The sequence below is a fragment of the Magnolia sinica genome, chromosome 4 (assembly GCF_029962835.1).
Source record: "Magnolia sinica isolate HGM2019 chromosome 4, MsV1, whole genome shotgun sequence".
Taxonomy (NCBI): Eukaryota; Viridiplantae; Streptophyta; class Magnoliopsida; order Magnoliales; family Magnoliaceae; genus Magnolia; species Magnolia sinica.
In genome coordinates this window covers 20990087-21111982 of record NC_080576.1, presented here as the reverse complement: position 1 = coordinate 21111982, position 121896 = coordinate 20990087, and the positions used below count along the sequence as shown (strand labels likewise).

At 40.5% G+C, this 121896-nt stretch overlaps 3 protein-coding genes and 1 long non-coding RNA gene across 9 annotated transcripts; 3 read left to right on the top strand and 1 right to left on the bottom strand.

The window, feature by feature from the left end:
* Positions 1 to 406: 406 nt before the first annotated feature.
* LOC131242726 (transcription factor MTB3-like) lies at positions 407 to 11716 on the top strand. 5 transcript variants are annotated; one of them, XR_009169706.1, is made up of 5 exons: positions 407 to 2718; positions 10451 to 10852; positions 10923 to 11058; positions 11284 to 11384; positions 11433 to 11716. XR_009169706.1 is itself a non-coding variant. In XM_058241556.1 (2 exons), the coding sequence occupies exon 1, from the start codon at positions 1125 to 1127 to the stop codon at positions 2697 to 2699; it is 1575 nt and encodes a 524-aa protein (XP_058097539.1). In that variant the 5' UTR covers positions 407 to 1124; the 3' UTR covers positions 2700 to 2718; positions 10923 to 11224. The 5 variants fall into 5 exon arrangements, 1 of the variants encoding a protein (XP_058097539.1); XR_009169708.1 differs by lacking the exons at positions 10451 to 10852; positions 10923 to 11058 and having other exon boundaries at positions 11278 to 11384; positions 11433 to 11706; XR_009169705.1 differs by lacking the exons at positions 11284 to 11384; positions 11433 to 11716 and having other exon boundaries at positions 10923 to 11224.
* A 2565-nt stretch (positions 11717 to 14281) lies between these two features.
* On the bottom strand, positions 14282 to 77079 carry LOC131242725 (cullin-associated NEDD8-dissociated protein 1). 2 transcript variants are annotated; one of them, XM_058241554.1, is made up of 29 exons: positions 76917 to 77079; positions 72240 to 72323; positions 71852 to 72021; positions 70314 to 70524; positions 70000 to 70165; positions 65570 to 65699; positions 59000 to 59114; positions 58670 to 58827; positions 58439 to 58562; positions 46326 to 46376; positions 46157 to 46239; positions 44285 to 44369; positions 44105 to 44206; positions 43905 to 44003; positions 41936 to 42046; positions 41775 to 41858; positions 41562 to 41702; positions 40773 to 40865; positions 40528 to 40649; positions 40238 to 40400; positions 39912 to 40151; positions 34161 to 34409; positions 33876 to 34061; positions 18879 to 19025; positions 18676 to 18792; positions 17142 to 17310; positions 16514 to 16591; positions 16262 to 16400; positions 14282 to 14815 (listed from the first exon to the last, which is right to left on the bottom strand). In XM_058241554.1, exons 2-29 carry the CDS (start codon positions 72273 to 72275, stop codon positions 14719 to 14721), a joined length of 3666 nt encoding a protein of 1221 aa, XP_058097537.1. In that variant the 5' UTR covers positions 72276 to 72323; positions 76917 to 77079; the 3' UTR covers positions 14282 to 14718. The 2 variants fall into 2 exon arrangements, with proteins under 2 accessions (XP_058097537.1, XP_058097538.1); XM_058241555.1 differs by lacking the exons at positions 14282 to 14815; positions 16262 to 16400; positions 16514 to 16591; positions 17142 to 17310; positions 18676 to 18792 and adding an exon at positions 19249 to 19292 and having other exon boundaries at positions 18900 to 19025.
* A 19647-nt stretch (positions 77080 to 96726) lies between these two features.
* Positions 96727 to 97176, top strand: LOC131244075 (UDP-glycosyltransferase 76B1-like). The gene has a single exon (XM_058243735.1). The coding sequence runs from the start codon at positions 96727 to 96729 to the stop codon at positions 97174 to 97176; it is 450 nt and encodes a 149-aa protein (XP_058099718.1).
* A 3068-nt stretch (positions 97177 to 100244) lies between these two features.
* On the top strand, positions 100245 to 100980 carry LOC131242724 (uncharacterized). The gene is made up of 2 exons (XR_009169703.1): positions 100245 to 100452; positions 100564 to 100980. It is a non-coding gene; the product is annotated as an uncharacterized LOC131242724 (long non-coding RNA).
* Positions 100981 to 121896: the final 20916 nt, after the last annotated feature.

Below are 121896 nucleotides of genomic sequence, written 5' to 3'. Positions count from 1 at the left end.
CACGTAGGATGGTCCAACTGAATTCTGGAATACTTTTATTTTAGTAAATTCTTTCATTCTGATGAGACATATCATATGAATGGATTGGATGACATATAAACACCATGGTGATTTCTACTCAAAACTAATGGTTACAATTCCATATAGAAATTTTCCTGCGGTGTGGCCTTTATAAAATATTATATAATTAATTTTTGTTTCAATGGTTAAAATGATAAAATTGATCTGATGGACAGTGTGGATCTAATGGAAAAAAATTCCGCCACACGTGTCTCTAGGTTTACGAAATTAACCTTAGTTGGTACCTAGCACGGGTTCTCGTAGCACGGCACTTAAGAGATGCTATTCACGTGTCTGATAATTGACCTTTATAAAGTCTACAAAAGCAAAAGAAAAGAAAAAGAAGTTCTACGAGCGGTCACGAGCTACCCACCTTCAACGTTCAAGAGTCACCCAACCACTGTGATTCACGGCGTACGGTTCATCTAGATGCAAGGACCACGACGTGAACGACCTTGAACTTGAGCACGTGGGTCGCGTGCACATCTTTCCTTCACCTAATAGCCAACGCTGGATGGAAACGGACGAAAAACCTTTTAAAAATCCGTTCGGAGAGTGTTTAAGGTCCAACGAAATTAGGGTTTCTTTCCCCTCTCTCTTTCCATGGTCTTCCCGCGATAAAAACCCTAGATCTGTTCGAGGTTGAAATTTAGGATTTTTTGCCGATCGAGATCTGAAGCTGAATCAGAAGTTCAATCGATAGCGATTATTCAGAAATTGGCTGAAGATCTTCGAAGGGGGTGAAAAAAAAAATCAGTGTCTGGCGAAAGATTAGGCGATCCAAGGAGGGAGATCGAGGTGAAAAATTCCTATATTTTTATTTTAGATTTTTGAGCTTCGATTCGCAGAGTGCATTGCTGGTGAAAAGATCTATGAGGAAATTAGAAGAATTCAATCCGCAAAAGCAATGAAGAAAGGGAGTTGAAATTATTTTCATCTGAAGTGCGTTTTTTGTTTGCTCGTTATGCATATATGTATTGCCTGAAAGAGTGAAGTCAGGAAAAAATGGTTCTGAGTTCTTGAAATTGGTTGAATTTCTGTGATTTTCTAAAAAAATTGAATCCATGGGTATGGAAATTGGGGGGAATTTTTGGAGCAATGAAGATAAGGCAGCGGCGGAAGCCGTTCTTGGTAATGAAGCTTTCGCCTTTTTAACGTCGTCTATCAATTCCTCGCCCGAAGGCTTGGTCATGCCAGCTGGCGATGCTGGCGTGCAGCAGAAGCTATGCCAGCTTGTTGAGGGATGTGGGTCCTGGACGAGCTGGACATATGCTATCTTCTGGCAGGTCTCAAGGTCCAAATCCGGTGAACTGGCTCTGAGTTGGGGTGATGGCCATTGCATAGAGCCGAAGGAAGGAGAAGGCGGAGGCAAAGATGAAGGGCCTGGGAGTTTCGAATATCGGAGGCGGGCCAGAGATGGTGAGCAGGGAATGAGGAAGAGGGTTCTCCAGAAGCTACACTCATTCTTTGGAGGTTCGGATGAGGATAATTATGCCGTCCGGTTGGATTCTGTATCGGATGTGGAGATGTTTTATCTGACATCCATGTACTACTCCTTCACGTGCAGTGTTGGGGCAGGCCCGGCTCGGGCATTTTCTTCCGGTAAACCCATCTGGGTTTCAGACCCGGATAGCTGTTCAGACCATTATCATTCAAGGGCATTTCTTGCACGCTTGGCTGGACTCCGAACCTTGGCATGCGTTCCGATTGAGTCAGGGGTTCTGGAGCTTGGCTCGGTTAAATTGAGCCCTGAAGATCGGAGCATTCTGCAGACAATCAGAAATGTATTTATGGGTTCTCTTCCGCCTCAAGTAAATTGTGCTAAAATATTTGGACAGAATCTCAGCGTCAGTGGTGCAAAATCTCATCCTATTGTTGCAAATATCACTCCGAAGGTTGAAGATTCAGGTTTTTCTTCTGAAGTTTATAAAGTACCGGCACCAATTTCAAAACAGAATTCTGTGGCTACAAACAGGGAAACGGTGATGAATCGAATGCATGATAGGAATTTTTCTAATTTAGGTAGAACTAGAACCGAAGTGAACGAATTTAAATTGTTTCCGCAGCCAAACCAGATGAACTTTGCAGGTGTGAACCCTCAAGCAATGGTGGTAGGGGAATTAGAACATCCAAAGGATGAAGATGAGAGGAAACCAAGAAAGAGAGGGAGAAAGCCTGCTAGTGGGAGAGAAGAACCTTTGAATCACGTCGAAGCTGAGCGGCAGAGGCGGGAGAAGCTTAACCAGAGGTTTTACGCATTGAGATCCGTTGTCCCAAATATATCAAAAATGGACAAAGCCTCATTGCTTGGAGATGCCATCACGTATATTACGGATCTTCAGAAGAAGATTAGGGTCTTGGAAGCCGAGAGAGAGATTGCAGGTGTTCAGAAGGAAGTGTGTATCCCAGACATTGATGTCCAAACAACGGTTGAGGACGTGGTTGTTCGAGTGAGCTGCCCATTGGACGCTCACCCTGTTGCCAAAGTTATTAGAACATTCCAAGAAATGCAAATCAGTTATTATGATTCGAAGGTTTCCACAGAGAGTGGCTCGGTTCTTCATACGTTCTTGATCAGGCCTCAAGGGGGTGGGGGCGAGCTTTTGAAGGATAAGTTGATTGCTGCACTTTCTCAATGACCCAATCAAATATGAGCTTGTAAGTTTAGTTATGTGGATTCCCTATTTTTGTAGAATGTAGCCAAATACCTCATCCTTGAAATTACATGTTGCTACATATAATTTGTTACCCTTCTATGTATTGAATTGTAGCTGTGTTTTTGTTGATTGTAGCTACCTATCTCATCCTTGAAATCCGCATGTTTGTGACTACAAACAATTTTTTGTATGTATTGAAGTTTAGTGCTATGGGCTTTCTGCAATTTAATGGGCGCCATGTTACATATGAATGTTTTCTTCTCCTTCCCCTAATTAAATCACCCTTTTTTGAATGGTTGTGTTGGAGCTTACCTTTTTTTTTGGGGGGGGGGGGAAGAAAATCACAAATGCCTCAAGCGGCTAATACAAAGACTAAAATCTGAATAAAGAGGAAAGAGAACACTTATCAATCCCTTTAAACAAGAAACCCATCCCAAAACTAGCTAAACCCTATAAAGACTTCTTGCACCCAGTCATTGTGATTCCAAAAGCACCAATTATTTCTTTCCCCTAAAGAGCTAAATGATTGCCAATTTGGCTAGTCTCCACATCACCCTTCCCTTTTCCCAATTCTACCCCCGTGCCAAGCAAGAAACAAGTCGTCAATGGACCTTGACATTACCCATGACACCTCGAAGAAGGTGCAAAGTCTCTCCTACACTTCTCTAGCAAAATGGCAATGGATGAACAAATGATTTACTGACTCCCCACACTTCATGCACATTGCACAGATATTGAGGATAACCATCGACCTCTTTTGGAGATTGTCAATTGTATGTACCCTATTGCTACCCACTAACCAAGCAAAAGCCACGACCTTTGGGGGAGTACCATAGAAGCAAATGAAGGTGGTGTGACCATAACATGCTGCCACCGAGGACCCTTGATGCATCCTGTAGAATGATTGAATAGAGAACTGCCTCAACTTGACCTCTTTCCATCTCAACTCATCCCTCACAGCCAATGTTTTAAATAGTTCTAAAGCATGAAGTGTAAGCTACATGCTACTTCTAGATTTTTAATTAAGGTTGCACCAAATATCATGAAATTTCATGCTATTATGCACCAAAATTTATCGACTAATGGTGAAATTTCATCTATTTGATGCAGGCAAGCACAACCTCAAATAATAGAAAAATTGAACAAAGATTAACTATAAAAATAAAGAAAGAGCAAGAGAACTAATATATATATATATATATATATATAGAGAGAGAGAGAGAGAGAGAGAGAGAGAGAGAGAGAGAGTAGTGGTCTCCTGCGAACCATCCCGCAGGCTACTTGGTGCGGTCTAATTCCCAACGCAAATAGGAAATCGGATTGCGTTCTGAGTAAACTCTGTTGGGCCCCGTGTGAATGGATGTGGTCTATCCACATCGTCCATCTGTTTTTCAAGCGCATTTTAATGGTTGAGACAAAAATTGAATCATTTTCGATGCTCAAGTGGACCATAGAACAGGAAACATTAGGAATAATAATTTCCACCGTTGAAACCTTTTTAGGGTCTATAGTGATGTTTATTTGTCATCCGACCTGTTCGTGAGATCGCACAGATATGGATGAAAGGAAAACACAAATATCAGATTGATCTAAAACTTGTGGACCCCAAGAAAATTTTCAATGGTTGACATTCAATTCACACTGTTTCCTGTGGTGTGGCCCACTTGAGCTTTGGGGATGGAATATATAAATCACGGAGGGCCCCACAGAGTTTACTCAGTACGCAGTCTGCTTCCCCCAAGAGACCTGGGCGTGGATTGGCTATTTACAGGGTGAGTAGTGACGTCACTAAATTTTGTGGCCCCACCATGATATATGCTTTGTATCCACGCCGTCCATCCATCTGGAGAGATCATTTTAGGGTAATATCCAAATAATGAGTCACATCCAAAGCTCCAGTGGACCCCACCACAGAAAACAGTGGCGAGAGTGATGCCACCATTAAAAAATTCTAAAGGCCACAAAAGTTTATGATCAAGCTTATATTTGTATTTTCCCTTCTTTAATCTCTTTGTTAACTTTTGAACAGGTTGGATTTCGAAAAAACATCATGGTGGGCCTTAGAAAGGTTTCAACAGTGGGCATCAATCTTTCCGCTGTTTTCTATGGTCTGCCTCATTCTCTGGCTCATGGCTTAAAACAATATCTCCAAATGGATGGACGTTGTAGATACAACACATACATCATAGTAGGGTCCACAGAACTTGGTAGCTTGCGGTGGGAATTGGACCGCACCAACGTAGCCTGCGGGATGGCTCGCAGGAGACCATTACTCTCTCTCTCTCTCTCTCTCTCTCTATATATATATATATATATATATGCTTAGCTGCGCACCAGTTTGCACGGAAATCGTGCGAACTTTTTTGATAACTCATCATATGTGATGTGACTCCAAAATTTGAACGGTCCACGTGAAGTAGCACCTCATGAGCCCTCCTAGGCCCAATCTTTACTTTGATCCAACACTTTGGTGGGCCACGAAAAATGAAAACAGTTTCCTCCCTTGATTTGCATTTATCTTTGCTACGGCCCACCAGAATTTTAGATCAGGGTTAAAATTTGTCCCTTAGGGTTTCATGGGATTCCGCATCACACGGACCATTCGGATTAGACGCCCATGACACGTGTGCAAAGGTGTGCACGTGCGTAGGTGCACAGGTGAGTATGACTCTCTCTCTCTCTATGTGTGTGTGTGTGTGTGTGTGTGTGTGTATTGACGACAGGGCGTCCCCGTCCCTTTTTAAGGGGAGACTATTCCTTGCGGATGCACTCAATCACCCACCAACCACTTGTGTCGGGTAGTCCATGGGGAGGGAAATCGAACTCGGGTTTGTGGGAAGCAAACCCATGACCGAAGCCATTTGACCAAACTGTGGCGGGTGCAAGAGAAACTAATTTAATGCCGTTACTTCTAAAATTGCTGAACAAATTAACTAATTTTTATTGAAAAATAGAAAATGTAACAAATCATTGAAAAAAATTAATTGATTTTGTTTTAGTGAAAAATAACTTGTAGTGTACGTTACATAGCGTGTAGCGTGTAGTGTATGTAAATTAGGATGTAGCGTAGGCTACAATTGACTTGAGATGTTTTCATGAGCTACATATTGAAGCTACATGTTACATAGTGCAAGCTATTTAATTAGACATGGAGCGAACCTTCTCCAATTCATATGTCCTCCCAAAAATGTATTCTCTTCCCGTCCTGTAAAGAGAACCTGGCCCCCTCAGTTTTAAAGAAAACTATCTTTATGATGATGAAGCATTTCTGTCAGAGAAATGTTTGAACTTTGCAGTGAACTAACCTGATACTCTCAATTCAGTTGGTCAGCTGTGTAGTTGTACAGGAAGTGAGGTAAACCTGAGACTATTGCTCTATTGCCCTAACAAAGTCCTTGTATTCTGAGGTAGTCCTGCAATATAAGTGAGTGGAAAAAAATAAAAAAATATTCAAAGATTGCTTAAAGCAAGCTTGGTTATAATTAGATTAAGCCCATTAGAATATGCGGAGGGCAAAGCCAGTTGTTGCTGGACCATGATAGATGGTGATGATCACATGCGTGTCCCACCTCACATGAAGATTATGGTTTCTATTGTTTCATTCATTATTCCTTTTGTTTAGTCCTTAAGGTGATGTATTAGCAATTTGGCATAGAGTTTTAAGCATATGAGCTTTGGTTATGGACTAACTTAAGCACAATGGTAATTTTGTACTTTCACATATATTATGAAAGCCTTAATGATAATGAGAGGAGAGACTAGGGGTGTCACCACTCACCACCTTCTATGTCTGCTCTCTTCTCATGTTTCATCTTATATTCTCTCTCTTTCTTCTTCTCAATCTAACTCAAGAAACACTAACCATATAAAGAAACCTGGTTGTCGAATGATGATGTACAAAAAGCTATTCATGAGAAATGTTCGTATTTCAAATCTTGGCAAGGGACTAGAAATGATGAAGATTTTGAACAATATAGAAATGCCAAGAAGACCGTTAATAAAGTAGTGTGGCTAAACATAAGGCTTATGATAATCTTTACAATTGACCGGGGACTGAGAAAGATGTTTTTGAACTTTAAAAAATGAGGGAGAGGAAGGAAGGGTAGGGGCCTAGATCATGTTAAATGCATTAAGAGCAAAAATTAGAGGTTACTAGTAAAAGACAATGAGGTCAATGAAAGGTGGAAAGATATTTTCAAAACTTATTAAATGACAACCACTTTGAGAGCATATGAATAGAAACTATAAACTCAAATGACATTGGATCTCATAGATACTTTCATAGGATTAGGATATCCGAAGTGAAAGAGGCTTTGAGAAAGATGAAAACAGGAAAGGCCGTTGGACCAGATGGTATATCAATAGAGGTTTGGAAGTGTATGGGAGGTATTAGGTTATTTTGTTGGCAATGTTATTCAACAAGATTGTAAGATCGAATGGAATACCCGAAAATGGAGGAGAAATATTGTGGTACCTATTTATAAGGACAAAGGAGACGTACATGCTAGCTATTATGGGATCAAACTTACAAGCCATACTATGAAACTTTGGGAGAGTGATTGAGCAAAGACTAAGGCATGAGACGAATGTTTCAGAAATTCAGTTTGGTTTCATGCTTGGGAGGTTTACCACTAAAGCTATTTTCCTACTTAGACAAGTGATGGAGAAACATAGGGAGAGGAAGAAGGATCTCCACATGGTGTTTATTGACTTGGAAAAGTATACGATAGGGTCCCTAGAGAGTTATTCTGGTGGGTGTTGGAAAAGAAAGGAGTCTCAAGTGGATATATTGACATGATCAAGGATATATTGACTTGATTTCTAAGTTGCCTTCAACCCTTCCTTTTTGTCGCATTATTGGTCTTATGGTGCCCCGCCGAGGATCGCGGCTTTTGTTTGTCTTGTGGGGAGGAAGAGAGTGCTAACTGTTGATAACTTTCAAAGGCGATCCCTTGTTCTTCCCAACATCCGCTTGATGTATATGGGCAATGTGGAATTGGTTGATCATCTCTTCATCCATTGCTCCCTTGCACGTAAAGTTTGGGATCACTTCATTTCTCTTTTCCATGTCTGTTGGGTGATGCTGAATTTTGTTGACCCATCTTCTATGGGCTTGGCATGGAGCTGCAGCAGGTAAGTCTCGGATAGCCATACGGAGGCCTGTTGTGATGGGAATCTTCTGGTTTATCCGGACAATCAATATTTTCAAGATTAGGATCCCTCTGTTGAAGAGATTATTTGCTTGGTGAAATTTGCTATTTCGGAATGGGCCCCTTATGTTAAAGCAACTATGTTTGCTAATCTTTCTGCTTGATTTTTGTCTTAGTGTCGGGTTGTATTATTTACCTGTCCATCGGCAGGATTTCTTAATAATATTTCAATTATCTATAAAAAAAAAAAGTGGTAACAAATTTGAGGACCATTAGTGGAGAGGCGAGTTCTCAATTTCCGTAGACTTACACCAGGGGCTGGCGTTGAGCCATACATTTTTCGCATTGGTTATGGTTGAGTTAACAAGGCATTTGCAGGAAGGGATCCCACGGTGTATGTAGTTCTTAGATGACATATTTTTGATTGACAAGATGAGGGGGGCGTAAACACAAAGCTAGATTTATGGAGGGATGCTTTAGAATCCAAAGGATTAAAAATTAGCTGGACTAAAACAGAGTATATGGAGTGCAATTTTAGTATAGCAGGAGTGAAAACCAGGAGTTAATTAAGGTTGATGACCAAGAAGTTTCTCAAACTGACCACTTTCGATACCTTGGGTCAATAGTTCACAAGAGTAAAGAGATTGAGAAGGATGTTGCCCATAGAATTCAAGCTGGGTAGAAGGAATGGAGATGTGCCTCTAGAGATTTATGTGATTGCCGTGTACTGCTCAAAACTGAAAGGGAATTGTATCCTGATAGCTATAATACCAACCATGCTTTATGGGACAATGTTGGGCAATTAAAGAAAAACATGCTCATAGGATGAGTATAATATAAATGAGGATGTTGAGATGGATGAGTGGCAAGTCAAGGAAGGATAGAATTAGAAATGAATGCATTCGAGGGAACCTAGGAGTAGTATTGATAGGTAATAAGATGAGGGAAAGTTTGGTTATGTGCAACATAGACCAAGAGCCGTGCCTGTTAGGAGTGAGTTGGTACAAGTTGAAGGCTCCAAAAGGACATGGATGGGGGTTGTAAGAAAAGACTTGATGACCTATGGCCTAAACTAGAATGGCGGAATAGGATTCATGTAGCTGACAACAATTAATTGGGATAAGGCATAGATGATGAAGATGATTAGAATACGTGGACATTTCAGATTCTTGCGTATAGACAATTAGATGTTGAGAGTAAAAGGTGTAACATGCTGTATTCATGCCTTATCTTGGTACTAGGTAGTAGTCAGGATCCATCTTTGTATAGAAAACCCTAAAAACATGTAATTACAAGATAATCACATGACGGGGGAACCCTAGTCTCTGCACGGTATGGTTAAGGTGGAGCCTATTGTGGTTACCACATTTTAGTGCTCATTTGAATCACCATGGTGCCCCATAGTTTTTGTTTTCACCATCGGGTGTTGAAAAGACTACAGATCTTGCAGTCATATGTTAGGTTTTCCAGGTTCTGCATGTACATGGCATTGTTACACATTGCATGCACGTACATTCAAATATTTGTACATCCACACAAAAAAAAAAAAAAAGCAAAACAGAAAATAGAAAAAAGGACTTCAGTATGCCCCTTAGCATGGTCAATTGGTCATATTCTCCCAAGGTGTCAAATGCATTTGGGGTTGATGGGTATACAGAGCATCCATTAGCATGCTGCATGACTTGCCTCCACATATACATGCACGCATACAAATCTACACACGCAGTCAGTGTGTATTTTATGCACCCGCATGCTTTGCCATATCTCAGGTATTAAATTTTGCTATGCTGCTATACACTGGTAGAGTGCACAGTTTATTTACCTTCTCTACACCTGCCTGCCATCATACTTGTGGACTTAGCCATGTTTTGCTTTGTTTTTGTATCTTGAAATTTGAGTGTTGTTGTCAAACTACTACTCTGGAATGCCACTCCAGTATCCTGGCAATGGTTTACTGGTTTCCTGCATACAGCACACCTATATGTATGTATGTAAATACGTCCAAACAATTGGATACACATCTATTAAAAAAGGAAAAAGTATACAGGGACACTTGTATGTTGTGTATCTTGAATTTATGTTTATGTATGTGTATGGATGGATGTACAGTTGGACACATCTGTAAAAAAAAAGTATACATGGATACTTGTGTATGATGTTATATTTATGTTTATGTATGTATGCATGGACAACTGAACACACGTGTACCCAAAAGAAGAGAAAAGAAAAGAATCATACGTGGACAGTTGTGTATGGTGTATCCTGAATTTATGTTTTATGAATCTGTAACTGTATAGAGATACTGTAAGACGGACATGTTTGTGCATTATTGAAACTGATTATTTCATGCATATGTTTACATGCTGATTGTATCTAACCCCACGTGCATGAGGATGCCAGCATGCAATTTCTAATGCATACGGCAGTCTTGCCATACCATGAATTTGAATTTACTCAGTGTGTTGCATTGCATGCATCCTTGTTGCCTTTAGCAAGGAAATCCGAAATGCAAAAAGAACTAGAAGGACTAAGTTACCAAAGAGTTGCTGCCTGAGGTCCTCTTGCGTGGTGTCATTGTTGCAGATGAAAATGTACCTGCCCAAAAACCTCATTCCTCGGCAGCATCTCTGCTATAGGCAGTCTTATATGACTTCTCCGACTGCCGAATAATATGTTGCCTATTTGAAAACAGCTGATATATTCAAAGGATCGGAGATCTTGGGATTTCCTCTGACATGTCTAGTTTCGTGAAGAACATTTTCGAATCGTTCAGTATCGCATTGGAGGAAGAAGCTTTTCTATCATCGCCGTTTTGTAGGGCTTGTGTGATCTTAGAGGGTGCAATTCTCCATGTTTGGTCATCGGTGGGGCCCGTGGGCCATCCACATTCTGGCTTGAGCTGCCATAGCGGGCTTCCTGGCCTGCATTGTTTTTGATGTTCTGATTGCAAGAATGTCGTTGCAGCAGAAAGTGACAAAATACCTTGTAAGACTGGAATTACTTGAAAATTTTCACCTGTGAAGTAATCACATATTTTTCAAATCTGTATTGATAGGATGCTGGGCCAGAGTTCATACCTCAAAGATGGGTCTATACATGGTACTAGTGAGGCCCATGGTTCTGGGATCCAAACTGTTGATATGATGGGCATCAATGTGACCTGTTCTGTGCACCAGAAAATAAAAAGGTCCGTGCACGAATAATCCCCTAGATTGGAAGAACTTAGTTATATAATATTTGGCCTTTATCTATATAATGTTAATTGTCAACTATTGCTGTATTTTCTTTTTTTAAATGTACATTTGCTGGGCCACTTGTTAAAGGGTTGCTATGGGAGATTTTGGCGCATGGGTCATCCACAGTCGGACTCAAAACTTGTGCTAATGGGTTCATCTCTTTTCTCAATTCAGCAAAAGGGAGGTTTAGGTGACAGAGTCTACTCATTCGATGGGTGAACCATAACCACCCGTTTTGTGGGACTATCTATTTTCAACATCCATTTGGTGGTCAAACAAAGGTAAAGATTGGTCTCCATTTTCAACATCCATTTGGTGGTCAAACAAAGGTAAAGATTGGTCTCATGGTTGTGTAGTTTTTCTACCATTTGCAGTCCAATGGTATGGTCCACCTTGGCAACAAAAGACAACCTGGATTTGCGGGCAGTGCATTTGCTTCTAAAACGGCAATAGAAGGTAGAGGCATTGTTTGGTATCAGAATGCAGAGTTTCTTGAGTTGGTTGAAACATTGGAACTATTGACTTGTTAGAAGTTCCATTCGAGGCCTTGTTTGGTAACTGAATCCAGAGTTTCTGGAATTTGTAGAAACATTGGCACCATATGACTTCTTGGAAGTTCCAGTCCAGCGCTGAAGCAGTTTTTTTTTTTGGGTGTGACTGAACCATGATTAAATGAGTCAGCTACTTGGATCAACCTGTTTGTCGGCGAGAGTGAATCCGCCCGACACGAGTGGATGTAGGGAGAAGAGACTTGGAACCCATGGTCTTAACCGAAGAAATGGCCCTTGGTAGAGAATGGAATGGTGGAAACCCCAAATGATTCCATCCTCTCCATGTCTTACAAACCACTCTCTCTCGAGGTGCCATCTTCACTGGCTTTTACTAAATCCAAATGGAAGTTGATCCTCTTTGCCTGTACATTGCTTGCCACACATGTGGCATACGTGTACAAGATCCAGACTGTACATTTAGCTGGTACACTAGTGAGTGGATCAGAGGCAAAGAAGTAATGGTGGTAGAATCGTAACTTTTAATTGGTGCTGTCGCAACCAACACAAGAAGACATTGTACGCTGTTGATGGGTTAAACGTTCATCGATGAGATGGCTAGGATTGTCCTATCAACTCAGATTTTGGCTGGTGGCTATAATGGAAAGTGGATCCAATCAGATGGAACGGTTCAGATTTCGTCCAGGTATACCACGTGTCTGAGAAACAATTGAGGACTTTTGTTGATTGACTGCACCAGCCGCCTTCTTCCTCAGATCTGTCGTTGTTGTTCATGACCATCTGATCAATGCAGACCATCATAATGCTGTTGAATTATCTGCTGGAGATCCTGCTCTTGAACACAATCCTTTGATTCTGGGCCATTGCCACTGGGATCTGTTGCTTGTCTGGCCCACCTACTCATTTCCGCCGCTGCTTCTGACCCCACCTTGATCGCTGGCCCCATCCATCTGCAACGTGTATGCTGGTTCCGGAGAAGACGTTGCTGATGAAGAAAACGTTGTTTCTTTCCTGCTGCTGACGTGCATCCATCAGATCTCTATTATATTTTTTCTGAGACCCTCCTTTGATCGTTCTCATCGTGATTTTCTGTGGCCCACCTGCATCAAATCCGTGCGCATCTGATGACATATATTCAAACCAGGTGGCCCATCGCTGTAACCCCATTCCACGTTGTAGGGTCATCTGCTCTTTGAACGTTGTCAGAACGTCTGTAAATCTGTGTGGTCCACTTCATCAGTTGAAGGCTCTTGATCGCTCATCAGATCGGGCCCCTTGATCGCTAGTGGGCCAGCCGTCATCCTGTGATTTTCTATTCCGTTTGAGTACTGTTAACAATTGGTCATCTACCCATCAGCCTTTTTTTGTTGTTGCTCCTGTGGCCCACCTCCCATTAGAGACGTATATTCATCAGGTGACGATCTTGCTGGTTTTTATTCCATCACTGATCTTGCATGCTGAATCGTCCAAAAGGGAGGCCCACCTGTCGCTGTTCAAAATTCCACCGATCGTAGGATTCTTGTTTAAATCTGGACCTTGAATTATTACTCATTAGACCTGGAATTGGTGTGGGCCCGATCTTGTTTGTCGGATCAATTGATCTTCAAAGAAGTGGGTTCTTCAAAGCAATGACAGTCTACTTCACGGTGCTACAACACATCCCAAATTGCTATTTATAAAAGTCTTGTTAAATCTGGGACAACATTGCAATGATCCATCTAAATGATGCACCACAGTGGACAGTGGATACACGTGCACTGTTACTTCGGGACACCAATGCAATGATCCAACCATATATATGACGCACCACACCGTGCATGGAGGATGAATATGCACGCACAACGGGGAAAAAACCAAAAATAAAAGCTCGCAGACAACTCTTTGATCATTCAACTGTTAACCTTTGAACATAGACCAATCTCCTTTAACCATTATTTTGGTGGGCCATTGATAGGATTAAAAAAATTTTCAAAGACTTACTCGGCTATCATCCAGTGACAATTGGGGCCTTCATATAAAAGGTAAACAGTATGGATCATTGGAAACTAACTCGAATATGGTGCCCAGAGTCACCAACTTAAGAAATATCAGTATGTTGCCGTGTTACAGCATAAACCGGTTAATGTGTCCGTGTCACTGACTCACCTACCTGATTTACCTGACAAAGGGGCTGGTCTGATTTTAGTATTGGACAATGAACTGGCCAAAGCTTGGATTGCTGGGCTTGTTCAGTGCAGACCTTTCACGGTCACAGTAGGGCCACTGTGATGGAAGGATCAGGGTTACTAGAAGGTCGACCCAGACCTAAGCCCAATGAAGTCCAAACTATACTAATCATGCCACGATCCATATCAATCCATATTATCATCCTGGTCTGTTTCCATCAGTTTTCTCAGTCGGTACAAAGCAAAGACCAAATATAACACGAGATCATCTCTAGCCAGAGATGAATATCCCAAGAGGGTGCAATTCTCCTCATTATAATGAGGGAAAGCATTCAAGTCCGAGTTGAAACATTTCAAATCACGATAGTGGTGCAAGTCCCCATTACCAGATGTTTGTTCAAACAGAACTACCCACCAAGTGTTAAAAAGAAAAGAAAAGAAAAAGAAAAGAAAAGAAGCAAATCCCAAGTAATAGCAGGTAGGATGGTAACAATTAACAGAGACTGGAAAAAAGGAGCTGCATTTACAGAATCATACCTAATAATCAAAACCCCATAATAGGAACTGTTTTTCTTTTGTACTCTGATTTGTGTGCCTGATTTTCAGCCCCATTCTCTCACGGGGGCATCGATGATAATTGTAAAAAAGAATCTAAGAAAAAGATGAACAAAAACCCAGTACCCAGCACATGATTTAAGTGACTCTTTTCTTTTCTTGGCTCAGTCATCTATGGCAGGATTTTCGTTCCCCACTGGCATAAGGGCACATGTAAATCACATAGCAAAGATCTAAACATGGAGGAACAAGACCTCTTTATATGTGAGAAGCTCTAATGGGCATCTTTCTCAATCAAGATGGAGGCTGCTTCTCCCCATGCCGTGTGGTTCACAAAGACGGTCAAATGGTAGAAAACATACAGGTACCGAGAGTCTGCGAAGAAATCACTCGTACCGCACTGAATTATACTTTTCAGCAAGCGGAGCAGATTTCATTATGTTGTTCATCAGCATCTTGAACTTTAGACTGCAGTCACCTCCACTGTAGAGAAGGAAAAGAGCAGTAAAAAGGAGTTATTTTGAAAAACAAGCAGAAAAAATTATACAATTTCTTCTTTACCTATACTTCAATTCAACTTGCATTACACTTATTCTAATATATTTCCTCCTCTGTACTTGCGTGCAATCATAATCAATTAAAATCTATCAAGATTCATTTCTTTTTTTCATCTTCTCTTTTCCTCATTTGTATGTTGTGTAGTGTAATTTCAAGGAAGCACATATTTTGCAGCTTAAATAAGCTCTAATATTTATGAGCAAAAGGGATGCAAATATCCTGATTCACAGTGCTGGCCTGTTGACATTGTAGGCGACAATGTTGATGGGGCATTATCTCCACGCAAGATGACTGGAGTACGGTCACAATAGGCTGAGTGGCCTAAAAATAGATGATTAACTCAGTCTGCCCAGCCTATGAACATGGTCGCCACCAGAATGATTGCAGTGCAAGCTTGCAGCGAGTACATTTGCACCGGCAGTTCTTAGACTATGAAGTGTTCATCATTATAGCATTTCCCCCACGAGATAAATAGGTGCACCTCATTCACATATAGGGCCGGGCCGTTGGGCGGGGTCTATTCAAAATTCTAATTTTGGTAAGACCCAAGCCCGGTCCATTGACACCCCTATTCACATCTTATCACAGTGCGACCCAGGTACAATTAAGAAAAAAAAGGATTGCAATCAAGAAAATCGGATTTCCGAGGTGAAAAAACAGAAGAACATGGAGATATCTGAATTTATTCATTTTTACCCATTAAAATTGTTATGTACGGGTAAAAAATATATATGTTGATGAGCAAAGCCGCTTTGCAGAATGATTGGATTTTTTGTAATATTGGGATATAAAAAATAAAAAATTAAAAAATTAAAAAATAAAAATTATAATATAGATATGCCATGAGTGACCCCTTGGGTATTTCTATTTAGTAACTAAGCATTATTATTTTAAAAAATATTATGCATAATTTTTAAATTTTTTTTGGAGTTCTTATGGTGTTAATCACGTGTCCGCAGGGCCCGTTTGGATACCACCAAATAAGTTACTTTTTCTACTTACAACAGTAGATAAGTAACTTATTTGAGATAAGTCTGGTTTATGATCAATTATAAGTAACTTTTTAAATTAAAGTTAGTTAATCACTTCAGCTTAATAAGTAGAAACCAAGATAAGTTACCTGAGACACAAGGAGCATATCTCAAGTAACTTAAGATCCATACGCCCCCTAAACATCTCTCAAAATTTAACTGAAAAATTCCACTAACTTCCTAGAGCTTCCCCTGGAGCTTCCCCAAAGTTTCTCTCACACTCTGAAACTCTGGGATATCTGCGACATTTCCCATTCTGGAAGGTGGGATATCATGTGAAATAATGATATTTAAAACCCCATGACAACATCTTAAAGTCTGTCGTTCAAAGAAGCAAAACCTTAAGCGATTTAGGGAGGCAATCGCCCGGAGAGCACTCCGGATCATATCTTCATTACGGTCCACCTCCTGTTTCACAGCATCTTGCTTAGGCCTGTGATTAATAGTCTTTTCAAGAGGATCAATCAATGAGTCCAAAACTGCATAGCAAAAAGAGGATGGTTCATGAAAAATAAATCTGTATTAATCTTGCATCTGCAGCAACATAAAAGGAAAAACAACATAATAATGATCCATTGAGGAATTTGCAAACCTGCAAGGACAGCAGCAGGACACTTGTCTGCAAGTTTCGATAGGATAAGATGGCAAGGCATCTTAACATCATAATGATCTGGAATGAGCACATCAAAATTATAACGGAGAAGTTAGATTAGATGATAATTAAAATCAGGCCAATAGACTATTATTAAAAGCACACACCATTAATAATGATACTCAATAAGTTAATAATTCAGCCCAATTGGTGGGGAAGATGGCCAAGCCAGATAAAAACCAGGTGACCAAGACATGGTCCCGAGGTTTCCTCGGGTTGATATGCCATGTAAAAGTAAACACTTTCTAAGAAAAATATGAAATGGCATTGTCACTGAGTTACAGACAGTTGAAATTCCTAATGGACAAAACCTCTATTTGACAGCGAACCTAGTAACCACCCAAGTTTCTCATCTTTTTCTGCGAAGTCCATTTCAGGAAAAAAAGAAAAAGAAAAAAGGAAGACTACAAAGGCCGAAAATTTTGTTGTGCCTCCATGTATCCTCTTTTTACATCATAATTTTCTATATTCACTATTGGAAGAGACTGAGCTTTGATGATGATGACTATTTAAAGAGACCAAAAATTCAACGCCTTAAACAATTACAGCAGCATAGTTGAGTACTCACCATCCAAACCGGATTTAAGGTACGGAACAATGAAAGATGAGGGGTTCACTTGATCAAGGCAGCTATCCAGCAACGTGTCAACACATTCAAAAGCAGCTTTCCTAAGTTCAAGACCATCGTCTACAATGTGCTTAAAAGGACCAAGATCGACTGTCCTGATCAATTCTTGCTGCATCATAAACAGTAAATTACCAAAAGGTGACCATCATAATTCTAAATTGTTCAGTAAAAGAACTGTAGGGGGGAAGATGGAAGAGTCAATGAAAAGGCAACTAAGCCAGGCTTCTGGGTCAGCCCATACCTGGCTGCCCAATTTTAGCAAGAATCAAGCTTGTGACGGGCATAGACATCTAAAGCAATGTTGTCGAATCGCATATGCGATTGCACAATCACATATTTTTTTAAAAATAATAATAATAAAAAAATAAAATTGAAAAAAAATATAAGAAATTAAGGAGAACTTTTCCAAGTTAATAGATAACTAATTTTACATATTTAAAATACATTTGAAAGAGATAAAATCAATTAAACAATGAATTAAACATCAAGTCATCCACATTTAACAATATAGTTAACAAGAAGTAACAACAAAATCAACAAGCTATTTATTTATTATGTTAGAAAATCAACAAGCTATCTTCCTTGAAACTTACAAGTGCTTGAATCTTGATCTTTCAACTTCCAAGAGAGAGGGAATGTAAGAGAGAGAGAGAGATTAAGATCACTTGGAAGTAGGAAATACAAGAGAGGGAGATTAAGACTACTTGTAATTAAGAAATGTAAGAGAAAAATAGAGTAAGAGTTTGGAGTGAGAATATTGCAAATGGCGGAAATTTGGAAGCCTTTTTATAGACAATGTTATTTTTTTTTTTTGCAAAAAAATAAAAATTCAATGTGCCATTGCCAATATGCGATCACATATGCTGTATGCGATCGCATACATCGCATATTTTCGCATATGCAACATATGCGATCGCATATGTGCCAGATCGCATATGTGATCTACATATGGATATGCGCATATGCGATCGCACATGACAACAATTCTAAAGCTCAAGCCTGGTTCAGTTCATACTCTATAGGAACATAAGCTAGCAAAAGCAATGAAAGCACCTCATCTCAATATATGTTGCAGCTCATTTTCTTGTAGTATAGACAGGAAAAGGAAATCTCCTGTTTACCAATAATCAGAATACCATAAAGCAAATGCCATTTTCTGGCATTTCTGATGGCTATGAAAAAAAAATGCCAGTTTCTTCCAATAAATGGCTTCTAGAATAAGGATAGATAAAATAAGTACACTAATTAGTATTAAACATTAATACACTACTATGGGCCCACTGGGCCGTACCTATAAGCCCAGGCCCCACTGATAGCTTCAGCGAGCTTCAAAAGTTGGGCCTCAACCTAGGGCAGTGTACCATCAAGTGATGTGGTAGCTTAACACGGGCTGGGAGATACTGAACCATAAACAGATCAGCCCATTGATAACATAACTGGTCCTCTAAAAATTCAAATGCAAAGCAGCTCTTACCTTAACAACAGTCTGGTCATATAGAAGTGGCAATAATTCAGGAAGAAGCCCCTTAATAAGGTTTGGCTTATTGTGAGCTGCTGTACTCAAAGCTAAGACAGCTGCGCGTCTAACATGCTGAACAAAATCAATACACGAGTAAACCAAATGCTAGCTACAAAACATATTTCCATTGGACGATCACAAAATGATGGAGAAGTTACCCGGTCCTTGTCTCTAATCAACATCAGGAATGAAGAGATCTCAGGATATATGATATCATCAATTTTTTCTGGCCGCTCAACAATTGAATATTTTACAGCAATGACGACCGTGGCTCTTGTGAAAGCCGTCGGGCTGCTAATTCGCACCTAGAAAACAAGGGAAATAAAAGAAAGTTGACATCACAACAGAAAAATTAGCATTTTTCCAAAGCTACAACAATCAACAACTCAATATTGTCCAATTAATGCAACAGATATAACCTGGAAAAGTTAGTAAAGAATGCCGAAAGTCAAATGACTAGTAGAATACATAATACTGAGAGTAGGTTGGTATTTTTTGCCACTGCATTTGTCAAGGAGTTGTGCTTACACTCTGTAGGTAGCTCACTCGATATCTACCTCATGATTTACCAACTGCAAAGTTCAAGAAGACACTCGTTGATGTCGGACAAGCATGAGATGTCAAAAGCCAAGCAAAACAACAAGCACAAAAAGGCCGAGAAAACTACCACATTTCATGTTAGAACTTTGTGAATAGTACCAAGTAATACAAAAGGAAAGAAAATACAAAGGATAAACTAAGGTTCCTTTTCTTTCTTTTGCTTTTTTCTTTTTTCTTTTTTCTTTTTCTCCCTGAAACGTGATGATTTTCTTAAAGGGAGAAAGGCCAAAAACACCCTCACGCAAATTACAAGGCAACCCAAGATAAAGACGAAAGGGAGCACTCAATGAGAGCCTTAATATTTGAGGCCCAATCCATTTCATCCAACTTTGCTCTCCCAAAGACCTCCAGAACCTGCCCACTCCGATTACGGAAGCCCTAACTGACCCTTTCACCCCATAAGGCCCAAATTCCAGCCAATAAGGTCGGTCTCCAAAGCATCCTCCTCTTTCCGATCTCACCTCCGTGCCCAGTAAGAAAGAGGCCTCGTGGAACCCGACATCACCCATGACACTCCGAACACCACCAAGAACCTCTCCCAAAACTCTCTAGCAAAGGGATAGTGAATAAAGGTATGATCAATTGACTCACTCTGCATACACATTATACAGACATTAGTGATCACAATCCTCCTTTTTCGAAGATTTATCAATTGTAAGAACCTTATTTCTACCAACCAATCGTGCCAAAGCAACGATTTTAGGGAAAGCCCCATAGTGCCGAACAAAGAAGTGTGCCGCCTCTTGAAGATATCTTCTTCTTCTTCTTCTTTTTCTTTTTTTGAGAATAACAACAACTTTATTAGAAAGCATGAGAAAGCGAGAAAAGAATACAACCCAAAACAGAATAAAAGACTCCAAAAGAGGGCATAGCGGAGGCGGCCTTTACATAAACAAGCCCAACCCGACACAATGCCTTTGATTTTTCTAATAACCTCCTCAACTCCCTCGCTTTCATTACTAAACATCGGCCACTTCTAGCTCCCCAAATAACCCAAAAAACTGTCATAATAGTCAAATCTCCAAATAGCTTTCCTAGATTTGCCAACTCCTCCGTGCCAAGTCCAAAGCAGGTCCTCCATAGTCTTTGACATCACCCAATCAATGTGGAGCAAGCAAGGGAAAGAGTCCATACTTTGCTAAAGAACGGACAATGCATGAAAGGTGATCTATCATCTCCTCATTCCCCATACACATTAAACAAATGTTAGGAAGCACTAATGCTCTTCTTTGAAGGTTATCAACCATAAGAATTCTCTTCTGTCCTCTGAGCCAAATGAAGGCCGCAACACAAGGGCCTCCATAAAACCACTAATGAAACGAATGGGGTGAACTCAATGGCCGAGGTAGCTCAGAGACCAAGCTGAACAATAATCTAACAAAAAACTTTTCGAATCGGTATCTCAACCAAGAAATCAAATCTACTTCTTGAACTGTAGGCTTTACATTCTTGAGTCTCCAATAACTTGGCGATCTCAACGATCCTGTCTTCTAACAAGTTCCTACTTCCTACGATAAGGGGTAGACTCACATGAGTTTCAATACGAGGTCATGGATTTGAGTACCTATGGTAGTGAAATTCCATTGTGTGGTGTGAGTGCGTTGGTGTGTGGAAAAAAAAAAAAAAAAGTTCTTATGATAAGGAGGACACCAAACCACTGTACCCTCAAAAATAGAAAAACACCATGCCATAGAAACAAATTAATTGGCAGCAAGGAGGGCAATTCTTGGGAAGAGCTCTTGAAGCACACGGTTGCTGCACCAAACATCCATCCAGAAACGAATGTGTTGCACAAAAGTAATGCCCTTGCAAACCAAATGCTTAGTAGACGCATCGCTTTTTGGATGCCAGAAGCTCTATAAAGAGGAGCTCTTCACGAACCAACCACCCTCCTTCCTACGTGCTGTACTTAGAAGCTATCAACTCCCACTAGAGATTACTCCCTTATTTACCAAATCTCCAAATTCACTTCCCTAGCAGAATTGTATTCATATCGCCCAAAACTTTAAGACTGGCTCCCCTGTCCTTTATCGACTTATAAACCTCTTCCCATTTAAGGAGATGAAACTTCCTATCGTGGTAAGCACCCTTCCAAAGAAAATCTCTTCTCGACTTTTCTAGTCTAACCAACATCGATTTAGAACATTTGAACAAGTAAATAAAATAAATTGGCATATTGGAGCAAACTGCCTTGATAAAAGTTAGACGACCTTCCAAGGATAGATACAAATACTTCAAGAAGTCAATTTCTTCTTGATCCTCTCGATTACCCTATCCCAAAGATGCTTGGCCGGCTTTCTAATGCATATAGGCAACCCTAGGTATGATGAAAGAAAGGATCGGACTTGTAGCTGAAAATATTCACAAAGCAGTTAAGCTCATCACCCACGAACATCTTTGACTTAGCCAACCCGAAACAGCTTCAAGACACGTCGTACGCATCTCTTGAAGATATCCCAAAGAGAATAATGTAGAAGGAATCGACCGAGAACCGACCAAACTTCTCTTTATTCCACCCCAACACATCCTTAACACTCAGAGAAAGATTAACATCTCGAAGCCGCTCCAACAGGTTAATGAACTCAACCACTTACCCTTTCAACAAATTCCTCCAATATGAAGGAGACCAGACCACCTCATTACCAAAATTGGAAAGTATCTAGTAATGAGATGCTCCCTTCCAAGGCTAAACAAGTTAACCGCGAAAAATCATCATAGAACGTCCTTTCACCTGTCCAAACATCCTCCCAAAACCGAATCCTCTTGCCATCAACTACCGAGAATCTAATTCCCCCATTGAACCAATTTCCCAACCTAATTATTGTCTTTTACAATGTTGAGGCCCCTTTAAAGAGAATCTTTTGTCCACTACCCTCCTTTACGCCATACTTTCATACAATCACCTCTCACCATAAACAACCATCTTTTTTACCATATCTCCAAAACCATTTAGGTAGAAGCACTGAATTCCTAGTCTCCAACTTCCTTATACCCGTACCCTCTCCTTATACCCATACCCTCTTCCTCATACGTGTTAGACACCACATCCCAATTCAGCAATACGAAACTTGCACTTCTCTTCTGCTCCCTACCTTAAGAAATCAAGCCTAGCTTCTTTAACTTATCCAACACATCCTTCAGGCATTTAAATAAAAACATGAAGCAATAAATTCAATAATGTTGCCTCGATTAGTGTCAATCTTCCTTCCAATGAAAGATCTTTACTCTATTGAATTTTATGACTTCTAGGGAGATTCAACAGAATTTAGACGTTATATATCTAGCCAGCCATGCTTCGCATAACCTATGAGGATTGGCAAGCAAAAATAAAAAGATCATAGCCTTATTCACATAGTAAAATTAATGACTCTAAAGAAGAAATGCAAAAGGAATAAAAATTAAAATGTGAGTACATGCTGTAGATATATTGAAAATGTATGGAGTGAAATGTGAGAAGGAAAATCAGAGACTAGACACCATTTTTGTTACAACTCATTTTTCTTATTTTCAATGGTGGATAACCATCCCACTGTTTCCTATAATGTGACCCACTTGACTTTTGGATTAGCCTCATTTTTGGGCTGATGCCCTAATATGATCAAGACAAAATTGTTGAACAGGGTGGATTTGCCATGGAGAGAAACATTTAAGAGGAAGAAAGAGAGATAGGGAGAAGAATTCTCCTGCCTCAACTCACTCGGGTCGAGCTGATTTAATCCGAGTCTAGGGTTTACTGGGCATTTTAAGAGGCTAACTTCATAAGAGAAGAGGAGAGAAAGGTAGAAAGGAAAGAGAAGAAAAGAAAAGAAGAGGAGGAAGTTGTAGAATCAGCTGAGCCGACTCGACGAGTCAAACGACTCACTGAGTCAAACGACTCACTGAGTCAACTCAGCGAGTCGGTGGCCCGTTCAATCAGATTCTCATCCATAAGGACGAAGAACATTAGCATAATGGATGGTAATCATCTGATGTTATATCATGCAAATGTTTTATCAATACAAGCCAAGGGAACCTAATCGAATCGTGAGAAATACGATTGAGTTAAGGCATGCTGAAATCAAACCAAACCATAGTCCAACGTCTACCTCTGTTTATCTCACACTCAGATCAGGTAGGTGATCAGTCTTGATTGGAAATTTTATAATTTGTATTGTATATAAACTTAAACGATCGTGGTGATTTCATTTAGATTTTGCCTAGGATGTAGTGCATGTGTAGATTCTACACTTTACATATGGTCGTATTGTTCTTAAATTGTAGATGTGGATATTTCGACTCTACGTATGCTTGATAAAATCCTCGTACTTGAACGCATTGTTACATGATTGTATGAATGCGGTTAGAGTTAATTAAAACCTCAAATCATTGGACCAATTATTCAATGATTGTCGGTGGGATGCGACACATGTTATATATTTAGTTTTATGAAAGGACTTGATGAATTGATACGACTGCTGCCTGGTGTCATTCCCGAAAGGATCAGTACGATATGGGTGCTCTGCCCAGGGTCATTTCTGAAAAGATCGGCAGGAGTGCTCTGTCCTGGGTGATTCCTTAAAAGATATGCACACACATGTGCTCTACCCCGGACTTTTGTTCCTAAAAGTTGTACACTAGTAGTCATACTCTGAAAGGATCAACCCCAATACTCTGCCATGGGACGTCTCCTAAAAGGATCAGCACAAACGGGCGACTTTTCTAGTTTTACATTTGAATATTTCCAAGAGAGTTGATTTAGATCAAATTGTTCATACATGCTCATGAATGACAAGATGATTATGTGAAACAATGATTTTGATAAGTGCATCATTTTATGAGATATGTTGAGCTTATATTTGTTACTATTGTGAAACTTTCAACTTGGGATTGATGTGAACATATTGAGTTGTCAAACTCATGGTACTTTAACACGAGGTCAGGGGTTCAAGTACTCACAGGTGGTGAAATCCCACTATGGGGTGAGTGTGGGTGTGTGTAAAAAAAAAAAAAAAAACTCACGGTGTTTTAACCATTTCATGATTTGAATATTATAGAGATGCAGATGGCTACTATTAGTGCTTCGAGTATTGGGTGTAGCCAACTCCTCATTGCTATTTTGTTCCCCATGTATTAGGACTTGTACGAATTTATTTACATTTGTAATAAGGATCTATGAATCCTAGATTATATTTTCTTTATATTTAAGATTGGTTAACGTTGTCAAGCTCTTTTAGGGACATGGGTTTGGAGGTTCGGGATGGAAAAAAGAAAATCTATGGAGAGAGGTGGTAAAAAAGAAGTATGGGGTTCAAGTAGGAGGGTGGTGGACAAGGGAAATCAGTAGCAATGTTGATGCATTAGTTTATGAAGAATCTGGACTTTTCTTGGGAAATGGGAAGGACATCCGCTTTTGGGAGAATGTCTGTTTGGGTGAAAAGGCACTATAAGAAGTTTTTCCAAGATTAACGAGCATATACGTGGAGGCAAATATATTGGTGGCATGTTGTTTCTCTTTCTCAGGTAGAAAAGTGATTTGGGTTCCCCCATGTTGTAGGAATTTGTCAGACGAAGAGATGAAAGATTTGGCCAGGCTTCTAGAGCTTCTATGTAGTGTGAAATCGTCAGTGGGAGTTAGGGATGAGATGGTGTGGGCCAAAGAAAAAACCAAGCATTTCACTGTAAAGTTAGGGTATAGAGTTCTAAGTGGGTCATCAGAGGGGGGTGATCCTAGGCCCACAGCTCTGGTATGTCGTTAAGGTGTCCCTCCCAAAATGATGTCTTTGGCATGGGAAGGAACAAGGAGGTGCTCATGGTCAACAATCTATGCAATAAAGGAATAGTGATTCCAAATGTTTGTGTACTGTGCTATCGAAGCGAGAGGAGTTGGTAGTTCATGTTTTTGTCCATTGCCCATTTGTGAAAGGAATTTGGGACGACTCCCAAGTCCCAAAGTGTCGGCTTTGGTATGGCTGGTGGGAATGAATAAGGTGCTCACGGTTAACAATCTACATAAGGGGGGATCGTGCTTTCAAATGTTTGCGTAATGTGCTTTTGAAGCGAGGAGTTGACAATTCATATGTGAAAGGAGTTTGGGACAATTTTTTTAAAAATATATTTGGGGTGTAATGGGTCATGCCGATTTCAATAGAGAGTTTGCTAGCCTGGCATGGAGGCTGTTTCTGTAAAGTTGGCAAGGCAATTCGAAGACTAGCAATGTTGGTCAGTATGTGGTTTATATGGGGAGAAGGAATAATCACTGCTTCAGGAATAGGTGTGGGAGGGCATCGAAAGTGTTCAATGGGGGACGAGTATTGAAGGTGTTCAATAGAGCAAAATTAAATGCAATGAAATAGGCAATAACGTCAAATGTATTAGGCAAAAGTTTTTTTTTTTTTTTTTCCCTCTTTCATGGTCTTGAGTTGTAATTCTTTAGGAGTCGTTTGGCACCGTGGATTGGAGGGGATTTGACGGGGTTTCAAATCCCCTGGTTGTTTGGCAGCATAAAGTAACTGGGGGTTTCAAATCCCCTCTTTAAGGGGGTTTGCAATCCACGGTGAGAGCTTGGATTACACCTAAAATCATTTCAATAGTTGCAGGTGCAACAAGTGTGTCACTATACACTATCATTCTATTGGGCACATGGCCCACTAATGATGATCAGCACCGTCCAAACATTGTCCATGTAAATCAACAGTTAAAAATCGTTGGTTAGTTACTCAGACATGATCTTGTGCTTGTGGCCCATCCGAGACTTGTAATTTCATCATTTTCAGGCAAAGCATATATTTCAGCAGGCTTATCACAGGTATTGTGTCAAAAATTACATATCTCACTAATTAGAGATATTAAAGTTGATTTAGTAATTAAATTCAAACCCCTGTAAATATACCATGCATAGGTACTTTTGGATTAAAGTTGATTAGCACTCTAGGGTGCCAAACACACCGGGAGGATTTCAAATCCAAGGGGTTCCAAATCCACGCTCCCAAACAGGCCCTTAGGCTTCAGGATCTTCTTAATAAAATTATCATCTTTAAAAAAAGAACGTTATCATGTGAAAGGAATTTGGGATAAAAATTTTAATCTATTTGGGGCATCATGGGTCATACCGATTTCAATAGAGAGTTGGCAATTCATATATGAAAGGAATTCGCGATACTTTTTTTAAATCTATTTGGGTGTCATGGGTCATGCCGATTTCAATATAGTTTGCTAGCCTGGCATGGAGGCAATTTGTGTAAAGTTGGTACGACAATCCAGAGACTGGCTATGTTGGTCGGTATGTGGTTTATATGGGTTGAAGGAATAAACATTGCTTCAGGAATAAGTGCGGGAGGGTATCAAAGGTGTTTGATGCAGGAGGGATATTAAACGTGTTCAATAGAGCAAAATTAAGTGTAATGAAATCGGCAATAATGTTAGATGTATTATGCAAAAGTTTTGTTAGTTTCTTGTTTTATGGTCTTGTGTTGTAATTCCTTAGGCCTCAGGCTCTTCTTAATAAAATTATCATCTTTCAAAAAAGAAAGCTATCAAATCACTTCAATTATTTCCCAAAACACTTGGAAGAAAGCCATGGGAAACCATATGTCCTCGGCACCTTGGCTCTACCCAAAGCATTCACAACTGCCTTGATTTTCTCGTCGAAAACTAGTTTTTCTAGAAATGCAGCCTCTTCTTCTAGATTTTTTTTTTTTTTTAAAGCTAGATTATCCAGCATCGGGCTGCGCCCAACTTTTACTCGATAGGAGGTCCTTGTGGAACTAAACAATAGTGTCACCAAGGTATTCTGTATTGGTAACGGTGGTCGTATAGGCCATCACTGTTACCACCTGTATCGGTTGGATTTTTTATTTTTTATTTTTTGGCCCAAAAAAATATAGAAAATATCTAAAAAGACCCAAATAATCTAAATAGTCCAAATATGTATTCATTTTTTTATTTTATTTTTAATTTTTTATGGTTTTTGTTTTGAACATGTTTATGGTAGTATTCTTTGGTGAGAGTGTTGTATCAGGCCGCCTGATGAAATTTATGAACTTGATAGACTAAAATTGATCTGGCCCACAATTCATGCAAGTTATAGCATTCATCAAACTGATGCATATCCCTAAGCATTTGACATCATTTCCCCAAAGAAATTTTAAGGAAAAAATTGAAATTAAATTCGAATGAATCATGCCGCCAATTAGGGGGGGTCATGCAAGTTATCGCACCCATTCATATCCTTAATCATTTGACATCATTTCCCCCAATAAATTTTAAGAAAAAAAATTGAAATTAAATTTGGATGAATGGTATCACCGATTTGGGGCCGAATTAGGGGACCGCTCGTGCTTCAAATTCGTGTAATCTATAGGCACTCGTCCCACTAATGTAATTAGGCCCAAATCGATGGACATTTATGGGATGGTGAAGAATGAAAAATATCCAATGGTCCCAATTGATGCAATTGGCCCTAACTTATGCTTGTTTCATCATCCTATATCAGATAATTTGACATTTATTGGACGATGAAAAAAAATTCCAATGGTCTTATTTCAACAAACAAGTGTCCACAAATCAATGGTTAATATCATTCACACAATCTGATTTAGGATTTTGACTTAATAATGGTGGGCCCCCCATTTTAATGGATTTAGTTTAATTTAATAAAGTAGACAAATTTCATGTGATGTATGTGTTGTATATCCACGTCGTCCATCAATTTTTCCAGCTCATTTTAGTGCATGATCCCAAAAATGAAGCAAATCCAAATCTTAAGTGGACCACACATTACGGATTGAATGCCCACCATTAAAAACTTCTTGGGGTCACAAGTTTTGAATCAAGCTAATATTTGTGTTTTCCCTTCATCCAGGTCTATGTGACCTTATCAACAGGTTAGATGGCAAATAAAGATTATAGTGGGCCCTAAGATGTTTTTTATGGTGTGCATTCAATCTTTTTCATATGGTGTGGTCCGCTTGAGATTTGGATATGCTTCATTTTAGGGACCATGCCCTAAACGAGCTGGAAAACTAATGGATGATGTGGATATCCAACATATACATCAAGATGGCTCCACAATCAAGGAAACACATGCATGTGCACTTAGCATTACATGCTATCAGAGTATTTTTAAAAAAAAAAAAAAAAATTCAAAAATTGGTTGTGAAAGGGCTACGTATGCAATTTCTTTTAAAACTGAGAGGGGGGAAAGAAGAAAGGGAGAGAGAGAGAGAGAGAGAGAGAGAGAGAGAGAGAGAGAGGTGGCAACACAATAGATGAGAAGCACGTATTATTATTATTATTATTAATCTTTTTGTTTTTAAAAGGTATGTATTTTTTTTATTACTTTTTTTTCGTTCCCCCATCACAAGGTAATAGTCAGACCGTAGCGTTTTCATTTTTCTCCCCCACCCTGCTTTGGACCCGTATCGCATGACGACTTTGGGTGTCACACACCTTAGATTTTTCCTCAACCCTAACCCATCCACCATCACACTGGGAATCTTATTGTTCCTTGCCTTGACACTTGCAATGCCATGAAAGAATTCTATATTCTTATCTCCTTCTTTAAGCCTCATGGTTCTTGACTACAACCACTATTTAGGGCCTGTTTGGATTGTAAGTTGTGTTACTTAAAAGCTACTTATGCCTCAAATAGCTTATCTTGGTTTTTAAATCTCTTCCATTAATCTCTCTTTTTCCTCTTCCAATTTTTACTTGTTCATGTAGGATCCACCTTTAATATCCACTGTTCATCATGTGGGGTCAACCTTTAATGCGGATAGTCCACGTCTTCAATGTGAACCGTCCATCATGTGGGGCCTACCTTTAATGTGGATCATCCACCCTGTGAGGCCCACCTTCAATGTGGATTATCCATCATAAGGCGCCTACCTTTGATTTGGGTCATCCATCATGCTGAACAATGGATTTGGATTGTCCATCATGCAAGGCCTACCTTTAATCTGGACCATCCATCATGTGGGACCTACCTTGGATGCGGGCTATTCATCATTAGGGCCCCACCTCTAATGTGGGTCGTCCATCATATGGGACCTGCCTTGGATGTGGGCCTTCATCATTAGGGGCTCACATTTAATGTGGGCCCACCATCAATGTCCATTGCCCATCATGTGGAGTCCACTTTAAAGTGGCTTGTCCATCCGAGGCTCGCCTCGGATGTTCACCATTCATCATTAGGTGCAATCCTTTGATATGGACAACCCATTATGTAAGTCATCCATCATGTGGGGTCCACCTTCAATGCCTACCACCCATCATGTGGAGCGTCCATTGTGTAAGCCCCACCTTTGAAGTGGGTCATCTATCATGCAGGGCTGCCTTGGATGTGAGCCATTCATCGTTAGGGATCAACCTTTAATGTGGACTGTCCATTATGCGGGACACTTTCCATGTCCACTGCCATCATGTGGAGCCTACCTTTAATGTGGATGGTCCATCATTTGGGCCTCACCCTCAATATGGTTCGTCCACCATGTGGAGATATGAGAGAGAAAGAGAGAGTATATAAGTAAAAAGACAAAAAAATAATAACAATAATTCTTATAGCTATAAGCAACTTTAAGGTGTCAAGTAACTTTTAGAGAAGAGATTAGCAAACTGATTTTTGATAGATAAGTGATTTGCTGCTATAAGCAAAAAAAGCTACTGATCAAAGTTTATCTAAACAGACCCTTGGATTTCTCTTCCTTCAACCAGCCTTTGTACTCTAACAACTGCTTCTCTCTCATAGCTTTTTCCTTGTCCAATAACTTCACCCCCTTTCTTTAATATCAAAGGCTTGAATGTCGACACTACTTCCTAGTTCCTTAAAACCTCATTCTTTCATAGGTTACTCTTTTAAGAAGTTAAAGAAAAAGAACAAAGCCCACGCGACCCTCCACCGTGAAGGATGACCACCAATTCTTCACCAAATCAGGAAACTCCTCCACTTCTAACCACAAAAGCTCGAATCTAAACGGTTGTGGACCCCAATCTTCTCTTCAACTTCCAGAAAAATCGGACAGTGATCATAAATGGACAGCAGGAGGCTACTCTGTTTCACAAGAGGAAACTTTTCCACCCACTTGGAGGAGACCAAAAACCAATCAAGCTTGGACTTGACGATCCATTATTGCCTTTTAGACTATGTAAAAAGTAACATCCCCCATTGGGATATCCACAAGCTCATTTTTAACCTAATATGATAATTCCCTCATGCTTTGAGTAATGCGACCACCATTCGACTTCTCAAAAGAGAACTTGAAGACATTAAAATCAGCCCCCTAGCACTAAGGGGGTCACCATATATGACAAATTGAGTCCAACTCTTCCCACAACAGAGCATGCCAACCTGGAGAATTCGAATTGTACACCGTTGCGAAAACCCATATGAAACCCAAAGCCAAATCCCTCGGAAGCACAAATATATATATATATATATATATATTTATATATAAACTAACTATACCATTCTTCTCAAACCCAATCATTGGTATTTCAAATCACCATTATAACTCATGCAATCCCTACCGTGTTAAGAAAAAAAAAAAGACTGCAATCACCACCATGAACACTTTTTAGAGGTTGAATATCCAACACTTATGTCAGTAGATCATCAACAAGAAGCATACTTGCACTTACAGGGTTTCAGACATCTGAACGCCACAACCAATCCCACTTACTTGGCTTTCCACTCACAGTAGCCACTCTTCTGCACCTAGTTCAAACTGTACCACAAGACCCAAAAGTAACTTTTTTTTACTTGTGATAGCAAATAAGTTACTTTGAGTAAACACTTCTTTAAAAGTAACTTGACACCTTAAAGTTGCTTATAACATCTCTCTCTCTCTCTCTCTCTCTCTCTCTCTCTCTCTCTCTCTCTCTCCATGATAAACAGTCCATATCAAAGGTGGCCTTGCATGGATGGTCCACATCAAAGGTGGGCCCCACATAAAGGGCGGTCCACATCAAAGGTCCGCCCCTAATGACGAATGGCTCACATCCAAGGCAAGCCTCGCATGATTGACGACCTATGAAGGTGGGGAACACAAAATGGACAATCCACATCAAAGGTGAGCTCCACAAGATGGGCAGTGGACATTGAAGGTGGACCCCACATGATGGATGACCCAGATCAAGGTAGGCCCCACATAATGGACGATCCACGTCACAAGTCAACCCCTAATCATGGACATACCACAGCCAAGGCAGGCCCACCATGATGTATGGCCCACATCGAAAGTAGGGCCCCATGATGGATAGTCCACATCAAAGGTGGGCTCCACATGATGGTGGTGGATATTGACGGTGGGCCCCAAATGATGGATGACCCAAGGTGAGCCCACGAGGAGAGTCCACAACGAAGGTCGGTCCCTAATGATGAATGGCCCACATCCAAGGTGAGCCCCACATGATGGATAGCCCACATCCAAGGTGGGCCTCGCAAGGTGCATGGTGGACATTGAAGGTAGGCCCCGCATGATGGACGGTTCCATTGAAGACATGGCCAAGATGGGACCAACATTATGAACAGTCCACATCAAAGGTTGGCCCTACATGACAGACGGTGGATATTAAGGGTGGACCAAACAAACTTGAGGGTTGGTAAGTACTTGTGTTGGAAACCAAACATACGTTTCTATGTTTTGGTTGGTAAGTATGTTGGTTACCAAACATACTTATCTACTGAATAAGTAGAAACCAGGATAAGCTACTTGAGGTATAAGTAGCTACTGTAAAGCAACTTACGATCCAAATGAGCCACAGCCAAACCCACTTCCTTGGCTTCCACTCAAAGTGACTATTCTTCTACGCCTTGTTCGAACCACACCACAGGACCCCCACCCCTCACTGAAGAAGAAATGCTCCCACCGTGGAGCTCTTCTCGAGTCCATGGTGAAGCTGAATTAGGAAGTGCAAGCTCCGAAATCTACCCCTGGTCGTTCCTCGTATCCCCGCAGCTTATCTCCAGACTTTTTGTCCAACATGTCATGCGCACCATGGATTTTAATATTGATTTTCGAGTGCATCTCACTTGGGAACCAAAACCATGACTTGCACCAATTTGGTCCAATCCTGTGTTAGTATCGTGATTCAGTTGCATTTTGGTCTAAAACTGATATGACTCGCACAACATTTCAAGCCCTGACATGTATCCAACACGTACGTCTAACAAAGTTATTTTTTAAAGACACGGCAGACCCTTGTTGCATAGCATAGTTACCTATGAAGTTGGTAATAGAAAGCTTCGAAAAAAAAAGAAGAAGGTTAGCCTCCCGGAAGAAAAGCTACCTTCAGCTTGGTGGCAGGATTACTCTTATTAAATCTACCCTCTCAATCTTACTGTTTCCTATTTCTTGTTATGCAACCCCAGTTGGAGTGGCAAAAAAAAAACTGGAAATAATTCAACAGGATTTTCTTTGGGAGGGAAGAAACTAGTAGAAGAAGATTCACCTGGTGAACTAGAAATAAATCCAGGAAAAAAAAAAACTAAAGGGGCCACACCAAAGAGAACTGGAGCTTTTTATATAAACGGTGGTGGTGCTTCGATGTGGAAAGAGATGCTCTTGGAGACGGATCATTTTCGACAAGTATGGGTTGGATAACAAGGGGTGGAATCCAAAATGTATCTAGGGGAAGGACAAATCAGATGTGCGGGGAGCTATTTGTAGACTGGGTGACAGAAATAATCGGTGCTGCAATGTTCTGTATTGAAAATCCATACAGGGTGAAGTGCAAAGAGGTGCTTACATTAAAGACTGCAGGGAAGTCCTGGGGAAGTTGGTTTGAAATATAGTTTTTCAGAAGAGACTCGAAGGAGATTGAGATAACTAGCCTCACTGATATTTTGGGGGGTGCTGGAAACATTGAAGATGCCAAATGATTCAGATTATATAGTCGTGTGGAAGTGGATTGCATCTGGGAAGGTCACTTCAGTCATGTAGCGAATCCTGCAAGGATGGGTGTCATTGTTTATGACAACAATGGGAGGAAAGCGTATTTTCATAGCCTGTGCAAGCTATATCCGTCCTTCAGGCAACAGCTGCGGTGCGGTGCTCAGGAGGGAATTAGGCTGATCAAGGTGCAGTTCAAGGGAAGCTCATCAGCATTGAGGGTGTCTCAAAAGAGATCGTTAGTTAGGCAAACAGGGAAGCTGCCCCTCCTGTTTATCTGCTTTTCTGTTTTCGGGAAACCACCACTCTAGCTAGAAGGTTAAACATTTCGTTTCACCTTACAGCATCTTGTTTAGCTGTATCTGGGGCCAAGCAGTCCTTTCTTTGTATTGGGGATTCCTTTCCCCAAAAAAGAAGAAGAAGAACATGTAAATTGTCAGAAATGGATACGGGACGGATGTGGTGACTTCAGGACACCTATACATCCTTACAAAATATAAACGACAAAACATCCACACATAAAGATACCCAAAATGAGGCAATAAGTAGGGAGAATAAATATAGCCTTGTCTAACCCTGTCATCATACCTCTAGTCCTTTTAGATTTCAGTAATGGATAAAGGTTTAATGGAATAAAACCTTAAAGAGCAGAAAGCAAATATTAACATGCTTTCTATCATAGTGGAATACCTTAAGTGCAGGAACAAGCTTCTTAGGCTCAATAAGCGCAATTTTACCCAGACACTCGGCTACTACATTGCGGACTCCCTCCTCATCACTTTCACAATGGTTAAATAGCAAATTCAGTATCTTTTCGATATTTGTATCCTGAAACTCAGCCTGTCCAGCCTTATCAAGAGAGTGCCTCGCTATAACCTGCAAGGAGGTAAAGGAAATAACATTAACGGATTCAGATAGTATGTGAGAACATAGAAGTTCAATCCCTAAAAGATTTCCAAAAGCAAGCAAACAAACCTCTTTCAAAGAATGTAGTAAAAGGTACTGCTTCTTCTGCTGGTTATCAATTTGGTCCAAGATAAAAGGCAGGTACTTGGATAGATTGCCAACAGCAATATTTCCCAGGGCATAAGAGGCTGCTGATTTAATCTCTTCGAAAGGAGATTGGAAAGACTCAATAACGATATTCTCAATGTGCGCATGCAAGCTTAGATCTTTCCTTCTTCCAATTTCCCCCAGGCATAACAAGGCCAAGTGTTGTTTAGCCTGAAAAGAAATGAGAAACAATTAATGCATCAATGTGAATCTAACCAACTCCAAAGGTTCTCAAGAACCATGGTTATGTTTTTTCTCTACATATATAAGGGCAGTGCATAAGAAAATTTACATGACGTGAAAAAAAAAAAAAAACTAGTCACAAGGCCAAGAATAGGAGACTGCTGCATCTCAACTTTTGCCTGTCCAAAGGACCCTGTATCGAATATACATACATATTGACATGGGTAGGGAAATCTGACACTCAATGATATGGAGCATGAATTAAGCATTTTCACCGGCCACATACGCCAAATTACATGCTTTGAAAAATGGATATATCAAGTTATGTGCACCACATATAACATAGTAATTACATTAAATGATATATTATCATTTGCAATGCAATTGAGGAGCAGTCTCTTAAATTGACCACAGCACAAAGTCAGAAGCCACCTCTTTTTTTTTTTTTTTTTTGAAAGATGGCGAAATTTTATTAAAGAAAGAGAACCCCCAAAATAAGGAGCTAAGGCCGGAGAATTACAGCCCAAGCAGGGCTAGAATATTACAATTGTCCACAGCTTTTAAGCCGGATGCCACTTTTGGATGTACCATTCAGTGGTATGACAGGCCTTACTATCATTCAAATCAGTGCATGATTCTCATCGGTCAGTACAATTGGCATGCCACCATGCTCTCATTAATGCTTATTTTCAATCTTAGCATGTCCCACAGCTGGATGATCTAATTCATAACTATTTCAGTTCAATGTAGTTTGTTGTCAACTGTTGACTTTCAACTAAGTCCTCATAAGCAACAGTTTGGATGGTGAAGGTCATGGTTATAAATGGTGCCTTCCAAGTGTCTTGCCTTGAGACCGAAACCATACAAGTTGCCCCGATTCGGTTGGACTTATTATAACCTGGTTTGGTTTTGGGAGTCATCCAATGACTCATTTTGTTCTACACTGGTACTAGAAGATGTTTAAAACTACGGTGAGGATCAGTATGGCCATGTGCAATCACATGAGCGATTATGCATAATGGGCCTCATATCACATGTGGTGATGGCTTGTGCCATCTGCAAAGTGTGCCAACGCATATTGTAGTATGCGATGGTTATGCAATTGCATATTGCTGAATGCAATGGGATCAGTGTTTTAAATAGCGGTAGCGTGTAGCGTAAGCTACACAATACTTCTATCTTTTAATTTAAAAAGAAAAAAAGAAAAGAAAAAGAAAATTATGATAAATAGTAAGAAAAAAGAAAAATATATAAATGTCACATGGACCCCACGAATGTGGGCCATGCCATACACACACACAGTGGCCCTCACGCATGTGGGTCATGCCACACACACACCACAGTGGACTCCACGCATGTGGGCCATGGCATAAAACACCACAGAGGAACCCACACATGTGGGCCGTGGCATAGAACACCACGGTGGACCCCACGCATGTGTCCCACGTGATGGTTGGATGGGTCAAATCCATGCCATACACACACAACCCCCATATATGAGAACCAAGCTCCTAAAAAGAAGAAAAAAATGAAAAAACAACCACAACTTTTTAGCATAAATGAAAAGAAAGCTCATTAGCAATGACTAAAGGGCCAAAACATACCTTAAATAGAGATGCAATCAACTGAAAAGTGGATTTTTGGGAGCTACGTGTCCATACGGCTGCGAAAAGAGAGAAACGTGATTTCTCTCTTGTTTCGGCTTCAATGCTCCTGAAAATCCACCAAGAAGATGCTTTTGTAGGTCCGATTGAACGCCAAAAATCCGATCTTCAAGGGGCCTTTTGATAGATTAGAATCAAAGCTTCAAAATGGCAGCAACTACAGCTGTTGCAGCACTAAGATAGGGCTATTCGAAAGCCCTATTTCGATGGTTTTGAGGTTTTTTTTATATATAAAAAAAACTTCTTATAATATGAGTCTCTCACCATCTACTCAAAGGGAAAAAGTCTCATCCACCATCATTTTAAAACAAATTTTTAAGTAACATAATAAAATAGAACTTTTATTTTAAAAATCATACCATAGTCCTGAGGCATACGCGACATACGCTACATGCTACTTATGTGTAGCGTATGATACAACCCTTATAGCATACGGTATTGCGAATATACACTATTTCATACGCTACGTAGCGTTTTTTTATACGCTACGCTATGTATCGTACGCTACATGCTACGCTACAGTGGTATTCAATACACTAGATGGGATGAATACCAATAGTCAGATATCTGAAAGTCGGACCCTTTTTTATTTATTTTTTATTTCGTTTTTTGATACTTTTTGCCTATAAAAAGACTTTAAGACTCAAGACAAGAATGATAATTGCCTGATCAACTTGAGTTTCAGCCAATCCAAGTAGTAATGATGACATTGATTGGGCAGCCCATGTGGTTCAACATGTTCCATTGTGTTTGAGAAGGACATTAACATGCATTGAGCAATGTTAAGAGGACCTTATAGATACTAATAAAAAAGATATCCTCATCTACATTTTTTTAGTAATGAAAACCTATAAGAAACCAAATGGAGGATAAAACGGCCCATACACGGCTCTATCAAAAAACCTCTTCCGAGTTCTAAGCACTCCACCTTGTTATATACTAATCAGTGTATTGAATAGCGATGTACCGTAGCGTGTAGCGTAGCGTATAAATAATGCTACGTAGCATATGAAATAGCTTATATCTACAATAGTGTACACTACAAGGGCTGTATCGTACATTACACGTAGGTAGCGTGTAGCGTACATCGCGTACGCCTCAAGACCATGGTATGATTTTTAAGATGAAAGTTCTGTTTTCTTATGTTAGTTAAAAATTTGTTTTAAAATGATGGTGGCTGAGACTTTTTCTCTTTGAGTAGATGGTGAGAGACTCATATTATAAGAGTTTTAAATTAAAAAAAAAAAAAACACTCAAAACCATCGAAATAGGGATTTCGAACAGCCCTATCTCAGTGCCGTAGCCACTGTAGTTGTTGTCATTTTGAAACTTAGATGCCAATTTATTAAAAGGCCCCTTGAAGATCGAATTTTTGGCGTTCAATCGGACATACAAGAGCATCTTCTTGCTGGATTTTCAGGAGTATTGAAGCCCAAAAAAGGGAGAAATCGCGTTTCCCTATCTTCGCAGCTGCATGGACACATAGCTCCCAAAAATCTATTTTTAGTTGATTAAATCTCTATTTAAGGTATGTTTTGGCCCTTTAATCATTGCTAATGAGTTTTCTTTTTATTTATGTTGAAAAGTTGTGGTCATTTTTTCATTTTTTCAATTTTTTTCCTTTTTATGAGATCGGTTTTCATGTGTGGGGGATGTGGTGTGTATGGCATGGATTTGACCCATTCAACCATCACGTGGGACACATGCATGGGGTCCATTGTGGTGTTCTATGCCACGGCCCACATGTGTGGGGTCCTCTGTGGTGTTTTATGCCATGAGCCACATGCGCAGCCATGGCCCACATGTGTGGGGTCCACTGTGGTGTGTGTATGGCAAGGCTCACATGCGTGGGGTCCATGTGACATTTATACAATTTTCTTTTTTCTTACTATTTATTGTATTTTTCTCTCTTTTTTTAAAATTAAAAAATAGAAGAACTGTGTAGCTTATGCTACACTATTTCTCTACGGAGGGTTGAACGCTAGGCAACACGCTACTGATATTTAAAACATTGATACTAATAAAAAAGATATTCTCATCCTACATTTTTTTATCAGTAAATGATAATCTATAAGAAACCAAATGGAAGAGAAAACAGCCCATATACAGAACAAGAATGGGATGATGAGAAATCATCTTAAAAGCCTAGAACCTCACGATCCTTCAAAGTCATCTTTACAAAGGCTTTTAAACATAGCCCCTCGATCACCTTTCTTCAAGATTTATGGAAAACCTCTTCCAAGTTCTTAGGATTCCACCTTGTTATTAAATGCTCAATTATTTTGTTCTTTCCAGTTCACCTAGAAGGGCCAGCCCCTTCTTTTTCTTTTTCTTTTCTTTTTTTGAAAGGCAACAAAGGAAAAACATTTATTAAGAGTGTTGAGATGGCGCAAAAGCTACAATGCAAAAGAGAAAACATAACATCCATAAAAAGACATAGAACAATTTGTCAACCCATCTACACAAGAAGCCCACTTTGCTACATTTAACAAAGCCCAACTAAGGACCCACCCCTTTGAGTTGCTCTCATTTTGGAAACACCTCCCTCCCTCCCGGTTTTGCCCAAAGACGGGCCAGCAGGAATAACCTCCAAAAAAGCCGTAACTTGCTTCTAAATGCCCAAAAACCCCTTTTCTTCCATGCTTATCCCAATCCCAAGCTTCAAAGAATTCAGTAGTTGACCCTGGAATTAGACAAACCATCACAAAAAGATCAAAGGATCTCCTCCATATCTCCATCGCAAAGGCACAAGTAATAAAAGGACAATTGGAATAGGTACTGAAAAATGTACGGTTTGTATATCAAATAATTAAAAGGACAATAAGTGATGCGGACACCAGCGCATTCAAGGTGTACCAACGAAGAAAGCGTCAACCACAAGTGCCGTCCTTGTGGATAGGCGACTATTGAGGAGCTGAAGACCTTTCACATGTGATTGGACATATAGAAGACCCCACTCAGGGAAGACACATGTGAAGGAAGATTGGAGAAAGAAGACCGAGCGCCCAAACTTTCCCGTACTTATGTTATTTGCGCGTTTTTGACTTAGTTAGGGGTCTTTTAGTAATTTTATATCTTTATTTGCTTATTCTAAGGGTATTTTAGTAATTTTATGTCTTTATTTGCTTATTTAAGTGGGCTAAAGCCCTAAACTCGAATTTTAACTATTGATTAATGAAAAGCAAACCCTTTGGTTGCCTCCTTCCTCTCTTCTCTCTAATGGTGCTTCTTCTCTTCCCTTGATCTTCTTCTTCTAATTTCTTCTTGTGCCCCTCCAACTTCTTCAAGGTAATAATTTTCTTCATTCTATTTTCCAGTTTTGGCTAATCCTTCTTCGATCAAAATCTTGAAAACCGATCTAAACCCTGAACCCCCAAATTCTCAAATCTCTAATCCGAGAAACTTCTTGGTTCTTCGGACTAGTGATCTTCGTTGATCGATTAGGTGTGACCATGCAAGATCGGGAGGTCTCATCCCTCGCCGGATCCAACCTAAGTAGTAATTGAATTCCATAATCCATGGTTGTGGTGATGGCCCGCTCCATTGCATGTTTCCTTTATGATTTTCTCCGTTATGATGATTACTGTTAGAATTTTAGATCATTTATTCCTTTTATTTCCACTGTTTAATTATGTCCATGAGCATGCATCATAATTAGGGCTGTCCTGCGTCAATAAGCATACTAGAAATCTTATTGAGTAAATCCTACTAATTGTATCACTGGGAACAAAAAGGTAATGTCAATCAATAATAGACTTTTTCTAAGACATTATAATCAATAATAGAGTTGAAAATAGCATAACTATACTAGAAAAGAAAACCTTACAGAATTGATAATGCTATCATCTCTGAGAATGCCTGTAAGCATTTCCACTGTAGGTGCACACTTCTGATCCCCAGCAGCAAGGCAAAGAACAGCCACACATTGGGCCACAGAGTACAGAGCCTGCTTTGCGAGTCCACCAGATTGGCCGGATGGTTTGGCACTCGAAAGAAGAGAATCTAATAAGACATCAAAGGTTGTATTTGCTGAACTAACTAAGCAAGCAAAAAAGTTTTGTAACGCCTGCAGCATTAAAAAAAAAAAAGTAGTTTCAGTGGATGCTTAAGGCAAGTGAAAGCAGACAACAACTGCAAACTTGAATGCATTACTTGAAGGGCTTGACCCTGCAACAAAGAGCTTCTGACTAATATGAGAGCTTGAGGGAGAACTTTATATCTAACAGTCAAACCAACATTCTGGTTTGACTTCTTGTCAGCCATCAAAGTGCAGCAAAGTTCCAAAGCCAGAGCCGTCATATGCAAGTCAGAATCACTGCAAAAATGAAGCAACGACAGAGGGCATCATATAATCATGCCAAAATCCCAAAGAATTCGTACTTGTATTACACTACTGAAATAGCATTGCTAAGACCAAAGATGTGATTAGAAGAGAGAAGCACCTTATAAGTGCTGAAAGCTCCACAATAATTACTTCATAAGCAGATGAACCAATTCTGTCACCGTACGCAACAACTAGGGAATTCAGTGTCCCCAATGTTGCCTGTCTCAATGCCCGGTTGGCCTATTTTAAAATAAACAAGAGTGGGACAAGGTGCAGTTGGATGCTTTTACAATAAGTCATTGGAAAATAAAATGTTATTGGAGGTTATCCATTCAATTAATGCAGAACAGATGCTATGTGTACCTTCCTCAGGAATGCCGTTAACTCTGAAAAAACATGCTCCAATACGCATGATAGATCTATCTTAAGTCGTGAACTAGCAATGACAGCAAATGCCTGGATGGGACAATTTCGATGTTAAAAAAGGCAGCCAGAATAATGAGATATCAAACATTGGAACACCTCAAAATGTCAATATAACAAAAAGCAGCAGGCAGTTGCCATGCGAATGTGTTAGCTAGCTGAATTCCAGGACTTCATAGTTACAGATGATGAGTGCAGGCATGCAAAGAAATTGGGAGTTCAGGTGCCACGAATTCAGATTCTGGTACAATGTAGCACTTGCAGGTGCTTATTTGTGGAAAAATATAAAACAATGTATGATATATAAATAATACTCAAACTTAGAAATTTGAAAGCCAATAGTGCTGAGCAAACTGTTATTGCACATACAGTACACGTGCATCCATGCATGATAACTGGAACCATCTCAACCACTTTAAACAGCAGTAGGGCACATGCTCGTGGGTGCCTCTTGTGTGTGCAAAAGTTGTAAGTTATATGCATATACAATATAAATGTGCATGCATGACTGGGTACAGAAACCAACACAACCACCTACAACAACAAAAGTATCTGCAGGTACCAGCGAGCCCATCTTATTCCAGTTGGTAGCTGATTGCTTAAAACAGGTCTCCAGTACAATGATACAGAACTACTAATTTGGAAGATTGACTGAAAAAAAAATTACTGAGAAAGGAAACTGAAAATACTGTGAAGATGAGATTGTTGACAAATTTTGATGATATTTACCTTCACTGCTGTGAGTCGGGTTATCTCATTCCCCATACGATCAACAAGGACAGGAAGACATGCAGGCAACTCTTTTTGTAGGTTATCACCAAAAGTTGAAATGACAAGACCCATGCAAGAAATAGCGCACTCCTTAACCTCCTGAAAAGAGATCTCTATAAGATAACCTACAAGAAATTGGATAAAACGCTTGCGGTCCAGAGCATAACTGACCTGATCTTGATCTTGGTTTGCTAGACGTGCCAAGATGGCATTATAGATTGGATGGACATAAGGTTTGAAATCAAAATTGCATGCCTGCATGCAAAACAAATCATGTCAATAATAGTTTGTTAAAGATTTCCCAACCAAAAATGAAATGAAACAATCATAACCTGAAAACTTGGGCGTACAACACGAACAAGCTCTCCGCAGACTCTTAATGCCTCAGCTGTAACTTTGTAATAGCGCTCACTTACAGCAGATAAAACAGGACTAGAGAGTGCCTGGAACAGCATTTTTTGTAAGACTTTAAAAAAAATCAACACAGAAATTTATGCAACCTCTTTTAAGCAATCCACACATAAAGCAAAGTAGATTGAAAAGGAAAGGAAGTACGTTGACTCCAAATTAGCATTCGTGACTAATATCATTGTCAAAACATGCAGAACAAGGGTGGTCTTTTTAACTATCATGTTAAAACTTGAAGTTATCAGATAAAATTGGAAAAATCACAGGCAAGTTCCAGAAAGTCTTCACATGCTTGAAAAACCAAAGGCACTTTTGAAATTGTTTCCAGTCCACACATGATATGGCAACTAAAGCAAATAAACAGAAAGGACACTGCAGGATTAAACACCTCACATGCACCCATTTCCCTTGTCTTGTTCCCTGAGTAACTATTGATAAAAGCAGTTGCTTATAAAGCTACTATTCATGAACCATGTGACTTGATCACTCAGCATATGATAAGGTTTTCCACTAAAATGATAGACGTGGATGGGAAATAGATGTTTAACCAAAATCATATTTTTTATTCCATTTTATTAAAAAAAAATTATACACATCATAAAACAATCATATATTTTTTATTACCTCTACCAGTGTTTAGATTTATTTTTTTCTAAATATTATAAAAGAATCTAGAAAATAATGAAATTCATAATCAGACTTAATTTTCAGAAATACGAGCATTGCGTGTGTAGTCTCAAATTAAAGCTTCTATAGGGCATTTCTGTTACTCGTTGATGCAGGTGAATGAGAAGTTTGGATCAACCTCTTTGACCTACGATATTACATACTACAGCAAGACACATTTTATTTTCTTAGTAATATTGTCATATTTATGAGTAGAAGAAGATTTCTGGTAAACTGTCTTCAAGTAGCTTCAAACAAGAGTGGTCCCTTTGAAGACGGAATCTGTGCTTCGGCAATCCAGATAGTTGATCTGATGATCTAAGATTTCTGGTAAACTGTCTTCAAGTAACTTCAAACAAGAGTGGCCCTTTTGAAGATGGGGTCCATGGTTCAGCAATCCAGATAGTTGATCTGATTATCTGCACTGTAAATGGGAAATGCCCTAACATTTCGTACACTGGAAGACCTGAACATCCAAGATTTGTTTTATTAATTCAATGTTTCACTGTAGCCATTTTTTTGCCTAACCAGTGGGTTAAGATCTTACAACTGGGATCACCGATGGGAATCCTCCATTTACAGTGAAGCCAATCAAATCAATGGTCTGGATCACCAAAAATCATGAATGCTGTACAGAATGGCGTGATGCAGGACATCATATACACCCAATGGCACGGGACTGGATTATTCCTCCATAAAGATAATAGACTCACATAATTGAAGCAAAGTAGGTCTTTGTGTCACATAAGAGAAACATCAGGCATCACAAGATGAAGTCAACGAAGAAACAACATTTTCCAGGAGTACAATGTTTAGTGGAAGTGTATCAAGTTCTAGGTCATCTAATCTAAAAGAATCACAATACAGATACACAGTAAATAGATGAGGCATAAAACATTTTAGATAAGATGATCAGTTTTCAGATAGAAAATCAACAAAAGGGAGCTCCCTTAAATGCAGACTGTTAGCTCAAAACTAGCTTCCTTGGGTAACCATCAACAGATTATTCAATTCATCATGGAAAAGAATTTCCCTTTTAGCCTGTAAATTAATGTTGATGAAGAGTTTCTAACATTGCATTGAAAAAATATAAAACCGACCTCTTCAAGTACTACAGCAAATGACAGAATAGCTGAAATAAAATGTTTCCAGAGAATAGTTAAAATGCAGCATTGACCTCAAGAGCAGACACTTCCATACTAGATAGGATGAAGTTTTCCTAGTTACCTTGATGTAGGGGTGAAAGACGGAAGGTGAATGTGAAGCCATAACTAGTCTTGTAAAAATAAGAGCCTCTATTTTTAAATTTGAGGTAGAAGATTTGTCCTGGGAAACACTCAAGGTCAAACAGAAGGGATCAGAATGTCAATAGAATATTGAAAAGGCAAAAAAGACATCAACCATTAAAACAAGAATGTTTAACTTACGTTTAATGCCTTCTCAATTCCAGATATCAGAGATCCTATCTGGTCAGCAAGGCAGTCCGGTAAGACAACTACTAGTTCTTTTAAAACTGAAAATGCACCAACCTGCACAAGAGATTAGAAAAATAGTTATAGAAGTGGTCGCCATAATGAGCAAACAAATAAAATTGGATGTAGTCCTACCTTAGTCTTGATGGACTTTTCACGCAACTGCCTATTTATAGACTTAACAATTTTTGGTACTTCTTGTTTCAACAACCATAGAGGGCTGCAACATATAAAAGATAGTATCAGCTTCTTTATCCATTCCTTTCCAACAAAACGAAAAGGTAAATAACAAATCAATCTTGAATTTTCTCTCTTTTTCATTTATTGAAACAAATATCAAACTTGAAAGTTATACAAACTGCTGAAAACTACTCAGTTCACCAATCAAACTCGACAATGAATTTTGTGCTTTGTTGATTCTCTATGCTCCACAATGAAAAGTTTTAGGAAGATCATTTACAAATCCATCATCCTACTTCATAAGAATGTCTGACTTGTTTGGATTTTCTTGGGTTGTAATTGAGTCACTGGCTGAGCGGCTCTTTTGTTTGTAGTCTGTTCTTCCTTTCTGTTTGTGTGGCCTTTGTTTTCCTGTGCCTTTAATAAAATTCATCATCTTTCACCAAAAAAAAAAAAAAAAAGAACGTCTGACCAATCCAAATCAAACCATGGACAGCTTGTAGATGGTCTCCAGCAGGATATTTACAATGCAGGCCAAAGAGAATGAGAATGGTTAAACATCATTCAATTATAAACTTTGCTGATCAAGAATCTATTTAAGATCGCATAACATTACTGCAATATGAATGTTCAAAAAAACTATAATGCAATACGGTCACGAGGCTTCCAGTCTATCCCTTAGAGATCAGGTGCTTCCCAATGTCCTTTGTATTACAGCACTAGTCAAGCAACCCTTCATATCATCATCTTCAATTAGAATATAGCGAGCAAAAAGTAGCAGGAAACCAATGTCACCAAAAAGGCAGGAAATGTAGTAAGTTCTGGTTCTCAGTCGAATGGCAATTTAATGTGTGCAATGTTTTTTTTTGTTTGGAGAGAGAGAGAGAGAGAGAGAGAGAGAGAGAGAGAGAGAGAGAGATACCTGAATTTTTTATTAAAAGAGCATAGATGAGTTATCTAAACCAAGATTACACACACAAAACCAATGAATCAAAGGGGCTAAATCATAATTAGAAAGGACCTCAATAGAGACAGTGCAGTCCATGACATCCAACTTCCCCCTTCTGAACACTTCATCTAGCAATCTACTCTATTTCGGAAACATCTATTGCTCCAGTCTGCCCAAATAGGCCGCCTGGCCAAAAGAGAGATTCCACAGACTGCAGGCTCCGACCTCTATTGGACACTGCATAACTAAGCAGAACTGGAAAAGATTGAACAAGTAATCACACAATGCTCTGGCAAAGCCACAGTGCATAAACATGTGATTAATCAATTCCACGTCCTTCATGCACATGAAGCAGTGCAATGTGGTGAATGCATCTTGAAAATGTTGAACACTTGGTCTATCGTATACAAATTCCAAAGAGAGCCTCAGAGGAAGCACCAGCAAGTAATCACGAGAACTCTATAGGCTGAAAAAGAATTGTTATGGCTTATACTAGCAGGGAAATGGCGACAAATTGCATCACTATGCCAATGCACACTATCTAAATGAGATGGTCTCAAGTAAAATCCAGTTTTGCTTTGTTTTTGTCCTTGAGGGGTTGTGTGATGAGACAGGATGTATCAATTCTCCAGCATGTTGTCAACCATGGAATAAAAGCAAAAGATCCTTGCAACACCATGAGAAGCTATCCAATTAAATAATTTTATTAGTGCATAACATGAGCATGACCATTAGTTCAGTGGTAATGAAGCTGACTTTTATTTATTTATTTATTTTGAATGGCATAATGAAACTATCATTGGTTATGGCAAAAGATCAATAAGATCGCTCTTGCAAATTTTAAAAAAGAAAAATTAGAAGAAGCAGCATCCACTTGCCTCAACTCATTTATGTCAGCTTGTCCCTTTGTAACATTTCCAGTTTGGCGGAGCAGCTCAATGAATGTGTTGAACACGTCCATCTAGAGAAAACAATGCGAGTTAAATAATAAACAAGATAAGAAAGAAAACATATTCAGAGAAGCATGCTAGCTTATATAAGATTCACCTTAACATTTTCTTCCCTTTCTTTAAACCTTTCAATCAGCTTAGGGCAAGCCTGCACAACAAGGGGCATATATATATTATCTTTGAATCAGAGAGAGAGAGAGAGAGAGAGAGAGAGCATCATTCAAGGTAGCACCATTTTCAAAACGGCAGTGACTTCTCTTTACAGAGAGACTTGTGTGTGTGTGTGTGTTTCATTCAAGGACAAGACTCCATAGCACTTCACAATTTTCGAAATGGTTGTGACTTGACCCATTTACCTGTGCACACATGCATGCCAATAGTTTGCTAACCGGGCTGGTCAACCATGTACAGCAGTAGTTTGATAACTGATCTGGTCAACCATGTATGGCCATAGTCTGTAGAATGAGTTGCCAATCCTGGACTCAAGTTCAACTGAACCAACCAAGTCCGGTCTGGTCATGGAGCGGCTGGGTCAGGAAAACTAGGTGTGCGCATTATAACTCTCCTGAACCAACCAGGCCAGGTCAGTTGAAGAAGAAGAGACCTGCCCAATCAACCCACTAGTCCTGGGTTGGAGGTACCCGATGACAGACCGAGTCTGAGTTTGTGTGTATGGGAATCTAGAACTCCCAAAATGTGGGGCAAATTGTGGATGGAGAACCTCGAAAGTCACACTTGATTGAGCAATCCCAATCAACCAATTATTGGCTATTATCTTTCAAAAAATAAAAAATAAATTTACTGGCTATTAAATGGATGGTTAAAATGTAAAAGAATAAGTGGTCCAAACTCAGCAGGCAAATCAGATGGTTACAATCTTCTACTCATTGTGATTTTAAGTTATGCTCCATCACGATATGGCGGTAAGTTATGGTTTTACAAGTACAACCATGCTATGTGTAAAGTGGATGTGTCCCCGCCATTTTTTAAATGCTGGTAAACCATCATAAGAGTCCAGCAATTCATTCAGAAAAAAAAAAAGACTACCAGAACTGTGAAAATTGCATGGTCTTAAATAACAGATTTGGTATGGGCGTACAGGCCACCGCCATTTTTAAAATGCTGGCGAATCATCAAAGGAGTCCAACCCCTCATTCGGAAATAAAAAAGGACTATCAGAGGTGAAAATTGCATGGTCTTAAAAAACACATACAGTATGGCCATATTGGCCCCACCTGATATGGGATACAGGGGTAAATCAGCCACTGAAAAAGTGCGCCATAACAGCCCACTTCGGATGATATGACCATAAAGACCCCTCTTGAGTAGTATTCAGCGAATCAAAGTGGGATGGACTTTTTCAGGAAAAGGCCTAGGTTTGATCTCATGATTCATTGAAGAATTCTACTCAAATTTAGTGATTTAATCCATGTGCCATTTGAAGAATTCTACTCAAATCTTATGATTTGATCCATGCACCACAAATTCTACTCAAATCTTATGTTGCCCAGATTTGAAGATATCAAGCTCTCTTCAATCCCATTTGCCATAGGGCCTGTTTTTTAACACCGGGAAAAAAAAAAGAAGAAAACCACATGTAATGGGGAACCCAGAAAACGCTCCGCCTTAAGTGATGTTTGTTTATTCGAGACCTAGAAAGTGCTCCGTGATTTCTCCTGAATTTTTTCGGCAAAGGAGGTCTTGCTTAACGGTGAATACAAAATGCGCTCCATGAATTCTTCTTTTTAAAAAATGCTTCCAAATTTACCCCTACACATGTCGTCAAAGAGATTTTCTCTCTCCGGAATAGATTGTGTAATGCATAACCCAACTTTTAACTCGTGAAACTTCTCTGGACCTACCATGATTTATGTGTTAGATCCACACCGTCCATCAACTTTACTAGATAATTCTAGAGCATGAGCCCAGAAAATGAGGAACATCCAAAGTTCCAGTGTACCACACCATTGAAAGCAGTGGGAACTAAATGACTACTGTTGAAACCTTCCTAGGGTCCACTGTGAGGTTTATTTGCTATCTAACCTCTTCATAAGGTTACACAGACCTGGATGAAGGGAAAACACAAATAGCAGCCCGTTTAGAACTTTTTGTGGCCCCAAGAAGTTTTCAACGGTAGGTGCCCAACTCCCACTATTTCCTGCAGTGTGGCTCACTTGAGACTTAGATCCACCTCATTTTTTCTCTCATACACTAAAATGATATGGAAAATTGGATGGACGGTGTGGATTTGACACATACATCATGATGTGGTCCACGGAAGTTTCACATGTCAACGGTTTTGGTTTTCTTCTCTCTGCCTCCGAAAGTGCTGCAAAACAGAATTTCTTTATGTTTGAAATTATCGGGGGCCCGTTGTCAAGCGTTGTCGGGCCCATTGTGATGTATTTGTTTTATATGCACGATCTCCATTCGTTTGCTGAATATGACACATACATCATGATGGGGCCCACGAAAGTTTCACATGTCAACGGTTTCAGTTTTCTTCTCTCTACCCGAAATGTGCTACAAAACAGAATTTCTTCATGTTTGAAATTTATGTTGGCCCATTGTGGGGCGTTGCCAGGCCCATTGTGATGTATTTTTTTTATATCCACGTCATCCATTCGTTTTACCGGCTAATTTTATGGAATGGGACAAATTTTGAAGTAGATCCTGATCTCATGTGGACCACACCACAGGACACGGTGGTAATTGAATGTCCACCATAATAAACTTCTTGTGGGGGCCACAAAACCTTTGGATCAAGCTGATATTTGTGTTTTCTGTTTATCCAGGTTTGTGTGACCTTATCAACAGGTTGGATGGCAAACACACATTATGGCGGGCCCTCGAAATCTTTTAATGGTGGACGTTCAATGACCATTGTTTCCATGTTGTGTGCTCCACTTGAGACTTGCATCTGCCTCATTTTTGGGCTCGTGACCTGAAATAATTATCCAAAATGGATGGACGGCATGGATAAAACATATACATCATGATGGGGCCAATGGAGCACCATCAGTTCTGATAGACAATCCGCGTTCGTATGGGAATCACAAGGGTTTCTCCGGGAATCCCTCCAGTGGGAGGGGATTAGGTGAGACCCCGGCCTCACTCAAGACGATGCGGCCCTTACCGTGAGGCCCGCCTTGATTTATGTATTTTGCATCCACGTTGTTCATTCGTTTTTTCATATCATTTTAAGGCATTATCCCAAAAATGATGTAGATCCAATTATCAGGTGAACCATACCATAGGAAACTGTGGTGATTATGATTAAACATCCAACCATTAAAAACTTCTTAAGGCGAACATTAATGTTTCCGTAGTGTTTATTTGCCATCCGATCTGTTGATAAGGTTATGGGAGCATGGATGAATGGAAAATAAAAAACAAATATATGCTTGATCCAAAACTTTCGTGGCCCATTAATGGTCAATCACCACTATTTCCGATGGTATGGTCCACCTGATAGTTGGATATGTTCCATTTTTTGTATAATGCCCTAAAATGATGTGGAAAAACAGATTGGAGCGGATACGGAATACATACATGAAGGAAGGGCCCACTGTAAGGGCCACACCATCTTGGGTGAGTTCGGGGTCTCACCTAATCTGCTCCCGTCTCAAGTGAGGGGATGGTTTAGGTGGTTCCACAGATCCACTGAGATCATGAGATCCCTAATTGTGGGGCCCACTGTGATGTATGTTCCTTACATCCACACCGTCCATCCACTTTGATAGCTCATTATTAGGCGTGATCCAAAAAATGAAGTAGATCCAAATCTTAAGTTGACCATACCACAGGAAACAATTGTGATTGAATTCCCACCATTCAAAACTCCAAGGGGGGCACCAGAATGTTTATTTGCCATCCAACCCGTTGATAAGGTCATAAAGACCTAGATGAAGAGACCACACAAATATCAACTTGATCCAAAACTTCTGCGGCTTAGGAAAAGTTTGTAATGGTCGATTACCACTGTTTCATGTATAATGGTCCACTTAAGATTTGGATACGCTTCATTTTTTGAATCATACCCTAAAATGAGTTTTCAAAATGGATGGACAGCGTGGATATAGAGCACATACATCATGGTGGGTCCCACAGTCACAGGTCCCACCAACCTTAGTGGATCCAAGCATCCACCGAAGCCACGTCGACTCATGGACTTCCAGCTGGGAATCGAATTAGGTGAGACCCCTGACTCACCCAAGACGGTGCAGCTTATTTGAAAAAATAAACCCTTCATAATGTAAAATATCTCCAAACAGGAGATAAGGGCAAATGTGTCAAATTAACATATTTCAAACATTAGAGACATTTATTAACAAACACATTGTTTTAGATTCCGTACTTAATTTTCAAACTTCGGCACTTCTTTCAAATGGTTACCAAACTGGTTTTTGGGCTTCTGATTCAGACTTCCAATTCATATTGCAGATTCAGGCTTCAGACTTCAGATTTAACAAACGGAAGGGGAGTTGAAGGGCAAAACAGTTCGAATCTAGAGATAAAGGCAAGGAAAAAATAATTGATACTGGGCATTCAGCGATCGATCATGAAGAAGGGGAGTGGAACCAAGTTCAATTGAGAAGACGGAATCGGATTCCGATGGGTAATGGTCGTAGGAAAAATGCTTCTTACCCAACCCTTTTCGTTAAAGGTTACCCTCACGGATGGTTTCCCATTAATCATAAGAAGGTTTTTGGTCGGGTGGGTGCAGTGATGGATGTGGTAATGCCCCGAGACAAAGAAAGCGGAGAATATCGCGATTTCGCTTTAATCCGCATGAGTAGTGAAGAAGAGTTGGCAAGAGCGGTTGAAATGCTTCATGGAGACAACTTCGATGGCAGAAAACTGTTAGTGCAAAGGGCCATATTCAGACCTGAATCTCCTACCTATCCACCTACCCTCAAGCGTCCTTCTCTTAAGCCTAACCTCCTCTCCAAACCCCAACAACAGAATCTCCTACCAAGTCCAGCCGGTATACATACTGCCTCCTTACAAGGTCATTCATTCAAAGACGCTCTTGTCCACGAAAGCAGTAGCCCTAAGGAGCCTCCTTCAATCCCTCCGGTGATGGAGGAATCCCTGACTGTTCCGCTCCATCAGGGCCATAAGGAGGATGTTGACGATTCATCGAATTGTACAATCACAGTAGAACAAGGGAAATTCGAAAAAAACAGAGCAGAACTCGCCAAATCTGCAGTGATTATCACAAAAGAAAGAGCCACTATAACAATGGTTAAGGAGTGGATTACAGAAAATACGGGATTTCAATATGGGAACTCCGATTTCAAACTCCTGCGACATAACGCTCTTTGGGTCAGAGTATGTCCGGGCCTCAATCCAGACTTGCTAAAGACGATAGGGAATATACAGACATCAGGTTCGGTTGCCAAGATCGTGCTGTGGGACAAATTCTCTATTTTCGGAAAAGAAAATGTCTAGATCCTCATATGGGATGTCCCATTGGAATTTTGGTATGATGAATTTCTCATATTGGCTGCTTCAAGCTTGGGCTTCCTTCTTGAAATGGATCCTAAAACTCAGTTAGGGGTCGAACTAGGTGTTATTAGAGCCAAGGTAAGGAGGAAGAAAGGCACCCCTCTTCCCGCTCACATACGAGTTAAGGTGGACAATCGGATCATCATGCTTCCGGTTTAAAAGGAAACTCCTGATTCCGATTATCTCAGGTGGGGAGATGTCTGGAGATCCAGGGACCTCACGAGCTTCTTGCCGGAGCAGATCCAGGTGAACCGTGGAGAAGAAGGTGCTCAATCGTCGTGCTCCAGCGGAGCACCATTGCAGCCTGCTGTCAGATCGTTTGCAATCGTATTCTGTTGCGACAAACATCCGTCAACTTCAGAGACACGCAGCAGCTCCCCGCTCGCTCCCTCATTCCGCATCGCAAACGCCTCCTTTTCCGTAGGCGAGAAGCTTCGGCAGCCTCCTGAGATTTTGACAAGTGTAAGGAACGCTACAGTTTCTTCTCGGATGGACAATCCAGCGGAGATGGTGCAGCCACGTAATTAGCCCCTTTTTCATCTCCCGATAAGCTTTAATGATGACACCTCATCGATCGCCTCCTCTCGACACGTGCCTGCTGCTTTTCCTGAAGAACTCATCAAAGCCGTCCACATAGATGCCCAAGCGTCAACTCCAAGACTTCTCTCAATGAAATCGGGCCAGTGGAAGCGGGTCCGTTTATGACCCGAATCCGTCTTTCCCCTAACAAATGGACCTCTCTTAAAGTATCCAAACCTGTTCCCCTCAATCCCAGTCCATTACGCAATGCTTTCCCACCCCTGAGACCCGATTTAACCCATACCCGCGTTAAATTTCCACCCCATATTCTATCCTCATCCTTCCGCTACCACGACCCAACTCCCATGAAGGAAGATCCTTCCCGAGGGGAATTATTGGAGAGTCTCTTTTCAGAGTCACGGGGCGTTTCATCCAGTCCTTCGTCTCCAGTCAGCTCAACATCCCAAAGACAGGATTGGGCAGATCTGGGACCCTTAACGTTGTTCCAAGAGGAGTGTCCTAGCGATGTCATAATTGCAGAACCTCTCCAGATGTGTGCAGAAATCCCCCATCAACAACAAGAAGACGATATGATGGTGTCTACGGAAAGCAAAAGCCGAGAGGAAATCTTCGATGAAATACAAAACAAGAGATGGATTAGGGATGCAGTCGGCCATGTTGGTCGGTCACTGAGCTTATCATTTGGCAACAAGTCAGAAGACTACACTGTCCTTTTACAAAACATTGAAAACAGTTAAAGACCCCTTTCCCCATTAAAAACTCTGTCTAAACCAGCCAATCGCGCCTCCAGTAACAGAGAGCTCCTCAGCCTTCAATCTCATTCGGCAAAAACATCCGCGTCTAATTCCAGACACGGATGGAAGGGTGCTCAGGGCAGCTGGTTCCTCAATGAAAATCCTCTCTTGGAATGTTCGAGGGGTTGGCTCCAAGCAAAAGCGGATTCTGATTAAGGAATCCATCAGGAGAAAGAATCCGGATGTCTTATGCCTTCAAGAAACCAAAGTTCCCATTTTCTCTGATAGACTCCTGGCTACACTATGGTACGCCAACGACACCAATTATGTGACTCAGGATGCAGATGGCTCATCGGGAGGTATCCTCATTGCCTGGAAATCGTCAAAGTGGGACTTGCTGACTTCGTTTACAAGTGTTTTTTCGGCAGTAATCATTCTCCAAGATAAGTCCTCCAATTTTCGCTGCCTTATTGTCATTGTTTATGGCCCTAACGACGATTTTGTTAGGCCGAATTTTTGAGACAAACTGACTATTACTATACAGTCATTTTCAAGTCCATGTTGCTATGTGGGTGACTTCAACGTGGTTCGTTTTGCCGAGGAACATTCCCGTATAAGGAGAACGAATCCGGCCATGCTTGCTTTCTCAAATTGGATCTAGCATCATGAACTGGTTGATCTCCCGCTATCTGGTGCCAAATTCACCTGGTCTAATGAGAGCAAAACCCCAATTCAATCCAGACTTGACAGGTTTCTTCTATCCACGGACTGGATCGAGGCATTTCCATCTGTATGTCAAACTGCTCTCCCCAGAACGACCTCCGACCATTGTCCGATTCTCCTCTCACTGGAAGACGAAAACTAGGTCCCGAAACTGTTCATATTCAATTTTTCCTGGCTCGCAATTGATGGCTTCAAACAAAGAATTGAGGAGTGGTGGTCATCCTTTCAGGTGGACGGATTTGCGGGTCACAGGCCGATATGCAAACTCAGACTCCTAAAGGAGAAAATTAAAGTTTGGAAGGAAGAAGAATTTCAAAAGAGAGATCTCGAAACCGAAGCGCTATTTTCTGAACTTCAGCAGATTGACTCTAATATTGAAGGCGATGATATCCCTGTGGAAATTCTGTCTAGACGTATCCAGATTATTCAATCCATCTCATCCAGAGCCCTTGAAGATGAATTATCCTAGAAGCTGAAAACGAGAGCGAGGTGGATTTCCGAGGGTGACAAAAACACCAAGTACTTTCATAACATAGCCAACATGAAAGCTCGAGCCAAAGCCATTCTTAGCATGACGGTCAATGGAAGACAGATCGACAATAAAGATGAAATTGCTACCTGCGTGCTTGCTCATTTTAGCTCAGTTCTTTCTTCTGAGGGATGGCATAGACCTCGCCTCGATGGTATTCCATTCCATTCCCTTCAATCTTCGGAAGCGGAGCTGCTGGAAGTCCCTTTCTCTGAAGAAGAAGCTAAAGCGGCGATAACTGCGATGGGAGGAGACAAATCCCCGGGACCTGACGGCTACCCTATGAGTTCTTTCAAACTCTATGGGACACGGTCCATTCAAACATTATGAACTTTCTGCAAGAATTTTACTCCAGGGGCAAGTTATCCAAGGGCCTTGGTGCGTCATTTATTACGCTCCTTCCCAAAGTTGTTGGCACTAACTCATTCTCCGAGTTCAGGCCCATCAGCCGGATCGGCAGTCCTTATAAAATCTTGGCCAAAATTCTGTCTACTAGATTATCGACAGTCATGGGGAAGCTCATCTCCAAATACCAGAATGCTTTCATTAGGGGAAGACAGAACATTGACGGTGCTCTGATAGCAAACGAAGTCCTTCACACATGCCCTAGGTCTGGGAAGAAATGCATTTTTTTCAAATTGGATATCGAGAAGGCATATGATCACGTCGATTGAGAATTTTTATATTACATGTTATGTCGGATGGGTTTTGGAGATAAATGGAAACGGTGGATCAAAGCTTGCGTCGAATCGGCCCACTTCTCTGTCCTATTAAACGGTGTTCCTAAAGGTTTTTTCTGTTCCTCCAGAGGGTTACGTCAAGGTGATCCTCTCTCACCTCTCCTATTCCTGATGATTGGAGAGGCTCTGTCCCAAATGCTCCTCAAGGGTGAAAGTGTTGGCTTCCTCAAAGGAATATCGATGCCAGGTGTGGGTACGCCGATCTCCCACATTCAATTTGCCGATGACACCCTCATCATGGCTAAAGCAGATTCAGATTACATGGAAAATCTGCAGACGACTCTTGAGATGCTTTGAGGCTGTATCAGGATTGAGAATCAATATGGCCAAGTCCAAAGTTTTTGGCGTCAACTGCTCCAATGAGGAGTTATCTTCTTATGCAGAAATCTTTGGCTGTTCGCCCGCCTCGTTCCCCACTTCATTCGTCGGTCTTCCGCTCACGATAGGCCCCCCTCCGAAGTCTATGTGGGACAAAGTGATCGAGAAATTTCAAAAGTTGCTCGCAAGATGGAAATGCCGCTATCTATTTATGGGGGGAAGGCTCACCCTCATTAAAGCGGCGCTGTCCAACATCCCCATTTATTTCATGTCCCTGATCAGATGTCTGTCCTCAGTCCTGGATCGTATTGATAAATTGAGAAGAGACTTTTTATGGTGTGGTAAGGAATCAGAAGAAACTCCACTTGTTGGACTAGAAAGAAGTCTACACCGAGCATTAGAAGCCTAAAGGTAACGAATCGCGCCCTTTTAGGCAAATGGTCTTGGAGGTTGGGATTAGAGACGGACGCTTTATGAAACACGGTGGTCAAAGGAAAATACGGTTCCTCACCTAGGGGTTGGTGGACAAAAGAATCCTCAGTCTACAGAGCCTCGTTTATCTGGAAGGGTATCCTACGCGCTAAGAAGGCAGTGGTTGAGAATATTGGTTTTCAGCTAGGGAACGAAGCTGCAATTAGATTTTGGGACGACCATTGGGTGGGAGATACGGCCCTGAAAAACAGATTCCCTAACATCTATAGCATCGTTGTCAACAAAGATGGTCCGGTTCATTGCTTTTACATACAGTCCGATTCTGGTTTAGTCTGGGAAATAAACTGCAACAGAAATTTGCACGACTGGGAGGTTAGTGAATACGCAATTGCCTTTCTAGTGTGATGTCGATCAGGGAAGAGCCAGATAAAATCTTTTGGAAGAGGGATAAAACCAGCCTTTTCTCGGTTACGTCTCTCTATTCGTTTCTCTCCCCCCCACCTCCCCAACAACCCTTGCTTTCCCTTCCATTTGGAAATACTTGGCTCCCCCCAAGTTTATCTGTTTTGGCTGGCTAGCGGCGAAGAATCGGATGTTAACGATCGACAACTTAAAGAAGAAAGGCATGCAACTCGTCAACATTTGCCTTTGTTGTATGAACAGTGAGGAAATGGTTGATCACTTGTTGGTCCACTATTCGCTCATTTCCCAGATTTGGCTGGACTTCTTTACTAGATTTAATATTAGCGGATGCATTCCTGACTCCGCCTCCTCCATGTTATCATATTGGCACGGGTTTAAATTGGGAAAGAACTAAAGCCGTATCTGGAGAATGGCGATCCTCGCCATCTGGTGGGCTGTTTGGAAGGAGAGGAATGACCGATGCTTCAACAACATTCAATCTTCGACTCAAGCAGTGGGATCTTTTGCCAAAAAACTTCTTATCGAATGGGTGGTTAACGTGTCTAGTCTTAAGGATTGTAATCTTTTGTTTCTAGGCCTGTAAACTTGGTTCTGCTATCTCAGCAGACCTCTTTTGTTCTCTCTTTTTCTTTTAATATCAATCGTTACTTCTTTTAAATTTTATTTTTTTTTTTTAAAAAAAAGGCCCTGACTTGTACCTCAAATAAATCATCCCTTTTTTTTAGCAAGTGGTGCAATTTCAATAGGCAAAATAAGATGATTACTATAATCTGCTCGCCATGCTTTTTGGATGATTCTCCCTCCATAGTTGGGTCATCGGTTTGGGTGGCTTGGATGTTGTACAACCATGCCACGTGTATGGTGTACGAATCACCACCGTTTTTAAAATGTTGGTGAAATATCATAGTAGATCCCAAGTTCCCGATGTTCTAAATGTTAGTGTTGGAAGGCTTCCTCCAAGATCTCAATGTCGAATCACACCATTTACCATTGAGCTACAGGCATGAATGATGCACTCTTTGATAGTGGTGTAATGCCTTGGAAGGCACCTGAGATTTCTTCAACAGTCGCTTTATCTACAGTTACTTTCTGGATAGACATTGGGACTTCTAAAGGAGATTGATCTACAATTTTTCTACTCATAACTTTGTCAATTTTATTTTATTTTTTCCTTTCTTGAAATTGATCCCTAAAATCCTAGAGTCTTTTTTTTTTTCACATGCCCACGCACTCACACCACAATGGGCACTCGAACCCATGACCTCATGTTGAAACTCTTGTGAGTTAACCACTGATCCATAGGGCCGCAGGCCTAAAATTCTACAGTCTTTTTTACTTTTTTCGAACGGCTACTCAAATCCATTATTAACTTCAATCTGTAGGGGCTGTTTGATTTTATAAATTTAAAAAGTCTTTTATTCTGATAGAATCAACTGTAACTGACAGCAATACAACCTATCATTCATTACTTTCAGGGGCTGTTTGATTTTCTAATTGCAGCGGTAAATCAAGGTAAATACGTGTAAATAGTAATTATGACTAATTTCACCTGTTTGAAATATGTGAGGAATTACATCTCGAAAACCGATCCACAAAAACCATGTTACAACCAATTTAAACTTGTGGGCCCCATCATGATATATGTGACTTATCAACACCATCCAACTTTTTTAACAACACATTTTAGGGTACGAGTCCAAAAATGAGGCAAATCCCAAGGTCAAGTGGGCCACACCGTAAGAAATAGTGATTGTAAAGACGTCGGCGGTTAAAAGCTATTTTCTCCCTAGGGCCCACATTGATGTTTATTTGTCATCCAACATGTTCATAAGGTCACAGAGCCATGGACAAAGGGAAAACAAAATTATCAGCTTGATCCAAAACTTCTAAGGCCCTCAAAAAGATTTCAATGGTAGGAGCTCAATTCACATTGTTTCCTACGGTGTGGTCCACTTGAGCTTTAGATCTACCTCATTTTTCGGCTCATGCACTAAAATGAGCTGGCTAATGGGATGAACGGTGTGGATAAGACACATATATCGTGGTGGACCCCACAAATATACGATTTTTTCCTCGAGTGACATGAGAGTGCTATAAATGAAGGCCGCTGTCAATATCACCTCGAAAATGCAACTGGAAATTCAAAGGTAAATAATTATTACCCATTTACCTTGAATTACCACTGCAATTGGGATATCAAACAGCCCCTCAATGTAAACGAAAGGCAAGATACTCAGAGATAATTTTATTAAATACATACCTCCCTGTACAACTTTGAGAGCATCTCTGGACGAGAAACAATAATAGCGGCTAAGCACTTTGCTGCTGCTCTCCGAACCTTCCAGCTGACATCTTCATCATCACTATATTCATCAGCGCTTTCGCTACAAGAATTCCAAAAAGGTTTTTAAAAAACCAGAAATTCAGTTACATGAAGCATACAAGCAGACAAAATACTTGAAATTCTAATGTAAATAATTCAGGAACATACTCATCTTCCTCCTCCTCATGAGTCTCATCATCGGTATCCTCCTCCATGTTATCAGTGAAGTTTGGGTCATAACTCAAAAACTCAAGAGTAAGATGTAAAATGTCATCACAGTAAGAACATATATCCCTGGGACATCTAAGGAGAAAACTCTCCAACGCCTGCAACCAAATTGCTCCATCAGCAGGAATGAGGAAAGGTTCTGGCAAAAACACATGAAAGGCAAGGAAAAGAGAAACAAAACACTGGGGGAAAACTAAGTTGCAAGACCTCAAAACACTAGGGGGAAAAACAAAGTTGCAAGACCTTTGACGAAAAAAAAAAAAAAAATACCTGCAAACTGTACTCACGAAGTTCTTCATCGATTTCTGAAGCACTGGTGCAATAATTGATTAGCAAGGGTACAGTGTCGCCAAGATGGGGTCCAAAACGATATCCAACAGCACGACTGAGACACCCCAACGTTAAACCTCTCATCAGATGATGTCAAACTTTTTCATCATGACTAAATCGAATTAGGGTTGGGAGTTTAACTAAATACATTGAACAAACAGAGACGATAACAAGATGTCCATAGAGAAAGAGAATAATGTCAATACCAAATAAAAAATAAAAATGAGCACATATACAGAGCAGTAAATAAAAAATCCAGTTGCTGATACCACTCTAAGAAATAAAACTCAGACCAAATCTAAATCAAATCCTCCTCTTCCTCCCAAAGATCCCTATGAAATGTAGGGGACCAAACGATGTAAACACCTGACCAACAGTAAATATCAATAATTCTTTCTTCTGTACACATTAAGACCCTACAGTGCTCCAAAAGATCACCACAATAGCCAATCTCCCCACCAATGATCCTCTTAAAAACAAACCATCATTCATTGACCTCCCCACCAATGATCCTCTTAAAAACAAACCATCATTCGTTGACCATACCCCAAAATTTCTGTCTCTTGATAACCGAAGGTTGCTGCTCCAAACAGGTCCAAACACCATACTTGTCAAAATCACCCTTTTCCAAAGTATGCCATCTCACTTCACAAATCTCCACATTGCCCAGTAATGCAAGATTCAAGATTTTTAATGATTTAGATCTAGTCATCCCTGCTTGGCTGGTTTACACACCTCGTTCAATTGCTCCAGATGATACCTTTCTCCAATCCTAATCCACCAAAAAAATCCCTTAGCAACCATTCTGCTCTATTAATAACGCTCATGAACAATGAAATAGAGACAAGTAGACCAGCATTACAAAAGTGCGACTTAGAGTAATGCAATCCCCAAGAAACATATTTGAGTTTTGAAGAGGACATCCTCCACTCCACAATCTCAATCACAATGGACCAGAGGCTTTTGAATGGCTTCCCCACACACAATAGCAACCTGTGATGAGTATAAGGAAGAGAGCCAGCCCGACATCTCATCACACTTGCCAACTCATTCACCCCACTTTCTTTCATCCTCACCCCCAACTTCTTGCGTTTGGCAATTTACTTTATGTCTCAACACTACTTACAAAGCACCCTTAAGATGCATCTCATATTCCAAATCTGTTTGATGCTCATGTTGCCGCCCCCCCCCCCCCCCCCAAAAAAAAAAAAAAAAAAAACCGTCATTCCTTGAATTGTAGATGGGAAATCGGAAACTCTGTGCAACCTTCCCAAACAATATTTCCTCTCTCACCCTCCAACTTCTGCTTAGAGCCCCTGCTACAATCAGAAAAAGGAAAGAGAAAATGGATTCACCTACCTTAAGCCTCTAGACTCACCAAAGTAACCTTCCAGGAAACAATTAACAAGCATCAAGAACTCGGCTGAGGAAATACATTGCGTCATCAAAGATCATCACACCATGAATACCATCATCCTCAATAGTAGTAGTAGAGATGACACCAGCAACACAAACAGTGTGCCGTGGTGTGGCAGCTGGTGGTGGCAGTAGCGATCGTAATGGTAGCAGGTAGTCAAGGTGGGGGTGGTAGCAACAGTAACAAGAACTGGGGGTGGCTATTGTAGTGGCAGTAGCTTGAATAAAAAATATGTCCACCATATCATATTGTTCACCATGGATACAAGGTCATATCAAGCCATCCAAGGAATTCTGTATCAGTAACGGTGGCCGTAATGGTCACCACCATCACCAATATGGGTAATGGCCGATGTGACTTCCGTAACGGTTGATTTATTTTATTTTATTTTTTGCCCAAAAAATTCTGAAAAAAAATATCTAGAAAATCTAGAAAAATGTAAATATTCTAAATATGTATTCGTTTTTCTTATTTTGAACATGTTTATGGTAGCATAACAGTCCACTCTTTGGTGAGAGTGTTATATCAGGCTATCTGGTGAATTTATGAACATGGTTACATGTCTCAAATGTTTACACATTACAATCAAGCATTAAAACTAGAAATTGAAAAAAGACGGGCATAAATACCACTTTTTCTAACTGTTTGAAAAGATGGTATTGGGAGCTTCTATTCGCTCAAATTGCTTCAATCTACAGTTTCAATCCTAAAAACTATAGTAGGAGTGGTCAAAATCTACTGTATAATGATTTAAGAGAGTTTTTGAAATAGGTAAAGTGAAAAAATGAGGAGAAAAATGGATTTAAGTAGGAAAAAAAGTAGCTGCTTTTCGACCATTATGAGAGTAACGGTCGTTATGCTTATGCCCCGTAACTGCCGTTACAGACTCAAAAAACCAACTACCCTATTTTACCCCCGTATCGCGTAACAGTCACGACCATTACCTATACGTATCGGCATTTAGAGCCGTATCATAACAGATACAGAATACCTTGGCCATATCGCACTATATAGGGCTGTTTTGGGATGATATAGACTAAAACAGTCATATCATTCATGGACGATACCGATACGTATCAGGCAATACACACCGGTTCCAGATGATACTTTAAACCTCAAGCAATACCATCTGTAGCAATATTACTAGTAGTAGTGCACGAGTAGCAAGGTTCTGAATATCAGTTTCGATGGGGGTAGCAGCCTGGCCCAAAAATGATATGATACAGGCCATATCATACCCGTATCCATTAATTTTTAAAGAAAAAATTTACAGAAAAAACAAAATCAGAAAATGGGAAAATGGTAAAATACAAGAATTTAAACATTTTTTTTGTGTTTTAGACATGTATTCAATGGTGCATACATGGTCTAAAATTGATTTTGGTGCAGTGTGTCGTTCACCACAGATACAGGTCATATTGCTCTGTATCAGGGCAGTTCAAAGCCGATATAACTATATCGTTCATGGATGATACCGGTATGTATTGGGCGATAAATATCCAGTTTTGGACAAAACTTTAAACCTTGGTGTAGAGGACAAATCTTTTTAAGGAATGATTTTATTTTATTTATTTATTTTAAGGATAACTGGGAATTCTACTAAAGAGGGAAAAAGAACAAAGGAAGGGAGGACTCTGCTGAGGTAGCAGAGAGCCTATAGACCTAGGAAAAGCAAACTGTCTTTATTCAGCCCGTTTACATTACCCGCCCATTCAAAAATTAGATTTTTTGCCCTGAACCAAACGTCTTTAACCGAAGACGACTTGTCGTTGAAACATCTATTGTTTCTCTCCACCCAGACTGACCATGCAAGGATCGCCATCCTCCAGATACTTTTTGTGGCTTTCCCCAACCTGACCCCATGGCATGAAAGTAATTGAAGGTTAGCTGAGAGCGGGTTGCACCAGCATATGTTGAACCACGACAGAAATTCAGCCCAAATCTGATAGATGAAGGGGCAATGAAGCAAGAGGTGATCCGCCATTTCCTCGGCTTTCATACAGCAGAGGCAAATGCTGACAATGTTCATTCCCCTTTTCTCGAGATTATCTACCATTAGAATCCTGTTCTTGCCAACAAGCCATCTGAAACATATAAACTTGGGAGGGGCCGCGTACTTCCAGATAAAAGAGGCGTGAGAAGCCGTAAAAGAAACTGATGGGGCGAGCTGAGAGTAGAATGATCGGACCGAGAAGGCGCTGGTTTTGTCACTGACCCAAATGAGATTATCCTGAGAGGCTGGATCTGGCATGGCTTTTGAGATGACGTCAAAGAGATCAACATATTCGGAAATTTCCCAGTCGTTGAGATTTCTGAGGCATTTAAACCATGTTGGCTATTGAGCCAGAGTAACAATCTGGCTGGCTGGCTTTTTAAGGAATGACTTTTGTCATGCTGGCTGGTTTGAAAGCTGAGTTGCTTAGTCTTTGACATCTGTCTTTTTAACAATTCTTATAAATTGATATAATATATCAACTATCATTTTCATTAGTTCATGTATAAACTATAGACCATACATCATAGAGTACAAACTATAAAGACTAGAGAGTCACTAGACTCACTACTACCAAGTAGGCAAGTACTATCATGATATCATCAGCAATGTTATCTTCTTGTCATATAAATTTGGTACTTCCACTATATGATTGCTCATTAGAATTTATAGTCTATTAAACTTAATACATATGCACATTGGTTTACAAAATATAATTTTTGTAGCTACCAAGATGTTCCCCAAAAATGGTCCAGTTCACTTTGATTCGTCAATAATTCACGATCTTTTTTTTTTTTTTTGGGGAGAGAGATAGAGAGAACTGAAACTCATTGAAACACCCACCATAAGGCGGGAAAAGAACACAACCCGACTCTACAACTCAAAAAAGGATGAGAGACTAGCAAACTTTGTTGGTTTTACAAACGAAGCGCAATCCACAACGGCACTTTTAATTTTGCCAACGACTTCTTGCAGGGAAGATCCCTTTCAAAAGCAATGACTACTCCTGTCTAGCCATCATAATAATTCTCTATATAGCTCTCCCAGATTTCCCTACCCCACTTCCATGTCAGGCCCAAAGACGGTCCTTCCACTGACTTCAGCATCATCCAAGCAACATGAAAAAAGGTCAAGAAAATGGCCCCACACCTTATGAACAAATGAGCAATAAATGAAAAGGTGATCAATCGACTCCACATTATCTGTACATATCAAACAAATATTGGGAAGGATGAGGGATCTCTTTTGAAAGTTGTCGGTGGCAATGTTCGAAATAACAATATCATGTTACGTATCGCACCCTTGGGATACTGATACGTATTGGTTATCACATGGGACAAATCAGTTGTATCGCGTAATGTATCGTTGTTGTTGGAAACATGGGGAAACATTGAAAATTGGTCGAATTTTTCAACGAAATTTCAATGATTTTTAAAAAAGACATTAATACACACTTACAAATAAAAATATTACAAAAAACAAGTGCACAATGGATTTTCTTTGTATGGGGTCCTAATCTATGCGTTGTCTAACTGAATTGATGCAAGTATATTCAAAGTTTGTTCATATTATTTATAAATGTAAGAAGACGTGGAAACGCAAGCAATAAATTCAAAAGCAAAAGAAGAATCACTGGATTAGGTTACATAAATGTTTGATTTTGATTTATTTTTTTCCAATTTTCCGCAACTCGGTTCTTCTCCTCCAAATTTTGAAATCGAAGTTCCCAATCCATGATTTTTCATGCCATGCAAAACATGAAAAATCATGAATTTATAACAATTTGACACTGATTTAACATGATTTATAGGGGAATAAAAAATGATCGGAAAAAAAAAAAATGTTCACCAGATCGAACATGTGGGATATATCCCACTACTTGTGTGTTTCGTATCACACTAGTGGGATACAAGATATATCGTGGAATATATCGGCCAATATCGTTGATATTTAAAACTCTAGTCAATGGTTAAAACTCTCTTCTTTCCTACAAGCCAAACAAAAGCCACAACTCTAGGAGGGGCACAAATATTAGGAAGGATGAGGGATCTCTTTTGAAAGTTGTCGGTGGTTAAAACTCTTTTCCTTCCTACAAGCCAAACAAAAGCCACAACTCTAGGAGGGGCTCCATAATACCAATGATGGAAAGGATAAGCCTTATGAATGTGAGACAACTCTCTCTCTCTCTCTCTCTCTCTCTCTCTCTCTCTCTCTCTCTCTCTCTCTCTATTATGGAAAGGATAAGCCTTATGAATGTGAGACAACTCTCTCTCTCTCTCTCTCTCTCTCTCTCTCTAAACATTCTATCCATTTTAGTTTATTGTTTTGTCTATCCCAGTCTTCCCTTTCTTTTGCCTCATTTAAGAAAATCCTAACATAAAATTCCTGTTTAGATTCTTCCCAATAAGTGTAGAAAGTAAAACATTGTCATTATGACCCTAGCTAAGCAGAAGTTGGACAATTGGGCTGCCTGACATCAACCCTCCTATTTACCAGGTACAGGGACCAGCTACCACAATTGCTACTAAGCAAAGAAAAAGTTTGCAAGTTTGCGACAACATACGGGGCATGATTGGATACAAGGAAAACCATGGAAATCCAGGGAATGGAAAATATTTTCCATTGATGCAGACCTTTGTGTTGTTGGATAGCAAAGAAAACGATGGATTCTACCAAGCAATCATTAACCTTTTCTATAGTTTGGATTCTCAAGCACAAGATACGAGAAGACCATTGTAAAGGAATATGAGATTTCCACTTGCCACCCAAAGAAGGCCCATGAAAATGGATTCCATGTTTGATACTGCCTTCAGAAATAATTATCACATATAGATTGAGGTTTCCAAGGAATCCTCTAATCGAAACATGACCATCGAAAAATCGCTGCTAATAAGGGGAAGAATCCCGAAAAACCAATGTAATGGTGCTAATATGCATACAAACATGTCAGAGATGTAAACATGCATAAATCATGTGACCCACAAAGAACACATTCGTAATGAAAAAAGTGTCAAATAATAATCAAGTGCTGAAATTGACAAATATAGTACCAACGACATGTTTGCAAATTTTTTTAGCTGCAAGACATTTGCAAATTTACCTCAAAGCTCCAATCATCTGGATATTCGTCCTGGTCAATTCAGGCTTTGGGCCCTTATTTTTCAGAAGCTGAACAACTTCTACAGTTGCCTTTGCCAAGAGATCATCCGACAAGCTTGAGGCAAGAGATGCTGGAAGGCAAAAAAAAAGTCAGTTCCATATTTTTGGCTTACTGCTCGAAAAGTTAAGTTGGATGCAGATACAGATTGACGCCCAACAGTTGGTTGTAGATACAGATTGGAGTATCTATTTTCGAGAAATACAAGTGGGTATGGCAGGTTGGGTCGAAAGAGATTTCACTGAAGAAGAGGTTAGTGGATTGGTTCAGAAGATGGCCAAGGATAAGGTGCTGGGGCTGGAAAGCTTTTCCATGGCCTTCTACCAGATGTTGGAGCATCATGAAAAACGACATAATGAGTTCTTTTTTTTCATATCACTCTAAATCCAGACTGCACAAGAGTTTAAATGCAAGTTTAACAGCTCTAATTCCGAAAATGGAGGATGTGATGGAAATGAGGGACTTTAGACCCATAAGCTTGGGGTATGCATGTACAAAATTTTGGCCATTGTCCAGCAGGTTGAGGGAAGCTTTAAGCTGCACTGTCTCTCCTTTCCAAGGAGCTTTCATTAAGGAGAGACATCTTGGATGCAGTGTTGGCAGCTAATGAACTCACTGATTCTAGATCTAAAGCTAAGGAGGCACAAAGTATATGCATAATTGACATGGAAAAAGCATATGATCATGTCCATTGGGATTTCCTATGTACACATTATCCAGGATGGGCTTTGGGGTAGGTGGAATGGGTGGATAAAAGAATGTATCTATTCAGATTCCTTTTTAATTCTAGGGAATGGGCCACCGGTTTCTTTTTTAAGGCAGAGAGATTTTATTCAAAAAGGCCCAAAGGCGAAAGAATATAGGGACCACAGCCGGGGAAAAGCACATCACCCAACAAAACAAGACACTCCTCAAGATGCCAAAGCTAATTAGCCCACTCAGACATTGCTAGCTTCCCTCTTCTAACCTCTGAAACCGCTCCACAAGAATTTCTAGAACACTAGTTATTTCGCCCAGAAAGGCTAATCTCCCCTGCTTGGGGAACCTCTGGACCTCCCCCATGCCAAGTAAGGAAGAAGGCATCGATGGACCCGGGCACGGCCCACGAGACATTGAAAAGGGTGAAAAAAGGGTCCTAAACTGATCTAGCAAACGGGCAAAGAATGAACAAGTGGTCGAACGATTTGGCTCTTGCAAGCACAAGCTACAAGCATTTATAATAATCATCGACCACTTCCTTAGATTGTCGATAGTGAGCAATCTATGCCTTCCCACCAACTACGCAAAAGCTGCAAGCTTGAAAGGAGCATCATGGTGCCACAAGAAGCCAGTGTGGCTACACTGCGCTTCCCCAGGGGCATGAGATGGTAAACCATAGAACTACCAGACTGAGAATTTTCCAGATTTGACTTTACACCACTTCCACTTGTCCCCCGCACCACTAGAGGGATGAAATCCTTCAAGCCGAGCGAAGAGATGGACAAACTCCTCATCTGAGAGATTTCTTTTACAAGAGAGGGCCCATACACCTGAACCAACATGGGAAAAGTGATGGGCAACAGAAATATCTGCCACCAGGGATAAGCTAGCAGGCCTCAAAAACACCTCACAGAGCAGGACATCTCCTATCCAGACATCATTCCAGAAGCTCACTCTTTCCTCAACCCCACTGAAAGAAAAATCCCCTCAAATTTACCTGCTGTAGATGACACTGCTTTTCAAAGAGCAGAGGCCTTGTAGAGAGCGGACCACTTGACCCACAAGCCCCCATCATCAACCCTGTATTTGCACGCAACCACCTCATAACACAACCTGCCTTCTTTCTATCCAAAATGCCAAAGCCACTTGCTGAGTAAGGCAGGTTAATATCCTCCAGCTTTGTAAGACCAACCCCACCATCCACATAAGGCCTACAAACTTTGCCCAGATCCAGCAAGTGGAACTAGTTAGAATCAGCCAAAACCTGCCATATAAAAGTCTCTCCTCAACGTCTCTAATCGAGCCAGCCTTGACTTCGGACATCTAAACAATCAAATGAAGTATACGGGAAGGTTCGACAAAGCCGCTTTAATGAGTGTGAGTCTTCCATCTTGGCTACTTCCTCTCCATTATATCGATGACCTTATCCCACAACAACTTAAATGGCTTTTCCACAACCTCTTTGTTAGAATCAACTGCTTCAGACATTTTGTTAGCTCTAAGGAATTCGCAAAATGGCCCTTTCTCCTTTTCTATTATCAGCAGTAGCAAGTCTTAGTCTGATGTTCGAAAAAGCAGCACACATGATCTTCGAGGGCTTCCTAGTGGGCATTCACTTTTACGCATCTCTAATTTGCAGATGGTATCATTGTGATCATCCAATTTTGTGGTGCTAGCGCAGGACAGGTGTCCAATGTCAAAGGCATGCTCAGATGTTTTGAGGGAGCGTTTGATCTACGAGTAAATCTGAAAAAAAAGTTATGAAAGGTCGCTACCCTCGCATGCATGTATATGGGCCTCCCCTGGGTGGTAATATGAGATCAGCAGTGTTTTGGGATCCGGTCGTGGAGAGGATTGGCAAGAAGCTTGCAAGGTGGAAAAAAGTCTCTCTCCTCAAGGGGAAGAATTACCCTTGTCAACGTGGCATTATAAAATTCCCAGCGTATTATGTATTTATTCAAGATTTTGGCATTAGTAGTGTCGTAAATTGAACACATACAAATAGGTTTCCTTTGGGAGGAAGTGAAGTGAAGCATAAGTTTCACCTTGTCAATTAAGTAGTTCTGCAGAAGCCTGTAAATGATAAGCGGGCTACGAATTGGAAATGTTAAGTAAAGAAACCAGTCTCTTCTAAGTGGTGGTCAAGAGCAAACAACGCTATGGAGGAAGGGCACTTGGGAATCTAGGGCTTTATTTGGATTGGTGGAATCCAAAAAGTAACCATAAAAAAGAATATGTTTTCCGCAGATGTGAAGTTTTCCCCCGATTGTGACAATAAAGTAACCTGTGAAAATTTGTTTTCCTTTCCACAATTTTTCTTAAAACAATGCATTTAATCCTCATCTCCACACCTTTTGAGAGACAAATTTCACTTTTTGACAATTGGCCATTTCACATTTCAGGCAACCATTTTTAGGATTCTTTTCTACAGATTTCCTTATCCACGGTTTTCCTTCAATGTGACTTTTTCCTTCCCAAATCTTTTTTTCGGATTCCACCATTCCAAACCAGCCCTAGAGGAAATTGGTGAATAATTTAGATAGATGTCAGTAGAAGGGCATCCACCAATCAAGGAATACGGAACTAGACTTGGTAAGCAAAACAAGGTTAGAGATGGAAAGGGGGCGCAAGTTACCTGTTGGGTAAGGGGGACAAGACCAAATTTTGATTGGATGCATGTATTGATGATGTGCCATTGGTGTCCTCTAGCTAGTATCTTTTCCTTCTTGTTGCTAATGACGAAATGATTCGGGATTGCCTCGAATCTCCGAGAAACTCAAAGGTGTGGAATATTAGGCAATGAAGGAATCTCGACTCTTTGTCAATTAGCTTAGGAAGTTGGCAGAGTGAAGTTGGTCAGCTCCGTTGAGGATGGGAAAATCTGGAAATGGTCCTCAAATGGGTCTTTCTTGGCAAGGTCAATGTTCTTTGGGTAGGTGGTGAAGGAAAGAGTGTGCCTCTTCCATGTGCTTTAATTTGGAAGACCAGTACTCCAAGAGTAAAAGCATTCATTTGGATCACAGCAGCCAACAAGATTCTAATGATTCACAACCTTAAGAAGCAGAAGTTTACGTTACTAAGGAGGTATGTGATGTGCAAGTCTGAAGAAGAAACAGTTGATCACCTTTTATTCATTGTGATACGGCTAAGGAGATTTCGGCTTTTCTTCTTGAAAACTCAACACTCATTGGGTATTTAATGCATGGATTAAAGTTGTGCTATTGGAATCGGTCAATGGTCCTTTTAAAGGTCGGATTAACACTATTTGAACCTCCTTTTCTATCAAGTCCTTTAGGGAATTTGGATAAGGAATAGCGGGATCTTCAAAGACAAAGCAGTTTTTGGTGCAGCCTTAAGAAGGAAAATCATGTCAATGATCATTAACCGGGCGTTGGCAAGGCCTGATTTCAATGGTTGTTCTTTCTTGATACTTTTGGGAGATTGGAGGGAGATCTAAGAGACCCCAGCTAATGTACCTCAAACTCCTGCTTTTGTGTTCTTTCTGTGCCGTTTTTGCTGTGGAGGTGACAAGAGCACCACCTCCTACTTGGTGGTTCCTTTTGATTTTAATGAAATCAGTCATTATTTTTTTTTTGAAAAAAAAGTACTTTCAAGAATGCAATGCACCTATGAAATAAAACACAGTAGGTTACATTGAATGTACTTCAACTCACCGATGCAGGATATAGACTTCTTTCTGACACTGGCTTGATTAGAACTCAATTGAGACAACAATGCACTTAGAAGTAGCTCATGGTCTGTTGTCATCAGATGGCCAAATCTATGAAGAACATCACATAGGATATCAAGACACTCGCACTTAACCTCAGTGCTCATTCCCTGGAAAAAATGAAACAGTGAGGAAAACCAAGGATCTTGAAGATTCAGATAAAGGATAGTTAAGTACTAAACCACATTTTTTTAAGTTTGAGAACTAACGTTATTCTTTAGTTTTAAGCGAAATGGGTAGTTCGAATAAGCAACTTACAGTACTTGTTATGCCCTTTATTAATTGAGGAGTAAGAGAATCAACGATGCGCTGTGCAACAGCCGTGGTACTGACTTCTGAAACAATTGTCTTCATGGCTATACTAGCAATATCACGATGTTGATCCTTCCCATGTACCAATCTATCACACAGCTTGTCTGTCATTTCCAAAACCCTATCCTCACTGACTTTCTTCACAAGTGGTGCCAAACTAGAGCATAAAGGGGAAAAGGAAAGGAAGGCAAAATAATAATAATAAATCAATGAGTCAAAAAGATAAAGATTCCCAAAACCAAAACACCAAGAGTCGATATAATAAGTCACAAGTCATTATAATCATTCATCCAATTTGGCTCACAATGCAAACAGAAAAAAGAGGCCCTGCAGGTGTAGTTACCTTGCACATGGTCCCATAAGCATTTCAATGCAAGCTTTATTATTACAATTTTTAGGGCCTGTTTGGATAAAGTGAAATTAAAAACGTGGAAATGGAAAACCCTTCAGGTGTAGTTACCTTGCACATGGTCCCATAAGCATTTCAATGCAAGTTTTATTATTACAATTTTTAGGGCCTGTTTGGATAAAGTGAAATAAAAAAATTGTGGAAATGGAAAACCCCCTTGGAATCCTCAAATCAGGGAAATTTCAGGGAAAAGAAAGGAATGCTTATTTAGCAATCTGAATGTCTATGGAAATGTATGTCCTTTAACATTCCTATTATTTGTTTTGCCATTTTGAATGGGTAAATCTACCTAAAGCAAGGAAAAGTGAAATAATGACAACTTTAAGCATCATATGAAAGGGTCATAGCATTTTCCCATCAACTAAGGAAATCAATGTAACAGCAAATCGATTTCCCCAGTTTTCTCTGCTTTTGCAAACAGGGTAAAACGTCCCTTCAGTGTAATCAAATTCTTTTCCACAATTTTCCAAGCTTTTTTCTCTAAACAAATAGGCCCTTACAAGTGTGTGTGTGTGTGTGTGTGTGTGTGTGTGTGTATCCTTCTTAGTAATGTTCTATCTAGAAAAAGAAAAATACAACCGATTAAGGAGCAGAGATTGCACAATACATAAATAACATCTAGCAACCCCTTCTTTGGCTAAACCATTGGCAATGTCATTTGCCTCTTGAAGGACATCAATACAATGAACATCCAAAGATGCAATTAAAGACCTAAATTTTACCCAGACTGTTCGTCATCACCCAAAAGAACACTAGCTGAGTACTGTTCACAATAAAACATTCATCGCTGAGACACTAAATAACCTCATCCCCTTCAGCAAAGTTCAGGCCTTAGCATTTTAGACTCTTCGAGACTATATGGATAGAACACAAGAATTTTACTATGCCAATATCATCCACGAAGATGCCTCCTATGCTAGCTAGATGATCCCAACTATTCCCGTAGGATATCAATTCTTGCAACAAACGGAGACTTCTAAACACGTAACTAAAGGGTTCACAAAGATGATCATGAAAGACTTAGGGTAAAAAAGATTCCATAACATAAATGCTAATAAAGTAAAAAGAGACGAACCACTTCACAGCAAGTCCAGAAACATCGCCAGCTGCATCCTCAAGCTGTAGGAGGACAGTATTTGACACTTTGACCTCCATATCAGCATCAGCTTTGAATCCTTCCTTGTTCAGCTCATTGAGCAAATCAGAGGTGGCCATGTATCTGTAGTCTTTATCCTTACCCGTCATCTGCAAACAAGCTAGAAGAATTAGTACAAACCCAAACTCCATTTCCTTGTAAAGAGATAGAAAACAATAATAGCACTACAGCAGTAACAATATTAAAAAAAAAAAAAAAAAAAAACACAGAACTTTGCAGCAATCATAATGTAGCTAGAAATTTTTATTAAAAAAATTAAGAAAAAAACAGCATGTGCCAGGGAGGTTGATTTCAATCAGAAACATACCTTCTCCAAGATACCATTTATGGCTGAATTCGCCATTTTTCCACGTGATCCTTCCAACGTGGGATCTTCTACCCACCTCAAATACTATACAAAAAAAAAAAAAAAGACGAATCCAAAAGGTCAATGCCTGAAATCATGAAGGTGCATCTATTTCCTCATCCACATTTAGATACAACAACAAGAAGGTTATAAACTGGTTAGTACATTATGCATGAATACAACCTGTGCAGAAATATCAAACTAACAATGCAAAATTATGATTTTTTATTTTTTTACAATCAAGAATTTTTGCATTACAAAGAGAAGGTAAAGCTACAAAAGGAGCAGATATCATCCAAGAATCAAGATGGTCAACTACTTCATTCACTTTACAGGGTCCCAAGCATAAACGAGGTTGATATCAAGGAGGCAACTGGCCATTGAACTTTTGCCAAGCAATAATGAAAATTCCTATTTCTTACCTTGATTGGCAAAGCAGGATTTCAAAAGCTAACCACAAATCACTGGGACAACACTATCATGAAGGTGTTGGTGTGCATCATCATTCAACTCCAAAGAAAAGAGAACTAAAGAAGAAAGGAAACAAGGACTATATACTTCTACAGACCGAATACCCAAACAATGAAGCTCTCTAGTTCAACTTTAGGCAGATTACGAACATAGAATATGTGATGATCTTTACAATAACAAAAAGTACAAGTACACAGAAAGAGGCCCATAAAAACCTTTAAAAAACAACCAACTGAAAACTGGAAAAAAATATATATAGAGAGAGAGATCCAAAAAAAAATGATTACTTTTTTAAGGGTATAATGATGAATTATTGACAACACAAACATGTTAAGCTTGAATAAGCCTCAAAATTCATATATTGGTGAAAATTCTAAAACCCGAAATAAATACATTAATTACCTTAACAACCATATGAAAGAATAAAGAATACCGGCATCCCTTACAAACAATATGAAAATATCAAATACAGATTTTCAAAGTCCAATAAAGACCAAAACTGAATTCCTTGAATACAATTCCAGGTCTGATCACTACTTTCGACACGACAATGGAACAACGACAAAATGAATCCCTATCCCAAGTGATTGGTGTCAGCTACAGGAATCTTGTTCCACCATTCTACTCTATCAAGGGCCATACTTTCAATTAGATGGACCATGGGTCATCGTCTTTTCTTACTACCTCCAGCCGCGTCCCTTTGGACTTTCCCCTTGCCCTTTTAGAGCCCTCTCCAAACTCAATCTGAGCTCAAATTCACAGAACTGCATGATATATCAAACTTACAATTCACAATTTTTGCATATTCAACTTGGTTGCATTATTATCTACATATTAATATGTAAGCATTGAGACTTTGGTTGAACAAAACCCAAGATAAACCGTTTTGCTCAAAACCTTCAACAAGATGGTTGTAATCTAGTCCACACTCAGTCCAATTCACATTAATATTTACACATTGTGCAGATTTGAACATGAAACATATAGGTGTCAGCATGCCTACTCAATCTGAACTACCCCAAGCCAACTATGACAGCATGTTCCTGACAAGGCCAAGTGAAATCCTACATCCATGTCTAACTTAGGGCCTGTTTGGATGCCTGTAAGTTCTTTTAAGTTGTGACTTACCTGTAAGTCACTTACAGGTGAAAGTTACTTACAAGTAGCCTGTTTGGATGTAAGTTGTAAGTCACTTACAGGTAAGTTTTTCTGTTTGGATAACCTGTAAGTTACTTACAGGTAAAAATTTGTATATTCACATCGAACAGAACTCGGATTAGAGAATTGTTTCAAAATGTTATGATCATATAAAAACGCATGGGATCAAATATATAATTTTATTAAGCCCATCAAGATGAATATTTAAGCTAATTCTTAGGCCAAACTAATTATCAAGTGGGGCATAAAAGTGAGCCCATGAATTCAAAATATCTATAATATGGAACAACAACTCAATTTAAGCATTGATAGGAAACTAAAAAACATTAATAAGTCAAGAAACATTAATCTATCTCCAAATCCGAATTCATTTCATAAATAAATCTAAAAATTAAGGAATTATTAAGTCAAGAAATACATATCATTAAGCATAAATGGTCCATATATAACAAAATCAGAATTATCATTACCATCCAATTTTTAGAATCCCAATGTATGAAAATAATTAAATAAAAATTAAAAAATAAATGCATTAAAAGAATCCAGGGGAACATATTAGGATAAGATCTGTGTGGCCCACCTTAATATATTAATAAATAAATGCATAAAAAGAATCCATATGTGGCCCACCTTAATATATTAATAAATAAATGTATAAAAAGAATCCATCTCAGGTGGACCACACCATTAGAAATAGGCAAACAGCCCATGGGTTCGTTAAACTAGTCACAACTGTTTCTGTGGTGGGGTCCACATGAGATTTGGATCAGCTTAATTTTTGGGACCACGTCCTAAAATGAGTATACACTCGTTCTGTAGTGTTTTTTACTTGAAAAAAACATATGAATTTTTTAAGGTAAATTGGCAGTTTGTTCTTAAACAACAGCAGCAACACAATGTGTAAGTAGCATTCGATGTAGGTGCACCCACCTTCTAGTGATCCAAATCATATTTCTGGTGCGACCAACTATGAATGGATCATGAATAAAGGTAACCTCCATTAAACAAACCAGCCATCTGATGAGTGTACATTGTACCATTGTATATATACCACTGGACATGTCTTACTTTAAACCATCCACAGAGTTTACTATTAAAATGGATGGACGGGGTGGATCAAATACATAAATCATGGTGGATCCCACAGAGTTTACTCAGTACGCAGTCCCCTTCCGTCAAAATGCTCAACTGCGCACCAGTTGGCACAAGTTCTTGTGAGAACTTTTTGAGAAGTCATAATACGTGATGTTAGTCCAAAATCCAAATGGTCCACGTGATGAAGCACCCCATGAAACCCCCCAGACCCAACTTTTACATTGATCCAAACTTTTGTGGGCCATGGAAAAAGAAAACAGTTTCCTCCCTTGATCTTCATCTCACTTTACTATGGCCCACCAGAGTTTTAGATCAGGGTGAAAATTAGTACCTGGAGGTTTAATGGGATTTTCATCACATGGACTGTTCGGATTAGAGGCCCATGACACGTGTGGAAAGGTGCGCACGTGCGCACGTGCACAGGTGAGTATGCCTATATACGAGTAACACCTAAGCCACTCCCGTTTTCAAAGCAGAAAAAAAGAAACATTGCGATGAAACCCTACCGTTTTAGGAGTAGAGAGGGAGGGCGGTCGTTACAGACAGAGAGAGATTGCAAAGCGGGAGGGCAGTCGTTGTAGACAGGGAGAGAGAGAGAGAGAGAGAGAGAGAGAGAGAGAGAGAGAGATTGCAGAGAGGGAGGGCGGTCGTTGCAGACAAAGAGAGATTGCAGACAGGGGGAGAGAGAGAGAGAGAGAGAGAGATTGCAGAGTGGGAGAGTGTTTCTCCCTCTTCCCCTCTTTTTAAAAATCCGACCAATGAGCCTGTAGGTGGCTTATAGGGAAGTGACTTCTCACCCCCATCACCCTACAGTTTTTTGGTTGATTTGCCTGTAAGTGACTTACAGGCTGTAAGTTACTTGCAGGTGAATTTTCTCCCCCAAACACCACCTGTAAGCGACTTCCTTGTAAGTCACTTCCCACGTACCCAACTTACAGGCATCTAAACAGGCCCTTAGACTCAGCAGGGTCTTATTCCGAGCACAGGTTTTTTAACCTTGCTAAAATTTACAGTACCCACCAAGAAAAGATCATGCTCGTAACATCAGGTAAAAACTTCTAATAAAGATAATGACAGTGATACCATAGATGACCTCGGACAATGCCATCGATTGTTCAAAAATAAGAGAGCCCTGCCATGGCTGCTCGCAGATTTCAAACTTCACCCTCCGCATGTATTAATGTGGCACGTCTGTGAGAGATCAAGGGCATTTAATAGGCAGGCCCCACCACACATCTTCCGCAGCCGAAAGATCATAGCAATCCAGTCATCAAGAGGGACACACATGCACACAGAACGTGGGCTTCATTCACACACATGCGACCCACCTGACGACCGGAATGGCTTGATTTGTGGGCCGCAGCACATACATGGTAGCCCCCGCCTGATGCACACATGGATCCCACAATGTTCCAAATCAGCGTGTGTAGGGATAGCAGGATTGTTTGTAGCCATCACATCTCCCAACAAAATCGTTCAGCCAAACCCACAAACCACAGTAGGAAGTTCCTTGCTCTGTAAGTTAGAGAGGGAATTCTTCCAAAATCCCACTAAACCAAGCTCCCGAATAACCCACTAAAAAACTACTGAAAAAGGAAATAAAGAAATATCGAATTGGAAGATAAGAACGATAGCTTAGGCAGATTGTTTATCCAATGTATTACATTTATATATATGCACGTATCTGCCTGTTTCTGTATAAGTATTCAATCGATGCCACCGTAACATAAATTAGAAAAGAATAAGAATAAGAAGAAGAAGAAGAAGGAAGGGCGGGGATTTCTGCGGGAGTGCGTTCAACGCATTGCGACGTACAGCTTGGTTTGGACGAAAATTCGTATGGAAAGAGAACGAGCGGAGATGGAAAGGGAGATTGAAATCGACGGAAGTGAAGGGAAGACGAAGAGAACTTACGGATTTTCAGCTCTGAAATGCAAGAGAGTTGAAACCCTAGCCTTTTCTTTTTCCTATTTTGCCTGTTGAGTTTTCTGTGAGAGAGAGTGTGTGTTTAAAGGGGGTGATGAGTTTGGGATCGATGGCTTTGAAGAAGAAAGAAACCCTTATAAATGCAATAGTGCGGATGAGTAATTTTATACGCGTATTAAAAACAACACGTGAATACGTCGTAGAGACTCCGTTCTTCCCACCAATGCCAAATTGCCCTGGTATGCGTAAGCTCTGTAGGGCCCACCGCGATGTCCGTGTGGGATCCACTCCGTCCATCAGTTTTGACGTCATTTTAGGGCGTAATCCCTAAAATTAGAGAGATCCAAAGCTCAAGTGAACCACACCACTCGAAACAGTGTGGATGGAAACGCCCCAACTCAAATATCAGCCTCATCCACAGCATTTTTCACCCAAGAAGGTTTCAAAGGTCACCATTTAATCCCCATTTATCCTTGTGAGGTGGGTCACTTGGGTTTTAGATCTTCCTCGTTTTGGGGGCTCATGCACTAATATAATCTAATGACATTGATGAACAAAATGAATATAACAAAGCACAGCAATAGCCCCACGTAGCTTATGTTTAAAGGGCTTCTTACTAAGGAGAAATCACGTGTAATACCATATACGTTTACCTGCAGCACACGTGCCAGTGTGGAGAGTATGTTGAGAGGTGCGCAAGGCAGCCCCACTATCATGATGAGCGTACAAAAGTTTGTTTGGTCCAGGTACTAGATGGGTCATCCTTATATAAACATACATATTATTAATTTTGTGAGTGGACTGAGTTCATTAGACAGGTGGAGTGCTCTATCTTGATTTCTGTGTAATCTTTTGCTGGTGATCAAGGCCACCCTATGATCAAAGTGCTGAAATATTATCCTTAATCACAGTGAGGCTTATATTGTAAACCGTTTATATCACCTAACTTGTCCCATATTGAACCTCTATTTGTCCTCATATCTAGGTACAAATGTATTTGAGTGAGAGAAAAATGCTCTTGCTCTGCTAAAGTGTGATAGATGATACTTGGCATCACACGCGTGCCATGTATAGCTAAATAAAATCATACAAATTATCCAGCGGTTGTAAATACATCTTGAACCAAAATTCTTATTTGATAATCTGATCATCAGACTGTAGAAATTTATTGGACAGTTAAAAACTAAGGATCTGTTTGACCATTTGCCGAAGCAAATGGTGATGGATGTTTGATAATTACTTTGAAAGTTGTTTGGAAAGAGGGGAAAGTAATTGAATAGATATGCCCGGAGTCAGATTGCATCGGACTGGATTGGTTGCGTAAAGTATATGGTCCCACCATGATGTATCTAATTTGTGCCGTTCATATTTTTTATCAATTCATTTTATGGCATGAGTCATAAAAAAACGAGGCTGATTGTAAGCTGGAGTAGGCCACACCACCGGAAACAGCGGATAATGGCAGTTATAGTTAAGAGTGAAATTTAGTATAGGGCCGACAGCTATGTGTATCTATCATCTAGCCAGTTCATGGAATCAGAAAGACATGATGAACCAAAAATATAAATATTACCTTAATCCAAAACTTTTGTGGCCCCCAAAAGGTATTCAACGTAGAAACTTAATCCCCACTGTAGTTTGTGGTGAGATTTGTATTTGTCTTGTATTTATGCTCTTGCCCTAAAATGATCTAATAAAATGGATGCAAGGAGTGGATTATACAATGTGAAGAGCCTCGTAAAATTTTACTTTTCTCTTTCTTTTCTTCCTTGGTTGTAGTGAAGCTATCAGCATTAAGGGGGTGGTTTCTTGAAATTACCATGCTAAGTAATAATTACCCATTTACCAATAATTACCATGGTAAATCGCTAAAACAAGTAGGCCGTGAAAGTATTCAAGGGTTATATTTTTACAAACAAGTGCTTATATATCAAAGGTTAGATTGTTCAACCTATTTGTCGTTGGGATCTTGACTTTGTGGCAGTGGGCTGCACAATTTAGTGGGATGCAGATTACCTGCAACTCAGGCACCCAGGTGGTCGGTGTCATCCTGACTGTGAGGCTCATCTACACTGTTTATCTACATTGTCCGTCCCTTTTCCAGCTTGTTTGGGGGCATCATTTTAAAAATGAAGTACAAATCTAGGATGGACCACACGTCAAGAAATAACAATTGTCGAACACTCATCATTGAAAATTTCCTAGGGTCCACTATCATGTTTTTTTTACCATCTAACCTATTGATAAGATCACATAGACTTAGATGGAGGGATAACACAAAAAACAGCTCGATCAAATAAATTTTGTGAGCCTAGGAAGCTTTTAATGGTGGGAATTCAATCTATATTTATTGAAAGGAATGTCACCCCCCTCAATTTATATTTATTAAAAGTAATAATAACCAGTTGTCACACCATTAAAGTTGATGTGATGGATCAACTAACAATAGTTTACGTCCTAGAAAAGAATGCGATGATGTTGTCAAAATATTCATGAGAATATCTTCAATCTGATCATGAGATGTAACATATAGAAGAGAAAGAACTCCATATCAAATTTTTTTTCCACGAATAAAGTGACAATCACCTAAGTGTGTTTTGTCCTTTCATGAAACACTGGATTAGACATAATCTAAATAGCACCAATATTATTGACGTGAAAAGGAATCAAAATAATAAGAGCAATTCTATAATTCGAAAGAAGCAGTCAATAAAGCCAATATATTCTCATTGTAGGTTGAAGACATGGCACGATACTCAACTTTAGTGCTGGACTTGAAGACGGTTGTTTGCTTCTTACATTTCCAAGTACAAGTGATGTGCCAAGAAATATGCAATAACCTGTTGTAGATTGTCGAATGACGGTATGACCTACCCAGTCGGCATTAGAATATGGGACAAGCTCCAAAAGAGATGTTGAGAAAAAGAACAGTGAATGATCGCAAATATCGAAGTATTCATAATATAATAGTCATGTGCAAGGTGCGAGGCTGAGCAACAAACTGACTGACCACCTTAACAGCATATGCAATGTCGGCCATGTTATTGAATGTCATATCATGTCATTGATAGACAAACAAAACCGTTGATGATGCGACAAAATAGGGTAGGTTACTTTAAAAGATCAACATCTTGTTTGTCTTATTGAACATTCAACTCTATTAGGGTTTCAAATATTTGTTGATCATAAAGATTGATGAAATTGATGAAATTTTGGGTATATTTTCGTTTGCTGACGAGTATACCACGTTCAATACGAGAAATCTCAAAATCTATAAAATATGTAAGATTGCTCAGACATTTTATATAAATGGATGACCGAGTAACATTATGAAGTTCCATTATGCCAGTTGTATCACTACTAGTGAGAAGTAAAACATCAACATAATGAGCAGGAGAACAATACCATGGGAGAAAGATCGTGTAAAGAGAGAGGGGCCATGAATGCTATGTTGAAACCTAATCATAGTTATAACATCATAAAAATGTTGAAATTAAGCATGAGGATGGTATAACGTACAACTAAATTGACATACCTCCGTAAAGGATGGATCAGCCGCAAGTCGAGTAGGAGGAGACGCTGAAGGAGAAAGCACTTCTAACTCTTCTCGTTGACAATTTGTAAAAGAGCAGAAGATATATTTGCAATATTTGGAGAAAAAAAGAAGAGTTAATCCTCTAAAATTCGTAGAAGTAATCGAATTGAGTAACATTAGAGTATGAAATGATATATTTTCTAAGAAAACAATATTTTTTAACGTACGAACACGACCGCCAATGAGATCATAACAACGGTAGCCCTTCTGAGTATCTCATATTCCAAGAAACATGTAATGGGCATATTTTGGAGAAAGTTTATTACATTCATGTAAAAGAATATGAACACAACAAATACAACCAAATATACAAAACAAATAGTGAGTATAAAGGAAACCAAATAGAACAAAATACGGACAGACATTACCGATAATTTTTATAGACATACGGTTGATTAGATAAATCGAATGTGACATGGCTTCGACCAAAAAAATGCGCGAAATGAAAGTGTCTGCCATCATTTATGTCTCGATAATGTGTTTATTTGTTCACTCAGCAACATCATTCTATTGGGGTGTATCAGAATATATTTTCTTATGAATGATTCCATTATTACGGAAGTATGCCTCAAATTATAAAGAGATATATTTCCCCCTGAATCTGAACGTAGGACCTTATTATTTTTCTCAAAATGTGCAGCCATCATAATATATAACTACTTAAATATTGGAAAAACTTATAACTTGGAGTGCAATAAATATATTCATGTATATCTTAAGAAGTCATCGATGAATATCACATAATACCTTAAGCCAAACATAATTAGAGTCAAATATGGTCCCCAGACATTTGAATGCACAAGCTATAAAAGAAGTGGATACTTAAAAAGTACTAAGAGAAAAATGTAAATTTTTACCTTTAGATAAAAAGAACAAAAAGCAAGAGAAATCAAGAAAAGTTTAATTTATTAACTTTCAAATTTTTTCTTTTAAAATATCAAAAGTAAACATATTTGATAATTTATCTGAATGTAGATGATCAAGACAATAATGCCATAGTTTTCACATTTTATTTGCATTATAATGTTAATAGAAGAATGAGAAAAGAAACGAGAAGATGGAGTAACTGAGCTGTCAAGATCAAGTAAGAAGAGTCGTCATTTCCTACTGTTCTCACCTACTTTCCTTGTTGATAGATCCTACACAAAACAACAATCAAGAAAAAAGATTGCTAAGCTTTAATTTTGTACAAGTTACTCCACAGAGATAAAATTAACAAACAAAATTGGAATATGAAAGAGGTATGTTAGAGTAAATATACGATTCGGATAAGGAGAAAATGATAATGACCTGACAGAAGAAATTTGTATCTGAGCTCAATCAACAGTGGAGAAGACTTTTTGACCTTTGTACAACTGAACATTATGAAGTTAGGAGACAGTATGCGTCATGTGGTTGGATGCATTGAAATCAAAATGTCAAGGAGATCAATGAGTTGTACCTGACAATCCAATAACAGATAAAGGCTTGCACAATCTATTGTATTATTTATGGATAAAGAAGACTACCAATAGAGGGAGTAGCCAAGGCATTAGCAGGCAGATCCTCAATTATAGTGAAGTAAGCTTTTCCTGTGTCTTTTTTTCTTTTTTTTTTCCTTTTACATTAATGTATGTTATAGCCATGGATTTTGTAATACGTACAGATAAGACTATCTTTGCAGGTCGTTGTAAGATGGTCAAATTTCTTACACCAATTACATTGGATGTGAGACACGTCATGTTTTCCCGGTGTGGAAGTAGATGTTAAAAGGAATGTATTAAAAGTTGTAGGAATCCAAGGCAAACTTGAAAGAGTTATAAGATGTTGTTCTTATGCTGATAAATCATACATCATGATACTTAAGGCATGAAGTGGTATGTGGTTGAGTAACGCTGCTCGACAATATTCAAACTCAGGACGTAGTTTCATAAGAAATTATCGAACATGGGTGCGCTTATGCATGGTCAGAAAGATGGTGATGGCATTTGTTGGAAACTCAGGATTCATCATCGGCATCTCAATCCAAACGGCCACGATAGTATTATAAATTTCTTGCACTGCCCAATCTTTTTGGATTACTTGAGCCAATTTATGCTATAGCCGATACAACCAGCGTCATTACTTTGCTGATAGATCATTTAAAATGATCCCACATTGCATTGGCAGTCCTATGAGGAGTTAAGTCAATTGCAATTGTTTTGTCCACTAAGTTTAAAATATATGTGACAATCTTCTTGTTCTTCATTTTTCAATCAACTATTTCTTTTAGGTGATCCATTTCAAGAATAGGGTCGATTCCATCAATAATACCTCACAATACTCGTCAATGAAGAAAATTCTCTAATTAAATTGATTAAAGTCCATAAATTGTTTCATCAAATGTGCAACAAAAATAAGATTCACAATCTATTATATAGAGACAACAATGATGTAACATCACCTAACGACGGGTAAAAATCTATGAGGTGTGTCAAAGATGTATATACAATGAGGGATTATCCAATAGATAGTGGTGGCGCAGGATTTGTGATTTAAAGAATGTCCGGAGCTGGACTGTAGTCGAGTCCACAACCTCCACATGTATAGAGTATGAATTCAGCAAAACGAGAATGCCACACACCAAATTGATGGACCTTAGTAATAGGGTACGATGATGTATACCCTAAAAAACTTCAACAGGGTATAGAAGAAAACTATTTTAATTCCCTTCTAGGTTTGTGATAGAGGTCAGTGATTGCACGATAAGAGACATCATGCGGACACCCTAATCCATAGCTCAAGTGGTAGACTAAGTGAAGATACATCATTTCAACATTCAAGTCTTGGTATCGATTCCCTAGTGGGGGTGGCTAACAGTGGAGTGTGTAATGACAGTGGCTTGTATAAAAACAAGCTAACCTAAAAAAGAAATAGGAAAAAAAATCATGTGGTGTGAGTACAGCTACCAGATTTGGAATGCAAACATGCAATAGGCCTGATCTGGCCACTGATTTGCTGGGTAGGGGTTGCGAGATCGGCTAAGGATCAGTTGGGCTTCTGCTGGTTGCAGCTGAGGAGAGATGGGACACTAAGCAGAGATGTTATACGAACAAGGGTTTGAATGTGGGGTCACGGGAGAGGGTTTGATGAGGGGTAACCGAACAGGGATTTGGGTTTGGGTTTAGTTCCCCATAATCGATGGAAATGGGTCAAGATTTGTTGTAGAGGCATGATTGAAGATAGAGATGGGGCAACGATTGAAGATAGAGATGGGTCGATTGTAGATGGAGATGGGCACGAGACGACTCAACTTGGCAGACCGGACTCGTCCGACTCGTTCAGACCTGACTCAATTCAAACCGAGTGGATGAGTCAATCTGAACCCAATCTGAACTTAAATCGAGTCGAGTTCGGGTCACCCAATAACTCAACTCGACTCAACCCGAAATCCAACTAGGTACCAACTAAACTCGATCTGAAACTCGACTCATACACATATAAAAAAAACTTAGATTTGACATTTCAGATCTGAGATGCTGTGTAATTGATGGAGAGGCTGTAATTCTGGCAAGTGCACCTAAGTTTTGAGTTGTGACCCGGACTCGGATAGGGTCATGCATGCTAAACTCGGTACCAAGTTAGGTCAAGATCGAGTCAGGCCTATTTCATAACTGGATCGAGTCAGGTAAGCTCTAACTTGGTTCGACTCAACTCGATCCCGACTCTAATTAAAGAGTTGTGGGATCTGTGCGGCTAAGTAGCGTAAGATTAAGAGAGGGATGGTCAAGAGCGCGATAATGTGCCACAAGATCGGGATGGGGCAAGTGCATGCAAGGGACACGGCCATGGGGTTTTGTGAGTGGAGGGTTAGAGAAGACGATGGGTACGGACGCAGCGATGGTAATAGGGTAGATGCGGGATGCGGGTGTGTCCGGAAAGAGGTAGCAATCTCATCAAAGATGGGTCGAATACAGGCGCTGGATACGATTAGGATGCAGGACAGGGTGAGGTTTAGTGGTTTGGGATTATACTGATGGTGGACAGGACAACGATAGATGTGTTTACGACAGATTATTTGGATAAGGATAGGGTTGTACACCACTGCGGTAGGGATCCTGTGATGATAGGGATAAGACATTTGCTAAAGATGTGATCAAGGTTGCTACGACATGGCAACAATAGTGCGGGTGCGACCATGAGTGACCTCTGGACTAATGAGTACGGTGAGGATCGCGATGGAAGAGGACTCAATGATCGATGACTTATATTTGTGGCTTTGATACCATGATAACAGAGGTAATGTGGAGAATTCTCCTATGTTTTTTACATTGATTTAGCCCCAATAGGGTTTATTATTGAGATGTATAACCTATGAATCTTGCTATACATGGAGGAAAAGTAAATTATAATATTACAATCTATATTCATTAAAATGAATAATAACTAGTTGTCATATTAAACACTCACCATTAAAAACTCTTTAGGGCCCACCATTATGTTTACTTGGCATCTAACCTGTTGATGAGATCACATAGATCTTGATGGAGGGAAAACACAAATAGCAGCTTGATCTACAAATTTTGTAAGCTTATGAAGCTTTTAATGGTTGAAATTTAATGGGTTTTTACTCCTACTAAGTACCGTCATAATATTATTTTTTAAAACATTATTTATCTATACCAGAAGGCAATGTACACATTTTTTTCTCAGATGAATTTGCTCTTAGCATTGAGACTCATGACAATAAATATTCATCATCCGTCCTTTTAATGTGATTGATTGACAAACGTTTTATGGGATCCACGCCAAGGCGGACATCAACCATTATCGCAACTAAGTGGTCAACCGAAGGACCCATCCGAAAAATTCACAAGGTGGGGATGATTAAGATAAACGAATAATATACATTTTATCTTCATCCAAGATATCCATGACACCCATCAATTCTTCAACGACTCTCTATGATAATTGCCGTTTTTGAAGGCAGAACAACATGAGATAGATTTTCAGAGGAAAATTTAAATATCTCACCATTCTCATCTCCTCTCGTCTATGATGATCCGATGACTCCCACTTACCAGTCTCGTCAATCGTTCTAATTACTCAATCCAGCAATTATTCTCCACCAAACCGTCTATACTTCCACTACTAATGTTGTTACTTTTCGAGATTAAGCAGGTAATCAAACATGGCTTTTTATTTGTCTATATATTACGAGTTTAAAGATTTAATGAATGAATGTTTAAAAGAAGAAGACACATTTGGTATTTCTTACTTTACTACATAATGTAACGATAAAAGTCAATTTCAATGATTTGAACGTGCAGCAAAGAAATGAATGTATAAATGGCAATGTTATACATAGCTAATCTTTTAGCATTGAGCCGGAAGAAGAAACATGAGTTGATAGCCACCTTAATGATTAAGGAGTGGGAGATAATGGAGTTCATTCAAGACTTCGACATCCAGCTTACCCTTGACAAGCCGGATGCTTACGTAGCTCTCTTGACTACGGAGCCAACCCCGGTTCGCCATGTAATTGAAGCCCAAGACCAGGATGAGTGGCTTATCAAGATGAATGAGAAGTGTGGGAGTGAGGAAATGGCCGATTGGAGGATTGGTGGTGACAGCGGTCTTCAATATCAAGGACGAGTATGCGTACCCAACAATGCCGAGTTGAGGAAAGAGGTTATGGTAGAAATCCATCATTCCAGGTTAGCTATCCACCCAGGTAGCACTAAGACGTATAATGACGTCAAGAGGCAGTACCGGTGAAACAACATGAAGAGAGACATAGTAGGCTTTGTGGCGAAGTGTATGGTGTGTTAGAAGATCAAGGCCGAGCATCGCAAGCCCGCTGACCTCCTTCAACCACTGTGCTAGCAGAATGGAAGTGGGACAACATCTCCATGGACTTCATATCTGGCCTTCCTATGACACAGAGGAAGCACGACTCGATTTGGGTCATTGTTGATAGACTGACAAAGGCTGCACGGTTCCTTCCGATTCGCATGACCGATTTGACTAATAGTCTGGCGAGGTTATACATTCAGGAAGTCGTGCGAACCTACGGAGTTCCGCGGGAAATCATATCAGATCAAGACTCCGGGTTTACTTCCGCCTTTTGGAAGAGGTTGTAGGAAGAGATGGGCACAAAGCTCAAGTTCATCACGACATTCCATCCTCAGATAGACGGACAAACTGAGAGGGTGAAACAAATCTTTGAGGATATGTTGAGGGCATGCATTCTGGACTTTCAGGGTAACTGGGACGATCACTTGGCTCTGGAGGAATTCGTGCACAACAACAGTTTCCAGTCCAGCATAGGCATGGTGCCGTATGAGGCTCTCTATGGCTGCCCTTACTGAGCCCCTCAATGCTGGGCAGAAGTTGAAGAGAGGAGTTTGTTAGGGCCTGAGCTTGTCCAAGCTACTACTCATGTCATTGACGTTGTTCGGAAACGACTGCGCACCACTCAAAGCAGACAGAAGAGCAATGCGGATAATCGATGTCCTGACTTGGAAATTGCGGTGGGCGATGATGTGTTCTTAAAGATTTTGCCTATGAAGGGCTCAATGATGTTTGGACAGAAGGGAAAGTTGGCACCGTGATTCATTGGGCTGTTCGAGATCTTAGATCGTGTGGGAGCCATGGCGTACTACTTGGCATTGCCTACTACATTGGCTAACATTTACAACGTCTTTCACATATCCATGTTGAAGAAGTATACGCTAGGATGAGTCATGTTGAGGGTCAAATATTGCATATTAGACCCCAGTTATTGCTTGGATTTACGAACATGATACCGTTTAATGGCCCGCTTTAACCATGCTTGTGATGCAAGGAGAATTGACGAGCATGGATTGAAAAGGATGCTAAAGCCATAGATTTAACGTTCAAGCATCACCAAGGCATTGGACAGGACTCCATGGGACCAAGATAGAGGATTTACATGTCGGAGATCAGAGAAATTCCAGCCACTCACTTTAAACAGGCCTGAAAGACATCCATAATGCAAGATCACAAGGTTCCCACCATCTGATCGGCTCGAAACTCCATACGTGACCTGAGGACCATAAATGAACTGCACACATCAAATTTTAACCATCGGATCCCTCTGGAAGTGGCCCAACGGATGGATCAGCCCCTAAAATCTAGATTTTGGGTCCAACTGCAATCTGGATGTACCTCAATTTTGGGCCCAACTGTTAAAAAAATAAGAGAAAATAGATGGACGGAACGGATTTCTTATACTTATCACAGTGGACCCCACTTAAGCATGAGTATACATAGTGCACAATTGCACTAGCCGCGCATGGCAGCAGAGAGTCGGTCAAGCTGACTGTTGACCATCTCAAAACGGAAATCCTTATTTCCGTCTGCAGAAACAAAGAACAGAGGGCTGCGGTTGGGTTTTGTGGGCCATCACCGTGTTTCAACGGTCCAATCTAGACTGTCCATTAGATCCCTATGAAGCGCCTTATCACTGCCTAGGTGGCGGAATTGCAAAAGATCGTGAGGAGAGAAATCCAGCCGTTCAAACGGAGGATAGACGGTGTAAGGAGAAATCTGATGGACCACACCAAAATAGAGTAAAAACAATCATGTCCAACCGATTTTCCATGAAGAATCCAATGAACGGACTGGATTTTGCAGGAAACACCAAGAAGTGGGCCCCACCAACATTGCAGCTCTGTCCGCAGGCCCTCTTTACACACGCACGTGCTTTGCGGCCGTTCAGTGATCATGGGCATGATCGGTCCCTTCACCTAGACGGTCCAAACACCTCTCAAGGTACAACCGATCGATGCCAAGCTGACTGAACGGATCAAATCAAGCAGCAGGCTTCGTTTTGCTGAGATATAATTGCGCCAAGAAGTGTCGGTTCTTGTTTTTGTGCACAGCTGTGAAAGTCGCTGCGGAAAAAGCCCAAATTTTCTCTACGTAAATCAGTCAGCCACCGTCTTCGGTTGCTGATAAGAGGAGAGAAGAAAAGGAGAGAATGGGGGATCCAAGGGGAACTTGGCTTAGGATGGACGTGAAGCACAATTCCTGAGGGAGTTTTTCTTTTCCTTAATTTTTTCTGTCTTTATTTTTTATTTGTTTAATTTGAGGATAACTCCATCATGTTGAGCTAAACCTCTTAGCTAGGGCTAAGAGGTGAAGCTTGTAGTCTGATGGGAGAAACTTTACTTATGCCCCATTGTTTAGACTGACTGATGTTGATTTTTAGTTCAATTAAAAGGAATACTTTCAGTTTTTTTTCAATGGTTTGTTGTGACTGAAATTACAATAGATCTGCGATGGTTTTGAGTATTTCTTCCTCCTTTTGATGTTTATGACGTCAGGAAGCCCTGTTGTTCACCATCGTCTCATGGGCATGATCGGATGACGGTACCCTTCCTACTTTCATGCATTGTAGATTGGTTGGTAATTAGTTTAATTCTATTGTTTGCTTTGTCTCCTGGGCATGGTTTGGTGATGGAATCCATTCTAATTCATATACCTTTCATCTCGTGAAAATTAGATCAAGTAAGTTCAGTTTAATTTCCATAATTCTTGATGCAGGCATAAGATCTCCCTGATCTTTACAAGTGGATCCTCTGAATCCCTAGTTTCTTTCTTTTGAATTCCTTTAGTTTTAGAGTAATATTTCACTATTATTCCTCAAAAACCATTCGATTTATATTTCATCTTAATCTAGTTCTCGTTCTACTTAACTTCAGATAACGTACAAGTATCAGTCCCTTGGGATTCAACCTCGGTCTCACCGAGTTTATTACTACATCACAACCCTATACTTGGGGAGTGAACAAGTCGCATATCGTCAGATGGGAGCAGGTTGAGCTCACCGAGGATGCTTCTTACACCGAGGAACCTATCCACATCTTGGATCGCAAGGAGCAGGTCTTGCGGACAAAAACGATACCGTTGGTCAAGGTTCTCTAGTCACACCATGGAGAGGAAGAAGCAACTTGGGAATGAGAAGCAGAGGTTATGGAGATGTACCCTCACCTGTTCAGTGACACACCACAAGTAATTTTGAGGGCGAAATTATTTTTTTAGGGGGGTAGACTGTAACACCCCGCACTTCTGATATGCAGGTGTTACCATTTAAACCCGTAACAATGGGATTTTAAAATTCGACTAACAAATAACTTAAATTCAACGAATGCAGGATGAGACTTCCAGTCATCATTAAAGCCGTCCATTAGAGACTTTAGGGGCTGAGTTAAACCCTACATCAGTCATGAGGGTAAGTTTGACTGAACCCCCTCAAGTTAAAGCAGTTTATAAATCATCCGATCGAAGAGTATTGGAGCAATGCACTTATGATCAACTCTTGAGGGTTTGTTAGTAGCCAACCAAGCAATCGCTGTCCCCTAAACCCCTATTTAACTATCGAAACCCATTTTCAAGCCAATCCAACCACTAAGTCAATGTGCACTGATCAAATAAGCTCTGGGATGTGTGATATGGCCCATCTGGGCCTCACATCTGCCCCATACTGGGCCAGGACCCCTAAAAGGGGCTCCCAAGACGAATGGACGAAGTGGATTTATCATAAACATCACGGTGGACCCCCACACGAAGTGCGAGTGCACTAAATGCACCCGTGCACGATGCTCGCTGGTTTGACCAGTACTGACCCGACCCTTTTGAAGAAAATGGGAAAACACCCCCCCCCCCAATTTGCATTTTCAAACTGACGGACGTCACCTTCCACGGTGGCCCACCTTGGCAACCATCTGGCCAATCCAAACCGTCCATTGGACCTGTGGGGCCCAGATGACCAAAACCCAATGGTCTGTCCGGACTGATGGAAAGGGATATGGATTCGGGATCAGAATTGATCAAACCTGCGTGAATGGTTAAGATCATCGGATGGTGGGCCAACAGGTGGTCATATGCCCCGATCCAAGATCGATTTGGGCATGCAATCCTAGCAATCCGCTCGTCCGTTAGAGAGCATGCTCTCTCGTTGCCAAAAACGGCAGGACAACCGTCTGAAGCAGGAAAAGCAAAAGGGACCATTTTCCTTTCAAGAAACGGGTGTCGGCGCAATCCAAGCCCTTCCCTAGGCCACGTGGAGCGATTTCAGCCTCTCCCTTTGGGGCGATGCGAGTTGAGTGCGTAAGACATCTCGTCTCACAAGAAATTAGTGAGACGAGGAGTTTCTCATGAGATATTCTAAAACTCACCTGAATAGCCTGAAAAGTGGGCCCCGCGATAATCAGAAGCTTCATCTACTTCGTTCAAACGAACCAAATCTTAAGAAAGTATCATAGATGAGAGGTTGCCATTAACGGCCCTCCCATCTTCCCCGTTGTATCATCTGACCCATGATCACAAGATGGGCCCCACCAAGGCTAAAAATTTACTTTCCTGATGGGCCATTGCAGTGGAAATCCATCCCCAGGGTCGGATGGACCCCATGCATAACGAATCTTCAAAAATGGTCATTGCAAGTAGAGTTTTCATCCTAACCGTTGGCTGGTTCATGCAAGCTAGCTCTCTCGGCTATAAAGGCTGTTAGCCTGCCTTGGGATTCGCACTAAATAAAGCAACAGAGAGAGAGAAGGAGAGGAAATAGGAGAGAGAGAGAGAAGGAGGGAAGAGAGTGTAAGAGGGAGAACGTGCCAGCAACGAGTCAGCTCGACTCGGGCCGTTTTCAACCACTCAGGAAGGTTGGGCTGCTCCCCCACTGAGTCCTAAGACCAGGATTCTACCAGGTAATGGCCATAAGTTTCCTTGGTCAGTTTTTTTTAACAACCATAGCACCTTATTAACTCGGAATGAATGTCCGTAGGCGTCCGTTGTTGTAGTTGTAGCTGTAACTGAGTTGAGTCGACTCAGCCGACATTGGGGCAGGCTAGGTAACGCTCTAGCTCCCTTCGTTTTCCTTCCACCAAACTAGCAGCAGTAAGGGCCTAGAATGGTCCCAGGTCTAAGCTGAAAACCGCCTTCGGCTGGGCCATGATTTGAGCTGAAAACCATCCTTCAAATGGGCCATGAAAATGGACTGAAAACGTCCTTCACTTGGGTCATATGCTGGGCCGAAATCAGCCCTGGAACTAAGCCGAGATTAGTCTCAGAAATGGGCTAAAATCATCCCAAACTCAGGCCCTTTGAAACTCCAATGGGCCACATCCCAAACCACAGTGGGCCTCACTAAGCTGCACGCTCAGTGGGCCACACCATGAATCACAGTGGGCCTTACCAAGCTGCACGCTCAGTGGGCCACACCATGAATCATAGTGGGCCTCACCAAGATGCATGCTCAGTGGACCACATGGTGAATCTTAGTAGGCCGCACCTAGCAGTGTTATGGCCCAGCCCCAAAGCCATATGTGGGTCATCCCTTGCAGTGGGCCAGCCTTTGAACCCATGTAAATGCCCAGGCCCTTTGTAAAGTGAGGTGGGCCAGGTAGGGCCCAATCCAGGCCTCCTATGCATAGCTACTGGGCCAGAAAATGATTCAGTTTGTGTGATTTTTAGGGTGAATGCAGTGTTGGGCCAGAAAATGGCCCAGACTGTGAAGTTGTGAGTGAAATGCATGATTAGGCTAAAAAATGGCTCAGTCTATGAGTGTGGTGGATGAAGGGTGTACTGCTGGGCCAGACGACGGCCCAGCCTGCGAGTTGGGTGAGTAGGATGCATCGCTAGGCCAGCAAACGGCCCAGCCTACTGCAAGTAGCCGCTAGGCCAGGGCAAGCCCAGCCCAGCTGGCACTGGAATTCATAAAGGAAGTCGTGGCTGGTGGGCTGGAAACCAGTCGATCCACCACGGCTTTAAAATGTACTAAGCCAAGAACGGCCCAATACCCCCCCCCCCCGTCGAGTCAAAATCCTTGCTGGGCCGAATAAGAATCCAGCCCAGTTGAGTTAGTGAGAGGGTGGCCCATGGGCCAGCTGGGCCGTCCATTGTTGGGCCAGGGATGGCCTAACCCAACCCCATTTTTGGGCTTGTATTGGACCCAACAACTGAGCCAAAACAAGGCCCAGTTCAGCCCTTAGTTAGGGATAATTTGGGGCCTAGTTTAGGCCACTTGTTGGACAAAAATCTGGTGGGCCTGGTCACTCTAATGCAGGCCCAAATAACCTTATTCATGGGACCTTTCAAACCCACACCACTTCAATGTGTTAGCTAGGTAAAACCTTGGGAACATTTGACTAATACGAGCTGTGACTTTAGAAGATTTCTTGTGTGATATTGGGCCATAAGACACTCACGAAAATTTAAATCAAGGACCGGACTACAAACCTTCAGGTGATGACTTCTCCCCTTGAGCTTTCCATCATTTAACTACGCTAAGGATAACTTTTATTATAACTACGAACGATGACCTATAAATGGTTAATCATTCGGGTAGTTTGCTTAAACATATGCCTTATAGGTGATTTGGTCATTGGTTAGTTTACATGGATTCATGTCTTAGAATTGATTAAGATGCTTGGTTAGATTACTTAAACTCATGTTTTAGAATTGATTAAGCTATTTGACTAGTTACTCAAACACATGAATCGCTTGTTTAGCTTCCTTGAGTACATGCTTTAAAACTGATAAGTAATGGTCATATGACTGTTAAATTATATGGATACTTGAGTTCCACTTTAAATATTGAATCATGCCTTCCTTATTTCAGATAGTTCGCTACTTAATTTCCATGTCATCATCTTATGTTACTATATTGGTTATAAGACACATATGACTCGATAGTTTAATTCACGAGATCTACCGTCTATGGAGTGATACTAAGGAATGAACCTTTCAACATTTTAATCGCCGTGTTTATTCGCATTGGAATCATACATACCGACTCATTTTAATTGTTGTATTTAATACCTTCAACATTTCATTCATATTCAGCATACATTGAGAGTTGATTGGCCACGTGTTGATGAGTTTTATTCACACACCTAAAGCGGTAGACTCATGGGTCGGGGATGGTGGTCATGGGACACTATGCCTGAGCCGTCGGCTTATGCTAGGTGACGAGCCCCTCGTGGTGACCTTGAGCCTTATTAAACTGGCTTATTGTAATTGGACTAAAAATGGCTTGGTTAATCATGCATACATAACATATTTACGATGACGGGTGGATATTTGTGGATGTTGTAGCACGTGCCTCCGAGTTATTGGGGTATCATTTCGCTAGCTGCCAGACCACCAACTATCGATTTACGTACGTGATGTACGATAGGCAGTCATTATGCGGTACGTGATGTACGCACATGATGTGCTTTGTTAATGGCCAGCCTTTGCATGGGTGACGAGCCCACTGCCGATTGGATGAGCATCCCCAAGTCGATGATGCATTCATGCATCCATGCATATAATAAGACTACATCTTGCTATGTTTTGTTTGCCTGGTTGTTTGCATGTTATTTTTTATTTAGGGCGATGGTGTGTAATCTTGAGGGGAATTCACACTGAGCTGACCACTCATTCATCAATGTTCAACTGTATAGAGGACGCAGGTGCAGGTATGAGCGATTATGGTGCAGATCTCGGGACGGTTGCAGCTGGAGCAGATGAGGAGCTATACAAGGAGGAGCCGCACAGGAAGCGGCTGAATACTTTAGACTTAATCAATAGATCTAGATGCTGATGTTTATTTAGTACATTTAAAACTTGAGGTTTTGTATTTGGGCCTCCAACTAAGTGGACCAAGATATTATTGCTATTTGGTTGTGGCTTATATATTATGTTTAATTTTCGCTATTTGCACATTGATTTTATATTGATTACCACTTAATGATCTATTAACTCCTGGGTTTTCAGGAAGCGAGTTGTATACTCGGGTTCTGAAAACTGGGGCATTACAAGGACCCGCTATTGAGCAAGGGTTGATTATTGGGACTTACTGAAATAAGACAAGCAAATAAAGTTAGTTAACAATATAAGCTGATCAATGAAGGATGACCTACTGCCTAGTTACAAACCTGGTTCGGAGAAAGCTCAAGGGATGAGGGACAACATCGGCTCTAGGTCGGCCATTTCCCATCTCCTATAAACCCAGAACCACTTGTCCCTCTAATGCTTATTGAAGGAAGGGGAGTCGGTTATAAGGGCTCCACCAGTGTTCCGCCACGCGGAGAAATAGTACTAGCTGGGCGGAAGGGTGTTCGGCTTCACCTGGTATAAGTGAAGGAACTCGTCCACGGATAGCTCAGGTTGCTCCAGCTCAACCCATAGAACTGCGCGGCCGAACAAGTCCCTCCACCCGTTCGGAGTTAGCTGTCCCGAGGCCAAGCTGAGATAGGACAAAAGCTGTCGGACGATCCCCTGGAGTGGAAGTCGCAGACCGCATTGGAGGACAACTTGAAAGATCAACACGGACCCTTTGGGAGGTCAGTCCGGGAGCTCGTCCACTGAAGGAAGACCAAAAATTACAGACTTGGGAATGTGATACCCGAGCCTGATCCGAACCAACTCCTCCACAATCAAGGTTGAGGGCACGGGCCCCCTGGGATCTTCCCAGCCGCTCCATCATCATCGGGCGGGTCGTGTGCCTCGACAACTTGCTCGGTCGCCAAAGGCACATTCAGCCCTAGAGTCCTAGGCACCATCTAGTGCCTAGGAGACAGGTTCAATGCCCTAGCAGCAGGCACTGGCCTCTGCATTGGAGACCTTTCCTTCACCCTCCTAAACGATGAATGACGGAAGGCGGCGTCCGCCATTATTACCAGTGGTGAAGGTGGGTTTGACATCACCCTTAGGCGACTGCTCGCCCCACTTTCACCACCAGAGACCCCCTCCCCCGAGCTCCTAGAACTAGACATTGAAAAAATGGAAGGATAAAGAAGAAGAGAGCTCACCGAAGGAGGGATTGACGGGATTCTGATTAAGAAAGTGGCAAAAACAGTCATCGGAACACAAGGCAGAGCAGAAAGGGAAGAAGACGGTTACCTCAACTTGTCACGCATCACAATCCAATGTACCGCTTGCCGCTGACATCCCGTACAACGCCACGCGTCGTGCTCTCCTTAGACTGCCACCAAAACGATGGCCTGACACCCCATGTGACCTCGAGTCACGTGACAACTTGTCATGATTGCATAAGGGATACGCTTCGATTCTCGTACTAGCCATCATGCCTAGCATTAATGGTAACACGACTCGACCTAGTGCACACATAACCCGACCTAGCTCTAACCGACTTACTTCTCGAACCTCCATAAGTTAGCTTGAGAAATAAGGGGTGCTCACTGTTGGGGGAAAAATAGACAAGTCAATAAGTCAACTTATGGAATGGACCAACTTTACTGAACCAGCACGGGCCCAGTGAAACCCGAACATGATGAAGCCTCCATGTCCAAAAGCAAGCTGACCCTCAAGAAGGGTGATGTAAATGCAAGGGCACTTAAAGAGCTTCTATGCTCACAAAAATGGTTGAGAGACTGACCTAATCCATAGGTCGACCAAAGGTCGATTATGGATCGCCTATAAACCAGCCACATGTTGAGTATGGGTTGACCATAACTCAGTCACAGATCGATTACAGACTAGCCATAGTTCAGTCATAGATCAGTCACAGGATGATTAAAGACTAGCCCTAGCTCGGTTATAGATCGACCACAGATCGATCATAGATCAGTTACAAAACGATTGCAGACCAGCCCTAGCTCAGTCATAAATCACTGTAAACTAAACAATGCCTCCACTGTTTTCAGTAGTGTGATCCACTCGAAACTTAAATCTGCCTCTTTTTGGGTTAATCTCGTAAAATGATCTACCAATATAGATAGACAACTTGGATAAAATACATACATTAAGGTGGGGCCCACAGAGCTCCTGCCAGGACCATCCGTCTAGTACGCAATCCATGTCCCCACTTAAATATGCAAATACCAAAGACAAAACCTTATGATAGGCACTTAATCATTTAAAAATTGCAAAACTGTCCAGATAATAGATCTCCGCTGAAGTGTATCTAAAATAAGAAGTTACACTTCAATGATTATCTTATTATTGAATTGGTGGCGGTTAAGAATGTCTGACTATGCTGATGCAACAATCAAAGTGTCCACTAATCAGAGGTTAGGATCATCCAACTAGTCTGATTTCCAAACTGTGACTTATCAACAGTGGGGTCTACTAAATAATTTAATTTGAATGAATGTATATCACATGCTTGACTTTTCATTGCATGTGTAATAGTCTACCAGAGTATCTATAATGAGAGACCCAAAAGTCAGTGACCCATATCCACAGCAGTCGATCAAATCCTGAAAATCAATGGAAGAATCGAAAGAGCTGCAAATCCAAGAAAAGAAAGTCCCTCATTTGGTTATTTTGCCACTCCCATTTCAAGGCCACGTAAATCCCATGTTTCAACTGGCTAATCTCTTACACTCCAAAGGATTCTCTATCACTATAATTCACACAAACTTCCACTCTCCCAATCCATCCAACTTCCCGAACTTCCACTTCGAATTTATAGCTGATGACTTATCAGATGGTAAGATATGGATCGAGGACCCCATATCTGCTGTGTACATCCTCAACGACACATGCCAAGAACCCTTACATGATTGCTTGTCTCGATTGCTATCAGATGGCCTGGTTACGTGCATCATCGCTGATGAGGCTTTTTACGGCACGAAAGACGTTGCAGATCAGTTGAAGCTCCTGAGAATTTTGTTAGGCACCACAGCGCCTCTGGTTTCGCCACCATGGCGTCTTTGAAACTTCTAGAGAAGAATGGACTCCTTCCCATCTCAGGTTCTTCTTCGTGTTAGAGGACCGGTTGGGTGTCTCCCAAATCTTGATTGGCTCCACCCATGAAGTTCTTGAAACCTATTGATCTTAATACGCAGGAAAGAAAGTCCTTAAATTGTGGCACAAAATCTGAATAGTCCACATGATGCAGCACCCCTTGAAACGCTACAGGCCCAAATTTCAACCTGATCCAAAACTCTAGTGGGCCATAGCAAAGAGGAATACAAATCAAGGGAAGAAATTTTTTCCTTTTACCATGGCCCACCAGAGTCTTGTATGAAATTTGGGCTTGTGAGGTTTCAAATGGTGCCGCATCACGTGGACCGTTCAGATTCTGTACTCATGACACGTGTGCCAAGGTGTGCACGGGTACTTTGGTAAGAAGGGCCTATGTGAGCATTTTTATATATAGAGAAAAGGTACTATGTGCTCAACCTCACAAGTCTGTCCCATAAGGTCGAGCTGTGTGGGCCTTACCATGATGCGTTTCGAACATCTACCCCATCAATTAGATGCACCATTCCATTGTGGGCCTAGGTCTCAAAAATCAAGTCAATCCGTGACTTGTGTGGGCCACACCACATACAGAAGTGAAGAGGGGCCGTGCACCATTAAAACATTCATAACCATTTCGAGATGTGGTTTGCGAGTCCAACCCATCCATTATGTGTGTCCCACTTGGATGAGGGTTCAGACCAAGTTTCAGACGCATGCAAATTTGTTCCTTATACGGCTGAATTTTGGGATATCCCATAATTTAAAGGGGACCCATCAAATTCACGGTGTTGATGGTCGACACGCATCACGGTGGGGCCCACAAAGCTTGACGTCACGGCAGCTTATCGTGAGGTTGAGCGCATAGTACCTTTTCCCTATATATATATATATATATATATATATGGAAATGGTTTTATACCATCGAGCTCACGGGAACTTCCCATGAGGTCGAGCTGTGTGGGCCCCACCGTGATGCATGTCGAACATCTATCCCATCAGTCAAATACAACATTCCATAGTGGGCCTCTTTCTTAAAAATCAAGTCAATCCATGCCTTGTGTGTACCACACTGCATACAAAAGTTGAGAGGGGTTATCCTCCCATTAAAACATTCATAATCATTTGTTGGGCCCACTAAGGTGTGGTTCACAAATCCAGCCCATCTATTATGTGTGCACCACTTGGATGAGGGGTCAAACCAAGTTCAGACGCATCCAAATTTTAGGTGGGCCCGCCCAAGTGCTTTTATATGTTTTAAACATATCTTCACATTATTTTAGATGGTATGACTCACCTGAGTTTCTTGTATGGCTAATTTTTGGGATATCCCATCATTTAAAGGGGACCCATCAGATTCACGGTGTTGATCAACACACATCACAGTGGGGGGACCCATCAAATTCACGGTGTTGATGTTCGACACACATCAAAGTGGGGCCCACACAGCTCAACCTCATGGGAAGTTCCCATGAGCTCGACGGCATAGAACAATTTCCTATATATATATATATCCCTATGGTGTGGTCCGCTTTGCACCGGTTCACACGAGGCAAACTTTTTTGAGAACTCATCATATGTGATGTGACTCCAAAATCTGAACGGTCCACATGACGTAGCACATCATGAAACCCCCCAGGCCCAATTTTTAATTTGATCCAAAACTTTAGTGGGCCATGGAAAATTGAAAACAATTTTGTCCCCTGATTTTTGTTTCTCTTTACTATGGCCCACCAGAATTTTAGATCAGGGTGAAAATTTATACTTTAGGGTTTCATGGGATTCCGCATCACATGGACCGTTCGGATTAGACGCCCATGACACTTGTACAAAGGTGCAGACATGCGTGTGTATGTGTGTGTGTATATCTATATCCAGACGAGAAGAAAAGCTGGAGTATGAGTTTTCCACCGTTGAAACCTCCCTGATTCCATCTTGATGTTTACATGCCATCCAAACTATTTATAAGTTCATTCCCACTGGGATGAAGTGAAAACACAAAACTATTAGCCTTATTCAAAACTTTTCTAGCAGTATAAATGTTTAAATGGTGGTCACTGAATCTCCACTAATTCCTCTCGTGCGACCCACTTAAATTCTAGATCAACCTAATTTTTGGTCTCATGCCCTAATATGATTTGAAAAATCGGATGGACAGGTGGATTTTTCAGAAACATCATCGTGGGTCCCACGTAGCATCCCAGCGCATAAACTTCTTGCGAAAGCCTTTAGCAGGAAATCTGCGTACGTGATGAGAGACCGTAACTTGAAAATTTTCCTTGAGTGGGTCTACTGATGTAAATCGGCCCGAGTCTATCTGGTCTCAATTCGAGTCACGACTCACCTGAGTCGGGGGAGGGCGACTCGTTATCCCAAGCAAGAATGGACTCAATTGAATTGAGTCCGAGTTGACTCGGACGAGCACATGGGTCAAGTATCTAGCCCATCCCCCCAACTCAGTTTGGCCCATTTCCAACCCCAAGCATATATAAAGTCTATTAGAAAAATGAAATACAAGAGATTATATGATTTATTCTTTATGAAGAAAAATCCAACAAATAACATGACGGGAACTTTTGTTGGATTATGAACATTCATTTGGTGGGCCCCACTGTCAAACTTCCTTACATTTCACAAGACATACAGTGGGGTTACAAAAATACATTTTAGCTCAACAAACAAGCTATGCATAGACATACTAATGAATCCTTCTTTACCAGATGGTCAGCCAAACACACTCATTCCTGAAATTCCGCCCCTCAGGATCAAGGACATTCCAAGCTTTGGCACGACAGATCCCGAAACCTTTGAGCGTATTAGGGTCAAGAGTCATAATGCAATGAGGTCTTCTTTGAGTTACATCACGAACACATTTGATGGTCTTGAATCAATTGAGTTGGTAAAAATTAGACAAGATATTCATCCCATGCCATTGTTTGAAGTGGGCCGACTCTATAAATTCTCACCGGGATCATCAAACAGCATACAAACACAAGACTATAGTTGCATGGCATGGCTAGACAAGCAAGCGCCACAGACCGTGGTTCCTTTAATAAAAAGACATGGTGGAAATAGCCTGGGGGCTAGCCAATAGTGACCAGCCCTTCTTGTGGGTTGTCCGGCCTGGCTCCATCCACGGCCATGATTTGGTCGAACTACCAGAAGGGTTTGAAGAGAAGACATGGGAGAGGGGCTAGATCGTTAAGTGGGCCCCACAACAAGAAGTGCTGGCCCACCCATCAGTGGGAGGTTATTAGACACACAATGGTTGGAATTCTACGTTGGAGAGCATATGTGAGAAGGGCCAGATCATTAAGTGGGCCCCACAACAAGAAGTGCTGGCCCACCCATCAGTGGGAGGTTATTGGACACACAATGGTTGGAATTCTACGTTGGAGAGCATATGTGAAGGGGTTCCTATGTTATGTTCTCCTTATTTATGGGACCAAAGTTTGAATGCTAGGTTTGTGAGCCATGTTTGGAAGGTGGGAATACAACTTGAGAATGGGTTCAATAGAAGTGAGATATAGTGGGCCATAAGAAGATTGATGGTGGAGATTGAAGGGAAGGAGATAAGAGAGAGAGCACGTGATCTAAAGGAAAATGCAATGCGTTGTATAGAAAAGGGAGGTTCTTCGTATGAGTCATTAGAGAGTTTGGTTGATCTTATCATGTCATTGTAATGCCGCTTTTCTTATCATGTTTCATTTGTATTTTCATTCTATGGCAAGCTACAACAAGATGTATGTGATCAAATAGGCCTTTGTTTCAGTGTAACTATATTCCTTTGATGTTAAATAGGGCATTGGTTTGAAATTTAGGTTGTATGTGAACTTTCAATACAACCATTTCTTTCCTATCAATGGATAAACACAGATAGAATATACAATCTAGTGCAAATAGTGGGCCACACCATTAGAGTTGGGCATAGGATGACTCGACTCGTCTGAGTCATTCAGACCCGACTCGATCCGAACTGAGTGGGTGAGTCAATCCGAATCGAGTAGACTTCGCCCAATCCGAACTCAAACCGATCCGAGTTCAGATCACCTAGTAACTTTACTCGAATCAACCCAAAATCCAACTCGGTACTGACTCGACTCGATCCAAAACCCGACTCGTGTGTGTGTATGTGTAACTCCATATTTTGACATTTCATATCTGAGATACCGTGTAGTTAATAGAGAGGTTGCAATCCCAGCATGTGCACCTAGGTTTCGAATTGTGATTTCAGACCATGGATACCCACTTCACCCGACCTGACTTGGTACCTATGACTAGATCGGACTCAGTTCGGATTAGTCTAGGCCAGACCTGGACTCGGATCGGGTTAGGTATGCGGGACTCGGCACTGAGTTGGGACGAGTTTTGGTCAGGTCTATTTCTAAACCGGATTGAATTGGTCAGCCGTAACTCGGTCCAAATCGACTAGATGCCCAGGTCTACACACCATGATGATCACTTGGTTTTTTGTTTTTTTTTTTCAAGTTTAATTTTGTTGAGTTTTCATGAGTTTCTTTAAGTTTAACCAGGTTTTTCTCAATTTTTGACTGAGTCTTGTCCCAATTGAGTTTTTCTTGAGCCCTGATGAAATCTAGTCGAGCGAGGGTCCCTTTTAAAAAAAAATAAAAAAAAAATAAAATTTTAAGTTATTGTATGAGATGATGACAATCAATTATTTGGTGAGCCTTATCAATACATTGAGTCCAAAGCTTGGTTTGTGGTGGGCTAAGGGCATGTTTGGACATACCATTTAAAGAAGGATTCAGAGTCATTACCCTTGTCTCCATCTGACACGATGGTTCCCAAACATTGGTTTCATCCTACATGATGATGTTGATGAAAGGACGAGTTGGAGACCCTTGTATGCGCTAACTAGCCGCCCCTTGTAAAATATATATATAAAAATAATCCATTCTCATGTGCTGTGGAATTATTAGATAAGTCCAAAGGGAATGAATGGATTCATTCATGCACATCAATGGGCATGAATGATAAAAGTATCATAACTTTACTGATAAAAGTATCTTTATATCATTTAAAATCATCTAATGTTGGGCATCGAAGATTATTTAATATCTCACTAGTTCTTTATCTAATATTATTCAGATATCCTACAAAATGTTTAATGATTGTATATAAGAGGGTATTAACTGCATCTTAAATGGGTTGTCCTTGGTCTAAAATAGGTTGTCCAATTGTTTCTAATTTAATAGTATATAATAAACGTTTTCTATCTTGTAAGGTCATATAGTTATCTCACCAGCCTTTGAGTTGACCAGTAAAACCCGAAATGATTGATTTAGCGGCGGTAAAATCATCGACACTCTATTGCGTTTGTAAACGGTGACTACCATGGTCATTTCATGAACTAAATCAAAAATATTATATTCAGACATACCATCAATGTTCCATTCGTATATAGAGTTACTAGAATAAGAACTTTGAGTTAATTGATTACGTTCTTCAAATTGGAGATCAACTAGAGTGGGTCTGGAATAATAATTTCTACTTGTAGAAAAATGGATAGTATATTTAATTTCATTACATTCAATATCAGAGTGGGTTTTTTCTAAAGGAGATATATGTTTGTCAGTAGGGTTGAATAATTCGGGAATAGATATATTAGCTAATATTTTTTTGTGATTTCTTCTGTGGAGTCTTTAAGAGCAAATTACATATTTTTAGGAAATTTATGTGGTTTGAACAGAGTTGTTTGGTTATTAATGTCAGATGAAAATTGTATAGTAGTAGAGTCTAACGAAGCATTGTATAAATTTTCAGTTAGGTGTTCGATCTTATTTGTAACCTTCTCAGGTTTGACGGGCTACCCATCCCATTACCACCCTTGGTCAAACTGGCTCCAAATGGCAAGTAAGCTTGTATGTAAGGGTCATCAATGGACTGGGCAAGGCAATACATGAGGCCCAATTTCGAATTGTTGAGACTGGGCTTGTTTAAAATTTTCATTTTTTAGGCCCAACCCATTGACCAGGCCAAGAGCTAATGGCCCAATCTGCTCAATATTGGACTAATGCGATCTAATTGGATGGCTAGTAAATGCAATTTTGTTTGTTTGATCTTATCCAAGGTGGGAAGTGGCCATTGCCGGGGGACCCACCTTGATGTATGTATTCTATATCCACGTCATCCATCCATTTTTCATTTTACTTTAGGTCATGACCTAAAAAATGAAGCAAATCGATTCAATTCTTAAGTGGACCATATCATAGGAAACCATGGTGATTGTCCATTAACGGACCATATCCAGGCCATCCATCCATTTTTCAGTTTATCCAAGGTAGGAAGTGGCCCTTGCTATGGGACCCACCATAATATATGTATTCTATATCCGCACCATGCATCCATTTTTCAGTTTATTTTAGGTCATGACCCCATAAATAAAGCAGATCGATGCAGTTCTTAGGTGGACCATATCACAGGAAATAGTGGTGATTGTCCATTAATGGACCATATACACGGCATCATCCATTTTTCAGTTTATCCATGGTGGGAAGTGGCCCTTACTGTAGGACCCACCTTGATGTATGTATTCTATATCCACACCATGCATCCATTTTTCAGTTTATTTTAGGTCATGACCCCATAAATGAAGTAGATCGATGCAGTTCTTAGGTGGACCATATCACGGGAAACAGTGGTGATTGTCCATTAATGGACCATATCCACACCATCCATCCATTTTTCAGTTTATCCAAGGTGGGAAGTGGCCCCTACCGCAGGACCCACCTTGATGTATGTATTCTATATCCACGCCATCCATCCATTTTTCAGTTTATTTTAGGTCATGACCCCAAAAATAAAGCAGATCAATTTAGTTCTTAGGTGGACCATATCATAGGAAACAGTGGTGATTGTCCATTAATGGACCATATCTACGCCATCCATCCATTTTTTAGTTTATGCAAGGTGGGAAGTGGCCCTTGCTACAGGACCCACCTTGATGTACGCATTCTATATCCATGCCATCCATCCATTTTTTAGTTTATTTTAGGTCATGGCCCCATAAATGTAGCAGATTGATCCAGTTCATAGGTGGACCATATCGCAGGAAATAGTGGTGATTGTCCATTAATGGGCCAAGAAAGTTTTGAATCATGTTGATGTTTGTTTTATGTAACCTTATCAACAGGTCGGATAGCAAATAAACATTATAATGGGTCTTAGGAAGTTTTTAGTGATAGGGCTTTCAATCACCACTGCTTCTTATGGTATCATCCAATTGAGTTTTGGATTTGCTTTATTTTTGGAGTCATGTCTTAAAATGATCTTGGAAAATGGATGGACGGTGTGAATGTAGATGTAACGCCCTGAAAATCGGAGGTCGAGCATAACTCAGCTCCCGAGTTTCAAAACATCACTTATGCAACATAGTTAATGATGGATGTATGTTGTCTGTATGAGTGCATAAAACATGGAATAGATTAAGCCAAACTGCAAACATAATCCAGGGATAAGTGAAAGATGCAAGTGGAAGACTTGAAGAAATATATGTGTACATGTGCAAGTCCCTGAAATACGTATACTCTGCCAGGTCATAATTACAAGTGTTGTTTTCCAAATATAAGTATCAAAATGACATCATCTATTACAATTACAAAGAAAACCCAGAATCTCCGCATATCAGGACATAACTCACATGAACCCGCCTGAGAACTGCATAAAAGAAAACGCGTCCTCATCATCCTCGTAATTCTGCTCTGCCTCAGAGATCGCATCAACATCTGCATCTAAGACAGGGTCTGGTTGGTGTTGAAACACCATCCTAGAAGGTGGGAGTGAGTGATCCACTCAGTGGAACTATATAGTAAAAGTTAACATGTTATCAAATCAATCAAGCATTAATGATAAGGCAATACAATCAAACACGTCCTAAATACTCTTGTTAATGCAAGGATGTATGTAGAAATGATGCATGCTCTCGCCTGCACTCCCTCAGCGTCTTCATCTTACGGTACGCATGACAACCTCCCGCAGTGCTAACAACTCCTACACACATGCAATGCGGTGCATGAACATGATTATCAAGTTATTATTAGTCCTTTTCATACAGTAGGATTCGGAAGCTAAGGTACCTTCCTCATATCAATTTCCAAACAGTGATCCATTCTAGGGTCGTCAGTCCTAGACAATCTCATACGATCATATGGTTTTAGGTCGCTGCAAAGGGCTCGTCACCAATCAATGCATGCCTATCATACCTTAGTTATTACCCTAAGGCTCGTCGCCTCAATGCAGTAGCAAGGTATGCTCGAGGTCACCACAAAGGGCTCGTCACTAATCAATGTAGGCCGACAACATGAATATAGTGTCCCATACCACCATAATCAGCTCACGAGTCTGGTGTGCTCACTGGTCACTACGGGGAGGCTCGTCTCCCCAGCGTAGGCCGACAGCTCGAACACGGTGTCCCATACCACCATGTCCGGCTCATGAGTCTTAACGGATCAAGGTACAATGGTTGCGGAATTGCATTAGTAAGTTTGGTACCCTAGATTCAAGCAATAGTGTCCATACATGGTGTACATCCACCGGGATAATCGGGTTACTTGACAAACTCGACTCGCACGAGCGCACGTTGAGTTGAACGACATAGAGTGCGCAAACACTCCGTGTGGCCAAACCACTGCCAACAACCCTAATACGACTCGGTTTCGTCAAACACGTCTTATGTGGCGAAAACAACCTCGGCCACGAACTCAAGGATTGTTACCGATTTTCTGGACTATTCCATAGTCCCAAACACATTCAATGATAACAGATATTCATATCACAGTAATGGAACAACAATTCTAATCATACAATATGGAAGCATGTGATGAATATCAACTTAACATAGATTTACACATAAGTAGTACTTGAAGTTAAACAACAAGGAATGTCAATTGCATGTAAGAAATCATACACACCAATAGGATAGTTGAGAATCTCTTCTCAACGTCTATAAATAGGTTAATGTAATACACACTTAACTATTCAGACATTTCTACAAACACTTAGACTACATAGTCCAACATACATGATGTGTGTTGGTGATAACACACATTTGGACAATTCCTTTCGCCAAGGAGTTGACACACATACAACTAGTACAAGTACACGACAATTAATCATGGCAAACATATGTTCATATTTTATATGTATACGATACTTCCTACATATACATAGAATACATAAATCTCAATATAACTCATATATATCAGGAATGCAAAATAAACATCACAATTGGCATGTGAAATTACATCCACAATAATAATAAATCATTACCCAACATTGAAAGCCTTGAAAACCATAACCTATACGAATATAGTCCGCACCTTAAACCAAAAAAAAATGCACAGATCTGATTCAGACGTTAAGTCTTCGTCAACGGCTACTAGAAAACCTAAGGCAAGAATAGAAATGAGCTACATAACACTTAGACAAGTCTAAGCTCTAACACAGGCTAGGGTTTGATTAATTTACCCAAGAAGGAACTTAGAATCACCAGAATAACGATTCAAAAGTGATGGTTTAGGGATACTAATTAACAAGAAAGAATCTCAAGATGATTCACCAACTTCTCTCTCACTTTCTCTCTTTTCCTCTCTCTTTCTTAGTTAGGGTTAGGAAATTCGTATGGAAAAGAGAGTAAGGGTTTTAAGGTCTTTATATAGCCTAAAATAGAGGAAAATAGCCCCAGGTCCAAGGTATACTTAGGTTATAACCAAATCAGGCCTATTCTGATTCAACGGAACACTTCTGGTGGTCCTTTCTCCACGTGCGGTCAGACTTAAGCTCACTGACCATGGATCTAGGTCAAGCTGAGTTTTCGTACCGATCGGATTTACAGATCAGCTGTGGCGGACCACTCTTAATTCAATGGTCATCGAAACTCGATCAGGTCCACCGGCACTTGGACATGTCAAGGCCCATCTTCCCTGATCCGAGGGTGAAATTGGGTCAAAATCCAACGGTCAGAGTGCTTAGAATCGGCGCGCAAGCGACCCGACTCAGATTTCATAAATTATATTTAATTTCTCAGCTTTCTCACACTCTTTACTCCGGACTCAAGCAAATCGACCCAGGACATCATCTGTCTTGATTTTTTTAGGTGATGGTCAAGCCCAACAAGATGACCAAAATTGTCTAAGATCGACGCTATCGGACTTTCGACGTGCGGTCCAAGTCCGATACAAAGTTTCCCAGTACTCCCGAGAGCAACTGACTTTAGCGTTGATTCCTAGATTTTAGGGTAACATAGCGTTAACGATTCTACAGGTTTTGAGTCCTACAGATCAACTTTAAAGTGATTAGTGCAATTTTCACAAGCAATTGAGTTTAGCCTAATTAACCCACATATAACTTCTGTAAGACCCGTGTCCTAGTCCGTACTATTCCGTTGGCTTCCGCGGTCCTTCCGGTCAAATTTCGGTAATCTTCGCACCGTATCCGGTGTTTGCGCACGATCCTAAGCCAGGTCCCGCGCACCGACGTCGGCTTGATCCGAAAGTTGTATCATAGCGACCGCGTCGTCGCCGCGGTTCCAACGCCGTGACTTGCGCACCGAACCGATACCCAGGCAAGAAGATGTCGATCTGCGTTTATTCCGAGAAACACCGCGCGTTGCGGATTTCGAGGGAATCTCTACACAATTAGTCCCATCAATTAACCATAAATGCAAACATACCTTAAGTACTTCACCCATTCCCTCTTTTTCCAAAAGTCCACCATCTTTCCACCTCACCATTCCTCTTTTTCTCATTTTCAACCACAACCATCTCTCTTCTCCACCAATTTCAAACTAAACCATACCTCTCATTACTCCTTTCTTACAACCATCACTCCACCCATCCCTCCATCCATTATTTCTATCTCTCCCTCTCATTCTCTAGCAATTTTTCCAAATCCCATGAGAAATTTCACACATCCAACACACTCTCTTAACTTCAAGTGTGGCCCACCCTCTCATCTCCAATCTCAACCATTCATCTTTCATCAACCTCCATTAAAAGTAAAGCTAAGGAGCATTGGAGTCTAAGGGACCAAGAAGAAGGAAGATAAGGTGGGTGATTTGTCATTATTTTAAATTTTAGGGCCCACTTGTTGGTGGGACCCATTTTGATGTGTGTGATGTATCAATGGAGGGCCCATAGTGGCGGGGTCCCTCCTCTCTATCTCACCGTGTATTTCTCTCTCTCTCTCTCTCTTGTTGTGATGGAGTGGATCCCACCAATGTGTTATATCTACCCCGTCCATCTATATCAGACGGTGTGGCCCACCCTATTGCAGGTGATGATCCACACCATCCACTGTTTGGATGGGCCCAATGTATTTATATATATATATGTTATATTTTATATAATATATATACTATAATAGGCATTATATATATGTAATATAATATATATAATATAATATATATTATATATATAATATAATATATATATATATATATATATATATATATATATATTATATGCATATATGTTGGTGGGCCACATCTACATGGGACCCACCCCAATAATATATCTGTGTATGTCGTCCAGCGTCCCTGGACGCTGGACGTTGGCAAGTGGCGTGGGTGTGTACTAGCAAAAAAAAAAGGGGGAAAAAAGTTACTCTTAGGGTGGACCATTCATATAGGCCCCACCTTGATTCAGGTATTTGATCTAATCCGTCTATCCTCTTCCTTGGATTATTTTAGACGTTGAGCCAAAATTTGGAACCAATCCGGTTCTCAAGCGGGCCATACCATAGGAAATAGATGTATCACCATTGAAATCTACTTTCACATTGCATATTGGTCTCGTTTCGTCGATCATGAGTCGTAGAATCCTATGGCTGGGACGGATCGGACTGAAGTGGGCCCTACCATAGAAAATCCGTAGAAAAACTATTTTTTTCTAAAAAAAAAAAAAGACAAGGGATGCAGCAGCGCTGACGCTGCTGCTGCCATTAGCGCTGGCCTCTGACGGACCGACGTGCTGGGGCTCACGGCCCCAGCTGTGGGCCCCACCTTGATGCCTTTCGACCATCAACACCGTGCATTTGATGGGTCCCCTCAGTCCACACGTCCAGCCCAAAAATCAGCCTTATACGAAACTCAGGTGGGCCATACCATGTGAAATCGTGAGAAGACATGCTGAAATATATAAAATCAGTTGGTGGGGCCTACCTGAAATTTGGATGCGACTGAAACTTGGTCTGTACCCTCAGCCAAGTGGGACACACATAATGAGTGGGCTGGAATTATGGACCACATCACGGTGGGCTCCCTATCCACGTGTAAAATAAAATAAAATAAAATAAAATATAATCAACACGGTGGGCTCCCTGACCGTGTACTGGGGGATGCAAAAATAAACGGTGGGCCCCACCCACGGTCCGTGTGACCTTATGAATAGTTTGGGTGGAAAATAAACATTCCAGTGGGCCCAGTCCAGTGGGCCCTACCTTGGTTCAGGTAGCTTTATGAACAGTTGGGTGGAAAATAAACATTATGTTGGGCCTTAAGTTGGGTGGAAAATAAACATTATATTGGGCCTTAGGCTGGGTGGAAAATAAGCATTATGGTGGGCCCCACTTATGTAAGTATTGTAAACCACACCCTCCATTGGTGTGGGCTCCATCAGGATGCATGTGTTTCATTCGACTATCTAACCGTTTTGGAGATATTTTAAGGCCCATTGTGGAGGCCCATCTTCATGTATTGGTGATCCTTGATTTGTATAAGGCCCATATTATGAGGCCCATCGTAATGTACGCAAGGCCCATGTTGATGCATGTGTAGCCCGTCATTGAGGCCCACCTTGATATGTATATATGAGACCCATGTATGGGGCCCATTTAATGTACTGGAGGCCCATAGGTCAAGGCCCAATAGGACATACATAAGGCCCACTGATAGGCCCATGCTTGCAGTGTAATTCCGCCATGGTATATGTGTTGATTTTGTAACGGGCCACGCCTAAGGAGCAATGCTGGTTTGACGTCCACATTGAATGGATAATGGTGGTTAAATGTCCGCATTATAACTCTCCCTAAGGCCCACCGATAGACCCATACTTGTGGTAAGTAGGCCGTCTAGGCCCATATCCGTTATACTCAGAGCCCATCTCTTTATACATGTTTAGTATAGATCTATGATTCATGATCATTCGCATCATATGTATGCCTGATGTGAGGAGTGACCGATCATAGCATATGCCTTTGGGCAGAATGTTTATGGGCTCCCTGATAGGCAGAGTTGCCCCATATAAGTGCATGGTACTTACAGGATTGTTGCATGACTGATAATGTGACTCATCCACTTGCATTTGTGTGATTCTAGTTACTATATGCCCTAGTGACATCAGGGCAATAGCCTCCACAGACACATCGTGGATGGCTGGATTGGATACCGAAAATGTTTGGTTCTAGCATACGGGCGCTATAGATGTCCCTGGGTGAAAGTCCCTAAACCCGATGGTACCAGAGGATGACTCCAACGTTGAGACCGAGTGGATATATGAGCGCATGAGGGCCGAATACCAGGAGGCCGCGTCTCCCACTGTGCCGTGGTCGGTTGGAAAGGAGTGTGGCCTTACTCGCCCGAGGGTAGGGGGCAATACTAGGCTGAGTTTGACCAGCTCGCGAATGGGTCCGCTATCGACGTGCCGGATAGGTATTGGCAGACTATTGGCCAGGCGGATAGTGAGGTTTCTTACGCTCACTTGGACTGTGCGGCTAGGAGAGCGACAGTGCCATTTGGAGTGTATTGAACCCCGGTGATTATCCAGAATGAGAACTGTACTGATACATGATGAGGATTGGCATGCTTGAGTTGCATCTCGCATCGCATGGCTGTATTATGACCAATAGCATTCATATCTTGTACCGCATAGCCTTGGTACGGCTGATTGCATTCATGTGCTCATTACCATGATTTCCGCATTACTCTGACCTTGCATTTTGAGTACGCTTATATTGCGCACATACTCACACCACCCTCTAAGCTTTCTATAAGCTTATGCACGATTGATGCGTGCAGGTGACGCCAGGACGCAGTCGCAGCCATAGTCTCGCTGTAGTTGGAGCGTGCAGCCGAGCTTCTGGAGTTTTGTTTCTTTTGTTACATTGTATTTTCCCTTTCTATCGCATTGTACTCAAAAGTTTTTTATCATAGTGGATTTTGTGGTGGTGTTCTTGTGGTTATTGTTTGTGGGTTATGCTTTTGTTATGCTCATTATGAATCAGACTGATGACTTGAAATCCTCCTTGTAGTATCCCAGGATCGGAACCTGGCGAATGGGTGCCGGGATCCGAAAATGGGGTTCTACGGAGGCTGTCGGCACCGGACTCGGCGATCGGGAATTTTGTGAGCCCGGTTTCCGAGTTCGGGGCGTGACAACTTCTAAGGACAAATAGAGGTAGTACTCGGGTCTTGGTACAAAATTTTTCGGGTCAGTACAGTAGAATACATACATTAAAGTAAGCTTATAGCAAGGGCCGTAGTCTTCGGAGAGGAAGGGGCGCATCTAATCCTCTCCCCACTCACTGCACATCAGAAAAGGGATGTCGTTGATGTTTATACGCCACCCAAACCATTTATAAGTTCATTCCTACCAAAAATTTAGCTTATACAAAACTTAGACATGAATGTTTCAATGGTGATAATTCAATCTGCACTGTTTCCTCTTGTGTGACCCACTCGAGTCTTGGATACAACTCAATTTTAGTCGTATGCCCTATAATGATCTCCCAAAACGGATGGACGGGATGGATTTGTCACAAAACCCATGGTGGCCTACCCAACTTCCTCTTGAGAAAGGCATTGAAAGTTAAGTGGGGCCACCATGGTGTTTGTGATAAATTCACCCGTTCTCATTTTAAGATATTCAATAAAAAATAGCATGATTCAAGTGTTAGAACTAAATTGCGGAATTAACGGATTGTCTATGCATCAATTAATGGATATCCAATACAATAATCTTAAGGCGTACCTGATTGGGAAGACAGTTCTGATTACTCGCTATAGCCGACAAGAATCTTGATGTTCTGCACCTTACATCCTTTAGGAGAACCTTCAATGAGACTGGTTTTCTCACTTATGCTGGTGAGGGGACCAAGACGTCTATTTATAGGAAAGAGGGTCAGAACCTTATCCATCACACTTCTCCCTCTAGGATCTCCACACCATAGGTTTCCATATCTGGCTTAATAACCGAGTATAGGGACTGCGGTTTAAGCGTCCCGCCCCAAACCTATTTACAATGATCACAACTGAAGTGAGACCCACTAAATCGCTTAATCTGAATAATCCAACAGTCAGATCTGAACTGATGATCATGTGTGGCCCACCTGATAGAAGTATTACATTCTCCCACTTGGGGTACATTGATCTCTGAAAGAAAATAAAATATTTTATTTTAATTATGAAAATAATTTTGAAAAATGCATTTGCTTTTGAAAGTTCTTAATAGGCGCCCTACTGAATTTCAAAACAATACTATTGGATAATTATGAGCAACGCTTGTCAGATCTGGTCCATCAAGAATACAGATATTGAATCATGCTAGTCAACACAAGATTTATACATTTCGAAGTGTGACGAATCATGATCACGAATATCAATAACTTTAACAACATGGATAAAGGATATGGGGTGTGGTATGAAGATTGCACGTTTAATATGATCACACATACTTATCTTAAAGTGGTCCATCTGAACGTGTCACCAAGACACAAACCAAACTCTTGCTTAATCAAAATTGAAAGTGTATACTGAAGGAGAAACAAGATATAAAACTGAATAACAGAATCATCAGTGTATATAAAAGAGATCTCTAAAATGTTTGTACATAATCGAATCAAAATTGAAAACTCCCACCACTTAAATACATCATTGGGATCTAAAACTCCCATAGACGTCACATGTTCCTTAAACAACGTAATAGGAAGACCTTTAGTGAGAGGATCCTCTATCATCTACCTCGTGCCAATGGATTCTACAGACACCTGATGATTCTGAAATATCTCTTTCACAACAAGATACTTAATGTCAATATATTTTGACCACGATGAATGCTTGTTGTTGTTGGAGAAGTTAACGTAAACCAGAGAAAAAACTCTGAAGCCAGATCTCCTGACTCGTGGCTTCATAACAAACTACATACTCTGCTTTCATGGTAGAAGATGCCATAATCGACTGTTTCACGCTCTTCCATGATATGACTCCTTCACCTATCATGAATACCTAGCCCGAGGTGGACTTCTTGCTGTTAAGATAGCCCGTAAAATTTGCATATGTATATCCAACCAACTCCAAACAGTCAGATTTCCTGTAAGTGAGTGCAAAGTCTTTGTCCTTTGTAGGTAGCAAAATACTTTCTTAATAGCTATCCAATGGTTCGTCTTTGGGCTGCTAAGGTACCTGCCCAACATTCCAACTACAAAAGTAATATCCGGACATGTACAAACCTAACCATACATGATGCTCCCTACTGTTGACGCATACGAAATATCTTTCATTTTGTCTATTTCTAAGTCATTCTTAGGACACTAAAATTGGACAAATTTATCACCTTTTACATTAGGTGTTTGGCCAGGAGCACAACTTTACATGTTAAACCTTTCAAGAACCTTATTAATATAGGCCCTTTGTGACAAGCCAAGCAGTCCACATGATCTGTCCCGGCTAATATGAATGCCGATGACAAATGATGCATGTAACAGCCCACGCCCACACTGTATGATAATGTCTGCTCTGGGCATACTCCGCACGGTTTTGTTCTTGGGGAACTCCTCCAAAAGGCCTCATGCAATATAGGGTGACAACTCCACATATAACTACCGTTACTTTAGACGACACTTCCGATGTGGAACAAAGTTTTACTTTCACTGTGTGTGCAGTAGCCTGTCAGCACAGTAGCCTGCCAGTCACACAGTAGCCTACCAGCCATCTTGGGGCCCGCCCACATGTGTGCCCGCCCACATGTAGCCACAGTGACGGGGCGTCACAATATCCACCACTGAGGGCAGAGCCGTCCTCGACTCTGATACCATTTGTAATAGCCCACGCCCACACTGTATGATATTGTCGCTCTGGGCATACCCCGTACGGTTTTGTTCTTGGGGAACTCCCCCAAAAGGCCTCATGTAGTATAGGGTGACAACTCCACATATAACTACCATTACTTCCGACGACACTTCCGATGTGGGACAAAGTTTCACTTTCACTGTGTGCATAGTAGCCTACTAGCACAGTAGCTTGCCAGCCACACAGTAGCCTGCCAGCCATCTTGGGGCCCGCCCACATGTAGCCACAGTGACAGGGCGTCACAATGCATCACTAAGATCTTCCATATCAAAGTTTTGAGACAGAAATTTCTTAGTCTCACGCAACAATCCAAAATCACTACTGGCCAACAAAATGTAGTCAACATACAAGACTAAAATAATAAACATACTCCCACTGATTTTCATATATACACTCATTCGCAGTATTTTCAATTAAACCATATGAGGAAACAACTTCATGAAACTTTAGGTACCACTGTCGTGATGCTTGTTTCAACCCATAAATGGACTTCTTAAGCTTGCAGACCATATGTTCTGAGCCTTTGGCTTTGAAACCTTCTGGTTACAACATATATACATTCTCACTTAGGTCTTTATTGAGAAACACTATTTTCACGTCCATTTGATGTACCTCTAAATCTATATGAGCCACAAAAGTCATAATTATCTTAAAGGAGTCTTTCTTGGACACATGTGAAAAAGTCTCCTTAAAGTAAATGCCCTTACGCTGACTGAAACCTTTTGCAACTAATTTAGCTTTATACCTTTCAATATTGTCATTAGAGTCCCGTTTGGCTTTGAATACCCACTTACAACCAATCGGTCTAATCCCTTTAGGCAATTCAACAAGGTCCTAGACTTTATTATTATTCATGGATTTCAATTCATCCTTCAATGCATCGAACCAATGAGAAGAATTCACACTTTGTTTGACTTGTGAAAAAGATACAGGATTCTTTTCTACCCCAATGTTAAAGTCATGCTCCTGCAGATAGACGATATAATTATCTAGAATCGCAGATAAATGAGTAACATTATGTAAGATTGCTCAAACATTTCATATAAATGGATGACCGAGTAACATTATAAAGTTCCATTATGCCAGTTGTATCACTACTAGTGAGAAGTAAAATATCAACATAACGAGCAAGAGAACAATACCATGGGGAAAGATCGTGTAAAGAGAGAAGGGCCATGACTGCTATGTTGAAACATAATCATAATTATAACATCATGAAAATGCTGAAACTAAGCATGAGGATGGTATAACGTACAACTAGATTAACATACCTCTGTAAAGGATGGATTAGCCGCAAGTCGAGTAGGAGGAGATGCTGAAGGAGGGAACACTTCTAACTCTTCTCGCCGACAATTTGTAAAGGGGTAGAAGATACAGTTGTAATATGTGGAGAAAAAAGAGTTAATCCTCTAAAATTCGTAGAAGTAATCGAATTGGGTAATATTGGAGTATGAAATGATTAATTTTCTAAGAAAACAACATTCTTTAACGTACGAATACGACCGCCAATGAGATCATATCAACGATAGCCCTTCTGAGTATCTCCTATACCAAGAAACATGTAATGAACATATTTTGGAGAAAGTTTATTACACCCATGTAAAAGAAGATGAACATGACAAATACAACCAAATATACAAAACAAATAGTAAGTATGAAGGAAATCAAATATAACAAAATACGAACAGAGATTATCGAGAATTTTTGTAGGCATGCGGTTGATTAGATAAATCGAATGTGACATGGCTTCAACCCAAAAAGTGCGTGAAATGAAAGTGTCTGCCATCATTTGTAGTCTTGATAATGTGTTTATTTTTTCACTCAGTAACATCATTCTGTTAGGGTGTATCGGAACATATTTTCTTATGAATGATTCTATTATCACGTAAGTATGCCTCAAAGTATAAAGAGATATATTTTCCCCCTGAATCTGAACATAGGACCTTATTATTTTTCTCAAAATGTGCAGCCATCATAATATATAACTATTTAAAGTTTGTGAATAACTTATGACTTGGAGTGCAATAAATATATTCATGTATATCTTAAGAAGTCATCGATGAATATCACATAATATCTTAAGCCAAACATAAATAGAGTCAGATATGGTCCCCAAACATTTGAATGCACAAGCTATAAAAGGAGTGGATGATCAAGAAGTACTAAAAGAAAAATGTAAATTTTTACCTTTAGATAAATAGCACAAAAGGCAAGAGAAATCAATAGAAGTTTAATTTATTAACTTTCAGATTTTTTCTTTTAAAATATCAAAAGTAAACATATTTAATAATTTACCTGAATGTAGATGGTCAAGACGATAATGCCATAGTTTTCACATTTTATTTTCATTATAATGTTAATAGAAGAATGAGAAAAGAAACGAGAAGATGGAGTAAGTGACCTGTCCAGATCAAGTAAGAAGAGCCGTCCTTTCCTACCCTCCTCACCTACTTTCCTTGTTAATAGATTCTGCACAAAACAACAATCAAGAAAAAAGATCACTAAGCTTTAATTTTGTATAAGTTAATCCACAGAGATAAAATTAACAAACAAAATTAAAATATGAAAGACGTATGTTAGAGTAAATATACGATTCGGATAAGGAGAAAATGATAATGACCCGACAAAAGAAATTTGTAACTGAGCTCAATCAACAATGGAGAAGACTTTTTTACCTTTGTACAACTGAACATTATGAAGACAGGAGACAATATGTGTCATGTGGTTGGATGCATCGAAATAAAAATGTCAAGGAAATCAATGAGTTGCACCTGACAATCCAGTAACAGATAAGGCCTTGCACGATCTATTATATTATTTATGGATAAAGAAGACTACCAATAGAGGGAGTAGCCAAGGCATTAGCAGACGGATTCTCAATTGTAGTGAAGTATGCTTTTTCTATGTCTTTGTTGTTTTTTTTTTTCCTTTTACATTAATGTATGTTATGGCCATAGATTTTATAATACGTACAGATAAGACTATCTTTGCAGGTCATTGCAAGATGGTCAAATTTCTTACACCAATTACATTGGACATGAGACACATCATGTTTTCCCGGTGTGGAAGTAGATGTTAAGACAAATGTATTAAAAATTGTAGGAATCTGAGGCAAACTTGAAAAAGCTATAAGATGTTGTTCTTACGCTGATAAATCATACATCATGATACTCAAGGCTTGAAGTGGTACGTGGTTGAGTAACGCTCGACAATATTTAAACTCAGGATATATTTTCATAAGAAATTATCGAACATGGGTGTGCTTACGCATGGTCAGAAAGATGGTGATGGCATTTGCTTGAAACTCAGGATTCAACATCGGCATCTCAATCCAAATGGCCACGATAGTATTATAAATTTCTTGGACTGCCCAATCTCCTTGGGTTACTTGAGCCAATTTATGCTATAGCCAATACAACCAGTGTCATTACTCCGTTGGTAGATCATTTAAAATGATCTCACATTGCATTGGTACTCATATGAGGAGTTAAGTCAATTGCAATTGTTTTGTCCACTAAGTTTAAGATCTATGTGACAATCTTTTTGTTCTTCATTTTCCAATCAACCATTTCTTTTACATGATCCTTTTTGAGAATAGGGTCGATTCCATCAATAATACCTCACAATACTCGTCAATGAAGAAAATTCTCAAATTAAGTTGACTAAAGTCAATAATTTGTTTCATCAAATGTGCAATGAAAATAAGATTCACAATCTATTATATAGACACAACAATGACGTAACATCACCTCACAACAAGTAAAAATCTATGAGGTGTGTGTAAGATTTATATACAATGAGGGATCGTCCAATAGATAGTAGTGGCGCAGGATTTGTGATTTGAAGAACGTCCGGAGCTAGATTATAGTTGAGTCCACAACCTCCACATGTATATCGTACGAATTTAGTAAAATGAGAATGACATACACTAAATTGATGGACCTTAGTAATAGGGTACGATGATGTATACCCTAAAAAACTTCAATAGGGTATAGAAGAAAACTATTTTAACTCTCCTCTAGATTTTTGATAGAGGTTAGTGATTGCACGATAAGAGACATCATGCGGACACCCTGATCCATAACTTAAGTGGTAGACTAAGTGAAGATACCTCATTTCAACACTGAGGTCTTGGTATCGATTCCCTAGTGGGGGTGGCTAACAGTGGAGTGTGTACTGACAGTGGCTTGTGTACCAACAAGCTAACCTAAAAAAGAAACAGGAAAAAAAAGACATCATGCGATGTGAGGACAACTACCAGATTTGGAATGCAGACATGCAATAGGCTTGATCTGGCCACCGATTTGCTGGGTAGGGGTTACGAGATTGGCTAAAGATCGGTTGGGCTTCTGCTGGTTGCAGCTGAGGAGAGATGGGACAGTAAGTGGAGATGGGTCACGGGAGAGGGTATGATCAGGGGTAACTGAACAGAGATTTGGGTTTGAGTTTAGTTCCCCATAATCGATGGAAATGGGTCAGGATTTGTTATAGATGCACAATTGAAGATAGAGATGGGGCAATGATTAAAGATAGAGATGAGCTAATTGTAAATGGAGTTGGGCACGAGACGACTTGACTTGGTAGATCGGACTCGTCCGACTCGTTCAGACTCGACTCAATTCGAACTGTGTGGATGAGTCGATCTGAACCGAGTAGACTTCGTCCAATCCAAACTCAAACCGAGTAGAGTTCGGGTCACCCAATAACTCGACTCGACTCAACCCGAAATCCAATTCGGTACCGACTTAACTCGATCTGAAACTCGACTTGTACACATAAAAAAACTTAGATTTGACATTTCAGATTTGAGATGTTATGTAATTGATGAAGAGATTGTAATTTTGGCAAGTGCACCTAGGTTTTGAGTTGTGACCCGGACTTGGATAGGGTCATGCATGCTAAACTCGGTACCAAGTCGAGTCAAGATCGGGTCAGGCTTATTTCAAAACTGGATTGAGTTGAGTCAGTTCTAACTTGGTTCGACTCAACTCAATGCCTGACTCTAATTGAAGAGGTGTGGGATCTGTGCGGCTGAGTAGTGTAAGATTAAGAGAGGGATGGTTAAGAGCGCGATAATTAGAGGTGGGCATCGGTTCGGATGGAAACGGATTGGGTTTAACCCGATCGGATCCGAAATGGCAATGGTTTGACCCGAACTCGATCAGAATCAAATCCGGGTCACCTGAACCGAACAGATCCGATACATGATTCGCCTTACCCAAACCGGGTCCGACTCGGTCAGAGAAACCGAGTCGGATCGAGTTGGGTACTATTCGGATATGTGTGAATTTAATTTAACTTTTCATATAATGTGGTCCACTTCAACCTTTAATATATGCTATTTTTTTTATCAAGGCCTAAATTGATATGTCAAAATGGATGAACGGCTTAGATAAAACATATACATCAAGGTGGGCCCCACATGGCTCTGAAAGAGCTTTTCACCTCATACTCATGTTTTCACTGGACATTAATTACTTTACGTGCACGGCAAGGAAGTTTAAGACTTGTTTTTCAAGTACACGCACAGTTTTGATTTTGTATATATATTAGTGAGTTGTGTGGGTTTAATCATGGGGTATGTGTTATATCCAAACCGTTCATTCATTTGGTGACCTCATATTATGGCTTGAGACGAAAAATAAGATAGATCTAACTATTAAGTAGACCACACAAATTATTTAACAGTGAAAATCATTCTCTGCTGCTATTTGTGGTGTGGTCGAGATGATCTTTTGATATTATTCATTTTTTTGGATAAAGTCCTTTGACGATCTCTAAAAGTATATGAACAGTATAAATAGAATAAATACATCGTTGTGGGGCCCATGTAACTTTGACATCCTTTGAACTGTTCGTACGACTCAGAGCTCGAGGTGCGTCAGGCCGTCAGTACTCATCAGTCGTCTCCTCATGGAAATCGGATTGCGTACTAAGTTACTCAGTATGCTCTTATCGTACTGAGTAAACTCAGTTGGGCCCACCCCGAATGTATGTGGTTCATCCACGCCGTCCATTTGTTTTTACATATCATTTTATGGGTTCAACCCAAAATTGATTCATATATAAACCACAAGTGGACCATACCACTGGAAAAAAGTGGAAGTATTGATTTCAACGGTTGAAAACTTTCTAAGGCCCCCAGTGATGTTTATTTGTCATCCAACCTGTTCATAATATCAGAAAGACATGGATGAAGGGAAAATACAAATATCAGCTTGATCTAAAACTTCTGTTGTCCCCATAAATATTTCAACGGTAGATCTTCAATTCACACTGTTTCTAGTGGTGTGGTCCATTTGAGGTTTGTATATACTCCATTTTTGCGAGAAAGCCTTAAAATTATGTTTTAAAAGAGATGGACGGAGTGGATATAATGTATGAATGACACTAGGGCCCATGGAGTTTACTCAGTACGCTTACCGTATTGAGTTACTCGGTACACAATCCGCTTCCCTTCTCACGACACGTAACTATAGCAGCTTATTATGTATACCCGACGTCGTTCCGGCTCGGGTCGGACCCATTCGGTCCTGGTTATCGGACCGAATCTGTCCGGATACAGTGTTATCCGAACCTGACTCGAAATAACATCGGATCTAGATGATCAGAATCGATCAGGCTCGATCAAACCGTCAGTTCTGTTGGAAACAGTACCGAGTTGGGTCTGGTCGGGTCGGATCCACCAGATAGGGCCCAAGTTGCCCACCTCTAGTGATAATGAGCCACAAGATCGGGATGGGGTAAGAGCATGCAAGGGACACAACCATGGGGTTTTGTGAGTGGAGGGTTAGAGAATATGATGGGTACGGACGCAACAATGGCAATAGGGTAGATGTGGGATGCGGGTGTGTCCGGAGAGATGTAGCAATCTCGTCGAAGATGGCAAAGATGGGTCGAATACAGGCACTGGATACGGTCAGGATGCAGGACAAGGCGAGATTTAGTGGTTTGAGATTATATTGATGTTGGACGAGACAACGATATATATGTTTAAGATAGATTATTTGGATAAGGATAGGGTTGTACACCACCACGGCAGAGATCTTGTGATGATAGGGATAAGACATTAGCTAAAGATGTGATCAGGGTTGCTACGACATAGCAACAACAGTGCGGGTGCGACCACAAGTGACATCTGGATTAATGAGTACGGTGAGGATCGCAATGGAAGAGGAATCAATGATCGATGACTCATATGTGTAGCTCTGATACTATAATAACAGAGGTGATGTGGAGAATTTTCATGTGTTTTTTATATTGATTTAGCCCCAATAGGGTTTATTATTGAGATGTACAACATATGAATCTTACTATACATGGAAGAAAAGTAAATTAAAATATTACAATCTATATTCATTAAAATGAATAATAACTAGCTATCATATTAAACACTCACCATTAAAAACTCTTTAGGGTCCACCATTATGTTTACTTGTCATCTAACCTGTTGATGAGATCACATAGATCTTGATGGAGGGAAAACACAAATAGTAGCTTGATTCAAAAATTTTGCAAGCTTAGGAAGCTTTTAATGGTAGAAATTTAATGAGTTTTTACTCATGGTAAGTACAGTCATAATATTGCTTTTTAAAACATTATTTATCTATACC

Excerpts from the sequence above, each read along its gene's own strand:
- LOC131242725 (XM_058241554.1), bottom strand. The coding sequence starts at position 72,275 with ATGGCGAATTCAGCCATAAATGGTATCTTGGAGAAG. Across the intron at positions 40,650-40,772 it reads TAACGGCATTCCTGAGGAAG|GCCAACCGGGCATTGAGACA; the intron begins GTACACATAGCA and ends ATTTTAAAATAG. Across the intron at positions 34,410-39,911 it reads ATGATAGCATTATCAATTCT|GCTAAACAACACTTGGCCTT; the intron begins GTAAGGTTTTCT and ends ATTTCTTTTCAG.
- LOC131242726 (XM_058241556.1), top strand. The coding sequence starts at position 1,125 with ATGGGTATGGAAATTGGGGGGAATTTTTGGAGCAATGAAGATAAGGCA.
- LOC131244075 (XM_058243735.1), top strand. The coding sequence starts at position 96,727 with ATGGAAGAATCGAAAGAGCTGCAAATCCAAGAAAAGAAAGTCCCTCAT.